Raw genomic sequence first — 129615 nt, forward strand, 5'->3', positions numbered from 1 at the left:
GGGCCTGGGCTCCCTGCCAGGCCTGTCTCCCAGAGAGGAGAGGCCCAGAGTCTTCCCTCTTCCTTGTCACTGACCTCTCTTTCTCTCTGTTTCTTTTCTGGCATGAGAGGGGCGCGTGAGCACCCCTATGACCCCTACCGATGAGCCAGCCCTTTCTCCTCTCGCCCTCCTCTTTCGGACCGTACGAACGGGCGTTTTCCTTTTCTCTGGGCTCGGGGGACGCAAATCGGAACTGCGTCCCTATTGGGTGGTGAGACTTTTCCGTGGAAATCTTTTCTGCTCCCTTGAGGCACTGCGGTCAAGTGGGCTTACAGGTCCAGGTGTTCCACGGACCAGGGACATTCTCAGCAGCCAAGGTGACCGTCCGAAGCGGACGTATGGCTTGTTTGGGCACTGACTGGAGTCGTAACCATCACTTTTTAAAAATAAAGACATAAATGAACGAACGAATGAATGAATGAATAAATAAATAAATAAATGAATAAATAAATAAGAACCCGTCATCTTCAGCACATTTCGCTCGGCCGGAGCACGCCACGCAACCAGGTGATTTTCCTCTTGATTGTCCTTCCTAGCTCCCATAGCAGGCAGTTCCGCAGGTATCCTGTCAAGATTTCCACCCTAAAGCAGATAGCCCTTCTGGCCGAGGCGCAGCTGCCTTGTCGATAAAGCCCCGGGCACTGGTGCCCCTGAGGGCTGCGGGGACACCCGGGTCTCCGCGGATGGCAGGTGGCTCTGGGCCCCAGTGCCCTGCCAGTGGGCCCTACTTGGGAATCCGTGCTCTTGCCTGGGGGGGAGTCGGTTGCAGAGGGGCCTCCCGCCGCATGCCTCTTCAGTCACTTTGGCTGCAGCTGAGCCTGGCACTGGGTTGGTGCATGCTCAGGAGACAGATTCCTGCATGTCTCTGGACAGGCCCCGTGCCAGCCGGGACCTGAGCCTCAGCCCAGGTGCACCACCTGCGCTCAGGTTCTTGGACTTGCCCAGGGCAGCTGAGAGGGAGAAGATGGTCCTGGCCACGGAGGGAAGCAATTAGTGCCGACACCTGCCAGCGGGAGAAGCGCATCCAACAGCCCTGTGGGATCCAAGCACCCTCTCGCTCCATCCGCTGCCTCCCCCCACCCCCTCTTCCCCGGGCGCCAGGCGGCGCCGGGGGGCGGGCGCCGGGCCTCTCGCGCCGCCGTGTACCGCTCTCCGACGCCCGTCGAGCCGGGGCCAGGGCGCAGGCGCCCCAGCGCTGGGCCGGCCACGCCCACCGCCGCCCTGGCGCGCAGGCGCCCCTCACCCCGGCCCCCGCACACTCGCCCCGACCCCGCCCCGCCTGGTTGCTCTGGAGACGGTGGCCGCTGGCAGGAGGTGCCCAAGGCCGGGAGTGGCAAGACAGTTGTGATGGACGAGGGGGCCTTGGCTCCACTCGGGACTTGTCCCCAGTGGCAGTGCCGGGGCAGGTGCGGCCGATAGGCCTCCTGCCGAGACCCACCGCATGCAGCCCGGGGAGCGTGTCCACTGCCAAGGAAACCTCAAGCGCTGGGGGAAACGGGGTTCCGAAACCTAGACACCGAATGCCACCAGGAGGCCACGGGGATGGAAGGGGTGGCGGACCCCTGACGTGGGAGGAGCCTGCTGGCTGGGGACTGGGCTAGAAGAGAAGCTCTGCTATTGTGTCCCGGACAGGTATGCTCTCCTATCTGTCTGGGGAAAAGCAAAGAGACAGAAGAAGCTCCAGGAACAAGAAAGCGGCTCCCTTGCCCAAAGGCAGAGCCACAACTTCCACCGCTAGGGGCCACTGTTGGGTAGGAATAGTTCCTTCCTCACACTGGCTGCAGGGCAGAGGGCTGAATTCCAAGGCAGGGGGAGGGGCAGGGCCCCTTGCCCAAGGGGCTGTGGGGGAAGGGACCCCTGGGCCAGATCGGGGACTGCTGGGAGACCCCCTCTCCATCCGAGAGCTCACCTGGTCCAGGCCAAGGGTCTGGGTTGGGCCAGGCTGCCGGCTCCCTCTGAAGACAGACAGGGGTTCCTCGCCAACCAAAGTCCCTGAGGCCTCGTCAAGCGGGGGGCCAACCTAGGGCCGGCAGGCGTTGCCCTGCAGGTCTCTCCCATGGCAATGGTCACGGACATGCTGTCTCCCATCGCCGTCACCTCCACCTTCGGTCAAGGGAATCCTGGTATTTCCCACAGGCGGCCTGCGGGCTTGGGCCTGGGCTCCCTGCCAGGCCTGTCTCCCAGAGAGGAGAGGCCCAGAGTCTTCCCTCTTCCTTGTCACTGACCTCTCTTTCTCTCTGTTTCTTTTCTGGCATGAGAGGGGCGCGTGAGCACCCCTATGACCCCTACCGATGAGCCAGCCCTTTCTCCTCTCGCCCTCCTCTTTCGGACCGTACGAACGGGCGTTTTCCTTTTCTCTGGGCTCGGGGGACGCAAATCGGAACTGCGTCCCTATTGGGTGGTGAGACTTTTCCGTGGAAATCTTTTCTGCTCCCTTGAGGCACTGCGGTCAAGTGGGCTTACAGGTCCAGGTGTTCCACGGACCAGGGACATTCTCAGCAGCCAAGGTGACCGTCCGAAGCGGACGTATGGCTTGTTTGGGCACTGACTGGAGTCGTAACCATCACTTTTTAAAAATAAAGACATAAATGAACGAACGAATGAATGAATGAATAAATAAATAAATAAATGAATAAATAAATAAGAACCCGTCATCTTCAGCACATTTCGCTCGGCCGGAGCACGCCACGCAACCAGGTGATTTTCCTCTTGATTGTCCTTCCTAGCTCCCATAGCAGGCAGTTCCGCAGGTATCCTGTCAAGATTTCCACCCTAAAGCAGATAGCCCTTCTGGTCGTGGCACAGCTTCCTAGTCGATAAAGCCCCGGGCACTGGTGCCCCTGAGGGCTGCGGGGACACCCGGGTCTCCGCGGATGGCAGGTGGCTCTGGGCCCCAGTGCCCTGCCAGTGGGCCCTACTTGGGAATCCGTGCTCTTGCCTGGGGGGCAGTCGGTTGCAGAGGGGCCTCCCGCCGCATGCCTCTTCAGTCACTTTGGCTGCAGCTGAGCCTGGCACTGGGTTGGTGCATGCTCAGGAGACAGATTCCTGCATGTCTCTGGACAGGCCCCGTGCCAGCCGGGACCTGAGCCTCAGCCCAGGTGCACCACCTGCGCTCAGGTTCTTGGACTTGCCCTGGGCAGCTGAGAGGGAGAAGATGGTCCTGGCCACGGAGGGAAGCAATTAGTGCCGACACCTGCCAGCGGGAGAAGCGCATCCAACAGCCCTGTGGGATCCAAGCACCCTCTCGCTCCATCCGCTGCCTCCCCCCACCCCCTCTTCCCCGGGCGCCAGGCGGCGCCGGGGGGCGGGCGCCGGGCCTCTCGCGCCGCCGTGGACCGCTCTCCCACGCCCGCCGAGCCGGGGCCAGGGCGCAGGCGCCCCAGCGCTGGGCCGGCCACGCCCACCGCCGCCCTGGCGCGCAGGCGCCCCTCACCCCGGCCCCCGCACACTCGCCCCGACCCCGCCCCGCCTGGTTGCTCTGGAGACGGTGGCCGCTGGCAGGAGGTGCCCAAGGCCGGGAGTGGCAAGACAGTTGTGATGGACGAGGGGGCCTTGGCTCCACTCGGGACTTGTCCCCAGTGGCAGAGCCGGGGCAGGTGCGGCCGATAGGCCTCCTGCCGAGACCCACCGCATGCAGCCCGGGGAGCGTGTCCACTGCCAAGGAAACCTCAAGCGCTGGGGGAAACGGGGTTCCGAAACCTAGACACCGAATGCCACCAGGAGGCCACGGGGATGGAAGGGGTGGCGGACCCCTGACGTGGGAGGAGCCTGCTGGCTGGGGACTGGGCTAGAAGAGAAGCTCTGCTATTGTGTCCCGGACAGGTATGCTCTCCTATCTGTCTGGGGAAAAGCAAAGAGACAGAAGAAGCTCCAGGAACAAGAAAGCGGCTCCCTTGCCCAAAGGCAGAGCCACAACTTCCACCGCTAGGGGCCACTGTTGGGTAGGAATAGTTCCTTCCTCACACTGGCTGCAGGGCAGAGGGCTGAATTCCAAGGCAGGGGGAGGGGCAGGGCCCCTTGCCCAAGGGGCTGTGGGGGAAGGGACCCCTGGGCCAGATCGGGGACTGCTGGGAGACCCCCTCTCCATCCGAGAGCTCACCTGGTCCAGGCCAAGGGTCTGGGTTGGGCCAGGCTGCCGGCTCCCTCTGAAGACAGACAGGGGTTCCTCGCCAACCAAAGTCCCTGAGGCCTCGTCAAGCGGGGGGCCAACCTAGGGCCGGCAGGCGTTGCCCTGCAGGTCTCTCCCATGGCAATGGTCACGGACATGCTGTCTCCCATCGCCGTCACCTCCACCTTCGGTCAAGGGAATCCTGGTATTTCCCACAGGCGGCCTGCGGGCTTGGGCCTGGGCTCCCTGCCAGGCCTGTCTCCCAGAGAGGAGAGGCCCAGAGTCTTCCCTCTTCCTTGTCACTGACCTCTCTTTCTCTCTGTTTCTTTTCTGGCATGAGAGGGGCGCGTGAGCACCCCTATGACCCCTACCGATGAGCCAGCCCTTTCTCCTCTCGCCCTCCTCTTTCGGACCGTACGAACGGGCGTTTTCCTTTTCTCTGGGCTCGGGGGACGCAAATCGGAACTGCGTCCCTATTGGGTGGTGAGACTTTTCCGTGGAAATCTTTTCTGCTCCCTTGAGGCACTGCGGTCAAGTGGGCTTACAGGTCCAGGTGTTCCACGGACCAGGGACATTCTCAGCAGCCAAGGTGACCGTCCGAAGCGGACGTATGGCTTGTTTGGGCACTGACTGGAGTCGTAACCATCACTTTTTAAAATAAAGACATAAATGAACGAACGAATGAATGAATGAATAAATAAATAAATAAATGAATAAATAAATAAGAACCCGTCATCTTCAGCACATTTCGCTCGGCCGGAGCACGCCACGCAACCAGGTGATTTTCCTCTTGATTGTCCTTCCTAGCTCCCATAGCAGGCAGTTCCGCAGGTATCCTGTCAAGATTTCCACCCTAAAGCAGATAGCCCTTCTGGTCGTGGCACAGCTTCCTAGTCGATAAAGCCCCGGGCACTGGTGCCCCTGAGGGCTGCGGGGACACCCGGGTCTCCGCGGATGGCAGGTGGCTCTGGCCCCAGTGCCCTGCCAGTGGGCCCTACTTGGGAATCCGTGCTCTTGCCTGGGGGGCAGTCGGTTGCAGAGGGGCCTCCCGCCGCATGCCTCTTCAGTCACTTTGGCTGCAGCTGAGCCTGGCACTGGGTTGGTGCATGCTCAGGAGACAGATTCCTGCATGTCTCTGGACAGGCCCCGTGCCAGCCGGGACCTGAGCCTCAGCCCAGGTGCACCACCTGCGCTCAGGTTCTTGGACTTGCCCAGGGCAGCTGAGAGGGAGAAGATGGTCCTGGCCACGGAGGGAAGCAATTAGTGCCGACACCTGCCAGCGGGAGAAGCGCATCCAACAGCCCTGTGGGATCCAAGCACCCTCTCGCTCCATCCGCTGCCTCCCCCCACCCCCTCTTCCCCGGGCGCCAGGCGGCGCCGGGGGGCGGGCGCCGGGCCTCTCGCGCCGCCGTGGACCGCTCTCCCACGCCCGCCGAGCCGGGGCCAGGGCGCAGGCGCCCCAGCGCTGGGCCGGCCACGCCCACCGCCGCCCTGGCGCGCAGGCGCCCCTCACCCCGGCCCCCGCACACTCGCCCCGACCCCGCCCCGCCTGGTTGCTCTGGAGACGGTGGCCGCTGGCAGGAGGTGCCCAAGGCCGGGAGTGGCAAGACAGTTGTGATGGACGAGGGGGCCTTGGCTCCACTCGGGACTTGTCCCCAGTGGCAGTGCCGGGGCAGGTGCGGCCGATAGGCCTCCTGCCGAGACCCACCGCATGCAGCCCGGGGAGCGTGTCCACTGCCAAGGAAACCTCAAGCGCTGGGGGAAACGGGGTTCCGAAACCTAGACACCGAATGCCACCAGGAGGCCACGGGGATGGAAGGGGTGGCGGACCCCTGACGTGGGAGGAGCCTGCTGGCTGGGGACTGGGCTAGAAGAGAAGCTCTGCTATTGTGTCCCGGACAGGTATGCTCTCCTATCTGTCTGGGGAAAAGCAAAGAGACAGAAGAAGCTCCAGGAACAAGAAAGCGGCTCCCTTGCCCAAAGGCAGAGCCACAACTTCCACCGCTAGGGGCCACTGTTGGGTAGGAATAGTTCCTTCCTCACACTGGCTGCAGGGCAGAGGGCTGAATTCCAAGGCAGGGGGAGGGGCAGGGCCCCTTGCCCAAGGGGCTGTGGGGGAAGGGACCCCTGGGCCAGATCGGGGACTGCTGGGAGACCCCCTCTCCATCCGAGAGCTCACCTGGTCCAGGCCAAGGGTCTGGGTTGGGCCAGGCTGCCGGCTCCCTCTGAAGACAGACAGGGGTTCCTCGCCAACCAAAGTCCCTGAGGCCTCGTCAAGCGGGGGGCCAACCTAGGGCCGGCAGGCGTTGCCCTGCAGGTCTCTCCCATGGCAATGGTCACGGACATGCTGTCTCCCATCGCCGTCACCTCCACCTTCGGTCAAGGGAATCCTGGTATTTCCCACAGGCGGCCTGCGGGCTTGGGCCTGGGCTCCCTGCCAGGCCTGTCTCCCAGAGAGGAGAGGCCCAGAGTCTTCCCTCTTCCTTGTCACTGACCTCTCTTTCTCTCTGTTTCTTTTCTGGCATGAGAGGGGCGCGTGAGCACCCCTATGACCCCTACCGATGAGCCAGCCCTTTCTCCTCTCGCCCTCCTCTTTCGGACCGTACGAACGGGCGTTTTCCTTTTCTCTGGGCTCGGGGGACGCAAATCGGAACTGCGTCCCTATTGGGTGGTGAGACTTTTCCGTGGAAATCTTTTCTGCTCCCTTGAGGCACTGCGGTCAAGTGGGCTTACAGGTCCAGGTGTTCCACGGACCAGGGACATTCTCAGCAGCCAAGGTGACCGTCCGAAGCGGACGTATGGCTTGTTTGGGCACTGACTGGAGTCGTAACCATCACTTTTTAAAAATAAAGACATAAATGAACGAACGAATGAATGAATGAATAAATAAATAAATAAATGAATAAATAAATAAGAACCCGTCATCTTCAGCACATTTCGCTCGGCCGGAGCACGCCACGCAACCAGGTGATTTTCCTCTTGATTGTCCTTCCTAGCTCCCATAGCAGGCAGTTCCGCAGGTATCCTGTCAAGATTTCCACCCTAAAGCAGATAGCCCTTCTGGCCGAGGCGCAGCTGCCTAGTCGATAAAGCCGCGGGCACTGGTGCCCCTGAGGGCTGCGGGGACACCCGGGTCTCCGCGGATGGCAGGTGGCTCTGGGCCCCAGTGCCCTGCCAGTGGGCCCTACTTGGGAATCCGTGCTCTTGCCTGGGGGGGAGTCGGTTGCAGAGGGGCCTCCTGCCGCATGCCTCTTCAGTCACTTTGGCTGCAGCTGAGCCTGGCACTGGGTTGGTGCATGCTCAGGAGACAGATTCCTGCATGTCTCTGGACAGGCCCCGTGCCAGCCGGGACCTGAGCCTCAGCCCAGGTGCACCACCTGCGCTCAGGTTCTTGGACTTGCCCAGGGCAGCTGAGAGGGAGAAGATGGTCCTGGCCACGGAGGGAAGCAATTAGTGCCGACACCTGCCAGCGGGAGAAGCGCATCCAACAGCCCTGTGGGATCCAAGCACCCTCTCGCTCCATCCGCTGCCTCCCCCCACCCCTCTTCCCCGGGCGCCAGGCGGCGCCGGGTGGCGGGCGCCGGGCCTCTCGCGCCGCCGTGGAGCGCTCTCCGACGCCCGCCGAGCCGGGGCCAGGGCGCAGGTCTCCGGCCCCCCCCACGCGCCGGCGACGCCCACCGCCGCCCTGGCGCGGAGGCGCCCCTCACCCAGGCCCCGGCCCCTCGCCCTGACCCCGCCCCGCCTGGTTGCTCTGGAGATGGTGGCCGCTGGCGGTTGCTGCCCTAGGCCCGGTGTGGGAAGACAGTTGTGATGGATGGGGGTCGGGGCGTTTTCTGCACTTGGGAGTTGTCCCCATTGGCAGTGCCGGGATAGATGCGGCCAATAGGCATCCTGCTGAAACCCGACAAATGCCCTTCGCGGAGTGCGTCCACTGCCAGGAAAACCTGCAGCGCTGGGGGAAGCGGGGTTCCAAAATGTTTACACCGAATGCCACCAGGAGGCCACGGGGACCTGACGGATAGGGTCGCCGACGTGGGTGTTGCCTGCTGGCTCTGGACTGGGCTAGGAGAGAAGCTCTGCTCTGGTGTCCTGGACAGTTGTTCCCTCCTGTCTGTCTGGTGAAAAGCCAATAGACTAAAGAAGCTCCAGGAACAAGAGAGCGGCTCCGTTGCCCAAAGCCTGAGCCAAAACTTCCACTGCTTGGGGCCACTGTTGGATAGGAATAGTTCCTTCCTCACGCTTGCTGGAGGCCACAGGGCTGAGTTCTCTGGCAGGGGGAGGGGCAGGGCCCCTTGCAGAAGGGGCTGTGTGGGAAGGGACCCCTGGCCCAGATCTGGGGCTGCTGGGAGTGCCTCCTCTCCATGCCATAGCCCACCCGGCCCAGGCCGAGGGTCTGGGCCGGGCCAGCCCGCCAGGCCCCTCCAAAGAGGGGTTTCCTCGCCACCCAAAGTCCCCGAGGCCTCCTCCATCGGGGGCTTACCTAGGGCCGGCCGGCCTGGCCCTGCAGGTCTCTCCCACGGCAATGGTCACAGACATGCTGTCTCCCATCGCCGTCACCTCCACCTTTCGTCAGGGGAACCCCGGCCTTTCCCACCGGTGGCCTGCGGGCTTCGGCCTGTGCTCCCGGCCAGGCCTCCAGACACCTGTCTCCCGGAGAGGGCAGACCCAGAGTCTTCCCTCTCCCTTGTCAATGACCTCTCTTTCTCTGCGTCTCTTTTTTGGGACGAGAGGGGCCCCAGAGCACCCCGACGACTCTGAGCAATGAGCCTGGGCTTTCTCCTCTCGCCGTCTTTTTTGGGACCCTAGGAACGAAGGAGCATTTCTCTTGGCTCTGGGGCCGAGGGACGCAAAACGAAATTGCTTACATATTGGGTGGTGAGACACTTGCGTGGAAATCATTTCTGCTCACTTGAGGCAGGCACTGCGGTCAAGTGGGCTTACTGGTCCAGGTGTTCCATGGATTGGGTACATTCTAAGCGGCCTTCGTGACCGTCCAAAGCGGACGTATGGGTTGTTTGGGCATTGCCTCGAGTCGTAACCGTCCGTTTTTGGGGAAAAAAAAGTGAGAACCCATCATCTTAAGTACATTTCGCTCTGCCAGAGCACGCCACACCACCAGGTGATTTTCCTATTGATTGCTGTACCAAGCTACCATAGCGGGCAATGCCGCAGGGATTCTGTCAAGATTTCCAAACCAAAGCTGATAGCCCTTCTCGCTGAGGCGCAGCTGCCTAGTCGATCAAGCCCCAGGCCCCGGTGCTCCTGAGGGCTGCGCGTACACCCTGGACTACGCTGCTGATGGCAGGTGGCTCCGGGCCTCAGTGCCCTGCCAGTGGGCCCTACTTGGGAATCCGTGCTCTTGCACGGGGGGGCTGGGTGTTGGTTGCAGGGGGGCCTCCCTACACATGCCTCTTCTTCTGTCACTTTGGCTGCGGCTGAGCCTGGCACTGGGTGCGTGCATGCTCAGGAGACAGGCTTCTGCATTTCTCTGGACAGGTCCCGTGCCAGCTGGGACCTGAGCCTCAGCCCAGGTGCAACACCTGCGCTCAGGTTCGTTGGACTGGCCCAGGTCAGCTGAGAGGCAGGAGAAGGTCTTCCTCACCGCGGAGGGAAGCAAAAGTGCCGACACCTGCCGGCGGGAGAGCCGCATCCTGACAACCCTGTGGGATCTAAGCCCCCTCTCGCTCCATCCGCTGCCTCCGCCGCTCCCCCTCCTGTCGGGGCGCCCGGCCGGCGCCCGGGGTGGGGGTGGGGGTGGGCAAGCGCTAGGCGTCCCGCGCCGCCGTAGACCGCTGTTCAACGACCGCCGTGCGGGGACCAAAGCGCAGGCGCCGCAGCCCGCTGGGCCGGCCACGCCCACCGCCGCCCTGGCGCGCAGGCGCCCCTCTCCCTGGCCCCGGCACACTCGCCCTGACCCCGCCCCGCCAGGTTGCTCTGGAGACGGTGGCCCCTGGCGGGACCTGCCGAAGGCCGGGAGTGGGAAGACAGTTGTGATGGATGGGGGGCGGGGCGTTTTCTGCACTCGGGAGTTGTCCCCAGTGGCAGTGCCGGGATAGATGCGGCCAATAGGCATCCTGCCGAAACCCGCCAAATGCCCTTCGGGGAGCGTGTCCACTGCCAGGAAAACAGCGCTGGGGGAAGCTGGGTTCCAAAATGTTTACACCGAATGCCACCAGGAGGCCACGGGGATGCGACGGAAGGGGTCGCCGACATGGGTGGAGCCTGCTGCGTGGGGACTGGGCTCGGAGAGAAGCTCTGCTCTGGTGTCCTGGACAGTTGTTCCCTCCTGTCTGTCTGGTGAAAAGCCAATAGACTAAAGAAGCTCCAGGAACAAGAGAGCGGCTCCGTTGCCCAAAGCCTGAGCCAAAACTTCCACCGCTAGGGGCCACTGTTGGATAGGAATAGTTCCTTCCTCACGCTTGCTGGAGGCCAGAGGGCTGAGTTCTCAGGCAGGGGGAGGGGCAGGGCCCCTTGCAGAAGGGGCTGTGGGGGGAAGGGACCCCTGGGCCAGATTTGGGGCTGCTGGGAGAGGCCCCTCTCCATGCCATAGCTCACCTGGCCCAGTCGAGGGTCTGGGCCAGGCCAGCCTGACAGGCCCCTCCGAAGAGGGGGTTTCCTTGCCAACCAAAGTCCCTGAGGCCTCCTCCAGCGGGGGCCTACTTAGGGCTGGCCGGCCTTGCCCTGCAGGTCTCTCCCACGGCAATGGTCACAGACATGCTGTCTCCCATCGCCGTCACCTCCACCTTTTGTCAGGGGAACCCCGGCCTTTCCCACCGGTGGCCTGCGGGCTTCCGCCTGTGCTCCCGGCCAGGCCTGCAGACGCCTGTCTCCCAAAGAGCGCAGACCCAGAGTCTTCCCCCTCCCTTGTCAATGACCTCTCTTTCTCTGCATTTCTTTTCTGGGATGGGAGGGGCCCCAGAGCACCCCGACGACTCTGAGCATTGAGCCTGGGCTTTCTCCTCTCGCCCTCCTTTTTGGGACCCTACGATCGAAGGAGCATTTCTCTTGGCTCTGGGGCCGGGGGATGCAAAACGAAACTGCTTACCTATTGGGTGGTAGGACACTTGCGTGGAAATCATTTCTGCTCACTTGAGGCAGGCACTGCGGTCAAGTGGGCTTACAGGTCCAGGTGTTCCATGGACCGGGTACATTCTAAGCGGCCATCGTGACCATCCAAAGCGGACGTATGGGTTTTTTGGGCATTGCCTCGAGTCGTAACCGTCCGTTTTTGGGGGAAAATTGTGAGAACCCATCCTCTTAAGCACATTTCGCTCTGCCAGAGCACGCCACGCCACCAGGTGATTTTCCTATTGATTGCCATTCCAAGCTACCATAGCGGGCAATGCCGCAGGGATTCTGTCAAGATTTCCAAACTAAAGCAGATAGCTCTTCTCACCGAGGCGCAGCTGCCTAGTCGATCAAGCCCCAGGCCCCGGTGCTCCTGAGGGCTGCAGGGACTCCCAGGACTACGCTGCTGATGGCAGGTGCCTCCGGGCCTCAGTGCCCTGCCAGTGGGCCCTACTTGGGAATCCGTGCTCTTGCACGGGGGTGCGGGGAGTCGGTTGCAGGAGGGCCTCCCTACACATGCCTCTTCTTCTGTCACTTTGGCTGCGGCTGAGCCTGGCACTGGGTGCGTGCATTTTCAGGAGATAGGCTTCTGCATGTCTCTGGACATGCCCCGTGCCAGCTGGGACCTGAGCCTCAGCCCAGGTACAACACCTGTGCTCAGGTTCATTGGAACAGCCCAGGTCAGCTCTGAGGGATGTGGGAAACAAAGGCATGTTGTTTCCATCGAAGCAAGTTACTTCTTTGACCACTGAGTCAAGCTGTCCCTTATGATTATTGGTGCGGAGCACAATCTTGGCTGGGTCAGCACACCTGCAGGCAGAACAATACCTATAGAACAGAACCACCTGGGCAACAGGATTTATGAGCATAGTTACTTATTTTTATAATTATAGTTCCAGTAAAGTTTGTTGGGTTTCATCAATCACTAGTTAATATAGAACGAGGTAAGGGTAACAGGTAACTTGATTTTGTGTTGAATGTCACGTAGGTTAGGGGTATATATACTAGCCCCTCTCCTCAATAAAGTTGTCTGATGAGCTTGAGAAATCAATGCTCTCAGTTCCCCCGAACCGAATCTTTCTTTGTCTTTCATTCCCGATACCTCGGGTCACCGAACAAGACTCCGACAGGTGGTGCCCAGACATGGGGCTCGAGGCAGAGGATTCATCAAGGCACGGCAGCGTAGGACCTTCCACCTCTGTATCGGGAACGCGGAAACCTGAAAATCCTTTTTTAAGGTAAGGAGCGTCGAAATTAATTAACCCGGGTAAATTACTGCTTCACATTATTAAGTTTTGCTTTCCGTTAGCATCAGGGTATGGGTAATCAACTAGGACGCTTGGAAGAATATTCACAGGTTTTGAAAACACTGTTGCACAGTGTAGGCATCACAGTTAAGACTGCAGATTTGTTAGAATTGTTTGCTTTGTTTCAAAAGCATTGTTATTGGTTTCAACATCAAGGAAAGAATTTAATGAATGTTAAGCAGCAGAGGCAAGTAATGAAAGAATTGAGGAGAGCATATCAGAAAGGAGAGAATATACCTGTATCAGTTTGGGCCTTAGGACAGCATATTGCTGCTGCATTAGATGCTTCGCAGTCTGACGAAGAGGAAGAGATTGTTCTTTTCTCAAGGGAGGAAACTGCTATGAATGATACAGGTAAAGATAGGAATTCGGAGGAGAAACAGGAAGAAGAGGAGTTATTTGAAGTTAGAGACACAAATCCATTCTTAACTAAATCTATGTCGGAGCTAAATATTTCTAAAGTAAACATATATCCTAATTTGACTCATGAGGTTCCTTCTGCACCTCTGGAACAGGGAAAATTACCTAGTGGACTTTTCTCTACGGACATGCCTTATGTTCGTAGCAGCTTTAAGCCAAATCCTGTGCCTGTTACTCCATTAATGAGATGTCTTTTATCGGGATCTAGTCAAGGTGAGCCTCTGGCTATGCAAGCTGTAGCAGCTTTTCCTGTAACTATTCAACAAATTCCTCCTGATGCTCAAAACCCACAAGGGGGAATTTATGCTCATCATGAGCCTCTTTCTTTTAAAGTATTGAAGGACATCAAACAGGCATGTACTCAATATGGCACTCAGAGTCATTATACTATTGGATTGGTGGAAGGACTTGCAAATACCTACAGGTTCATACCTTGGGATTGGGACATGCTGACTAAAACAGTATTGAGTGCTGCTGAGTTCTTACAATTTAAGACTTGGTGGACAGATGAAGCTGCTATGAGAGAACGACGAAATAGGGCTCAAGATCCACCTGTTAATATTACTGCTGAACAATTGCTAGGCTCTGGAGCTTGGACAGGTATTGAGAGGCAGCTTCGTTATGATGATCAAGCTGTTAATCAAGTGAGGCAGTCATGCTTGGCTGCATGGAGAAGGATTACAGCTCCAGGAAAGCCTACACAGTCTTTTGTTAAAGTGGTTCAAGGTGTTAATGAAACTTATGTGGAAATTATTGCCAGATTGACTGATATGCTTACTAAGACTATTGAAATTCCTGAAGCTAGAGAGTTAATCCTGCTAACGCTCGCTTTTGATCAAGCTAACAATGAGTGTAAGAAAGCTATCCGGCCTATTAAGGCCGCAGGTGGGTCTGTCCTTGATTATATAAAAGCTTGTCAGGACATTGGTTCAACAACCCACCAGATGGCAGTGTTAGCTTCAGCTATGAGAGGAGGAAATAACCTGAAAAAGAAAGGGAATTGTTTTAAGTGTGGAAAAATTGGACATTTTCAAAAGAATTGTCGGTCCTATGTCAATCAAGCAGGTAGAAGACCTCGTACTCCATCAAAAATTTGTCCAGTGTGCCATAAAGGATATCATTGGGCTAATGAATGTAGATCAAAAATAGACTGGAAAGGCACACCTATAAAATCGGGAAACCACTTTGCGGGCCTAGCTCAGGGCCCTCAGACAAAAACTATGAGCCTGGCCGACCAATTTCCTGTCAGCAACGGTCAGTATCATTCATTCCAGTCTCAGAATTAAGAGCGGCTACTCAAGGTAGTGCTGCTGTTGATCTTCCATCTACTGAGACTAAATTGATAACTTCTGAGGGAGGCATTCAAACAATTTCTACAGGAGTAAAAGGGCCTTTACCTTATAATACAGTAGGCATTGAAGTTGGAAGAAGTAGTTTAACTATGCAGGGATTGTTGGTGCAAGTAGGAATTATAGATAATGATTTTACAGAGGAAATAAAAATAATGGTTCAAGCTGTTAATTCTATTCAAATACAAAAAGGACAATGCATTGCTCAATTATTACTGCTTCCCTATAACAAACCAGCTACTCTTCCTTTTAAAAGGAAGGGGGGATTTGGATCAACTGGAAAAAATATGTATTGGCAAACTTTTGTAAATGATGATAGACCTGAAACTACAATTACAATTAATGGAAAAGTGTTTTTTGGCTTAATAGATACAGGAGCAGACGCATCTATTATAGCTAAACGTTATTGGCCTCAATCCTGGACTTTGCAGAAAGTACCGACAGTTTTTACTGGAGTTGGTACAATGACTGATGTTTATCAAAGCACTAATATTTTTGATGTTTTAGGCCCTGATGGACAAAAATCTACTTTACAACCTTATGTGGCTGATGTGGGAATTAATCTGTGGGGCTGTGATTTGTTAAGCCAATGGGGTGCTTTCATTCATATTCCTACCTTATCGGAGCAGGCTAAAACATTATATATGGATATGCAATATAATACTAGAAGGAAAGGAGATAGGAGGGGAATTGGATTTTCTTCCAGTTCATTGGGTCCTGAACAAGAAAATTTATCTTAGGAGCCATTGAAAGAAAGGGCAGTCCCATACCAACTACTTGGCTTACTGAAGCACCGGTATGGATAGATCAATGGCCCCTAACAGTAGAAAAATTAAATGCCCTACATAGTTTAGTTAAAGAACAGTTGGAGCAAAAGCATATAGAACCTTCTAATAGTCCTTGGAACTCTCCAGTATTTGTTATTAAAAAGAAATCTGGAAAATGGAGACTCCTGATGGATTTAAGAGCCATAAATAAAGTTATGAGTCCTATGGGAGCACTACAACCGGGAGTTCCACAACCATCTATGATTCCAAAAGATTGGTCTCTTATTATAATTGATTTAAAAGATTGTTTTTTCACTATTCCTTTACATCCTGCTGATAAAGCAAAGTTTGCTTTCTCTGTGCCTTCATTTAATAATCAGGCACCTATGCAAAGATATCAATGGTGTGTTTTACCTCAGGGTATGATGAATAGTCCAACCATGTGTCAATTATTTGTGCACCAACCTCTTCAAAAGTTATGTGATCAATTTCCTGAAGCAATGATTATTCATTATATGGATGATATATTATTCGCTCATGCTTCTGATGAAAAATTACAACAATTATTTGTTATGGCAGAAAAATTTTTACCAGAATATGGGTTACAAATAGCCCCTGAAAAATTTCAGAAAGAAGCTCCATTCTCTTACTTAGGCATGAAATTGTCTAAAGGGTGTATTACATCTCAAAAGGTGCAAATTCGTAGAGATAAATTAAACACTCTTAATGATTTTCAAAAACTTTTAGGAGACATTAATTGGATTAGACCTATGTTAGGAATTCCTAATTATATGTTAACTCATTTATTCCAAACTCTGCAGGGGGATTCAGACCTTACTAGTGCACGTTCTTTATCTGTAGAAGCAGAATGAGAATTAAATTTAATAGAGGAAAGAATTTCACAAGGACAGTTAACACAAATTGACCCTGGAAAAATTGTAGATTTAATTATATTTTCCACTGTGCAATCTCCCACAGCTTTACTGTGGCAGGAGGGAGTTTTGGAGTGGATTTTCCTACCTAATAATAAACAAAAGAGATTACAAACTTATTTACAAAAAATCATCAATATATTAGCAAAAGGACATGTGCGCTTAATGCAACTTAAAGGGTCTGACCCTGATCGCATTATTTGTGAATTATCATGGGAAGAAATTCATCATCTATATGTAACCAACCCTCAATGGCAGGTAGCTATCAGTGACTTTCAAGGTGTTATTGATAATCATTTTCCTACTTCAAAATTACTTACTTTCTTACGAAAAACTACTTGGATATTACCTAAGATTATAAAATCTCTACCTTTGGAAAATGCATGAACAGTGTTTACTGATGGCAGTAGTAACGGGAAAGCAGCATTTGTTAGCAAAGGAAAAGAACAGGTTTGGCAGACTCCATTCACGTCTGCTCAGCGTACTGAACTTGCTGCTATCATTAAGGTGTTAACAATATTTAAGGAAACTTTGAATATTGTCTCTGATTCTGAATATGTATGCCTTACTGTTAAGCATATTGAAATGGCTCATATCTTTATTACTGATGAATTATCTCAACTTTTTGCTGATTTACAACATCTCATTAGATTGAGACAGCATCCTATTTATATTACACACATACGTTCTCATACATCTTTGCCTGGACCTATAACAGCAAGTAATGCTCGAGCTGATTTATTAGTGGGGTGTTTACATAGTGCTCATGATTACCATGCTTTAACTCACATTAATGCTAAAGGCCTGCAAAATAAATATCAAAAGCTTACTAGACTACAAGCGCAGGAAATTATTCGTACTTGTCCGACCTGTGGACCACTGACAGCAGTGCCTTTTCAGGCTGGAACTAATCCCAGAGGCCTGACTCCCAATCAATTATGGCAGATGGATGTTACTCACATTCCATCCTTTGGTAAATTACAATATGTTCATGTTTGTATTGACACTTATTCTCATTTCATTTGGGCTACTGCTCAAAGTGGGGAACGGTTTCATCATGTTCGCTCACATCTATGGTCTGCTTTTGCTGTGATGGGATGCCCTCTAAAGATTAAAACTGATAATGGACCCTCTTACATTAGTAAATCTTTTGCTTCTTTTTGTAAAAAATATGCTATTGAACATGTTACCAGCATTCCCCATAATCCTACAGGTCAAGCTATTGTTGAACGATGCCATCATACTCTCAAGACTATGCTTTTAAAACAAAAAGGGGGAGATGATGGTATGAAATCACCTAAAGATCAATTGGCTAAAGCTTTATTTACCTTAAATTTTCTTAACGTTTATGATTCTATGACACCAGCTGAATGTCATTTTGGACATTCTCAAAAATCCACAGAAATTGCAGAATCTGAGAATCAACCAGTATTTTGGAAAGATGTTTTAAGTAATGAATGGAAAAAAGGCAGGGTTAAAGTATAGGGGCGAGGCTATGCTCTTATCATTTCAGAAAATGGAGAAGAAATCTGGCTTCCGGCAAAAAGGATTAAACCTAGGACTGAAGAAGTGGTGTCTTCTACACATATGGATCCTACTGATAGTGAGTGAAACCGGCAATGGTAATGGTAATTACACATATTGGGCTTATATCCCTAATCCCCCAATACTTTGAGTGTTAACCTGGAAAGACCCTTCTTTTCCTGTCTATTTGAATAAAACTATTATATTTCCTGGACCCGTGGATGATAGGTTACCACTTAAGCCACGAGAAGAAGGACAAAAGATTTATAATCTCCTTCTTCCATTTGATTTCCGACCTCTTTGCATTGGCAATCGCCCACCATGTATGGCTGTGAAAAATAGAACTATGATCAATTTTAGCCATAATAATACTAAATCTTTGGTAACTTTATTCCCATCCTATCAATACCAAGAATATAAGTATCCAAGTTATAGTTGTCCTAAGAGGAATGCTGGTGATATGCAAAGATGGTATGAATGCCATATGGGAAGAGGATCTGTTGTTTTTAATGATTTCTATGGAATAGTTTGGGAAAGTGCCCCTATGGGGAATCCCAACAAATATAAGGGCAGATTTATTTGGTATGGTATAAATAGCTTGGGACAACAAATTAGTAATATGCAGTATCCTTTTCATGATTCTCTTGATATGGATGAGAAAGTAATCTTTACCAAAAATAATAGTGATTGGAAAAATATAGGGAAATGGGTTCCTTTTCCATGGTGCAATAGCACTGGAGTCCATGATCAAAAACAAATATGGAAAGTCTTCTTAGGAGTGGCGTCTACTTCTGAATGGAAAGGTAATAAAAGTATGGATGGACGATATTTACAATTAGATCAAATTCATCATTTTCAATCATGTGTCAGAGATCCACATGTGTTTGTGGTAGGGAAGGCTACCATTACTGAAAATGCTTTATTTTATAAGGATGGCGCTTTGTATACTTGCTTGTCTGAGAATATTTCACAGAATGGAGATATTATCACCATGGCTCACCGAAGACGAGGAGTGTGGATCCCGGTGAAAATGAATTGGATGTGGCAGTCATCACCTGAAAGTCATCTTCTTTTCCACCTGGCTCAAGGACTGTTGAAATGATCTAAGAGATTTTTGGGACTTCTCACAGCTGGCATTCTTGGCCTCATTGGTGTCATCACTGCTGCTGCCACTGCTGCTGTTGCATTGCATGAGATGGTGCAGACACAGCAATACGTGCATGATTGGCACAAGAATGCAAGTGACTTATGGCATAGTCAGGAGCACATTGATGAAAGACTTAATAACAGAGTTAGTGATTTGGAATCTGCTGTTTTACACTTAGGAGACCAAGTTTATAATTTGAATTTGTTAAGAGGATTGAAATGTGATTGGAATGAAAGTAACTTTTGTATTACTCCTTTGGATTATAACATTTCTATGTTTCAATGGAATAAGATCAGAAATCATTTGTTAGGACACAAAGGAAATATGTCATTAGAAATTGAGGAATTGCAGAAAAAGATTTTAGAAATGTCTCATAATCAGATATACATAGATAGTGATAAGGACATCTTTAATGATTTGATTTCACATTTAAATAAGTTTAATCCTGTTGATTGGTGGAAATCTCAACATTTCTTATCTGCCTTAGGAATAGGGATATGTGTATTAATCCTGTTGCTCATGGTTGTCGCTTGCCTGGGTAAAGGTGTTTGCCAGAGATTGCACCGTGTGGACACAATGGGACAAGCAAACAACATAGTACTTGCTAAAACTCTACAATAGTACCCCGAAGTCAGTGCGCTTGGCTGGTAGTCAATGACGGGTAAGACCCCCTGGGGGGCAACCTAAGACAGGCACAGTCACCCTGACTAAAACAAAAAGGGGGAAATGTGGGAAACAAAGGCATGTTGTTTCCATGGAAGCAAGTTACTTCTTTGACCACTGAGTCAAGCTGTCCCTTATGATTATTGGTGCGGAGCACAATCTTGGCTGGGTCAGCACACCTGCAGGCAGAAAAATACCTATAGAACAGAACCACCTGGGTAACAAGATTTATGAGCATAGTTACTGATTTTTATAATAATAGTTCCAGTAAAGTTTGTTGGGTTTCATCAATCACTAGTTAATATAGAACGAGGTAAGGGTAATAGGTAACTTGATTTTGTGTTGAATGTCACGTAGGTTAGGAGTATATATACTAGCCCCTCGACTCAATAAAGTTGTCTGATGAGCTTGAGAAATCAATGCTCTCAGATCCCCTGAACCCAATCTTTCTTTGTCTTTCATTCCCAATACCTCGGGTCACCGAATAAGACTCCGACAAGGGAGGAGAACATGGTCCTCACCGCGGAGGGAAGCAAAAGTGCCAACACCTGCCAGCAGGAGAGCCGCATCCAACAGCCCTGTGGGATCTAAGCACCCTCTCGCTCCATCCGCTGCCTCCCTCCTCACCCACTCCTTTCGGGGCGCCCAGACGGCACCCGCGGTAGTGGTGGGGGAGGGGGAGGGGCAAGCGCTAGGCATCCCGGGCCGCCAGAGACCGCTCTCTGATGCCCTCAACAACGGGACCAAAGCGCAGGCGCCCTGGAACGCTGGGCCAGCCACGCCCACCGCTGCCCTGGCGCGCAAGCGCCACTCATCCCGCCCCAGCAGACTCGCCCCGACCCCACCCCTCCTGGTTGCTCTGGAGACGGTGGCCACTGGCGGGAGGTGCCCAAGGCCGGGAGTGGGAAGACAGTTGTGATGGATTGGGGGGGGGGGGAGGCGTTTTCTGCACTCGGGAGTGGTCCCCAGTGGCAGTGCCGGGACAGATGCGGCCAATAGGCATCCTGCCGAAACCCACCCGATTCACTTCGGGGAGCGCGTCCACTGCCAGGAAAACCTCCAGCGCTGGGGGAAGCGGGGTTCCAAAATGTTTACACCGAATGCCACCAGGAGGCCACGGGGACGCGACGGAAGGGGTCGCCGACGTGGTTGGAGCCTGCTGGGTGGGGACTGGGCTAGGAGAGAAGCTCTGCTATGCTGTCCTGGACAGTTGTTTCCTCCTGTCTGTCTGGTGAAAAGCCAAGAGACAGAAGAAGCTCCAGGAACAAGAGAGCGGCTCCATTGCCCAAAGTCAGAGCCAAAACTTCCACCGCTAGGGGCCACTGTTGGATAGGAATAGTTCCTTCCTCACACTTGCTGGGGGGCAGAGGGCTGAGTTCTAAGGCAGGGGGAGGCGCAGGGCCCCTTGCAGAAGGGGCTGTGGGGGAAGGGACCCCTGGGCCAGATCTGGGGCTGCTGGGATAGCCCCCTCTCCATGCCATAGCTCACCTGGCCCAGGCCAAGGGTCTGGGTTGGGCCAGGCTGCCAGACCCGTCTGAAGAGGGGGTTTCCACACCAACCAAAGTCCCCGAGGCCTCCTCCAGCGGGGGCCTACCTAGGGCCAGCCGGCATTGCCCTGCAGGTCTCTCCCACGGCCATGGTCACAGACATGCTGTCTCCCATCGCCGTCACCTCCACCTTATGTCAGGGGAACCCCGGCCTTTCCCACCGGTGGCCTGCGGGCTTCGGCCTGGGCTCCTGGCCAGGCCTGCAGATGCCTGTCTCCCGGAGAGGACAGGCCCAGAGTCTTCCCTCTCCCTTGTCAATGACCTGTCTTTCTCTGCATTTCTTTTCTGGGATGAGAGGGGCTCCAGAGCACCCCGACGACTCTGAGCAATGAGCCTGCCCTTTCTCCTCTTGCCCCCCTTTTTGGGACCATATGAAATGAATGAGCATTTCTCTTGGCTCTGGGGCCGGGGGACGCAAAACGAAACTGCTTACCTATTGGGTGGTGAGACACTTGCGTGGAAATCGTTTCTGCTCACTTGAGGCAGGCGCTGCGGTCAAGTGGGCTTACAGGTCCAGGTGTTCCATGGACCGGGTATAGTCTAAGCGGCCATCGTGACTGTCCAAAGCGGATGGATGGGTTGTTTGGACATTGACTCGAGTCATAACCATGCGTTTTGGGGGGAAAAATTGAGAACCCATCATCTTAAGCACATTTCCCTCTGCCAGAGCTTGCCACGCCACCAGGTGATTTTCCTACTGATTGCCGTTCCAAGCTACCATAGCGGGCAATGCCGCAGGGATACAAACCAAAGCAGATAGCCCTTCTCGCCGAGGTGCAGCTGCCTGGTCGATCAAGCCCCAGGCCCTGGTGCTCCTAAGGGCTGCGGGGACACCCAGGACTACGCTGCTGATGGCAGGTGGCTCCGGGCCTCAGTGCCCTGCCAGTGGGCTCTACTTGGGATTCCGTGCCCTTGCACGGGGGGGAGGGGGCATTCAGTTGCAGGGGGGCCTCCCTACACATGCCTCTTCTTCTGTCACTTTGGCTGCGGCTGAGCCTGGCACTGGGTGCGTGCATGCTCAGGAGACAGGCTTCTGCATGTCTCTGGACAGGCCCCGTGCCAGCTGGGACCTGAGCCTCGGCGCAGGTGCACCACCTGCGCTCAGGTTCGTTGGACCGGCCCAGGTCAGCTGAGAGGGAGGAAAAGATGGTCCTCACCGCGGAGGGAAGCAAAAGTGCCGACACCTGCCAGCGGGAGAGCCGCATCCAGCAACCCTGTGGGAGCTAAGCCCCCTATCACTCCATCCACTGCCTCCCTCCTCACCCCCTCCTTTCGGGGCACCCAGACAGCACCTGGGGTGGGGGTGGGTGAGGGGGAGGGGCAAGCGCCAGGCCTCCCGCGCCGCCGTAGACCGCTCTCTGACGCCCGCAAAGCCGGGACCAAAGCGCAGGCGCCCCGGCCCGCTGGGCTGGCCATGCCCACCGCCACCCTGGCGCGCAGGCGCCCCTCACCCCGCCCCCGGCAAACTCGCCCCAACCCCGCCCCTCCTGGTTGCTCTGGAGACAGTGGCCACTGGCGGAAGGTGCCCAAGCCCGGGAGTGGGAAGACAGTTGTGATGGATTGGAGGAGGGGAGGCGTTTTCTGCACTCGGGACTTGTCCCCAGTGGCAGTGCCGGGACAGATGCGGCCAATAGGCATCCTGCCGAAACCCACCCGATTCACTTTGGGGAGCGCGTCCACTGCCAGGAAAACCTCCAGCGCTGGGGGAAGCGGGGTTCCAAAATGTATACACCGAATGCCACCAGGAGGCCACGGGGACACGACGGAAGGGGTCGCCGATGTGGGTGGAGCCTCCTGTGTGGGGACTGGGCTAGGAGAGAAGTTCTGCTCTGGTGTCCTGCACAGTTGATCTCTCCTGTCTGTCTAATGAAAAGCCAAGAGACAGAAGAAGCTCCAGGAACAAGAGAGCGGCTCCGTTGCCCAAAGTCTGAGCCAAAACTTCCACCGCTAGGGGCCACTGTTGGATAGGAATAGTTCCTTCCTCACGCTTGCTGGAGGCCAGAGGGCTGAGTTCTAAGGCAGGGGGAGGGGCAGGCCCCATTTGCAGAAGGGTTCTGGCGGATGGCACCCCTGGCCCAGATCTGGGACTGCTTGGAGACCCACCCTCTCCGTGTGCTAGCTCACGTGGCCCAGGCCAAGGGTGTGGGTTGGGCCAGGCTGCCAGGTCCCTCTGAAGAGGGGCGTTCCTCACCAACGAAAGTCCCTGAGCCCTCCTCAAGCAGGGGCCTACCTAGGGCCTCCTGGCATTGCCCTGCAGGTCTTTCCCAGGGCAATGGTCTCAGTCATGCTGTCTCCCATCGCCCTCACCTCCACCTTTTGTCAGGGGAATCCAGGCCTTCCCACCGGTGGTCTGCCGGCTTTGGCCTGGGCTCTGGGCCACGCCTGCAGAGGCCTGTCTCCCTGAGAGGACAGGCCGTGTCTTTTTTTTCCTTCAATCTGTTTATATGGTGTATTACATTGATTGATTTTCTTATGTTGAACCATCCTTGCATACCTTGAATGAATCCCACTTGTTCGTGGTGTATAATTTGTTTAATGTGTTGTTGAATATGATTAGGATGTATTTTGTTAAGTGTTTTGCATCTAGGTTCATCAGAGAAATTGGTCTGTAATTTTCCTTTCTTGAGGTGTGTTTGTTTGGCTTTGGTACTAGGGTAATGTTGGCGTCAAAGAAGGAGTTATGCAATGTTCTTTCTGATTCAATTTTTTGGAAGTGTTTCGGCAGGAATGGTGTTAGTTCTTTCTGGAATGTTTTGTAGAATTCACCTGTAAAGCCGTCTGGGCCTGGGCTCTTCTTAGTTGGGAGATTTTTAATGACTGATTCTATCTCTTTACTTGTGATTGGTTTGTTGAGATCATCGATTTCTTCTTTCATCAATATAGCCTCCTTATGTGTTTCTAGGAATTTGTCCATTTCTTCTGAATTGTCATTTTTTTGGAATGTAGTTTTTCAAAGTATCTTCTTATGATAGTCTTTATTTCTGTGGGGTCAGTGGTGATATCTCCTTTCTCATTTCTTATTTTGTGTATTTGCATCTTCTCTCATTTTTTCTTTGCTAGTCTCACTAAAGGTTTGTCAATTTTATTGATCTTTTCAAAAAACCAGCTCTTGGTCTTGTTTATCTTTTCAAGTGCTTTCTTATTTTCTATTTCATTTAGTTCTACTGTTATCTTTGTTATTTTCTTCCTTCTTCTTCCTGTGGGATTACTTTGCTGTTTTTTTTTTCTAATTCCTCCAAATGTGCAGTTAGTTCGTTAATTTTTGCTCTTTCTTCTTTTTTGATGCATGAATTTATGGCTATAAATTTCCCTCTCAGTACTGCTTTTGCTGCATCCCATAAATTTTGGTATGTTGTGTTATTATCATTTGTTTCAAGGTAGTCATTGATTTCTTTTGAGATTTCCTCTTTGACCCACTGGTTTTCTAAGAGTGTGCTGTTTAATTTCCATATCTTTTTGTGAAATCTGGGCCTCTGGCCCTTGCAGATTTCCAACTTCACTCCACTGTGGTCAGAGATATTATTTTGTATGATTTTGATCTTTCTGAATTCATTAAGCCTTTCTCTGTGGCCTAGCATATGGTCTATGTTGGAGAATGATAAATGTGCACTTGAGAAAAATGTATATCCTGCTGTGTTTGGGTGTAATGATCTGTATATGTCTATTAGATCCAGCTCCTCTAATATACTATTCAAATACTTTGTTTCTTTAGTGATTCTCTTTTGAGATGTTCTGTCCAGAGTTGATAGTGGTGTATTAAAATCCCCCACTATAATTGTAGATGCATCTGTTCTTTCACTTAGTTTTTACAGCATTTGCCTCACATATTTAGAGGCACCCTTGTTAGCAGCAAAAATATTTATGATTGTTCATTCTTCTTTACAGATTGTCCCTTTCACTAATATATAATATCCTTCTTTGTCTCTCATAACTGTTTCACATTTAAAGCCTATTTTGTCTGATATTATATAGCTCCTCCTACCCTTTTTTGGTTATTGTTTGCTTGTAAGATTGTTTTCCAACCATTCACTTTCAGCCTCCACGAGTCTCTGGGTCTAAGATGTGTCTCTTGTAGACTGCATATAAATGGGTCATATTTCCTTATCCAATGTCCCAGTCTGAATCTTTTGATAGGTGAGTTTAATCCATTGACATTCAGTGTTATTACTTTCAAGAAATTATTTATGTTAGCCATATTTTGATTGGACTTGTGTTTGTCATATTTTATTTGTGTTTTTTCTTCTCTTGTTGTCTTTTTTGTTGTTCTTACACTCTCCTCCAACTCTTCCTGTCCTGTTTTTCTTTTCTTCCTGCAGAACTCCCGTTGCAATTTCTTGAAGGGGAGATTTTTTGTTGGCATACTCTTTCACTTTCTGTTTATCTGTGAATATTTTGAACTCTCCCTCATTTTTGAATTCTATTTTAGCTGGATAGAGTATTCTTGTTTGGAAATTTTTTTCTTTTAGTGTCCCAGCCAGCGGGACGATCAACAGGAGCTCCAGATCCTAGGAGGGAAAGAATGGTATGGTACAAGAGAGACACAAGGAACGACAGCAAGACAGTATTCTGATCAAGCTGCAAAACTTTATTGAGGGGACTGAGCATATATACTCTAGGGAGGAGGGGGTTGGGTAAGGATAGGTGGCAGTCTGGGATTGGCTGCTGCTGTTGCTAGGGCAGGAGGCAGATTTGAGGTAAGAACTTTTGGCGGGAACTGGTTCTGTAAAGAAGGGGGGAGGGTGACCTAAGCTATTGTTGTATCAGCTCCGGCGGCCATGTTACCAGCATTGCTGAAAGGTAGATTCTATGCATGCTGCCTTAATCGCCCAGAACATCTCCTCCCTTTGTTTTTCAAAAGGATGGAGGAAGAATGCTCTTCGAGCACTCTTTTGGCATTAACCTGCTGGGGGAAGTAGAGGCCTCATTCCCCATGTTGTTTGTGACTCTGTTTTTCTGGGGAGGGGAATTTGGGGTAGGATTCGCGCAGAGTGAACCCTTATTTGCACAGAGCGAACCCCTATGCTAATGAGGCATGCTTCTCAAGGAGCTCAAAAATGGCCTTTAATTGTTTTGACCCTCCTTTGCAGTGCTTTGCCTCGCACCCAGCAGTACCAATCAAAGCATAGTTTCGAGTTATATGCTGTTCCTGTAGGAGGGGGCTCTTCACCCATGAGGGTGGGCAGCAGTTAGTTAGTTTAGAGATATACTTTGATCAGCGAGGTGAAGCCAATGATAGTGCACTTGAATAGGCCTGCTAAGAGCGGAATCAATTTCGTCTTTTACTAGTTGTATAATTCTTTTTATGGCCCAAGGTGCAAAGGATATTACAAGGAGTATGGTTATTAAGGGACCTAATATGGGGAGAATGTAAGGAAGGATTCCGTTGAATCCCCAGGAGGCACCTCCTTGGGCTTCTCGTTCACATTTGCGGTTTGCAATTCCTTCCCTAAGTTTGGACATGGAATCTTTGACTAAGCCAGAATGGTCAGTAAAAGCAACATTCCTCACCTAGTGTGGCACAAAGTCCTCCTTGCTTAAGGAAAAGTAGATCTAGGCCTCTCCTGTTTTGGAGAACAACTTCTGATAAGGATGTAAGGGATTTTTCGAGATGGGTGATGGAGTTTTCAATGCGTGCTAAATCTTCATCTATAGCAGCTCTCAGGTGGGACAAACCTTGCTTTTGGAGAACGACAGTGGTGGTTCCAGTACCTAGGCAAGCAATACCTAAAAGAGAGGCAATAGTGACAGCCATAACAAGTTCTCTTTTGTTCCTTGATATGGCTGGAGGTTGTGCATCCCAGTATTGATAAAGTTCTTCTCCTCTATGGAAGATGACGCGGGGCAGCACAGCTACTAAGAGGCACACTTCTTTAGTCTTGTTGAGGGCTTTTGCTGATACACAAGGAGTAAGCCCTGTGGAAGAGCATAGCCATTTTACCCCTGTTGGGGGAATGTAGAATTTACCTGTTGGTGGAGAGGATGACTGTGCACAGACCTTATTAAAGGAGGAGGGGATAGTACCAATGCAATGTCTGGAGTAAATAACAGATTGCATGGTGAGGCCTATTTTTCTTGTATTCCATGAGCATTGGGGAGGATTATCATCGTTTGAAGTATTAAATGAGGTATTAAGGGCAACAGCGTCATAAAAAGGGGGGTTGGCAGAAAAACATAACCAACAACTATGGGTAAAGTTAGGCTGGGCGGAGTTTAGGGAGAGAAAGGCAGCTTGGAGCACTGAACAGAATGGGTTATAAGTTGGTTTAGGGGGAAATGGACTTGGCCCAGTGGTTAGGGCGTCCGTCTACCACATTGGAGGTCCGCAGTTCAAACCCCGGGCCTCCTTGACCCGTGTGGAGCTGGCCCATGCGCAGTCCTGATGCACGCAAGGAGTGCCCTGCCACGCAGTGGTGTTCCCCGCGTAGGGGAGCCCCACGCGCAAGGAGTGCGCCCCATAAGGAGAGCCACCCAGTGCGAAAGAAAGTGCAGCCTGCCCAGGAATGGTGCCACACACACTTCCCATGCCTCTGATGACAACAGAAGTGGACAAAAGAAACAAGACACAGCAAATAGACAAAGAGAACAAACAACCGGGGGAAGGGGGGAATTAAATAAATAAATAAATCTTTTAAAAAAAAATTGGTTTAGGTTCCATGAAAGTTTTTGAGGGCAACAGTGTTAGGCTGGTAGCAAAGGAAGAATGGGTTGAAATGATTTGATTGCTGGGTTTGTGAGGAGGGGTAGTTGCGATTTGAGGGGATGGGGGTGAAGCTTGGCGAGGAGGGGAGCGAGCACTATATTTGACCCAATGGCGATTGATGGTTGCCGTACTGCTTCCTTTTTTATCATGATAAGACTCCCTGGGTTAGTCCCTGATACATAGAGCCTGATACCCCAGGTTTGACCGATTGTCCAAGCGAGGTTATTGGGGAGCTGTACAGTCATATTTAATCCTATGCAGGTCCCTGGGGTAGAGCGGCCGAGCCCATCAGTGGAAGTTTTGCAGCAAGGGGGAGTTCGTGTTAGGGTAAGATATTGATCGGTGGTACTAGGTTTCCAATCAGTGGCTAATGTTTCACACCCCCAGTATGCACAATAGTATTGATTGGGGGCGTTGCAATAGGTTTTTCCAGGATTTGAGGCTGGGTACATGTAGACCTGGCTGAGGTTAAGATTTTGGCATACACCAGCACGGCCTCCTCTACGGGAACTACTGGAGCCGCTATTGGCATTGGGGAAAGTGCCAGGGAGAAACAGGGTAGTGACATTAAAGATAAAGGAAGGTGTCCCCATGGTAATGGTGGAATTTACAGTTTTTGAATCTTCCCATCATATTAGGGACCAATTCCAAGGCTGGTGGGGGTTAGTTTCAAGGGAAGTGGTGCTTAGGTTATTGACCACACTTTGCAGGAAAAAATGTAGGGCGACAGCCTTAAATGGCAGTGGGCTTAATAAGGCCATGGTACCGAGGGCTGTAGGTGTTTAAGGAAGGCAAGCTAGCAGGGTGAAGCACCCTACAATGCACTAATACGTTACGGCAAGAAGGGTTTTTTCTAGCAGGTTCCAATCTTTTGGGGCAACGGTTGCTAATCCGACTGTGAACAGCAATGCCAAAAAGCCAATTGGCAGGAGCCAATAGTTATTGTGGCAATAATTCATGTGGCTTTAGTGATGGAGCAAACCTGTACGCTGAGCTTCTTTAAGTTGCAGGCTGTATGTGGATTCTCTGCGTGGAACTTGAAATCCAATGAGGTTTCTCCACGCAGGTTACAGCAAGGTTGGAGGTTTTTTGTTGGCGACGTGCTGGAAGAGAAAAAAAAATTTCTTTTCTCAGGGAGGGATTTGTTCCCTGGAAAGGTTGTTGTTAAAGGGGAGAGGGTTTTTTCCGATAGTGGAGGATTAACATGTCTTATTAATCTTTCTGGAAGCCAGAGAGGGCCTTCTTTTTCTTGGTCGTATATGCAAGCAGAGCCTCGCCCCCAGATGATAACGGGGTTGGGCCCATTCCATTTTGATGTTGAGGGGTTGCGCCACATAACGGTGGCTTTTCGCGTTTGTGTTTTGGGATACCAGTGCCTATCGGCTGCAGAGTGCCCTTCTTGATCCAGAGTTAGGAAGTTGAGGACAAAGAGAGCATGATGTAAAAGATCTCGGGGGCATTGTTTTGTGAGATCGAGAGTGCTATCAGCTAGACGGCACAAGGCATTTTTTAGGGTGCGATGTGTTCGTTCTACTATTCCTTGGCCCTGGGGGTTGTATGGTATTCCTGTATTATGTACGATTTGTAATTTTTGACAGAAGGTTTGAAAATTTTTTCCAGTGTATCCAGGTCCATTGTCTGTTTTAATGAGCTGAGGCTGGCCGAGAATAGTGAAACAATGTAGTAAATGAGAGATAACGTGTTTTGAAGCTTCTCCTGATTGTAGGCTAGCTAAAATAAATCCGCTGTATGTGTCAACACAAACATGAATATATTTGAGTTGCCCAAAACTGGCAAAATGGGTGATATCCATTTGCCAGATTTCGTTTGGGATAAGTCCTCTTGGGTTGACTCCTAGGTGAGGGACTGGCAATTGGGTTACACAATTTTTGCAGGTTTTAACAATTTCCCTTGCTTGTTCTCTAGTAATATTGAATGTTAGTTGGAGAGTGTTTGCATTTAGGTGATGTTGTGCATGGGCTTGGGAAGCTAAGGTAAAAGAGTTGCAAAGATTGGGACATATTAGCTGAGTGGCAGTGTCTGCTAATGCATTGCCTTCTGCAAGAGGGCCTGGTAGACTTTGGTGGGCATGGAGATGCCCTACGAAGAAGGGGTGCTGTCGTTTGAGAATTAGTTTTTGCAGCTGTGAGAATAAGGGGACTGCAGTGGAGGAGGGCTTGATAAATGGACTGGTTTCTAATAGCGGTATAGACTGGGCTATATATGCACTATCAGTGTACAAATTAAAAGGTTGGTTTTGAAGGTGGGAAAAAACTTGCAGGACTGTGTAGAGATTGACAAGTTGGGCTGAAGTATAGGGAGAACTATGGAAAAGGCTTGACCCTGAATGACGTAAGCTGCAGTCACATTAGCTGATCCATCAGTAAAGACTAAGGTGGCCGAGTCTATGGGTTTTGTTTTAGTGACTTTAGGGAAGGTGAATTGATGGATTTTGGCGAACTGAATTAATGGATCACCAGGGTAGTGGTTATCAATATTGCCTGGAAATGAAAAGCATGCAATGCCCATTCATTGTTGGTTTGGGAGAGCCAATGGATTTGATCCTGAGTGTATGGAATGATAAGGGAATCGGAGTCTTTTCCAAACAATTGGCTTGATCGGGTGATAGATTAGCTTGACTGGTTGGGGTATTTGGCCTACTTTCATTGGGGTTTTTGTTAAGGGGGCTTTCAGGCATATTAATTATTACTGAGCTGCATGCTGAAGTGGGATGAGAGTGCTCCTTCAAAACTTCCTCTCCCTTTTTGCAAAGTTCTTGAATGTCTGGAGCGGAAAAATGGACTTTTAGGGTTTCAGAAATAAGACTCCAGGAAGAAAAGGCAGTAACTGGGACTTTTTCTGGCCCAAAAGTTTTGTAATAGTCTTGTAGGCAGTCTCCAACCCTTTTCCAAAACTTATGATCTATGGTACCTTCTAGAGGGAACCAAGGGCAGGTTTTTAACAAAAATTCAAAAAAGCAAGTGAGATCCTTTTTCTTAACTCTAGTTCCTCATGCCTTGAGTGCCTCTTTCAATTGTTTCATATATAAACTATGTTGGGAAGTTCCTTGTCCCATGGTGGGGGAGGGGGAGCCTACCTTTTTGCTTTTTTCTTTTTTTTCTTTCTTTCTTCTTTTCGCTGACACTGGGTGATTTCTCAACGGATCTGTCTCACGAGCGAGTCCCTCGTGGCGATCTCGGGTGATGGATCTGTCTCACGAGCGAGTTCCCTCATGGCGATCCCGGGTGCGGTGAGTGAGAGCGCTCTCTTCTTTAGTGCAGTGTTCTATCCCTCAGAGGTCTTGGGCCACACGTTGGGTGCCAGTTTGTCCCGGCCAGTAGGACGATCAATGGGAGCTTCAGATCCTAGGAGGGAAAGAATGGTATGGGACAAGAGAGACACAAGGAATGACAGCAAGACAGTATTGTGATCAAGCTGCAAAACTTTATTGAGGGGACTGAGCATATATACTCTAGGGAGAAGGGGGGTGGGTAAGGATAGGTGGTGGTCTGGGATTGGCTGCTGCTGTTGCTAGGGTGGGAGGCAGATTTGAGGTAAGAACTTTTGGTGGGAACTGGTTCTGTAAAGAAGGGGGGAGGGTGACCTAAGCTATTGTTGTATCAGCTCGGGCGGCCATGTTACCAGCATTGCTGAAAGGTAGAGTCTATGCATGCTGCCTTAATCGCCCACAACATTTTAGTACCTTGACTATATCATACCACTGCCTTCTTGCCTCCATGGTTTCAGGTGAGAAATCAGCACTTAATCTTATGGAGCTTCCCTTGTATGTGATGGTTTTCTTTTCTCTTGCTGCTTTTAGAATTTTCTCTTTGTTTTGGGCATTGGATAATTTGACAAGTATATGTCTTGGGGTGGGCCTGTTGGGGTTTATGATGTTTGGGGTGCGCTGTGCTTCTTGGATATGTACATCCATCTCTTTCAGTAGATTTGGGAAGTTTTCAGCCATTATTTCCTGCAACACTCCTTCTGACCCCTTTCCAGTCTCTTCTTCTTCTGGGATGCCTATAATACGTATGTTTGAGCGTTTTGCATTGTCATTCAGGTCCCTAAATCCTAGCTGGATTTTTTCTATCTTTTTATTGATCAATTCTACTATCTGTTTGATTTCTGATGTACTGTCTTCCACATCAATAATTCTCTGCTCTGCCTCTTCTAATATGCTGTTATTTGCTGCAAGTGTATTTTTGATTTCTTGAACTGTGGTGTTCATTCACATCATATCTGTTATCTTTTTGCATATGTCTGCAATTTCCCCTCCAAGTGTTGTCTTCATATTGTTAACCTCTTCATTAAATTTGTCTGTGATATGTGTTCTGAGATCTTTAATTACTTGTGTGAAGTTCTGCTCCCCTTCCTGGTTTTTAGTTTGTTCATTGGATTCAGCCATGTTTTCCTGATTACTGGTTTGGTTTGTAGATTTTTGTTGCTGTCTGGTCATCATTTTATCTTCACAGGTTTAATCACTTCCTTAACTTCTTTGTCTAGTCTTGGGGATTAATTAGCTCTTGTTTTTGCATAAGTGTATATCTTCTCTTTGTCACTTTGTTCTTCTTATTCTAATTTCTTATTGCTGGCTGAGTTCACTTTGAAGGAAACTATTAGGGCCAGGGAAAGGCAATTGTGTAAGCAAGGAAAATGTGTAAAGTAGTATTGGTAATAAATGTTAACAGAGCAACAATATGATATCTGGGAGGATGGATATTAGATTCATGTAAGTTGTGTAGAGTTATAGCAGTAGGTAGAGTACCTATAATGAGGTAGTCAACTGAACATGGGAGGAATATGGTATGAATTAAAAACCTAGTGTTTTCATGAGAGAGGGAAAGAGAAAAGAAAGGCAGTAGTTTCAAGAGTGGATAAAAGACAGAAAACAAAACAAAGGTACTAGAAATTAAGAGTTAGACAATTTGGGGGTCAAAGAAAGTGAGGTGGAATATAGGAGAGAGAGTAGATGATGGATAATATCAAGATGTGGGGGAAAGGGGATAGTGTAGTTAACCAAAATCAATTCACACAGAAATGAGGCAACAGAGGATGAGGAAACCCAGCAAATGTGAGGTGTTTCCTGCAGCACCTATTTTACACTTAAGATAAAATAAAATAAGAAGAAAATGAGGGACAAGAGAGAAAAAAAAAGAGAAGAAAGAAAGAAAGAAAAAGGGGGTGGGTAAAGGAGGGGAACAAGTAAGGAAAAGAAAAAAAGATATAGAACAACCACAACAGCAACAACAAAAACTCCCCTAAATAACTAAAAAAAAAAAAAAAGACTTTGGGGGATACGATGGGAGAAAATACTAGGAGATAATGCAATGTTAGCAATCAGGACAATAAAAAATAAAAAATAAAATAAAAATAAACAAAACAAAACAAAACAAAAAAAACAAAAAAGAAAAAACACAAACGTTGAGGGCTAGGACATTCAAGGACCTCTGATGGACCTCAGGGCGTGATGGATTCAGGGATGGAAAGTCTGTGATATTGCAGACTCAAGAGGTGTGAGTCTCTGGGTTCTGGGCCACCAGGGTTTAGGGGACTCGGACCTGGCAACCTCAAATCTGGTTAACAGGGAGCTGGGAGCATCGCAGTACAAAACAGCCTTCAGGGATCCCTGCAGCTGGGATAGGACCAGCCAGCCCTATGGGGGAGGTCACATCCACAAACTCTGACCTATGTGTCAGAACCCTACAATTCACCCTCTCACTCGGGTCTCTTCTGTGGCTGTATCACCAATTCAACTTCAGGACACCTCCCACCCTGTAAGCCCTCGAAACGGTCACCTGGGGGCGCCTCTACACTACAGCCAATTTAATGATGCTGCAGATCAGTAGCCAGGCCCAGGGGGCGGGGCTCCAGCCAGAAACACTGATATCAGAGTCCAAAACTGAAATTCCCACACTTTGCAAAATATTCCCCTAATCGGCTTCCAGACATCTCCCACCCTGCCAGTCCCTGAAACAGCCTCCTGGTGATGTCTCTTTATTGTGAGCAATTTAAGCCACTTCAGACCGGCCTTGGGGAAGGGCTCTAGCCAGAAGTGCTATTATTTGTGTCCGCAATCAAAAATCCCTGCCTCGCAATAAAACTCCTGTCTGTCTCCCCAAATCGGTATTCGAAGGCCTCCTGCCCTGTTAGCTCCCAATAGCCCGCTCAGGACTTATGAATTCCCCAGTACCACAGAGCCTCCAGGAATCACCACTGCAGCACCAATGCCACAGCTCCGCCCACCCCAGGAGGGAGTGTCCTGCATGCAGCCCCCACCTCCATGTAATAGAGCCTCAATTTTATCTTATATATGAATTTTCTCTGTTACCTTCCCACCAAATCAATGTCCAGACATCTCCTGCCCTGCAAAATCCTGAAACAGCCTGGTCCCAAAGAATTTCCAATGCTGCCCAGCTGCTTCTTTGCAGGAGAGATTGTCAGGTGCACTCACTCAGCCACCATCTTGCCCCACTCCCCATTTACATATTGATGCTCCACAAGGTTCAATCTTCTCACTTTCCTTCTCATTCACCATAGTCTATTTCAATGACCACATCCAAACCTATTGTTTCAAGGAGGAGGCCAAGGACTCTTAAATTTTCATATCTAGCTCAGTTCTCTCTCCTGAGTCCCACATGTGAATTTCTCACTTGTCTTTCATAAATCTCTCAAACTAATGCTGTTACTCTACAGGTCTAAACCATTTTCTTTTTCAGTATGAATGTCACCACCTCCTGCCCAATTCTCTAAGCCAGAAACCAGATGATTTCCTTTATATTTCCCACTCTATCATTCTGAAATAATATTAGTCTGAAGATGTGTCAATACTATTTCCTAAATATATCTTCTCAATTCCACACCACCTCCCCATTTCTCACTGTAGACTTAGTCCATTATTTCATCACTGATAGCCTGGATTATTGTCACAAGCCTCCAAATATTTTCTCTGCTTCTGGTCCAGCCTCCTTCAAATTTATCTTCTACACTGGAGCTAGGACAGGTATAAAATTAAAAATATTTCTTATCTAAAACTATTCAATTATTCATATAGTTTGCATAATAAAATTCAAATCCAGCATTTTAGAACAGAAATCTCCAAACTAGACATTATCCACCTCTACAACTCATCTGTGAATCCCCCAACAGAATTATCTTACACTAAAGGTCAGCATATTCTAAACAGTGTTCCAAGGAACACTTCTTTCAGATATTAATAAAATTCTGGTCTAATAAGTTTGTGAACATGGGGAAATGAACTTAAACACAGTGATGGGCAGAGAGTGTAAACTATAATGTAAACTGTAATATACTTAAGCGGCAGTGTTCCAAAATGTGCTCATCAATTGTAATAAATATACCACACTAATGGAGGATGTTGTTAATGTGGGAAAATGTGGAAAGGGTTCGGAGTGGGACATATCAGAATTCCCTCTATATTTTTTGTAACATTGATGTAGTCTTTTTTTAAAATTTAAAAGTATATTTAAAAAAATAAACACAGTAATGGGCATTGAGGATATCCAAATAGAGAACAGAGAAGATAAAGTTTGATTACTGAACTCCTGTTTTTCACTGAATAGCTACTAACATCTGAAGGTATTCAGTTTGGGAAATGTTACCGGAAGCATTTGGGAAAACCTAAAGTTCTGACAATATGCTCTACTCTCCTACTTCTTCACCTCTGCCTGGTGAGCCATCCATTCATTCAGTCATTCATTTGTTCATACACTCCAAAACAATCATTGGATATCAACTAGTATATGCTTTACATTCAGGGGGAGAACATGCTCTTGGTGACCCAAACTTTGTAAACATATGATTAAAACAGTCAGGATAAGTGCTCTGAATTTTGGAGCATAGTGTAAGGATCTGAGTTTGGCAGATCAATCGACAACAAGCTTCCCCCTCCCCCCTTGACAGGGATATCCCTCAGATAGGAGTCAAATTTTTTTTTACTTTAGGTATTAAATGGAATCTTAGGTGGTAAATGAGCATATATTTACAGATGTCATATCTTTCCTTTAGGTTGATCCTTTTATTGTTATGAAATCTCCCTCTCTGTTTGTAGTAGTATAGGTAAAGTATATGTACATGTCATGAAAGTTAAGTTGGTACCAAATGAAACATGATTTTATATATTAAGGATGTTGCATTTTAACCCCATGGAAAACACAGGAAAAGGAAATGACAATATATCCATATAGGAAAAGGAATGCAATCAATGTGGTACAATTCAAAACATCCAATACATATAATAGTAGGAAAAAAGGGTTGTGTTTAAAATGAATTCTTACCTTAGGACAAACTTTCTGGATAGAGTTAAGAAATTCATAATAATAATAATTTGAAAGAGTGGCAGAGTAAACTAGGCTGATGGGACATTAGTGATCATGAGATTATTCTAGATAGATATTTTTCATTATGTTCATGTATCTAATCAAGAAAACTAATACATTTTAAATAAAATGCAGATTTCTGGTTCTCCACACCAAATCACAGATAAAAATATCTGAGTATAAGGTATAGAAAATAGTATTTTAAATATGTTTCCTACAAGATTTTCATGTACAATAAAGATCGAACCTTTCTGTTGGGAGACTGTAATGAATTCAATAATTGAAAGGTTCAGAATCCTTGATGTAAGTCATATATATTGGCTTCTTCATTCTCCACTGACCACTAAAATATTATATACCTGGACCACAGTTTAACCTCCTACCACAATGTCTTTAAATTATAGTTTTGTTTTTTATTTACCAAGAAAGGGTTCTTATTTGCTTTAAAAAATGATCTTTTTTATTATTGTTCTTTTTTATTAATTGTCTCTAATAACAGTTATATGTTATTTAATTATCCCTGTAAAAGCTATCACTTTCAGCATTCTTGCATCAGGAAAACTTTTTCTTAAGAATGGTATGTTTCCTTCTCTGTGAAAAACAAATATGTAATTGCTTTTTAGCCTGAGAAATATTTAACAAAAATGATAAAAGCATGGCTGCCCTGATGGAAGGGGCTGAGGGTCAGAACTGTGTACTCTCAGTTTCCTCCATGACTCCTGCATTAATTTCCTCACTGCTGTAATGGATTCCATATAATGGGTTGGCTTACCAACAGGGATTTACAGACTCAAGGTTTCAGAGGCCAGAAGGCTTGCTTCCTCCCAGAGTCAGTACTTAGAACTCACCAGCCATGTTGGTGCTCCTTGGTTTTTCTGTCATGTGCTGATGCATATGGCTGCATCTTCTCCTTTCTCTTCTGGGTTCTGTTGACTTCCAGCTTCAGGCTGCTTCCAGAGTTTCCTTTCCACATCCATTCGCTTTGCTTATAAGGACTTCAGCGACACTGGATTTAAGGCCCATATATTCAAAGGTCCTATTTACAAAAGTGTTCCCACCCACAGACCAGGGGTTCGAACCTGAACATACCTTTTGTGGGGGACATTATGCAATCCCCAACACCAAAGATACCCTCTGACAACTCACTTTTCCAATGGGACCCAGAAAGCAATAAAAAAAATCATTAAGTGAAAAATCACTTTGGAAATCAGTATTTCAAATGTCCACAATTCTCACTTTGCCCTGAACACTAATTCAGTCAAATTTGATGCAATTTGTATTAACTCCCTTTGTGAGAATGTTTACTTTTGCCTTCTTTATGGCTTTAACTTCTTTAGTGCTTTAGTTTCAAGAGAATTTTATAATTATTTCTATAAATATGTGTTTGTGCATATACTAAAAAACCATTATGGAAAGATGGGGTACAAATAGTCTGAATGCATATTCATTATTATTATCTTTATTGAAATCTTGTGAACTCAAATGGCTTCTATTACTTTACAATGATTCTTCTGGGAAGATGGCAGATTAGCAAGACAGAGGACTCTCTTCTCTTCCAGAAAAATAGCTAGAGGACAGGCAGAAATGGCCTGGAAAGAAACTTCTAGGGGTCAGGACCCCAGGGGAAGCCTGGACACCACCCAGGAGATAGAGGGGCAATGGAAAAGAACCATGGTGGCAAAACTATGAGTACATGCTGCAGTTTCCAGTATCCACCCCCACCATACAGACATTTTGAATTCTCAGGCCTCAGGGCCACTGGCTACAAAGGGGGACCCACCTCCCAGAAGTGAGGAGAGAGCAACAAAGCCTAAGGCTGGCTGCTTTTGACCCACAACTTTGGTCTGCTGTGCTCTTGAGCTCCTGCAGCCTGGGTGGGGCCCTGCTATTGTTTGCCTGGGAGCCAGCAGGGGACTAATTGCCCTCTCTATAGACCAGGACTGACTGTTTGAATTAGGGGGCTCTTAGCCTCCAGGCAGGATCCTCTATCACTGTGATCTGGTCTGGTGGGTGTAAACACACTCTGACCTGGCTTTGAATTGAGAAGGCTGACAAAGAGTGCCTTGGCTGGACCAAGGAAAAGCATATAAGGAGCACAAATAAGCAAGAGAGGCATTTTCTGGTCTTTACAGTCTCCCTCCCCAAGGGCCTAGGAAGCAGGTCTGCAACACATTACTCTACTCAGGGCCCAGATCTGAGCAACTAACAGGGACTATCCTAAGACCCAGAACAAGTTGAACCAAGAATCAAGGACACCAGTAACACACAGCCTCCTGCCGCTAAATCCCTATGAAAGGAAAGTGAGCGTCTGAGTAAACTCACCATTCAAATCAGATGCCTAGACATCAGGAAAAAGTTACAAGTCATTCTGAGAAAAGAGAAGAAATGACCCAAGAAAAGGAATCTATCAAAGTCCCCAGAAGAGACACAGGAATTCAGACAACTAACCAAGGAGATGCACACAAACTTCCAAAATCAAATTAATGAATTGAAAGATGATATGGATAAAAAGATAAAAGATATCAAGAAGACAAGTGAGCACAAAGAAGAATTTGGAAGCCTGAACAGAAAAGTAACAGAACTCAGGGTAAAGAAAGACACAATAGTGGGATAAAAAACAAATTAGAGGGCAGCAGTTGTAGCTCACGTGGTTGAGGATCTACTTTTCATGTACAAGGTCCCAGGTTTGATCCCTGGCACCTTCTAAAAACAACAAATGAAAAAATGAACTCTCACTGCAGAGCAGATGTAGCTCAGTGGTTGGGCATCTGCTTACAATGCACAAGGTCCTGGGTTCAATTGTCAGTACCTCTTTAAGAGGAAACAAACAAAACAACAACAAAACATCTAGAGGCATACAACAGCAAGTTTGAAATGACAGAAGAAACAATAAGTGATGCAGAAGACAGAACAGCAGAAATGGAAGAAAGAAAAGAACAGAAAGAGAAAAGAATGTGAAAAATTGAGCAAGGGCTCAGGGAGTTGAGTGATAACAGAAAACACAACCACATGCATGTCATGTCAGTTCCAGAAGGGGAAGAGAAGGGAAAGGAGTAGAAAGAGTATCTGAGGTAATAAGAGCTGGAAATTTCCCAACCCTTATGAAAGTAATGACCTTGCATGTCCAGGAAGCACAGTGTACCCCAATCAGAATAAATGTGAATAGACCTACTTCAATAGGTCTATTCAGATTCATAGTAGGTCTAACAGGACTACTCCAATTGTCAAATGTCAAAGATAAAGAGAAAATTCTGACAACAGCAATGGAGAAGCAAACTATCACATACAATGGATGCCCAGAAAGATATTTTGTGGATTTCTCATCAGTACTCAAAGAAGAGAAGACAATGGCATGATGTAATTAGGATACTAAAAGAGAAAAACTGCCAGCTGAAAAATCTTTATCCACCAAAATTGGCCTTCAAATATGAAAGGTGCATTTAAAATACAAAGAAAACAGAAATTAAGAGAATTCATAAAAATGATTCCATTTTGTAGGAAATATTAAAGGAGACCTTACCACCTGACAGAAAAAGACAGGAGACAGAGGTTTGGAAGAGATTATAAAAGAAAGAATAGCAGAAAGGATAATCAAGAGAGTGAAAATACAGGCAGAAATAAGACATAACATATGAAAACCAAAGAATAAAATGATAGAAGTAAATAATGCATTTACAGTAATAACATTGAATGTGAATAGATTAAACTCTCCAATCAAAAGATATAGGCTGGGAAGCAGACATGGCTCACCTGCTAGAGAATCCATCTACCACATGGAGGGCCCAGGGTTCAATCCCCAGGGCCTCCTGACCTGTGTGGTAAGCTGGCCCACGTGCAGTGATGCTGCACTCAAGGAGTGCTCTGCCATGCAGGGGTGCCCCTGCATAGTGGTGCCTTATGTGTAAGGAGTGCGCCCCACAAGGAGAGCTGCCCCATGTGAAAAAAAGGTGCAGCTCACCCAGGAGTGGCACTGCACATGGAGAGCTGACACAGCAAGATGATGGAACAACAAAAAAAGACAGTTTCCCAGTGCTGCCAGATAATGCAAGCAGACACAGAAGAACACACAGCATATGGACACAGAGAGCAGACAATGGAGGGGTAAGAGGATAGGAATAAATAAAATAAATCTTAAAAAAAAAGATACAGGCTCACAGAATGGATGGAAAAACATGAGCCATCCATGTGTTGCCTACAAGAGACTCACCTTAGATCCAGGGATAAAAACTGCCTGAAAGTGAAATCTTTGAAAAAGATACTCCATGCTAACAATAACCAAAAAAGATCATGTCTTCTACACAAGTAAAAGAAAAAACTTGCCAACTTTGATGAGTGATTCTGCAGTTCTTTGGGATTTGAGGGTTCTATGACAATGGAAATGAGGCCATGGCCTCTTGTGGTTTAGAAAAGCCTCAGAGAAGAGAGAGAAGAGGCAAGAGAAGGAGGGGGAGGAGGGGGAGGAGGAACTGGAGGGAGGAGGGGAGAAATGGGACATAAAGAATGGCAGGGAAGGTTCATGTGGTCAGAGAGAACCCTGCAAAGCCACTAATAGAAGAGGGGAAGCTTAAGTGAGCTAGGAGAAAAACCCTCTGACCAGGTTCTGTACTAGAGCAGAAAAGAAAAAATGCTTTAATTGATACTAGTAATGAAGTCTAGCAAGAGACTTGCTCAATTGCAAAATTCCTTTTTCCTCCTAATTCATCTTGAGTATGTCTGTGTTGGTAATACTTGTTTAACTTAATACCCTAGCTTTTAGTCATTTTTAGAACTAGAGAAACCTATTCCTTGAACAGGAACCAGTCAGGATTTTTGTGGTTCCTTTGCAATGTAGGCACACCTTGTCCTTTTGGATGGCATGGAACTCTACCATCAGCAGGTGACAACTCAGAACTGTGCAGGTGAGAGATATAGTAGAAAGAAAGTGTTCCTTTCAAGCACTATAAGAGCATTATAATTATGAGAGTTTCTTTTTCCTCCACTTCACATTATCTGTATATTTTTTGTTAGGTGAAAGTGACATAACATAAAATTAACGATTTTGACAGTACATTCTGTGTCATTTAGTACATTCACTATGTTGTGCATAAAATTTATCTAATTTCAGAACATTTTTATCCATTCTGAAGGAAAACTCATAGACCCAAAAGGAGTTACTCCACCTTCCCCACTCCCCTCAACCCCTGCCAGCCATTAATCCTCATTCTGTCTCTCTTTATTTGCATAGTATAGTGGGGGGTAGGGGGATGGGAACCTCATATTTTAAATGTAACATTTGTGCTCAAGGTAGCGTAAAAAAAGACAATTAAATAAATTTTTTTTAAAAGTTTCCATTTATATGATAGTTTTTTGACATTACAGGAATAATCTGTTTGGAGTGATTACACAAGTCCTAAAAGATGAATTACTGATAGTTTGTCCCAAGTATTGCTCTAAAATATTCCAAGTGTTGATTCACTTATTTTTTTTTTTAAGATTTATTTTTATTTATTTAATTCCCCTCCCCTCCCCTGGTTGTCTGTTTTCTGTGTCTTTTTGCTGCGTCTTGTTTCTTTGTCTGCTTCTGTTGTCGTCAGCTGCGGGAAGTGGGGGCGGCGCCATTCCTGGGCAGGCTGCACTTTCTTTCACGCTGGGCGGCTCTTCTTGTGGGGTGCACTCCTTGCACATGGGGCTCCCCTACGCGGGGGACACCCCTGCGTGGCAGGGCACTCCTTGCGCGCATCAGCACTGCGCATGGGCCAGCTCCACACGGGTCAAGGAGGCCCGGGGTTTGAACCGCGGACCTCCCATGTGGTAGATGGATGCCCTAACCACTGGGCCAAAGTCCGTTTCCCTGATTCACTTATAACCATAGCATTTCATAGGTCTTAATTTCCCTTGAAGATTTTCCACTTTAAAATCCTGCGTATCTTGGGAAACTACAATAATTCTGTTCATTTTAACTGTTTTTATAATCTTGGGTCCTAGAATCATGACCTGTTAGTTGAAAAGGGGCCAGTAACCATCTGTTTACAAAGAGATTCCCCGCTCCCCCCCACCCAGCGCACCTCCTGCTGCCCTTTATTGGGCTGCACCCTGAGCTTCAGTCTTCTGTGATGTAGAAGAATATTTATCTCACAACAGGGGGTGGGGGGTGGGGGGGTGGCTGGCAGCTCCTCCCAGGAGGCGTCCCCATTCCTGGCCAGGGGGATCCATGTGGCTGCCAGGCGCGGGCCGGATCTCGGGGGTGGGGAGACCCTCCTCCCGGAGGACGCAAGTAGGGGCCCCGAAGTCTAGTGGGATGGGAGCGCGCAGGAGCCCTACGTGCGCGGGCCCGCCTTGGGCCGCGGCGGGCGTGGGGCTCCTGGCAAGGGCGTGGCGGGCGCTCAGCCCCGCTGCTGGCCGCGCAGCCGCTTTCCCCACCGCTCAGCCCCGCCCCCTGAGGCCCCGCCCAGCACGCGGCGCGCCGGCTGCACCTTTCGGACCCTCAGGGGTTCCAGTCCCGGCGGTGTCCTGGTGCTTGGGCCGGGCGGAGACTCCGTGCAGGGCAGCTAGCGCCGGCCCGGAACCCTCAGGCGGAGCGCATGGTGCCTTCTCAGACGCCGGCCTGCTCCTGGCTCGGAGCTCGGTACGTGTGCGGACCCCACCCGGGGGCGGCGGGGCAGGCCAGGGCGGGGCGCGGGGTTGCGGGGGTGGCTGGCAGCGCGGAAAAGCGGGCGAGCGGCGGTCCCCGTGCTGCGCTGAGGATGAGCCTGGCCCGCGCGGCCGCCAAAGCTCCCGCTGTGCGGAGCGGTTGGGGCTGCCTTCACGGGGCCTGTGGGTGGTGGGGGGCCCGGGGCCTGCTTCAGTCTTTGGCATTTTTCCAGACATGGATAACTTGTTTATTCTGTGGAAGTTAGTTGAATGAAATTACCTAGTTAGAGCTGCAGAGCTATTTACGATGTACCACCTTCTCTTATCCAAGCCCCAGTTGATAGGCATTTGTATTTTTTTCCCAGTTTTGATGGCCAGAACTTGCTGTGGGAATCATGGTACAGCAATTTGTCTTGGATAGATATCTCGGAGTGGAACTAGCAACAATGATGTAAGTTTATATATATATATATATTTTTAAAGATGTATTTATTTAATCCCCCCCTCCCCCGGTTGTCTGTTCTCTGTGTCTATTTGCTGCGTCTTGTTTCTTTGTCCGCTTCTGTTGTCGTCAGCGGGAGGGGAAGTGTGGGCGGCGCCATTCCTGGGCAGGCTGCACTTTCTTTCACCCTGGGCAGCTCTCCTTGTGGGGCGCACTCCTTGCGTGTGGGGCTCCCCTATGCGGGAGACACCCCTGCATGGCAGGGCACTCCTTGCGCGCATCAGCACTGCGCATGGGCCAGCTCCACATGGGTCAAGGAGGCCCGGGGTTTGAACCGCGGACCTCCCATGTGGTAGACGGACACCCTAACCACTGGGCCAAGTCTGTTTCCCAGTTTATATTTTTAAGAAACTGACAAAATGTTCCCCAAAGTGGTAGCACCTTTTGGCATTCTACCTAGAAATGTATGAGGGCTCCAGGTTTTCCACATCTTCTTTAACAGTTGGTATTATCTTTCTTGATATTAGCCATTTTACTATGTCTATATGATGTCATAGCAGATTTTAATTTGTATTTCCCTAGTGATGAAAAGAATTGAATGTTTCTTCTCTGGTGAAAGTGTTATTTACATAGCTTCCCATTTTTAAGTGCTGTTTGTCATTTTTTTTAACAAATCATTCTTATCTATATGTATCAACAAAGCATACAGTTCACCGCACAATCAGTGGTGTTTGGCAGCATCACATAGTTGTGCATCCATCACCTCCATCATTACTAGAGCATTTTCTTAATTTGAATAATAATTTAAAAAGTAAATCCATCACTTCTCCATCTGTGCTTCCTAGTGTTCACAGCTCCCCTTTTTGGCTATTCTTGCACAGATACTTTTATTTTCCCTCTGTAAATTGATTTACATTTACATTTTATGTAAATGGAATCATACAATATGTTATATAATATATTTAGTTCATAGCGATCCTCTATTTATTGTATTTATCCTTTTGTGTCTGGTTTGCTTCACTCAACATAATGTCCTCCAGGTTCATTGATGTTGTCAAATGTTTTAGGACTTCTTTTCTTTTTTTTTTTTAAGATTTATTTTTTATTTATTATTCTTCCCTTCCACACCCCACCCCCAGTTGTCTGCTCTCTGTGTCCATTTGCTGTGTGTTCTTCTTGTTTCCACTGGTACTCTTGTCAGCGACACCTAGAATCTGTGCCTCATTTTGCTGCATCATCTTGTTCTGTCAGTTCTCCATGTGTGTGGCACCACTCCTGGGCAGGTTGCACTTTCTTTTGTGCTGGGTGGCTCTCCTCATGGGGTGCACTCCTTGCACGTGGGGCTCCCTTATGCGGGGTACACCCCTGCGTGCCACAGCACTCCTTGGGAAAATCAGCACTGTGTATGGGTCAGTTCATCACATGGATCAGGAGGCCCTGGGTTTGAACCTTGGACCTCCTATGTAGTAGGCAGATGCCCTATCTGTCTGGCCAAATCCGCTTGCCCATTTCTTCTTAAGTACTGCATAATATTCCATTGTGGGAATATACCACTGTTTGTTTATCCATTTGTCAGTTGATGGACACCTGGGTTCTTTCCAGCTTTTGACATTGTGACTAGCACTGCTATGAACATGAGTGTGCAGATGTGTATTTGTATCACTGCTTTCAATTCTGGGTGTAGACCCATAGTGATAGTGCTGGGTCACTGGCATTTTTATTTATTCATTTCTCTCCCCTCATCCCTGCGCTGCGCCAGTTGTCTGCTCTCTGTGTCTATTTGCTGCATATTCTTCTTTGTCCACGTCTGTGGGAATCTGTGTTTCTTTTTGTTGCATCATCTTGTTGTGTCAGATCTCCATGTGTGCAGCACCATTCTTAGGCAGGCTACACTTTCTTTTGCACTGGGCAGCTCTTCTTCCGGGGCATACTCCTTGCACATGGGGCTCCCCTATGTGGGGGACACCCCTGCATGGCAGGGCACTCCTTGTGTGCATCAGCACTGCACATGGGCCAGCTCCACATGGGTCGAGGAGGCCCGGGGTTTGAACCACAGAACTCCTATGTGGTAGATGGATGCCCTAACCACTGGGCCAAGTCCGCTGCTCTATATTCAACTTCTTTAGGAACTGCCCAACAGTTCTCCACAGGGGCTGTACCATTCTGCATTCCCACCAATTGTGAGTAAGAGTTCCTATCTCTCCACATCCTCTCCAACATTTGTAGTTCTCTGACTTTTTAATTGTGGCTATTCTGATAGGTGTGAAAAGATATCTCTTAGGTATGATTTGCATTTCCCTAATCATTACTCATATTGAACATTTTTTCACATGTTTTCTTGCCATTTGTATTTCTTCTTTGGACAAATATCTATTCTTGTCTTTTGCATTTAATTGAGTCTTTTTTTTTTTTTTAAGATTTATTTTTATTTATTTAATTCCCCTCCCCTCCCCTAAATTGAGTCTTTTTTAATTTTTGAGTTGTAACATCTCTTTACATATCATGGATCTTAATCCCTTATTGGACATGTGATTTCCAAGTATTTCCTTCTGCTGAGGCAGCTGCCTTTTCACCCTTTTGACAAAGTCCTGTGAGGTGTACATGTGTTTAATTTTGAGGAGGTTCCATTTATCCATTTTTTTCTTTTGTTTTGTGTGCTTTGGATGTAAGGTCCAAGAAACCACCATGGTCTTTAAGATGTTTACCTACATTTTCTTCAAGCAGTTTTATGGTGCTTTCATATCTAGGTCTCTGATCCATTTTCAGTTGATTCTTGTATGGGATGTAAGATAGGGGTTCCATTCAATTCTTTTGGTTATAGATATCCAGGTCTCCCAGCACCATTTATTGAAGGGACTTTTTCCCCATTAACATGGACTTGGTGGGTATCTGAAAAACTAGTTGACCATGGAGGTGGGGGTTTATTTCTGGACTCTAAATTCTATTATACTGATCAATGAGTCTCTCTTTATGCCAGTGCCATGCTGTTTTGGCCACTGTAGCTTTGTAATATGTTTCAAGGTCTGGCATTGAAATTCCTCCCATGTTGCTCTTCTTTTTTAGAATGCTTTTGGTTACTTGAGTGCACTTTCCCTTCCAAATGAATTTGGTAATTGCCTTTTCTATTTCTGTCAAGTAGACTGTTGGAATTTTTATTGGTATTACATTGAGTCTATAAATCAGTTTAGGTTGGATTGACATCTTCATGATATTTAGTCTTAGAGTACATGAACACAGAGTGTCATTCCATTTGTTTAGGTCACTTTAAATTTCTTTTACCACTGTTTTGTAGTTTTCTGCATCTAGGTCCTGTACTTCTTTGACTAAGTCGATGCCTACATCTTTTTGTTGCTATTGTAAATGGAATTTCCCCCTGATTTCTCCTCTGCTTATGCAGTACTACTGTACAAGAACAGTGATTTCTGCATGTGGATCTTGTATTCTGCCACTTTGCTGAACTCATTTCTTATGTCAAGTAGCTTTGTTGTAGATATTTCAGAATTTCCTAAACATAGGATCATGTCATCTGCTGATAGTGCAAGTTTTATGTCCCCTTTTCCTATTTGGATGCCTTTAATTTTTTTTCTTCTCTAATTACTCTAGCTAGAACTTGTAGTACAATGTTGAATAGCAATGATGATAGTAGGCATCCTTGTCTTGTTCCTGATCTTAGATGGAAAGCTTTCAACCTTTCCCCACTGAGTACAATGTTGGCTGTGGGTTTTTCATATATGCCTTTTATCATATTGTGGCATTTTCCTTCTATTCATACCTTTTGAAGTGTTTTTTTTTTACCAAGAAAGAATGCTGGATTCTCTCAAATGCCTTTTCTGTGTCTATTGTGATCACCATGTGTTTTTTCCCTTCAATTTATTTTATTTTATTTAATTCCCCTCCCCTCTCCCGGTTGTCTGTTTTCTGTGTCTTTTTGCTGCGTCTTGTTTCTTTGTCCGCTTCTGTTGTCAGTGGCACGGGAAGTGTGGGCGGCGCCATTCCTGGGTAGGCTGCACCCTCCTCCACGCTGGGCAGCTCTCCTTATGGGGCGCATTCCTTGCGCGGGGGACACCCCCATGTAGGGGACACCCCTGCGTGGCACGGCACTCCCCCTGCACATCAGCACCGCGCATGGGCCAGCCCCACACGGGTCAAGGAGGCCTGGGGTTTGAACCGCGGACCTCCCATGTGGTAGATGGACGCCCTAACCACTGGGCCAAAGTCCGTTTCCCCCTTCAATTTTTTTTAATGTGGTGTATTATGTTGATGGTTTTTTTAATGTTGAGCTAACCTTGTAACCAGGAACAAATCCCCCTTGGTCGTGATGTGTAAGTCTTCAATAATGCTGCTGGATTCAATTTGTCAATATTTTGTTGAGAATTTTTGCATCTCTGTGTTCATTGAAGAGATTGGTCTGTACTTTTCTTTCCGTGTAGTGTCTTTATCTGGCTTTGGTGTTAGGGAGATGTTGGATTCATAAAAAGAGTGGGGTAATTTTCCCTCCTCTTCATCATGTTGGAAGAGTTTAAACAGGATTGTTGTTAATTCTTTTTGAAATGTTTGGTTGAATTTATCTCTGAAGTCATCTGGCCCTGAGCTTTTCCTTGTTGGGAGGTGTTTGATGATGGATTCAGTCTCTTTAAATATGGTTGGTTTGTTAATTCTTGTATTTCTTGTAGTGTCAGTGTAGGTTGGTTTTGCCTTTCTAGGAATTTGCCCATTTCTAGGTTGTCATGGTTGGCATACAGTTTCTCATAATATCGTCTTTTGATTCTTTTTATTTCTGTGTGGTCAGTCATTACTTCCCTCCTTTCATTTCTGATTGTATTTATTTGCCTATTTTTCTTCTTTGTTAATCTTGCTAGCAATTTGTCAATTTTACTGATCTTCTCAAAGGACTAACTTGGTTTTGATTTTATCTATTTTTTTTTGTTGTTGTTGTTCTCAATTTCATTTATTTCTGCTCTAATCTTTATTATTTCTTTCCTTTTGTTTGCTTTGAGGATTGGTTTGCTGTTCTTTTTCCAATTTCTCTAGGTGTTCAGTTAAGTCTTTGAGTTTAGTGCTTTCTTCTTTTTTAATATAGGTGTTTAGGGCTATAAATTTCCCTCTCCAGACTGGCTTTGCTGTATCCCTTAAGTTTTCATAATTTGTGTTCTCATTTTCATTTATCTATACATTTACTGATTTCACTTGCAATTTCTTCTTTGATCTACTGATCATTTAAGAGTGTGTTGTTTAGACTCCACACAGTTGCAAAGTTTCCTTTTTCCTGTCTATTCTTGATTTCCAATTTCATTCCATTATGATCTAAGAAGGTGCTTTGTATAATTTCAGTCTTTTCATATGTATTGAGACCTACAGTGTGCCCTACAGTGTATCCTGGTGAAGGGTCCATGGGCACGTGAGAAGAATGTATAACCTGCTGCATTTGGATGCAGCATTCTGTGTGTCATTACGTCTAACTCATTTATTGTTCTTTAAGTTTTCTGTTTCCTTGTTGATCTTCTGTCCAGTTGTTCTGTCTCATAATGTGAGTGGTCTATTAGAGTCTCCAGTGATTATTGTACAGATGCTTGTTTCTCCCTTCAGTTTTGACAGAGTTTGTATTATGTATTTTGGGGCACCGTGGTTAGGTGCATAAATATATCTTCCTGGTGGGTTGTCCTTTTAATTAATATATAATGGCTTTCTCTGACTCATAACTTTTTTTCACTTCAAGTCTGCTTTGTCCAATAATAGTATAGCTGTCCCTGCTCTTTTTTGGTTACTATTTGCATGGAGTATCTTTTTCCAACTTTTTACTTATAGCTGGTTTGTATCTGTGAGTCAAAGGTGGGTCTCTTGTAAGCAGCATATGGATGGCTTATGTGTTTATTATCCATCCTGTCAATCTATATCTTTTGTTTGGTGCATTTAATCCATTAACAATCAATGATAGGACTGTAAATGCATTGTTTACTTCCTACATTTTATTCTCTGGTTTTCATGTGTCATGTCATATTTTGGTGTCTTTTTTCTCTTGGTTATCCTTTCTGCTCTTCTTTTTTCTCTATTATCCTCCAGGCCTTTCTCTTCTTTTTCTTTCAGGCTCTATGGCTTCCTTATTATTTCCTGCAATTTGGATTCTCTTTTACAAACTCTCTTAGTTTCTGTTTGTGGATATTTTATACTCACCTTCATATTTGGAGGACAGTTTTGCTGGGTGCAGAATTCTTGGCTGGTAGTTTTTCTCTTTCAGTCTCCTTATTGCATCATACCACTGTCTTCTTACCTCCATGGTTTCTGATGAGAAATCCATACTATTACTGGGCATCCCTTGTATGTGATGATTTGCTTGCCTTACTGCTCTCAGAATTTTCTCTTTATCTTTGACTTTTGACATTCTGAATAATATATCTTTTGGAGTATGTCTATTTGGATTTATTCCGATTAGGATAAGGTGGGCTTCTTAGACATGCAGGGTCATTCCTTTTGTGAGCATTGGGAAATTTTTACTATTCCCTTAAATACTATTTCTAATCCTTTTCCCTTCTCTTCTCTTTCTGGAACTCCCATAACATGTATGTTGTTGTCCGTTTTCTGTTGTCATTCATCTCCCTGAGCCTCTGCTCAATTTTTTTTCCCATTTTTTTCCTCCCTCTGTTCTTTTCTCTCTTCAGTTTCAGCTGTTCTGTCTTTGGTATCACTTATACTTTCTTCTGTCCTTTCAAGTCTGCCTGAAATTGTTGTAGACCTTTAATGTGTTTTTGATGTCACCTATTGTGTCTTTCATTCCCATGAGCTCTGTTGCTTTTCTGTTCCACATTTCAAATTCTGTTTTTTGCTTGCTCAACGTCTTCTTGATGTCATTCATCCCTTTAGCCATATTGTCCTTCAACTCATGAATTTAATTTTGGAAATTGGTACACATCTTGTTAATTAGTTCTCTCAAATCCTGCATCTTTTCTGGGACTTTGATATATTCCTTTTCCTGGGCTATGTCTTCCATTTTCTTCTTCTGGCTCATAAATTTTTGCTGATTCTAGGCACCTGATTAGTATGTAGTTTACTCAGATGCTCAATTTCTTTGTCTTTTGTTGGGATTTAGTGGCAGGAGGCTGTGTGTTACTGTTGCTCTTTGATTCTTGATTCAACCTGAATCATTAGGGTTGTCCCTGTTAGTTGCTCAAAGGTGTGCTCTGCACCCAGTAATGGGTTGCAGACCTACTTCCTACGGCCTTGGGAGGAAAGCTATAAAGGTCAGAAAATGCCTCATTTATTTTTTATTTTCTCATATGTACTACCTAGTTCTGCCAACAGATGGCACTCTTTGACAGTCCTCTCAGTTCAATGCATGTTTAGAGTGTTTTTGCTGTAACACAGCCTGGATCAATCTGAAAGGATCTTACCTGGAGCCTAAGAGCCTTGTAATTTGAACTTTCTTATAAAAAAAGTCTCTAGCCTTCTCTGGCAGCCCCCTCCCATTTTCTGGGTAAGAAATAATTCCACTCCCTTCTCCATCTTCAACAATCAGTCCCCGTTCATAGAGGAGATTGAGAGGGTCAGATTTCTTTACTCTCTTGCAGCCTCCTAAGGCAAACAATGGCAGGCCTCCCTGGCCTGGAAGGGCCTGTGGGACACAACAGACCAAATTTGTGGGTCAAAACCTGAGTCAGCCTTAGATCTTGTCCCTCTCTTCCCTGTTTTCTGGGAAGGTACATCCTCAACAATCAGTGCCAGCTATAAGAGAGGGAGATTGAGAATGTTGGATTTCTCCAGTCCTGTTTAGTGTCCCAAGGTAGCCTGGAAGGGCTGGTGGGACACAGCAGACCAGAACTGTGGGTCAGAAGCTATCAGCCTTAGGCAGTGCCCCTCTCTCTCCCCTTTCTGGGGATTGTAGATCCCTGGATACCCCTTTGTAGTCAGCTCAGAGGCCTTTGTGTCCTTTTTAAATTTATTTTTAAAAGATCCTTAGATTACATAAAATGTTACATTAAAAAATATGAGAGATTCCCATATGCCCTACTCCCTACACCTCCCACTGTTCCCAACATTATCAACTTCTTGCACTAGTGTGCCATAATTCATTACAATTGATGAACAGATTTTGATGCATTGCAACTAAGCATGGGTTATAGTTTACATTGTAGTTTATACTCTCTCACACTCAATTCTGTAGGCTATGGCAGAATATATAATGGTCTGTGTATTAATCAGGGAAAGGGGTACTGATGTAAAATACCAGAAATTGTTTTTTTTAACAAAGGGTATTTATTTGGGGTAGGAGCTTATAGATAGCAGACCATAAAGCATAAATTACTTCCCTCACCAAAATCTATTTTCACGTGTTGGAGCAAGATGGCTGCTGACATCTGCAAGGGTTCAGGCTTCCTGTGTTTCTTCCCTTCCAGGGTATAGCTTCTCTCTGGGTTCAGGGTTCCTTGCTTCCCAGGGCTCCAGCTTCAGCATCAAACTGCAACATCGAAACTACAACATTAAGAACCCTTAACTCTGTCCTTTGCCTTGCCTTTTATCTGTGTGTCCCTGCTGATCAAAGGGTGGGGACTCAATGCCCTTCTGGCACAAGTGACTAACATAATTACCTAATCAAGTAAACCTATGAATCCAACATAATTTAATATGCTTCCCCAAAAAAGATCATTTTACATACATAATCTGATATTTCTTTTTGGAATTCATCCATAATATCAAAATGCTACAGCCTGTATCTGTCATTGCAATGTCATTCAGGTCTATTCCAAGACCTGAAAATGCCCCCATATTATACCTCTTTTTCCCTCTCCCTGACTTCAGCACCACCAGTGGCCATTGTCTCCACATCAATGAATAGTTTTTCCATTGATAGAACCACAGTACATCTATAGTAGAACACCAGTAAGTACACACTAATCTATATTTTATTCCCCAATCCTGAGGATTCTGGAATGGTGATGCCTGCTCTACCTGAGAGGTGACTTTGAACTCATTTGGCTAATAGATGAGACTTTCTTGCTTGCAGTTGTTGACTTTCTCACTTCCTTGGTATGGTGGTTGTCCATCCTCACCTCCTTGTTAGTTGTCCTGGGTGAGGCCAATGAACTGGAGAGTAGGTGGTACACCTCCACTGAGTCTCAGGGCCCAGCTGACACATGAACCATCCAGAAATTCAAGTCTTTTGGATGTACACCTACCAATTCCAGCATCAACTATAGGTTCAAATAAAAGAGATAGAAGAGGCATGTGTAGAGAAGCACATTTGAGTCCAACTCTGTCACACTTGGGAGCACAAACTCCAAAGGAGAACCCAGTGGCCAGGCATCAATCTCTGGAGCTATCTGCCCTGAACATATGAGCTGGGTATCTCTGGATCCCTCAAGTGTCCCACTATTTGTGGTAGCATCTGCTTCGGCAGTCTATGACATCCTGCAGAGACATTTTAAGTGTAAATCTCTGATGGCCTCCTGGCTTACTTTGAAGTCTCTTAGCCATATAAACTCATGTATCTTTACCTTTCCCTCCCTTTAGTTCAGTGTCCAGTCTCATTCCTGGGAGTCATGTCCCACATTGGGGGAGAAAGTAATGCATTTATATGCTGAGTTTGGCTTAGAGAGAGGGCACATTTGAGTAACATGGGGGCTCTCAGGAAATAACTCTTAGGTATCCTACATCACTAGGCTAAGTTACAAATTTAAGAGCAAAAAGTACATAAGCATAGTCATCAATCTCAAGGGTAGATCAATGGGCCATCCTTTTTCACTAGTCCTTGCTCCTTGGGGGATTGTTGCTGTAGCATTAGAGAATGTGGCAGAGCTCCCAAGGATAGGACTTCAATATTCTTTCAGTTATTGTGTGAATCTCTACCCACGGTGGCAATGCCCCATGAACATTTGAACATATTTATATACCTTGTATATATCCCCACATGAACTTCCTTCCATATATCCCCCATCACAGACACCCCACACCAGTGGTCCTCCCCTACCATAGGTGTAACCCTTTTGTTATCTAAAACTTCTTCAAAAATGAAGCCAAGAATATTTTCAAATTCACTTAATAGGAAAATGAAATAATAACGAAAGGTTTAAACATCATAAATAAAATACATAACAATTTAAGAAAACAAAAACTAAAATAGGGTTAAAAAAGGGGTATTTAAAAAATGAAAAATAGTTAAAAAATTAAGTTTTGCCTTTCATCACTGTAATATATGTTATCCTATATGTATTGTTACATTTTTTTCCATTACTTCCCCAGTATTTTACCTTTTTCATTTTGTCTTCAAAGCAGTTTTAGGTCAACATCCCCCCCCCCCTTTTTCACCTTTCCTTTTTAAGAAACTTTTTTACATACGGATGGTACATTTGTTGCAACTGATGTACAAATATTAAAACATAGCTGCAAACTATGGTCAGTGGTTTCTATTATGGTTTACATTTTAGACCATATACCTTTATGCATTTTTGATGAAACTTAACATGGCCTATATCCATCATTGCAAGATCATACAGAACACTTCCTTTGACCCTAAATGCCTACTCTTCCATTGATCCCTTTCCTCCCTCTCCCTCCCCTCAGGACCCACTGTGCCCACAAGGCTTCACTCCTTGAAGGACAAGATTTGTAATTCTTGCAACAATGCTGATGGCTTGACACAGTAGTCTGTCCTCCCCTATTAGGAACCACCCATACTCTCCAGAGACACCCTCCCCTGTGTTTGAGAACATATCAAGACTCCCCTGTATGGGAGTTTAACTCCTTTCCACTCATTATGTGGGTCTCCCCCACTGATCCAACACACTATAACAAAAGCATCACTTGCACCTTCTCTAGAAGACTACTCAGGTATGCCCTGTCCTAAATGTACCTCTATCCAGCACCCTAAACCAGTAGCCCTTCCTTGTCATATTGCCAAAACAATTTTCTCAGCATTGTAGTCTCAACCACATACCTGCCAATCCCCAGTGTTCACCTGCTACCTTCCCCAACCCTTCCCCCATTTCCATGGACCATCCAACCCATCCTCCTTACCCTAGCTCCCTGTCAAGCTTGTACCACCCAACCCAATAGTATCCCTACACCCCTGTCATATCCCTTTACTGCACAACTACTCACACCTTATCATAGATTTCACCCCTATGGGCATTGGGTCACAATCTTCTCCCTTTCTATTTCCTGTAAACCTATCTTCCAGACTCTAGCTCCCCAAGTTGGCTCACTTAACTTAATTCTTATCAAAGAGGTGATGTAATATTTGTCCTTCAATCCCTGGCTTGCTTCATTCAACATAAGGCCCTTCAGATTCATTCATGTTATCCCATGTGTTGTACTGTATTCCTTCTTACAGTTGAATAATATTCCATTGTATGTATAGACTACATTTTGATTATCCATTCATCTCTTAGTGGGCATTTGGGTTGATTCCAGTTTTGGCAATAGTGAATAATGCTGCTACGAACATTGTTGTGCATAATCAGTTCTTGTCTTTTGTTTTCAGTTCTTCTGGATATATACCCAGCAGTGGAATTGACGGGTCTTATGACAGAACTACAGTTAGTTTTTTGGGGAAATCCCAAACTGTCATCCATAATGGCTGGGCCATTCTACATTCCCACCAGCAGTAGATGAGGGCATCCATTACTCTGCATCCTCTCCAACACCTTAGTCCTCTGATTTCTTTAATGTCCACCAGTCTGATAGAAGTAAGATGGTATCTCGTTGTAGTTTTGATTTGCATTTCCCTAATAGCTAGTGATGTTGAGCCTCTTTTCATATGCTTTTTAGCCTTTTTTTATTGCTTCTTTGAAGTGTCTGTTCAAATCGCTTGTCCATTTTTAAAATGGGTTGTCTGTCTTTTCATTTATTTATTTATTTTTTAAAGATTTATTTAATTCCCCCCTCCCCTGATTATCTGTTCTCTGTGTCTATTTGCTGCATCTTGTTTCTTTGTCCACTTCTGTTGTCGTCAGTGGCACGGAAAGTGTGGATGGCGCCATTCCTGGGCAGGCTGCACTTTCTTTCACGCTGGTTGGCTCTCCTTATGGGGCACACTCCTTGCACATGGGGCTCCACTACCCGGGGGACACCCCTGTGTGTGTGGGGGCACTCCTTGCGCACATCAGCACTGCACATGGGCCGGCTCCACACAGGTCAGGGAGGCCAGGGGTTTGAACTGCGGACCTCCCATATGGTAGACGGACACTCTAACCACTGGGCCAAGTCCCTTTCCCATGTCTTTTTATTTTTGAGATATGGGATTTCTTTACATATGCTGGATATTAGGCTCCTATCAGATATTTGGTTACCAAATACTTTCTACCATTGTCTTTTCACTTTCATCGCAAACTTCTTTCTGGTGCAAATGGTTTTAATTTTGAGGTGGTCCCATTTATCTATTTTTTTCTTTTGCTTCTCATGCTTTGGGTTTGAAGTTCATGAAGACATTTCCTATTACAAGGTCTTATAGAAGCTTCCCTACTTATCTTCCAAGGTCTTTATGGTCTTAGCTCTTATAATTAGATCTTTGATCCATCTTTAGTTAGTTTTTGTATAAGGTGTGAGATGGCTATTCTTTTGGATATTCATATCCAGTGTCCAAGCACCATTTCTTGAAGAGGCCATTCTCTTCCAGTTGAGTGGGCTTGGTGGCTTTGCTGAGGATCAAATGACTGTACATGCCATGATCTATATCAGAACTCTCAGTTCAGTTCCATTAGTTATTGTCTGTTCTTGTGCCAGTACCATGCAATTTTGACCACTGTAGCTTTGTAGTATGCCTTAAAGTCAGGTAGTGTGATTCCTCCAATTTCATTTTACTTTGTCAGTATGTCTTTGAATATTCAGGGACTCTTGCCCTTCCAAATAAATTTCATAGTAAGTCTTTCCAATTCATTAAAAAACGCTGTGTTGATTTTTATTGGGATTGCATTAAATCTGTAGATTAGTTTGGGTAGGACAGACATCTCAATGATATTTAGTCTTCTTATCCATGAGCAGGGAATATTCTTCCATTTATTTAAGTCTTCTTTGATTTTCTTTAACAGTTCTTTGTAGTTGTCTATGTATAAGTCATTTACTTCTTTAGTTAAATTATTTCTAGATATTTGATTTTTTAAGTTTCTATTGTAAATGGTATTTTTTTCTTGATTTCCTCATCAGATTGCTCATTATTGGTGTAGAGGAATGCTACTTATTTTTTTGCATTATTCTTATAACTTTTGACTTTACTGAACTCATTTGTAAGTTCTAGAAGCTTTGTTCCTGAGGGCTTTCTCTGTATAGGATCATGTCGTCTGTACATAGTGAAACTTTTTTTTCATAGTGTAACTTTTACTTTAAAAAAAATATATATATATATATTTATTTATTTCTCTCCTCTTCACCCCCCCAACCCCAGTTGTCTGTTCTCTGTGTCTATTTGCTGCATCGTCTTCTTTGTCCGCTTCTGTTGTTGTCAACGGCATGGGAATCTGTGTTTCTTTTTGTTGTGTCGTCTTGTTGTGTCAGCTCTCCGTGTGTGTGGCACCATTCCTGGGCAGGCTGCACTTTCTTTCACGCTGGGTGGCTCTCCATATGGGGCGTACTCCTTGCACGAGGGGCTTCCCTACACCAGGACACCCCTGCGTGGCACGGCACTCCTTGCGCGCATCAGCACTGTGCATGGGCCAGCTCCACATGGGTCAAGAAAGCCTGGGGTTTGAACCTCGGATCTCCTATGTGGTAGACAGACGCCCTAACCACTGGACCAAGTCCACCACCCCTTTTTACTTCTTTCTTTCCAATTTTGATGCCTTTTAAATCTTTTTTTGGCCTCAGTGCTCATGCAAGTACTTGTTGCTGCGGCTTGCTCGGTCAGTAGAGGTGGGGTCTGGCTGCGGACGAGGGGTCGGTCCCACTTGGGATGAGGGGTCGGTCCCACTTGGGACGAGGGGTCGGTCCAGCAGCAGACGAGGGATCGGTCTCACAAGGGGTTGCGCGGTTTGGCTGACGGGGTCGCCTGGCAAAGCCGGCGACGAAGGGGTCGCCCGGAGAAGCAGGTGACGAACTGGGGACAAGGGAGGCCAGGCCCTTGTCGGGGGCTCTCAGGACTGGAGGGCGCACGGCAGAAAAACTACCCCAGAGACAAGGTAAACACACAAGTCCACTTTACTGAGGGAGAGGCAACAGTTTTATAGGGGCTGGGGAAGGCTGATTGGTCGAAGCCATGCCCTGTTCTGATTGGTTGCCAGCGAAAGGTCAGTGGGCGGTACTGGATGGGGGAGGGGTGGTGGTTAGGGATTGGCTGTTGCTGTTGCTGGGGGAAGGGGCAGGGTTTAGGGATTGGTGGCTGCTGTTGCTGGGGTGGAGGGCAGACTGGATTTTTCCACCCACGCCTGGCTGTTGCTGCTGTCGGGGGAGGGGAAAAGGGCAGACTGGATTTTTCCGCCCACGCCTGGCTGTTGCTGCTGTCGGGGGAGGGGAAAAGGGCAGACTGGAATTTTCTGCCCTGCGCCTGCGCAGGGAGAAAGAAGAAGGGTGCCGCCCCACAGGCATCGTGTGGCGCCACCCGGGAGGAGGGGTGGCCGTGGAAGCATGGCTGCCGAGAAGGGGAGACCCGAGGGCACTCTGCGCCCATGCCGAGCTTCCTTCAGGGGTGGCGGTGAGTCCGACCAACCACCCTATTATGGGGGCAGCGGCTTGGCCTGCCGCGGCCGCTCCCCCGCCGGGCCACACTTCAGCCCAAGGGGTGACCGCACTTGTAACACAATGTTAAATAAGAGCAGTGACAGTGGACATCCTTCTCTTGTATCCAATCTTAGATGGAAACCTTTTAGGAGTTCATGATTGTCTATGATTTAGCTGTGGGTTTTTCATGAATACCTTATATTATGTTGAAGAAGTTTCCTTCTATTCCTATCTTTTGGAGTGTTTTAATCAGGAAAGGGTGTGTTTTGTCAACTGCTTTTCCTGCATCTGTAGAGATGATCATGTGTTTCTTTTCCTTGATCTCTTTAGGTGGTATATTTTATTGATTGATTTTCTTATGTTTAATGCTCATTGCATACCCAGGATGAAACCCATTTAGTCATGGTGTGTAATTTGCTTGATGTGTTGTTCAATATGATTGGCAAGTATTTTGTTAAGGATTTTAGCATCTGATTCATTAGAAATTGGTCTGTAATTGTCCTTTCTTGTACCATCTTTGGGTTTAGTATTAGGGTAATGTTGACATCCTAGACTGAGGTAGGTTATGTTCCTTCTACTTCTATTTTTTGGAAGAGTTTAAGCAGGATTGGTGTTAGTTCTTTCTGGAATGTTTGGTAGAATTCACATGTGAAACTGTCTGCTCCTGGGCTCTTCTTAGTTGGGAGGTTTTTGATGACTGATTCTATTTCCTTACCTGTGATTGGTCTATTGAGTTCATTTTTCTTCTTTCACCAGTGTAGGCTACTTACGTGTTTCTAGGAATTTGCTCATTTCCTCTAAATTATTCTTTTTGGTGTATAATTTTTCAAAGTATTCTCTTATGATACACTTTATTTCTGTGGGGTCAGTGGTGATTTCCCTTTCCTCATTTCTTATTTTATGTATTTGCATCTTCCTTTTTTTTTTCTTTGTTAGTGTATCTAAGGGTTTGTCAATTTTATTGATCTCTAAGAACCAGCTTTTGGCTTTATTTTTTCTAGTCTTTTCTAATTTTCTATTTCATTTAGTTCTTCACTAATCTTTCTTATTTCCTCCATTGGACTTCCTTTGGGGTTAGCTTGTTGTTCTTTTTCTAGTTCCTCCAGGTGTGCAGTTAGGTCTTTGATTTTAGCACTTTCTTCTTTTTCAGATCAGCATTTATGGCTGTGAATTTTCCTCTCAGTACAGCTTTGCTGCATCCCATAGGTTATGCTATGTTGTGTTATTTTTCATTCATTTCAAGATAATTACTGATTTCTTTGCAAATTTCTCTTTGACCCACTGATTGTCTAAGAGTATATTGTTTAACTTCTATGTCTTTGTGCCTAATCTGCTTCTCTGCCCCTTGCTGATTTCCAGTTTCAGTCCTTTGTGATCAGATAAGCTACTTTGTGTAATTTTAGTCTTTCCAAATTCATTGAGAGCTGTTCTGTGGCCTAGCATATGGTTTATCCTGGAGAATGATCCATGTGCTCTCAGAAAGATTGTATATTGCACAGTATTTGAGTGTATTATGTGTATGCCAATTAGGTCCAGGTCCTCTAATGTATTATTTAGGGTCTTTGCTTCTTTATTGATTCTCATTGAGATATTCTGCCTAATGGTGATAATGGTGTATTAAAATTCCCCAGAGTAATTATAGAAGCATGTATATCCCCACTTAGTTATTTCCCTTGTTTGTCTCATGTATTTTGAGATTCCCTGGTTTGGTGCATAAATATTTATGATTGTTCTTTCTTCTCAATAGATTTCTCCTTTTTTAAATATATAGTGTCTTTTTTTGTCTCTTATAATAGTTTTGCATTTAAAGTGTATTTTGTGTGTTTTTAGTATAGCTACTCTAACCCTCTTCTGATTATTGTTTGCATGTAAAATTGCTTTCCATCCTTTCACTTTGTCTCCTTGCATCCCTGGGTCCTTGATGAGTTTATTGTAGACAGCATATGGATGGTTCATATTTCCTTATCTGTTCTGCCAATCTGTGTGTCTTGACTGAAGAGTTTAAGCCTGTAACATTCAATGTTATTACTGTCAGGGAATTACTTATATTAGCCATATTTTTTTAGACTTATATATGCCATATGTTGTTTTTATTTCACTTCTTATCTTTTTATTCTTACAGTCTCCTCCACCTCTCTTCTTTTTTTCCCTTTCGTCCTAAAGAACTCCCTTTAGTATTTCTTTTTTTTTAAGATTTATTTTTTATTTTCTTTCTCTCCCCTTTCCCCCCAATCCCCCCATTGTCTGCTCTCTGTGTCCATTTGCTGTGTGTTCTTCTTTGTCTGCTTCTGTTGTTGTCAGTGGCATGGGAATCTGTGTTTCTTTTCATTGCATCATCTTGTGTCAGTTCTCTGTGTGTGCAGCACCATTCTTGGGGAGGCTTCACTTTCTTTTGCACTGGGTGGCTCTCCTTATGGGTGCACTCCTTGTGCCTGGGGCTCCCCTATGTGGGGGACACCCCTGTGTGGCACAGCACTCCTTGTGTGCATCAGCACTGCATGTGGGTCAGCTCCACACAGGTCAAGGAGACCCGGGGTTTGAACCATGGACCTCCCATATAGTAGATGGACACCTTATCCCCTAGGCCAAGTCCACTTCCCTCCATTTAGTATTTCTTGAATGGCAGGTTTCTTATTGACAAATGCTGTTAATTTCTCATTATCTGTTAATATATTGAAGTCTTCATTTTTTGAATGCCAGATATTCTGGATAGAGACTTTTTGGCAGGAAGTTTTTTTTTTTTAGCACCTTAACTCTGTCATACCACTGCTTTCTTGCCTGTATGGTTTCAGATGGGAAATCTGCACTTAATCTTTTTGAGCTTCCCTTGTATGTGATGGATCTCTTTTCCCTTGCTACTTTCAGTATTCTCTTTGTCATGAGCTTTGGACAATTTGACAAGTATATGTCTTGGGCAGAGGTGTTGGGATTTATACTTTTTGGGTTGTGCTGTACTTCCTGGACATGTACATCTCTTTCCCTCAGTAGGGTTGGGAATTTTTCAGCCATCATTTCCTCCAGCACTCCTTCTGTCCCCTTTTCCTTCTCTTTTCCCTATGGGATGCCTACAGTGCATATGTTTCTGCAATTCAAATCCTTAAGTCCCTGCTGGATTTTTTGTCTTCTCATCCTTCTGTTTTGCTATCTGATTTCAGATGTACTGCCTTCCTCATTATTGAGTATTTCCTCTGTCTGTTCACATCTGCTGTTTTGTGCTTTCAGTGTATTTTTGATTTCCTGCATTGTGCCATTAATCACCATCATATCCATTATCTTTTTATGTATGTATGTTTTCAATTTCTTCAGTATATTCTCCCAGTGTCTTTTTTTAAGATTTATTTTTTATTTATTTTTCTCCCCTTCCTCCCCTCCCCCAGTTGTCTCCTCTCTGTGTCTATTTGCTGTGTGTTCTTCTGTGTCCACTTGTATTCTTGTCAGTGGCACTGGCAATCTGTGTCTTTTTGTTGCATCATCTTGCTGCATCACCTCTCTGTGTGTGTGGCGCCATCCTGGGCATGCTGCACTTTTTTACACTGGGCAACTCTCCTTATGGGGTGCAGTCCTTGGGCATGGGGCTCCCCTATGCAGGGGGACACCCCTGTGTGGCATGACACTCATTGCACACATCAGCACTGCCCATGGGCCAGCTCATCCCATGGGTCAGGAGGCCCTGGGTTTGAAATTTGGACCTCCCATGTAGTAGGCAGATGCTGTATCTGTTGAGCCAAATCCACTTTCTCCTGTTTCTTTTTAATATCCTCAATCTCTTCCTTCACTTCATTAAGTTGACTCATGATATTTGGACATCTTTGATCAGTTCCATGTTCTATATTTCCTCCTTTTTTTCAATTTGTTCATTAGCCTGGGCCATGTCTTCCTGTTTCTTAGTATGGGCCATACTTTTTTGTTGGTGTCTAGGCATGTGTTTATCTTGATGGGTTTATTCAGTTGGTTAGCTTCTCTTTCTGCTCTAGTGTTTTATTTTGTTATTGCTTTTGCATGTTGTAAGTTTTCACTTTGACACTTCATTCCTCTTATTGTATTTCCTCGTCTGTGTTGTCTTGAAAAAAAATATGACCAGAGGAAAGGAAAGAGATAAGAAGAGGAAAAGAATAATAATAGCAGTAATAATAATAAAAGGTAGAATAGGGGTCATACAAGACCTAGGAAAATAAATACTCCACATGAGTGAAAAATCTTAAGGACAGTGGAATAAGTTTTAAAAAGTGGAATAAAAAAATGAAATGAGAAAAAATAGAGAAAAATAATGAATTAAAAGCCTGGAATGATGAGTAGAGAGGTGAAAAAGAAATTAAAAAATTTTTAAAATTGAAGACCAAGCAAAATAGGCAAGGTGCATGAAAAAGAACAGAAAACAGAAGATAGATAAATGAAGGAAAGAAAAGAAATTATGTAGGTAGAAAAAAATCAGTAAAAGTAAAATTGGGGGGACAAAGAGAGGGGAACACCACAAAAAAAAACAAAGCAGCAGCAACAACAACAACAAAACAACTGAGGAAAGACAGCCTTCTCTTTAGGCCCCTAAGGAGCTTCTCAGGCTGCTGGTGTTCATCATTCACCCTGCAGCCTACCTTCTGCAGGCAGGTGATGGACCCAGTTTTAGTGATTAAAATTTAAAAAGTTAAAATAAAGAAGGGGGACTTTTTTAAAGCAAAGAAATAACAGGTCCAAGAGCACTTAAATCAGAAAGAGTGCCAGCATATTCCTTGTTATAAACTACTAGCTGATGCCTGATAACCAGTTGGGTCACACCTTAGACCAGGGGTCTCATAAATGCAAGGCAGGACTCCCTCCACTGAGCTAAATTGTCTCCTTAAGTTAATGGGTCTTTAGAGAGCTAGGTGCCACCTTCCCCAGGTGTTTGTAGACTTCTGTACTTGCTAGAGTCCTGCTGATAGGCGGTTGTGGCCAGCCCTTCTCTAGTCTATTGGCTTTCTCTCCTCAGGAGGGCATCTGGGTGTGACAGCCTTCCTGAGGGGATCCTGCCTCCCCTCTTCCAGGCAGATTTGGGTTTCTTCCAAGATTCCAAGGGGCCTGAGCTGGCCAAACTCACCACAAAGAAACCACTGTGCAGCATCTGCCAGACCCCTCTTCCTCCCAGGGAACACCCCTTCCCAGTCCCTTGGCAGCAGCAAGCCAGGGGCCATGTGACTACTTGCCAGGATTGTGGGGTACATGTGCAATTCCCAGCCACAGGGATGAGCAACTCCTGGTTTTCTTCTTTATCTTTCCAGTACCTTCCAGATGACTCAGAGCACCTTCCTGTTCTATAAATATCCAGAGCCCCTCCTTTAGCTAGGTACCTGCCTTCTGGGTGCTTTTTTTTGTAGGCTTGTAAGTCTCTACCTACCTTCTTCATCCCTTTTCCTGGCAGTCCTCAAGGCTGTTTTTTTGGGGGAAGTGGGTTTGGCCCAATGAATATGGCATCCACCTACCACATGGGAGGTCCACTGTTCAAACCCCAGGCCTCCTTGCCCCATGTGGATCTGGTCCATGCACAGTGCTGATGCACATAGGGAGTGCTGTGCAATGCAGGGGTGTTCCCTAAGTAGGGGAGCCCCACGTGGAGGGAGTGTGCCCCATAAGGAGAGCCACCCAGCACAAAAGAAAGTGCAGCCTGCACACACGGAGAGCTGACACAACAAGATGATGCAATAAAAAAGAAACAGATTCCTGGTGCTGCTGCTAAGAATAGAAGAGGTCACAAAAGACACAGCGAATGGACACAGCAGACAAATGGGGGCTGGGGAGGGGAGAGAAAAAAAGAAATCTTTTTTTTTAAGTTGTTTTTTGATGTTTGGTCCTCTAGAATATCCTCCCAGTTGTCTCTATTCCCTTGGCAAAAAAATGCTAGACCCATAGGAAAGGAAAGAGGTAAGAATAATAGTAATAATAATGCAAAAAATTTAAAGAGGAACTGCATAAGAGCTAGGAAACTAAGGAATATAAGTAAAAAACCATAAAAAATACAAAGGAATAAGAATAAAAAGAGTTGGAATAGAAAAAATTAAACAAGAAGGAAAATAGAAAAAAATAGAATGAATTAAAATGCCAAGCACATCAGAAGACTGTAGAAGGAAAGAGAGAAAATGAAAAAATGAAGACCAAAGAAGAACTGGTAGAATGAAAGAAAAGCAACAGAAGTCAGAAGGCAGAAAAACAAAAGGAAGAGAAATAAAATAGGTTGAAAAATAAGTTTAGAAAAAGGAACAAAGAACAAAGAAAACAAAAGAGTAACAAAGAAGCCACCCTGGAAGAGCAGCCTTCCCTTTTAGGCCCCCAGAGACCTCATAGGCTGCTGGTGTTCATCAGTCAGTCACCTACAGGCTACCTTCCACAGGTGATGCATCCAGTTTTACCAAGTGAAATAAAGGAAAAAGAAAAAAATCCAAGAAACCATTAAAAAAACAATAGAATCTCAGCCTTATGTCCCTATCATGAGGTGCTCACTGTGTGCCTACTCTCTCTGGATCCCTTCACTCAGGAGGTACCAGGGCTCCAACCAGGCACCTGCATGCAAGGCAGGGGCTTCCCTCTTGTGCTGCAGCAGCTCTATGAGCTAAACAGGCTTTTGGAAGCTTGTCTGGTTCTTCCTGGCCCTGTTTCCCTTAAGAGTTGGACTTTCTAACAGCTTTCAGGGGCTGGGCTAGTTGGGTGCCCATCCCTGCCCCCCCTTGATCAAGTTCCTTTCTCCCAGGGTGGCTGGGTGTGACAGCCTGCCTGAGCAGATTCCCCCTCTGCTCTCCACAGGACCATCCCGGTGCTGGCTGATGTCCTCCCCGAGATTCAAAGGGGGCTGAGGTTTCCAAACCCACAGAAGGGAAACCACTCCCCACCCTGCACCAGACCCATTTCTTCCCAGGGAATGCTCCCTCCCCCTCAGCTGGCCTTTGAGGGCCAGGGGACCCATGGAGGCTATTTGCCTTGAGGGTGGGGCTTGCCAACCACCTTTTCCAACCACAGGGGTGAGCACCTCACGGTTTTCCTTTGAGCTCTTTATCTCTTTGTCCGCCTCCCTCCTGAGTGATGCCTGCTGCCTCTTGTTCCTTGGATTCCCAAAACAGCTCACTCAAGTTAGGCCCCTGCCCCCTCTCTCCCATTTTTTTTTTCAAAAGAGATGAGCAGTACCCACTTCCATCAACACCATTTTCCAGATTAGTGCATCTACAAATTTTTAATCTGCTCAGTGAGTGAAAGGAAAACATGAGAATTATGTCTCCCCAAGTAGAGAAAATCAATAAAGGGCTAGAAAGTATAAATTTAGTGGAAATAGAAATTCTGGAGTTGAAAAGTAGAATGATGTGAGAACTTCTCTAGAGGTGGTCAACAACAGGTGTTTCTCTGACTAAAGATCTAAACAATTCCCTCAGCAGCCTGTAGTGTGCACCTTCCTATTTCAGTCCTTCCTCTCCCAGATCATGTGCACTTCAGAAGATGTAGCAGTGAGACCTTCTAGTTTTCTTATTAATTTTACCGGTCACTAGTGATGTTGAGTGAATTTTCATACCCTTGCTCATGCTTAACTCACTGCAGATCCTGTGATTTAGCATATAAAGAGGAGGGGACTTGGTCAATTATTGTGTTTTCAGAGACCTCTACTTCCTTCTGAGAACCAAAAACTGCACCCAGCCTGAATGAAAATATGCCAGTGGAGACACAGCTCTGTACTCAGACATATTCCACATCCTGGCCTCTGAGTCCCCATGAAATTTACAGGAAAATTTTGCCCTCCATTAACAGGGAGAATTAGGACTCAAATTTCTGTGAACCCCAATATCCCTCAGAGAATCCCACATATTCCTACCCAAGTCAACCAGATCTCAATGAAAGCCCTCCTCATATTATATAAATTAGTCTATCACAGTCTCACAAGGGAGAAAGGTGATTGTTTTCTCTATTAAAGATACTTATTGAAGCCATTTAAATTGGAGAATTGGTTTTTCCATTTCTGTAAACAAAAATGGCTGCTGGGATTTTTATAACTATTATATTGAATCTGTAGTTCCCTGTGGGTAGTATTGATATTAGAACAATACAGTCTTATCATTGTTGAACAATGGATGTCTTGCCATATGTTTAGGTCTTCTTTAGTTTCATTCAGTTGTTTGCTAGTGTTCATGTGTTTTATCCTTTCATTAAATTCATTTTAGCTATTTTATTTGTTAGCTAATTGAGTGGACTTTTTTTTGCTGTACTGTTTAAATGTAAGTGACTTTTGTGCCTTTATTTCCTACTATGCAAGTTTGCTTAATGCCTTTATTGTTGCATTAGTATTGTTGTGGCTTCTTTGAAATTATGTATTTAAAGGAGTATGTCATCTATAGGGATAGCTTTCCTTCTTCCATTCCAGTATGGATGACTTTATTTCTTTTTCTTACCCAATTGCTCTGGCTAGTACAATGTTGAAAAGCAGCGATGAAAGTGTGTTAACTTATCTTGTTCATGAACTCTTGGGAAAGATCATCAGTATTTCACTATTGAGTGTAATGTTAGCCATGGATTTTTTAAATGCAGCTGTGAACAGAGTAGAATGACTTCCACAAATGACCATACACGTAGTGAGCAGCAGAAAGTCTCCAGATTATAGGCATCCTGTGAGTGCATTTCTGAAATCCTGGAATGTGAGTTAGTTGTAGGATACCTACATTTTTGTGGTTTTGAAGAACTTAATTCTTGCTAATGTCCATATGTTCAAGGTTTAATAATAAGATCATGATAGACTATGCCTGAAATATTTTGATGTGTTCTTAAATTTTAAAAATTCAATAAACCCTATTAAATGAATTTTTCTTTCCTCAGGTTATTTATAAAATAGTATTTTAATTGGAGTAAGAACAAGTATTAGCCAGAATCCTTGAGGACCATGTGTGTGTCTGATGATAGGTATCAAGCCATATGGTGGTAATATTGTAGTCCAGATATAAATGATGCTGAACCTATTTGATTATGTATCTAAAGCAATAAATAATTTTCAGAATTTGCTGAATATGAACCATGATTGCTAACACCAAATGTGTATGAAAATAGATTCATTTAAAACTAAATAGAAAATAACTGTAGTCATAAAGTATAAGAAACTAAAATCTAATGATTGTAGGAATACAATACATTAAATATACAAAAACAAGACTAATTCAGAAATGAAATATAGTATAACTTATTGAAATAACATACATATTGCTTTTGAATATATATAGACTTTTATAGATCATTGATTTTGAAAATCTATAGACGTATAGAGAATGACTAGATTTTGGCAACGTGGTAGTGTTTCTCAAGAGAGGAGTACATGTAAAAGGAACATTCAGTAGTCATGTGGAGAAAGAAAATAGACAAGAAAAGGTGCAGTAGAGGTAATGAACTGAGTGAAGACCCTTCTTGGAAGAGTGGTGGAAGTATAGAATCTGAAAATATCAGGAAGAAAGCTTCCATATTTTAAAATATTTCATAAAACATGTAGAAAGAGAAACAGAGCTGTATTGTTAGAAAGCTATTTTCAGTTTCACTTCTGTCTATAAAATTTTTTTAATCATGAAAACCAAGAGAAAAAAACATTGTTATTTTCAAGTATCAAAGAAATACAGGGAGAAAAGGAGTAGGTGCAGAGTAATCCACAACAAATGAATGAAAGCTCTTTGTCGTGATCTATATTATGTGCTGAAGTATACTTTCTGAAAAGTAGAGAACAGGCATTGAGAAAATGAAATAATACATGATAAGATATCATAAATTTAAAAAAACTCAAAAAGTGAATGAGAAGAAATAAGAGAAATGGAAATACAGCTCAAAATTGAAGTATAATCTCTTAAGAAATAGGGTGACAAGATAATGCTTAAGTAGATAAAGTGAAAAGCTGAAAGGGCTGAAATATTAAATGAAGAATGTTAAAGATTGAAGAAAAACACTCAGAAGTTGAGGAATGGTTCCAATGATCCACTAGGTGAACCCTGGGTGCCTGAAGCAGGAAGTGGGTGGGGCCATCCCCAGTCTGGAGGCCTTTGGTGGGCCCTGAGGTCTGGGTGGGGCCTGTACATGGGCAGTGCTGAAAGCTGCCCCGGCCCTCCCTCCTATGATGCTCAGCTCCAAGCTGCAGGCCTTGGCAGGTGGTGACCAGGCTCCTTCAGCCCGGCCTTTGGTGATGGCTGTGGCTGCTCAGGTGCTAGGCAGCCTTGAACTCTGTACCCTGGGAATGTTTGCAGGAGGTGTTAGTCCTGTGCACTGGGGAGGGTGCAGACCTGTGCTGAGTCTCATCCTTTAATACTGGACCTCCTGCTGCTGGAGCGGGAGGTGGTGCATTCATCTGGGTGGAGCTGGGGACCTCCAGATCACTGATTTGTCAATTAAAGAAAGTCCATGAACTGGGTTTCCACAGAGCCATTTAACAGATGGATGAGCTCCAGGATGACTGTGTGCTCCCCCTTGTTGAGGGCAGTTCTGGTTTATGTCCATTGTCCTTCCTTTTCATGTCACCCCCTCTCACTAAGAGTATCCTGACGTGACTTTATGTTACATGGTCAAGCTATTAGGTCTATTTTGAGCATTTCTTTAAGAAAGGTTGACTTAATGACTGAATGATTTAAGTTAAAAAAACTTGTAAAACATAGGGTGTGCAATGAGACACAGGCATATATACTTGTGTCTGGATGGCTTATCCAGGAAGGAGGTGTGTGAAATTGGTAAGTGGGTGTCTGGGCAGAGGTAGAATGGAGGGAACAGGCTGGATGAGAGGGAGGCTTACCTTTCATTGTGTACCTTTTTCAACATTTGATTTTTATTAAAATGAGTGTTTTTCCTACAAAATACACAATAATAAGATTCTGGGAAGGGATCATTATAGGCATTTGTAATATGTCCTGTTATGTGAATTTTCCTTCTAGGAGACCCCTAGTCAGCTGGACAGTCCCAGGCAATGGGACAAAATTTTGTTTTTATATTCATGAGAAATATTGGTATGTGCTTTTCCATTCTTTTAATATCTTTTTCTGGTTTTGCCATTGGGGTAATGTTGGCCTTATCTCATGAGTTAGGAAATGTTCCCTTTGCATTGTTTCTGAAAGAGATTGTGGGGAATTGGTTTCATTTTTCCTTAAATGTTTGTTAGAATTTGCTTTTGAACTGTCTGAACCAGGTCCTTTGTTTTTTGGAATGTTATTAATTATTGATTCAAAATTTTAATGGCTGTAGGGTTATTCTGATGATCTATTCTTGTGTGAGTTTTGATAATTTGCATCTCTCAAGAACTTTTGAGTCATTATATCTAAGTTATAAAATTATTGGACCTAAGGATGTTCATAGTCTTGTTTGATTATCCTTTTAATGTCTGTGGAAGCAGTAGTGATGACACCTCTTCCATTCCTGGTATTGGTAATTTTTATCTTCTCTATTTTATGTTTGGTTAGCCTAGCTAGAGATTTATCCGTTTGATCAGATCATTTCAAACAACAAACTAAGGCTTTAGTTTGGGCATATGTTTTGATTTCTATGTGATTAACGTGCAGGAGTGCACTCGCTGGGCTGTATGATAAGTTTATGTTTAGTTTTGTAAGAAACTGCTAACTAGTTTTCAGAGTGACTGTACCATTTTATACTCCCTTATGCAATGTATGAGTGATTCAGTTTTTCTGCATTCTCACCAGCATTTGGTATTGTCACCTTATGTTTTAGTTGTTTTTAATAGTGTGTAGTTGCATATCATAATGGTATAGTTTGCATTTCCCTAATGACTAATTATATCCAGCATCTCTTCCTGTACTTATTTCTCATCCATTCATCTACTACGGTGAAATGTTTGCACATATATAGTGCCCATTTTTTAATTGGATTGTTTTTTTTTTATTTTTAAATTTCCCCTCCACCCTCGCAGCTTGCTTGCTGTGTCCATTCTCTGCACACTCGTCTGTGGGTTTTTTTTGCTTGTCTCCCTCCTTTGTTGCATGACCTGGCTGAGTTGGCTCTCCGCAGTACCTATGGGTGAGGCAGCGATCCTCAGCCTGTGGGTGAGCCTGCCTTTACAAGGAGGCCCTGGGATGAGAACCCAGGGCCTCCCGTATGGTAGACAGGAGCCCAAGTGATTGAGCCACAGCCACTTCCCAGGATGGTTTTTTCATGGTTGAGTTTTGAGAATTTTGGAAATTCTTTTGATTTATTCTAGATATCTGTGTTTTTGTGGGTTTTTTTTTTTTTTTTTTGTATTTGGCTCAGTGGTTGAACCCAGGACCTCATTAGTGGGAAGCCAGCCCTCTACCACCAAGCCACATGGGCTCCCCTGAAATTTTTTTGTTTGCTTGTTTTTTGTTTTTGTTTATTTTAGCAAGTACTTGGATCTGAACCCAGAACCTCTTGTGGGAAGCAGGTGCTCAACTGCTTGAGCCACATCCACCCCCAATATTGTAGATAGCTGTTCCAGATATCAGTTTCAGATAGTCTAGGTATGTGTTCTTTCTTTTTTTTTTTTAATTTTTTTATTTTTATTGACTTTGTAATAATATTACATTAAAAATATATATGTGAGGTCCCATTCAACCCCACCCCCCCACCCCCCCTCTCCCCCCCCCCCAACAACCCTCGTTCCCATCATCATGACACATCCATTGGATTTGGTAAGTACATCTTTGGGCACCTCTGCACCTCATATACATTGGTTCACATCATGGCCCATACTCTCCTCTATTCCATCAAGTGGGCCCTGTGAGGATTTACAATGTCCGGTGATTACCTCTGAAGCACCATCCAGGGCAGCTCCATGTCCCGAAGACGCCTCCACCTCTCATCTCATCCTTTCCCCATACCCTTTGTCTTTCCCCATACCCTTTCCCCATACCCTTTGTCCTGCCTTTCCCCATACCCTTTCCCCATACCCTTTGTCCACTATGACCACTTTTCCCAATCCAATGCCACCTCTTCTATGTGGACATTGGATTGGTTGTATCCATTGCACCTCTATGTCAAGAGGAGGCTCAGATTCCACCTGGATGCTGGATGCAATCCTCCCATTTTCAGTTGTAATCACTCTAGGCTCCATGGTGTGGTGGTTGTCCTTCTTCACCTCCATCTTAGCTGAGTGTGGTAAGTCCAATAAATCAGATTGTAGGTGCTGGAGTCTGTTGAGGCTCAGGATCTGGCTATCACATTGTCAGTCCAGAGATTCAAATCCCCTAAATATATCTTAAACCCCAACATTAACTGCACCTCCAGCACATTAGCATGAAAGTCTTATGAAGGGAGATCCCATCTGAGTCCAGATTCATCACACATAAACACCATTTCCAAAGAGGGGCCATCTGCCCTGGTAGTTAACCCCATCGGCCATGACCATAACTCCCATGGGTCTCTTTAGCCCTCAAAGGAACCAATATCTGGGGGTTGTATCTGCTTTATCTGTCTCTCTGACTCTGCTCAGTTGTGCATGAGGGCAAACCTTCTGCCAGCCTCCAGACTCTTTTTTAGAAACTCGTAGCCATATAAACTCATTTCTCCTTTCCATTTCCCCCTTACTTTAGGTCAAACAGCATTTTAAAGTCATGGTATTTTATGTAGACATGGATATTCTGCTGATCCGCATTGAACCTTCCGTATAAGGTCATTTTCCAGTTGCATCATCAGTTGGTAGTTGATAGTGGTCCCTCGTTGCCAGGGAGGCTCATCCCCGGGTGTCATGTCCCACGCTGGGGGGAAGGCATTGCATTTACATGCTGAGTTTGGCTTCGAGACTGGCCACATTTGAGTAACATGAAGGCTGACAGGAGGAAATTCCCAGGCACAAAGTTGCTCTAGGCCTTGTTCTTATTTTGGGTTTATCAGCTCACAAGCATAGTCATTAGCATCAGGGGCTCACTGTTGAACCCTCACTCCCTCCCGGTCCCCGCCACTGTACCTGGGAGACTGTCGCTGCTCCCCTAGGGACCACGACAGAGCACCACTGGCCAGGAACCCAGTACCCCCCCTGCTGTGGTTTTTAATTGTTGCCACTATGAGTATATCCAAACATTACCATGCACCCTGGACATATGTTCTGTACAGCTCCCTGTCAGTCATATATCACCTGTCATTGGTATCCCATACCAGTATCCCTCCATTGCCATTGTTGAAACACTCTGTGATCCAGAACTCCCCAAAATTTGAAGCCCAATATAATGTCATGGTTAAGTTTGCAAATATTATTCTCTGTCTGTAGTTTGCTTTTATAGTTTCTTTTTTTCAGATCTGTAGTTTTAAAATTTGGTGAAGGGAAACAGACTTTGGCCCAGTGGTTAGGGTGTCTGTCTACCATATGGGAGGTCCGTGGTTCAAACCCCGCGCCTCCTTGACCCGTGTGGAGCTGGCCATGTGCAGTGCTGATGCGCGCAAGGAGTGCCGTGCCACGCAAAGGTGTCCCCCGCATGGGGGAGCCCCACGCGCACGGAGTTCGCCCGTGAGGAAAGCCGCCCAGCATGAAAAGAAAGTGCAGCCTGCCCAGGAATGGCGCCGCCCACACTTCCCTCCCGTGCCGCTGATGACAACAGAAGTGGGCAAAGAAACAAGATGCAGCAAATAGACACCAAGAACAGAACAGACAACCAGGGGAGGGGGGGAATTAAATAAATAAATATATCTTTAAAAAAAAAATTTGGTGAAGAGCCGTGTATCATTTTTATTTTTTATGGATCTCATTCAATGCACTCTCTCTTCAGAATCTCTTTCCATGTTTTCAAATATCAACTAGTTTTGATGATACCCCAGTCTTTCTCTTGCCTAACATCACAACCCCATTGATACTTCTGCTTCAGTGTCACAATTTAAAAAAAATTTATTTTCATTATTTTTAAAGGAGCTTTAGTTGCTATAGATGTTCCATCAAAAATATAGGGGGTTCCCATATACCCTACTCCCTCCCCCTAACACACTTTTCCCCATATACATTATCCTTCACTCATTAGTGTGGTCCATTTGTTTCATGGGATGAGCACATATTGAAGCATTGCTGTCAAGCATGGTCTATAGTTTGCATTGTTTCACACTTTGCACAGCACATTTTTATAAGTTTGAGAAAATGTATAATGATGTGTATCTGTTATTGCAGTATCATGCAAAATTATTCCAGTGTTTGAAAAATGCCCCATGTAATGCCTATTCTTCCCTCTCCCTCCCCTCAGAACCTCTTGTGTCCACTGTCTTTATATCAATGTTATGTTCTTCCATTATTAGAATAATAATAGTCTACTTATCCATAGGTGCATTCCTCCTGTTTGTTCATTCCTCTGTCTTTTGGAGTTGGGATTGTATCACTTTCTTACCCCACAGTAATCCAGCAACAGCTACTTCAAATAAGTGTGGAACCCGACCACCTGGTTTCCCTAACTGCTGCTGCTCTGTCTAATCCACCATATCACTTGCCTGGACTGCTGTGATAGCTCCCTAACTAGTCTGCCTTTTGACCTACTTGCCATTGTGGTCCATTCTTACCTAGCAGCCAGAATGATCCTGGCTAAAACCTAAGACAAGTCTTGGCCCTTGTTTTTCTTTACTGAAACCCCCACACTTTCCCAGTTTACAGTAAAATGCAAGGCTATTACACTGGACTACAAGAAACTCCACAATCTGTGCTCCAAGTTTTAAAAGCAGTTTTATTGAGATATAGTTACATACCATATAAGCTATCCTAAGTGTACTTTAGTATAATTACAGATGTGTGCATTCCTCACCACAATCAAGTTCAGGACATTTTCATTACTCCTAGAAGGAAAGCCCTATACTCCTTAGAAGTCACCTCTCAGTCCTTCTGTCATTCCCCAGCCCTCCATAACCACTATAAATTTCATCTCTATAAATTTATCTTTCCATTTTATATTAATGAAATCATAGAATATATGGTACTTTGCATCTAGTTTCTTTCACTTAGCATAATGCTTTCTTAAATTACTACAATTTTTTTAAATGAGGGAAGTTGTATGTTTACAGAAAATTCATGTAAAAAATACAATGTTCCCATGTATCCCTCTATTGTTGATTCTTTGCATTAGTGTGTCAGCTTTGTGAGGATTGATGAAAGAATATAAGCTATTACTGACAACTATAATCCTTAGTTTACATTAGGTGTATTTTTTCCATCTACCTTCCTATTATTAACAATGTGTAATAGTGTCATCCATTTGTTATAATTCATGAAAGAGCAATCTTATATTTGTTAACCTCAGTCCATCATCCATAACACATTCACTTAGTTAAACAATCCCATCTTTAGGCTTTTAGCTTTCCTTCTAGTAATGTACATGACCTTAAACAAATTCTCTCAACCATATTCACAAACATATAATTCACAGTAAGGTCCTACCATCACCACTATCCATTCCCAAACATTTACAATCAACCTAAATAGAGATTCTGCACAATTTAAGTATCAGTTTTCCATTCTCTAACCCATTGTATCCCTTGGTAACTTATATTCTAGATTCTAAATCTGTGAGTTTGCTTCTTATCCTTAGTTCATATCAGTGAGATCATACAATATTTGTCTTTTTGTGTCTGACTTATTTTACCGGATGTAATGTCCTGATGGTTCATCCATGTTGACGAATGCATCAGGACTTCATTCTTTCTTAAAGCTGAATAATATTCCATTGTATGTATTCACCACATTTTGTTTATCCATTCATCTGCTGGTAGTTATTTGGCTTCTACCCTTTCTTTATTGTGCTCTGAACATTGACATACAAATACCTGTCTGAATCCTTGCTTTCAATTCTTTTGGATATATGTGCAGAAGTGGGATTGCCAGGTCATTTGGTAATTTTAGTTTAACTTTTTGAGTTACTACCAAGCTGTTTTCCACAGCCAATACACTATTTTATATTCTTACCAACAGTGTATGAGATTTCCTATTTATATGCATCCTTACCAGCACTTGCCATTTTCCAATTTAAAAAATAATAGCCTTTTGAGTGGGTGTGAAGGATAGCTCATCATGCTTTGATGTACCTTTCCCTAATGGCTAATGGACTTGAGCATCTTTTCTTATGCTTATTTACCATTTGTATATCTTCTTTGTAGAAATGTCTATTTAAATACTTTGCACATTTTTAATGTTTTGTTTTTTTTTGTCATGCCCAACTCCCTTGGAGGTAATTGAGTGATCAAGCTCTTTCTTCCTTCTCCACTTGTCACTGGCTATATCCTTGATGTGGAAATAGCCCCTCACCATTTGCCTGCTTCCTCCTCCTCCTTTGATCCCCAGCTCCAGTCTTGTTTTCTCTGACTTAGGTAACCTTTTTTTTTTTTTGAGGTACCAGGACTGGGCATTGAACCTGAACCTGGGACCTTGTATGTGGGAAGCTGGCACTGAACCACTGAGCCACATAGGCTCCCTTGAGTTGGTTTATTCATTTGTTTGCTTGTTTGTTTCTGGAGGCACCAGGAACCAAACCTGGGACATCCTATGTGGGCAGCAGGTTGAACTTCATCCACTCACAGCATCTTTCTTACCTGCTCTGTTATCCTACCATTGACCCCTCTTCTTCAAGTTGTATTTGCTGATTCTTTTTTTTTTTTTTTTTTAAGTTTTTTTTTTTATTTTTTATTTTTTTTAATTTTTTTATTTTTTATTGACTTTGTAATAATATTACATTAAAAATATATATGTGAGGTCCCATTCAACTCCACCCCCCCACCCCCCCTCTCCCCCCCCCCAACAACACTCGTTCCCATCATCATGACACATCCATTGGATTTGGTAAGTACATCTTTGGGCACCTCTGCACCTCATATACATTGGTTCACATCATGGCCCATACTCTCCTCTATTCCATCATGTAGGCCCTGTGAGGATTTACAATGTCCGGTGATTACCTCTGAAGCACCATCCAGGGCAGCTCCATGTCCCGAAGACGCCTCCTCCTCTCATCTCTTCCTGCCTTTCCCCATACCCTTTGTCCATTATGTCCACTTTTCCCAATCCAATGCCACCTCTTCTATGTGGACACTGGATTGGTTGTGTCCATTGCACCTTTATGTCAAGAGGAGGCTCAGATTCCACCTGGATGCTGGATGCAATCCTCCCATTTTCAGTTGTAATCACTCTAGGCTCCATGGTGTGGTGGTTGTCCTTCTTCACCTCCATCTTAGCTGAGTGTGGTAAGTCCAATAAATCAGATTGTAGGTGCTGGAGTCTGTTGAGGCTCAGGATCTGGCTATCACATTGTCAGTCCAGAGATTCAAATCCCCTAAATATATCTTAAACCCCAACATTAACTGCACCTCCAGCACATTAGCATGAAAGTCTTATTCTTTATCTCTTGCTCACTGGATCACCTAAACAGTCCTAAACAGTCACCATGCACTCACTTTATTTAATAAAGTGTAAAGGGTGGAGACGGTGGCTCTTTCCACCATCTCTATGATGACCCTCCTTGTTGGGTAGTTGGTTTCAGACCATCATATTTGCAGCCCTTGAATGTAGTTGAGGCTCACCATGGACTTTGAGGGAGGCCCAACTTGGATGGAATTGTGACTCTTGTGAAGTCATTTCCACAGTGGTTTACCTTAAGTCAGACTTCCCTGTACTTAGATCCTGACATGTACTTGGTGGGTCACTTCAGGAAAAGTACTTTGAGATCTTTGTACCTATTCCTCATCTGTAAATTGGTGATAAAAAAAAAATACCTAATTTTTCAACTTTGTTTTATAATTGAATCTAATTTTAGCTTGCCTGACTCCCCAGATAGTCTCCTTCCAATCCTGTTCCCCAGAAAGGAGAGTGATGGACTCAGTGGGTCCCATGCTTTTTAAAACATTTTTAAAAAATTTATTAGAATATACCACTCATACATAAGCATACATAAACATTAAGTGTATAATAATAATTGTGAATTTACAAAAAAAATATATATATAACATGATACAGGACTCTCATACCTCACCCTATCACCAATACCTTGAATTGTTAAACATTTTAACCTAATGATTAAAGAGCATTGTCACAATATTACTACTAACCACAGTATTTTCCCCCAACCCACCCTATTATTATCTTTATATCATTTATATATGATCATTCATAAATAATAAGTATGGTAAAAATTGTGAAGTTAGAAAGCAAACATGTGTAACATCATTCAGGGATCCCATACATCAACCCTCCACCACCTTGTATTTTCATGAGATGTTTCTTACAAATTATGAAAGATTTTTGTCAAAATCTTGTTGTTCTTATCTTACATTTGGTGTATTTTCCCCCCAACCTACCCTATTATTATTTTTTAACTATATTTTTATGGCAGAAGTTGTAAACTTATAAAACAATCATGCACATGTACAGAATTCCCAAACAACACCCCTCTATCTGAACATTTGTTACAGATAAGATAATATCATCTGATTGTTACCATGACCATAGTGTACATTTGGCATACATTTTCCATACTGCCCCATTATCAACACAGTACATCTTTGGCATAAATGCAACAATATTATATTATTACTGCTAATCAGAGTCCATAGGTCACTCCAGTTGTATTTTTCCCATACTTCTCCACATTCCCACCATCTTACAGTAGTGATGTACATTTGCTTTAGCTAACAAAGGACACTTTTGCATTTGTACCATCAAACACAATTCTCATCTACTTCTTGGTTTGCTGTGCTATTCAGGGTTCCTAGATTATTCTTTAGCATTCTGTCAATTGGCATTTCATATCTAGATTACCATTTTCAGCCACATCCCCATTTATTAACTAGCTTTTACTCGCTATGTGTTACCATCCGCTCTATACATTTCCATACTTTCACAGCAAAGCTAATTAAAATTTATGTACATTAACCATCAGTAGTCCATCTCAGTCCTCCTCTTATCTCCTTTAAGAATCTACCATGTACCACCACATCTTGAAGATACTTTCTTACCATTTTTTCTAGAAGTTTTATGGTTCTTGCTTTTATTTTTAGGTTTTTGGTCCATTTTGAGTTAATTTTTGGATAAGGTGTGAGATAGGGGTCCTCTTTCCTTCTTTTGGCTATGGATATCAAGTTCTTTCAGCACCATTTGTTGAATGGACTGTTCTGCCTGAGCTGTGTGGGATGGATAGGCTAGTCAAAAATGGCTTGACCATACATGTGAGGGTCTGTTTCTGAACCATCAAATTGATTCCATTGGTCTATGTGTCTGTCTTTATGTCAGAACCATGCTTTTTTTAAACCACTATATCTAGGAAATATGATTTAAAGTCTGGAGGTGAGATTTCGCTTTTCCTTTTTAAGATGTTCCTGGCTATTCAGGATCCTTTACCCTTCCAAATAAGTTTGATAATTGTGTTTTCAATTAAAAAAAATTCTGGTGGAATTTTCATCAGGCTTGCATTGAATCTGTATATCAATTTGAGTAGAATTGACATCTTAATGATATTTAGTCTTCCAATTCATGAGCATGGAATATTCTTCCAGTTATTTAGAACTTTTTTGATTTTTTTTTTAACATTGAGTTGCAGGTTTATGAATACAAGTGCGTTACATCATTGGTTAAGTTTTTTCTTGACTTTTTGAGTTTTATCTGCCATATTTTATTTTCACCCTTCTTTTCCTCTTTTAATTTTATTGATAAAATCTTCATTTCTAGACTTTCTTACAGGCCTCTCTGTCCTGTCTTTTCTTGTCAGGGTCTAGCATAACCTTTAGTATGTCTTGAAAATCTTGCCTCTTGGTTAGAAATTCTCTCAGTTTCTGTTTATCTGTGAATATTCTAATCTCACCCTCAGTTTTGAAAGACAGTCTTGCTGGATATAAGATCCTTGGCTGGAAGTTTTACTTCTATATTTAGTACCTTAAATATATCACGCCACTGTTTTATTGCCTCCCTGGTTTCTGAAGAGAAATCAGCACTTAATCTTATTGGGTATCCCTTATGCCATGCTTTGCTTTTCTCTTGTTGGTCTCAGAATTCTCTTTGTCTTTGGCATCAGATATTCTGGTTAGTATGTGTCTCAGAGTTGGTTGATTTGGATTTTTTTTGGATGGGAGTACATTGTGCTTCTTGGACATGGATATCTATGTCCTTCAGTAGGGTTGGGAAATTTTCTACCATTGTTTCTTCAAATATTCCTTCTGCCCCTTTTCCCTTTTCTTCTTCTCTGGGTCACCCATGACATGTATGTTTGTACATCTTTTGCTGTCATTCATTTCCCTGTTTCCTTGTTCAATTTTTTCCATTCCTCATTTGTTCTTTTGTATGTTCACTTTCAGAGGCCATTTCTTTCAGCTTACCAATCCTTTTTGCTGCCTCCTTAAATCTGCTTTATATGATTTCAATGTTTTTAAATTTCATTTATTGCACCTTTCATTCTGAGATCTGCTAATTTGCTATGTATGCTTTCAAGTTCTTTGTGCTCCTCCAGTGTCTTCTTAATATCCTTAATCTCTTTAGCCATCTCATTGAATTTATTAAGGAGATTTGTTTGAACTTCTATGATTAGTTGTCTCAAGTCCTTTCTGTTACTTGGAACATTATCTTGTTCCTTTAACTGGGCCATATCTTCCTGTTCCTTGGCGTGGATTATAATTTTTTGTTGTATTGGCATCTGGTGTAGTAGAGTATTTATTCTGGGTGTAGATTTTCCTCTTTAGTTTATGGCTTTCTGCCCTTTCTCCTTTGCTGGTTGTGCAGTAGGAGCCAAGGATGTAGTTGGTGCTCTAAGCTGTGGAGGCTTAAGCTGCCCTCATTACCCAGGGACCTATGAATCTTCTCTCAACTTTCTCCTTTGCCAGGGCTAGGGACAGAATCACAGCTGTGTGGAATAATTCAAGTTATGCAGGCTGTGACTGTGGCTGCCCAGTGAAACTGATGAAGCTTCATGCCCCTTTCACCCCTGTGTGGGGCAGGGATGGAGCTGCAGGCATGGGCAGCAATCTATGTATTGCAGGTCCAAGATGACCACAGTTGTCCTGGTAGACATCCAGTTATTCAGTCCATGTCAGCTAAAGGTTCCTGCAGTTACCTGGATAGGCTGGTGCAGGGTCCACTAGATTCCCCCCCTGCCAGAGGTGGGGCTGAAGCCTAGAATAGGACTGCAGGCTGATCGGGGTGAAAGAAACAGGTCCCTATGTTCAACCATGATTTTTGGTCAGCCTGGCTTCCCCTTCTGCTGGGGGTGGAGTTAAAATGGTGGCCACCAGACTCTTTCTGACTTGGACAGGTTCATCCTTTAGCTGTTCTTAGGGTTAGACTCTAGCAAACTGAATTTACTAATCAGTAGCTGAAATCAGTGGCCAACTCTCTTCCTCCCCTGTTTTTGGGAAAAAGGAGCTTCCATTTCTAGCCAGAGGATAGCTCTTGGGGCAGCTTGTGCTGCTATAGTAGGATATTTTCTGACATCTCAACTTGGCTGGTAATTTCCCAAAGAGGCTAATGCAGGTCCCCCAGCTTCCTCCCTGCTGGAGGTGAGGCTGGGTCCTATGCTAGAGCTGCAATCTGATCTGGATGGAAATGTGCTGGTCCCTACCAGCACTGGGATTTTTATTCTGTCCTGCTTCCCCTTGTGCCCAGCATGGAGTTAAGATGGCGACTCCCAGCCTCTTTCTGACTTGTTCAGGTTCAAACTTTAGCTGTTCTTAGGATTATATACTGTAGCCCTCTCAATTTACTCATCAGTAGCTGAAGTTGGTGCCCAACTACGTTTTCCTTCCCCATTTTTGGGAAGTGGAGCTTCCTATTCCAGCTGCAGAATAGCTCCCGAGGTGGCTTGTGCCTCCATTGGATGATGGGCACCAGCTTCCAGGGCATGGGGTGCTCTACTTCTGAATCTTCTCTGCAGATGGGCAGTCTCCTTCCTTCCGTTCTTTCAAGGATGTTGCATGAAGCTCTTCTGGCTTCCTGAACCACCCAAACAGGTGCTTTAGATAGCACCATGTGATTACTAACTGCCCTGTAGCAGGAGCTGACTCTAGGAACTCCTTACTTTGCCACATCTTGTTAGTTTTCCTTGAATTTTGGATATTTTATATATAGGTCTAAAGTTTCCTTTTACATTTTTGTTGTTGTTTATGTTTCTTTGTTGAGAACTATCTTTTCTTTCATTCCAAGAGTATTTACCTTTCTTATTGAGCAGAGACTGCTATAATGCATAATTCCTTCTCTGGTTCATTTGGGACTGTATTGGCTGATTTTTTCCCCTGGATAATAGATGAGATTTTTCCAGTTCTTTTTATGTTATGTTGTATAATTTGGGATGATATCTTGTTGTGTGTGCTTATTATATAGTTAGAGACTTCTGAAAGATTGTTTTGGCTAGTTGGTGCCTTGCTATTCCATATGAATTTGAGGATCACCTTTTTCCATTCCTAAAAAAGGGTTGCAGAGATTTTGGCAGGTATTGCATTTATTATTTTTTTCATTTTTTTGGTCTTTTTAAAATTTTTTAATGTTACCTTAAAAAAATACAAGGTCCCTATAAACCCCCATCTCCCTCACCCCACTTTTCCCCCCATAACAACCTCCTCCATCATCATGAGACAGTCATTGCACTTGGTGAATACATCTCAGAGCACCACTGCACCTCATGTCAATGGCCCACACCATAGCCTACACTCTCCCACAGTCCACCCAGTGGGCCATGAGAGGACATACAATGACTGGTAACTGTCCCTGCAGCACCAGCCAGGACAACTCTAACCCCTGAAAATGCCCCCACATCACATCTCTCCCTCCCACTCTCTGCCCCCAGCAGCCACCATGACCACTTTCTCCACACCAATGCCACATTTTCTTCAGTTACTAATCACAATCGTTCATGAATAGAACATCAGTAAGTCCACTCTAATCCATACTCTATTCCTCCATCCTGTGGACCTTGGAATGGTTGTGTCCACTCCACATCTATATCAAGAAAGGGCTTAGATTCCACATGGATGCTGGATGCAATTCTCCTGCTTTCAGTTGTAGGCACTCTTGGCTCCCTGGTATGGTGGTTCACCTTCTTCATCTCCATGTTAGCAGAGTGGTGTAAGTCCAATAAACCAGAGTGTAGGAGTTGCAAGTCTGTTGAGGCTCAGGGCCTGGCTATCACATGGTCAGTCCAGAGATTCAGGTCCCCTGGCTATACACTAAACCCAAGCACCAACTACAGATCCAGTAAAAGTAACAGGGGAGGCTTGTGGACAAAGGTCAGATCTGAGTCCAGCTCCATCACACAGAAACACAAACTCCAAAGTAGGGCCAACTGACATGGCACTGAACTCCACCTGCCATGACCACAGAAACTGTTGGTCCCTGTAGCCCTCAGAAGAACCAGTACCTGGGGTTGTATCTTCTTTATCTGTCTCTGGGACTCTGCTGAGGTGTGCTTAAGGGCGACCACTCTGATGACCTCCCAGCTCTTTTTGGAGACTCATAGCGACATAAACTCATTTGTCCTTTCCTTTCCTCATTTTATTCAAGGTCAAAAAGCATTTTTAACTCCTGGTATTATATGTAGACAGATATTCTGATGGTCCGAGTTGACCCTTTTATTCAAGGTCATTTTCTAGTTACATCATCAGCTGGTACTTGGTAGTAATCCCTTGGTGGAAGAAGTTGCCTTGCCAGTTTGCATACAAGGCAACACTTATTGCAGTGATGGAAGGCAAAACATCAAAAATAAAGCTTTTGCATTTTTAAATTTTTTGGTACCCCAATTTATTTTTACCTTAATTTTTCTAAATTAATATGTATTCTATATCTAACCTTTAAGCTCATCACTATATTTCATTTTACTACTAATGGAACCTGGCAATATAGGGCTTCATTTTTGAAGAAGTTTTGGATCACAGAGAGGTTCAACAATGTCAGAGGAGGAACGCTGGTGTGGGATGTTATTGACAGGGGACACATGGTTGGCAGGGAGTTCTACAGGGCATATATCCATATATCCAGGGTACATAAAGATGTTTGGATATTTTCATAGTTGTTACAATTAAAAACAACTGAGGGAGTGCTGAGTTCCTAGCCAGGGGAGCTCTATCACAGTCCCTAAAGGAACAGCAACAATCCCCCAAGTGCAATAGCAAAGACCAAAAAAGAAGGAAGATCCAACAATGAGCCCTTGATACTAATGATTATGCTTGTGAGCCTGTGCACCTGAGATAAGAACAAGGCCTAGAGCTGCAGTAAGCCTAAGAATTACCTCCTGAGAGCCTCTGTGTTGCTCAAATGTGGCCAGTCTCAAAGTCAAACTCAGCATGTAAATATATTGCCTTCCCCCCAGTTTGCGTATTGCATTTAATCTGCAGATCACTTCAGATAGTACTGACATTGTAACAATATTAAATCTGAAACAAGGACACAATGTCTCGCCATTTATTTTGATCATCTCTAATTAATTAAAATTAATTAGGTCATAATTTACATCAAATTTAATTAAGGGCTTTGCAGATTTCAGTGTATAGGTCATTCATCTCTTTATTTAAATTCATTATCAGGTATTTTATTCTCTTAGAGGCTATAGTGAATGGAATGTTTTAAAGATTTTTTTATTTTTTTCAAATGTACTTAGGTTACAGAAAATGTTACACAAAAACTATAAGGGATTCCCAAATGCCCCATTCCACACACCTCCTACCCTTCCCCACATTAACAGCTTCTTTCATTAATGTGGTACATTCATTGCAATTGATGAACACATTTGGAGAATTGCCATGAAGCATGGATTATAGTTTACATTCTTCCTACTCACTCTCACTCAATTCTTTAGGATATATAGTGGCCTCTATCTGTTTTTGCAGTGTCAGTAAAGACAATTCCATGTTTCAAAAATGCCCCCATATTACACCTCTTTTCCCCTTTCTGTGCCTTCAGCACCTCCAGCAGTCACTGTTTCCACATCAATGATATACTTTCTTCCATTGCTGGAATACCAGTAAGTTCATAGTAGAATATTAGTAAGTCCACTCTTACCCATATTTTATTCCCCAATCCTGACGATTCTGGAATGGGGATACCTACTCCACTTCTAATTGAGAGGAGGCTTCAATCCCTTATGGCTGATGGATGGGACTCTCTTGCTTGCAGTTGTAGACTCTCGGTTCCTTGGTATGGTGGTTGTCCTTCCCCACCTCCTTCTTAGTTATCCTGGGTGACGTCAATGAACTGCAAAGTAGGTGTTGCAGCTACTGCAATTGATGTTTAATGCCCATATCACAGTGTTTTTTCCTGGTATGGAAAAACAAAACTGATTTTTTTTTAGTGTTTATCTTATACCCTGCAACTTTTCTGAATTTATTTCCTCTAGTAGATTTCTTGAGGATTTTTTGGGATTTTCTATATGAACGATCATACCATCTGTGAATAGTGGTAGTTTTGATTTCTGATTTAAATGCCTTTCTCTTTTTTTGCCTAATAACCCTGGCTAGAACTTCCATTTTAATTTTGAATAGAAGTGGTAACAGTGGGCATCCTTGTCTTGTTCCTGACCTCAGGTTTCATTCTTTCATTGCAGGCTTTCATTGTTTCTCATATTGACTTTGATGTTAGCTGTGAGTTTTTTGTATTTACTTGTTGTGGTTGTTACCTTTCATTCCTATTTTTCTGAGCAATTTTATTATGAAATCATGGTAAATTTCATCAGAAGGCTTCTCAGTGCTATTGAAGTGATCATAGATTTTTCCCTCCATTGTTTTTAATGTGTGTTACTACAGTGAGTGATTTTCTTAGGTTGGCCCACCACTGCATTCTGGGGATAAGTCACCCTTGGTCATGGAGTGTAATCCTTATAATATATGTAGTTTGATTTGATTTGCTAGTGTTTTGTTGGGAGTTTTTGCCTCTGTATTCATATGGAAGTGGTTCTTTGTTTCCTTTTGATGTGTCTATCTGGTTTGGGTATCAGAACAATAGTAGCCTTATGGAATAATGAGTTAGGAAGAATTCCTACCACTTTAGTTTTTTGGTAGAGTTTGGGAAGAATTGGTGTTAATTCTTGTTTGAATGTTTGGTACACTTCTCCCTGAAGCCATCTGGACTTTGACCTTTCCTTGATGGGACATTTTTGATTATTATTCAATCTCTTTGCTTTTATCGGTCTGTTAAGATCTTTTATATCTTCTTGAGTCAGAGCAGGTTGTTTTTATGTTTTAGGAATTTGTTCATGTCTTCTCGATTATCTAGTTTATTGACATATGAATGTTCATAGTATTCTCTTATAACCCTTTTAATTTCTGCCAATTGAGTGTTAATGTTCCCACTTTCATTCCTTAAATAGTTATTTGCATCTTCTCTCATTTCTCTTTGTCTGGATAAAAGTTTGTCAATTTTATTAATCTTTTTAAGGAACCAAATTTTGGTTTCATTGATCCTCTCAATTGTTTTTCTGTGCTTTATCTCCCTTGTCTCCTTTCTAATCTTTATTATTTCCTTCCTCCTACTAATGTTAGGTTTAGTTTTCTCTTTCCTCAAGATATGAAGTTAGGTAATTGATTAAATATCATTCTTTGGTGGGTGGGGACTCAATGCCCTACTGGCAGAAGAGGTTTCTGTAATTCCTTAATTAAGTAAACCTATGAATCCAGTATCATCTGATATGCCTAGAATTGAAATTCATCAATAATATCAAACTGCTACAGCCAATATCTAAAAGGGGAACAAAAAAGTTGGAGCCTTTATTTACCTATCCTATACTTATTTAAATCCAAGGTGGGAGCTAAAATATAAAAACTCAAGGATGTGGGCTGCTTAGAAAAATTCTTGCTCCTACTTGCCTTGTGAATCATGTTACCTTACAAACTGGGTCACCTATCTTATGTCTGCTGTGACCTAATTAAAACAATAGGCAGCTGCAGAGTCTTTAAAAAAAATCCAAATTTTATAAAGAACCAATTAGAAAGCCCTGTGTACACCAAAAAGATACATTTTCAACTGCCTTTTGAAGGCCTAGAAGGAGGACTGCTTGATCCCCAAGTCTGAATGTGTAAACAATGTTTGGATAAGGAGCCAATATACAATAGGATATCTGAATCATGGTATCTCTATTTACCAGCCCACTAGCCATACCAGTAATAAACTTGCCCTAGATATGAAGTCACTGGGCTAGGGTTAACCATAAGACTATCAACTCCCTATGGAAGGTTTGCCCATCATGAGGCAACCTAACAGCCACAGTAGAAGAACGTGTCAATATCACTGATGCAATTCTCAAAATTTGAGTTTCTATAGACACGGCAAATGTCATGGATAATGAGATGGCCCTAGATCATCTTCTGGCAGAACAAGGAGGGGTATGTGCAGTAGCCAATATCTCCTGCTGCACATGGGTAAATACATCAGTCCAGCTAGGGCTAAACACCCCAGCCATTTAGCTTCATAACATTACCAATCCTCCTGCAGAATCGATATGAGAATCCATCAAAAACTCTATGCCTAAATTATCATGGTTCTTACCCATAATAAATCCCCTAATAATTGGTATCATGCTCTTAAAATGTGGTCCCTGCCTTCTTAACTGCTTGGTGTACTTCATGAGTAAAAGCTTAGAAGCTATTAAACTGCAAATGATCATAGCCCAGGGCTATGAATGATTCTGTTGTCAGTATGCTGACATTCAAGTATACCTTAACATAGCTAGGGCAAGATTCTGCTCCTCCACTGGGACCTGTTACAACATCCACACTCAGCAGGAAGCAGCTCCAGAAGCTAAACCTCCTCAAGAGTAAGGAGAGGATATAAACAGAGGGGGAACTGCTACAAGGATGGAGTGCCCCTGGATGATTACACACGGAAAATTTCACCTGTCCTTTTGTTTGAGCTATGCTTACTTTCAGGAACTAAGGGTAGGTTGTCAGTAACCACAAGAGCAGCCCACCTTGGGCTGCCAAAGATGGCAAATGGGCTTCCTGTGCAAAAAGTACTATAAAAAGTGCCATGTGCAAGAAGAGACCATCTGCACGTAACAGAGTAGAGTTAACAATAATATTGTAATATTTGCAGCAATGGCAAAGATATTATATCAATTCTAAGGGACAATAATAGGGGATAAAGTGATATGGGATTTTTCCTTTTTGAGTAATGAAAATGTTCTAAAATTGACTGAGGTGATGATAGCACAACTTTGCAATGGATGTGAGAGCCACTGAGTATACACTTTTAGTGGATTGTACAAAACAGGAGACTGTATAACACAGTGAATCCTGTGGTAGAAGATGGACTGTGGCTAACAGAATATGAAAATGTTCTCTCATGAACTATAATAAGTACAAAATACTAATTCAGGGTGTCATTAACTGGGTGAGTTGGGGGAAAAATACACCAAATGTAAGACGTTGGCTATATTTATTAGTAGTCATATTTTTACAATGCTTTTTCATGGTTTGTAACAATTGTTTCATAACAGTGCAAGGTACTGCTGTTGGGGTAATATATAGGAGCCCTGTATGATGATATTGATGTTTGTTTTGTAAGTTCACAATTTATACTGTACACTTATTATTTATGGATATTCACATATGAATGATAATCTTCAATAAAAACTTAAAAAACAAAATAAAAAATTGTAAAACTAAAGATAGGAGGTAGCATGATTGTAAAATAAACATAATTATTTCAAAAGTGAGGTTTATTCTCTACAACAAGATAGGATGATAAGGTAAATATACAGCAGAGGTGATACAGAAAGTTTGCTTCTAAACCAGACACTCAGTTAAGGAAAACCTTTTATAACTTCTTATTAAGAACAGACAGATAATACAAGAAAACTTTAACTGAACAGAGAGAAAACTATGGTATGAAGTGATTTTGTATGAAGCACTGTATGAAGATATTGTCTGATGGGAAAACTCTTAAAAATCTTATAAACCTATCAAATCTTAGCCACCCTGTGCCATGACAAATAAAATCCATTTTCTGCAAACCTTCAACTTTCTGTATCAACTCATGATTGTCCTCCATATTCCCATTTCTTTCTACAACAACCAGTTTATTTTACTTTAAAATTTAAGACAAAACTTTATTTTCCTTTAACAAAACATATCTTGCAAATGTATTTAAATGATCAAAAAGATCTTGGAAACTCTCTTCAAGGTAACAATCTTGAAAATATAATTTTTCTTTCAATATAATCATGGAGGTAAAGAAGGTCAACCACCACACCAGGGAGCCAAGAGTGCCTACAACTGAAAGCAGGAGAATTGCACCCAGCATCTATGTGGATTCTAAGCCTCCTCTTGATATAGATGTGGAGTGGACGCAACCATTCCAAGGTCCACAGGATGGAGGAATAGAGTATGGATTAGAGTGGATTTACTGATATTCTGTTCATGAACTATTGTGATTAGTAATGGAAGAAAATGTGGCATTGGTGTGGAGAAAGTGGCCATGGTGGCTGCTGGGAGTAGGGAGTGGGAGGAAGAGATGAGATGTGGGGGTATTTTTGGGACTTGGAGTTGTCCTGGGTGGTGCTGCAGGGACAGTTACTGGACATTGTATGTCCTCCCATGGCCCACTGGGTGGACTGTGGGTGAGTGTGGGCTCTAATGTGGACCATTGACCATGAGGTGCAGCAGTGCTCAGAGATGTATTTGCCAAATGCAATGAATGTCTCATGATGATGGAGGAGATTGTTGTTATGGGGGGAGGAGTGGGATGAGGGGGATGGGGGGAATATGGGGACCTCATTTTGTTTAATGTAATATTAAAAAAAAGCAAAAAATAAAAATAATAAAAATAATAAAATCAAAGTAAAACTCTAATAGATATAGTTCTAGTTTATTTGATCAGTAATTACACGGAGTTGGGAAGAACACACCCATGTAGAATGAAATTATATGCTTATATTGTACTTTTTAAAAAAGATTTATTTATTTCTCTCCCCTCCTTCCCCTTTGTCTTCTCTCTGTGTCCATTCGCTGTGTGTTCTTCTGTGACTGCTTCTATCCTTATCAGCAGCACTGGGAATCTGTGTCTCTTTGTTGAGTCATCTTGCTGTGTCAGCTCTCCATGTGTGTGGTGCCATTCCTGGGCAGGCTGCACTTTCTTTTGCACTGGGTGGCTCTCCTTAGGGGGTACACTCTTGTGCATGGGGCTCCCTGTAACATTAGGAGTGTTAATTTATATGTAAATGCTTACTTATCTCTAAGTCAATTTGAATAGAGCTCTTTGCAGGAGTTTCATAAGTTAATTTGGAAATAATATTCAGATGTAGGAAAATATCATGCATCAAACATACAGACACACAGAGTTTATACTTTCAATTTAAACTACTAATCAAACATAAAAAACAAATACAGAAAACATAGACATCTCATGAGCTTTTAATTTCTCACTTGTCTTTTTCAAAGAATCATTTAATGAAACTTGAAAAATATTGCTAACATACTGTGAGCATCAGTTGAAATAGGCATCTCATTTGACTGGCTGGGATATCACATTTGGGAGCACATCTCTGAGATGAGTAATTTTTTTTAAAAAAAGATTTATTTATTTATTTAATTCCCCCCTCTCCCCTGGTTGTCTGTTCTTGGTGTCTATTTGCTGCGTCTTGTTTCTTTGTCCGCTTCTGTTGTTGTCAGCAGCATGGGAAGTGTGGGTGGCACCATTCCTGGGCAGGCTGCACTTCCTTTCATGCTGGGCGGCTTTCCTCATGGGCGCACTCCTTGCGCGTGGGGCTCCCCCATGCGGGGGACACCCCTGCGTGGCAGGGCACTCTCTGTGTGCATCAGCACTGTGCATGGCCAGCTCCACACGGGTCAAGGAGGCCCGGGGTTTGAACCGCGGACCTCCCATATGGTAGACGGACGCCCTAACCACTGGGCCAAAGTCCATTTCCCTGAAATGAGTAATTTTATCTACTTGGAATGTTTCTCATAATTAACATTAAAATTCTAGGTTGTCTTTGTTAGATATTGCCAATTTGTTCGATATGTACAGCTTCCAACTCCATAATATTTGAATATGTATAATATGCCAGTGTGCTATAGGATCGAGAATTAACATTTTAAGAGAATGAGGATCCATCTTTATCATTTTGCTTCTTAACTTGTGCACAGGTGAAAGAAACTAGCCATAGCAAACATGAAACTGTGGACTGAACCATAAGGCTAGAGACTCAGGATCAAAACTTGAATTTTCTCATTAAAAAGATTGACCCACTGACCTTTGGACTGAAAGCTAGTGAGACTGGAGAGCACAGACAGAAATAAGTGGAGCTCAGATCCAAGAGGGACTCACTCATGAACCTTATAGATGGTGGAGAGGAGAGCATGCTGAAAGGTTTCAGCAGGAACCTACTTCTGTCTTCTTATCTCCAGAGCCCTTCATAGTGGCATTCAGATTCTGTTCTCATCACTGAACCTGTGCAAAAAAATACCCAGGTAATTAACATTTTGGATTTCACACCTTTATTAAGTGATTCATGAATTAGGCAGCATTCAGCCCAAGAGCAAGGCTCATATAGGCAGAACAAGGTAGTCTGAAAGAAAATAGAGTCGGGAAGTGGACTTGGCCCAGTGGTTAGGGCATCTGTCTACCACATGGGAGGTCCATGGTTCAAACCCCAGGCCTCCTTGACCCATGTGGAGCTGGCTCACGCACAGTGCTGATCCACGCAAGGAGTACCATGCCACACAGGAGTGTCCCCCGCATAGGGGAGCCCCACGTGCAAGGAGTGCACCCCATGAGGAGATCTGCCCAGCATGAAAGAAAGTGCAGCCTGCTCAGGAATGGTGCCGCACATGGAGAACTGACACAAGATGATGTAACAAAAATAAACACAGATTCCCTTGCCACTGACAATGACAGAAGTGGACAAAGATGCAGCAAATAGACACAGAGAACAGACAACTGGGGTAGGGGGGAAGGGAGAGAAATAAATAAATAAATCTTTTTTTAAAAAAAGAAAATACAGTCTTACAGAGTGCCTTACTTGGCTTAGCCTTGACTTAGAGGAACTAGGCTACAGAACAAAAAAGGGAGCTGGTGAGTTATGATTGGTTGCTCCCCAATTTCAGGTTCAGGGAGAAGGACCCTTTACAAGAGACAGGAACTTAATTAGGCTTTGGTTTCTGATATGGACTTAGCATGAAAGTCTCCGTATCAGGCCTAGTAAACTTACTTATCATCTGTTGTGCTTGTGTCTCCTATTTATTTTGAAAGGGCAGTTCTTATACTTTCTCAAAAAAAGTAGAATGAATTTCACAAATTTTCAACAAATGTATAAATGAAAGCACAACATCCTAAAAAATGAAAATTTATCTATAAGGGGCTCATAGGCCTGCATACAAATGGCTCCTAAAATAAGATGGAGAGAAACTGCAAAAATTTGAAAGATATAACAGCATTCCCTATCATGGAGTCCCCAGGACCTGGGGGCACAGGGACCCCCAGCAGGAGATCATGGCCACTGCACCTAGAGAGCCCCAAACTGGAGAGGGGTGCATGCAGGGCACAAAGAGGAAGTCCTCAGTAACACAAAGCAAGGGAGCTATGCAGCCCAAAAGAACAGGATCTGTGCAAGCTGGCACCCCAGGTTTCCACAGGAAACAGTTGCTGGCAGCTACAAAACATTTACAGCTTCTTCTCTGAAAGAAAAAAACATTTAATTAATTGAAATTTAATAGCCAAATGTGGCTAGTGCTTACACTAGTGAACACCAAAGACCTGGGATCTTGGATGAGGCAATTAAAAGCAATGAAATTTTTCTTTCATGTAAAAGTTGCATGTTTGAAATGTCTGCAGGTGGGTCCCACTATTGGATGGATTAGTTGGTGAATATATATTACAAAATAAGATCAGGGAGGATGTGGGGCTGCTGGAGAGGGAGATGCTTCCCAAAATGGGTTCAGTTCAGACATGGCCCATGCCTGCCCCTTCCCTGGCTTCACCCACACCTGCCAGGTAAGGGCTGACTATGTAAAGGGAACCAAATCATCTTGATAGTGCCTGTCTGTAGAGGGTGATTTTCATAATCTCCCCACCCCAGGCACCAAAGAATCAAACCACAGCCAGGGCTGCAGCACTGAGCCATGGAATGTGGCAACTCCTAGAGCCAAGAGGTGTCTTTTCAAGAGCAACAGGTAGGTAATCTCCTCAGCCATCAGTTAAAGAACACATACTGCTTCTCACTCACCATCCTCCTGCAGTGAGGATGGTCTCCTGCCCCATCTGGGGACTGCTCTGCTAGCAGTGGGCATTTCTGCTCAGACCACCACAAGCTCCTGGGATGGGGGGCCCAGCAGGCCAGGTGCCCTGGTGCTCTATGGGTGGGCACATGGGCTGTCCTGAACTAAGGAAAGGTCTGCAGCCTCCCCCACTGCTCCCTCCAGCTTATGGCTGATGATGACCTGTGGACAGACCTGATGACAGATGTGAACCTGCCTCCTGAACAGGTGCGAGTGGGCTATATTTTGGAAGTTAAAGGTAGCATTAGTATTTGCCTGTGCTACAGAGGAAGACACCTAGGGCTTCTCAGAAACAGAGAGAAACTTAGTTTGCACAAAGCTAGGGCCCTGTGTGCACAGTGGCACTTTGCATACATGCACATGCAGGCAAATGCATGCACAGTGGCATTCAGCAGAGGGGGGCAAAGATGGGAGGCAGGATGGGAAGGAAGAGAAAAAGCCTGAAATGAAGGAAATCACAAAAAAGCAATGAAATAAACTAACACCCCCCAGAGACAACACTGTGAGTAAACCAGCAACTCTGCACACACTCTTTAATAAAGTGACACATTCTGGTCCACAGCTGGCAGGATGTACCAGAGAGGCATTCACCTGACATTTCACAGGTCTCCTCCCCTCCATATACAGTAAAAACAAAAGAGCAGGGAAAAGGGCCCACATTTTCTCCTTGATAAAACCTGGTTGAAAACCCATAATGGACTCAAAGTCACAAGGTTGTCTCTTTTAAAAAAAATCTGCTAGTGAAACATGTCTTGGATTGTCCATCTCAGCAGGGAGTGATTTTTAATAAGGATGGAAAGAGCATCTGCTCTTGAAGATGCTTCCCTAGAGGAGAAAGAAACTCTGTGGAGCAGGAAGAGAGCCACAACCTGTCCTCCAGGAGGTGCCTCTGCCCTCTGCACCCCAAGGGCCTCTGGGGGTCCTCCAGGGATGCTCCTGCCTGAGGGGAGCTGCCAGCACTGGCACGAAGGCCTGATGAGCCAGAGGAGGAGCTGACCTGGTCTCACCAGGTGGGGCAAAGCGGGAGGGAGGCCCCAAGCCTGGAGAGAACAGCAATGGCCTTTCAGGCACCCAGCGAGCAGCAAGAGCAACAGAGGGAGCTGCCAACCCCACCCAGGACAGGAAGCTCCTCCACTCTCCTCTCTCTGAATTAACACACCCAAAAGCTACTGCTGCCAGCTCAGGAAAGTTAAGACTCTCTTCCTCCGTCCTCCTCAGGGCACACAGGCATAAGAAGGGACACAAATGGAGCCCTGTAGGAAGGCCTCCCTGACCAGAGGCAGGTGCTGCCTTTACCCACAGCTGACAGGGGGCTGGGAAGGAGGCGGAGGTGTGTACCAGGTCTGGAGAACTTCAAAGGGAGCCCTAGAAATCAACAGCCCCAGGGAGTGCTTCCTACCATCCGTGAGCCTCAGGATGGCTGGTGTGGGTCAGGAGCAGAGCTCTGCGCCCTGAGAGGTGCTGGAGGGAGGGTGATGATGACAACCAGGATGTCAGACCTGCTGAGTGTCACACTACAGAGTGGGGGGATCTCACACATTGGGGTGCACAGAGCAATTTTAAATAGGATGTCAGAGAGGTCTAATGGGGAAGGGGTCCTGAATACAGAAGTGGGAAGGAGGTGGGGGTTGTGGGTAGCAGCCTGTTTGGGGTGCAAACAGGAGAGAAGAGGCCCTGAGGACCAACTCAGGGGCTTGTTGGGAGGGAAGGGAGGAACCAGGTGCAGCCACGTGTCCAGGCCCAACGACTGCCACATAACCCCTGCATCCCAAGGTTTTTACCTGAGAGAAATGAGATCAAATGTGCTGCCTCCACTAATGTGTCCCTGGGTCATAGCAGCTTTATCTGCAAAGGCCCAAAGTTGGAGCCAACCCAGAGGCCTGACAGGGTATAGCATGAGCCACATGTGGTCTATCCACACTGTGGAATCCTACTTAGCAGTAAGGATACACACCCCATGATGGATCTCCAAATAATTATGCTGGGTTAATGAAGGCAGGCCAAGGGGGCAGGGAGAGAAGAGAGAGAGAGCAGTGCTGTGCAAATCCCTCCCATGCAATTCTAGAAGGTGCAGGGGAATCCATTGTGAAAGGAAGCACAGCAGTGATCCCTGGATAGGGGGCAGGGAATGAGGGTGGAGAACGGGCAAGTGGGGACTCCAGCGGTGGACATGTTCATTATTTTAGTCTTGGCTTCATAGGTGGACACGTGTCAACACAAACCATAACAGCTGTAGCCTCTAGACTTGCAGTTTAAGTAGGTCAGTATGCCCCCTAAGGAGGAGGGTTTTTTTTGTCTTTATTTTTTTAATGTTACATTAAAAAAAATGAGGTCCTATATCCCCCCTCTCCCTTTATCCCACTCCTCCCCCCATAACAACAACCTCCATCATCATGAGACATTCATTGCATTTGGCAAATACATCTCTGAGCACCACTGCACCTCATGGTCAATGTCCATGTCATAGCCCACACTCTCCCACAGTCCACCCAGTGGGCCATGGGAGGACATACAATATCCAGTAACTGTCCCTGCAGCACCACCCAAGACAACTCCAAGTCCCAAAAACACCCCCACCTCACATCTTTTCCTCCCACTCCCTACCCCCAGCAGCCACCATGGCCACTTTCTCCACACCAATGCCACATTTTCTTCTATTACTAATCACAATAGTTCATGAATAGAGTATCAGTAAGTCCACTCTAATCCATACTCTATTCCTCCATCCTGTGGACCTTGGAATGGTTGTGTCCACTCCACATCTATATCAAGAGGGGGCTTAGATTCCACATGGATGCTGGATGCAATTCTCCTGCTTTCAGTTGTAGGCACACTTGGTTCCCTGGTGTGGTGGTTGACCTTCTTCACTTCCATGTTAGCTGAGTGGGGTAAGTCCAATAAACCAGAGTGTAGAAGTTGCAAGTCTGTTGAGGCTCAGGGCCTGGCTATCACATGGTCAATCCAGAGATTCAGGTCCCCTGGGTATACATTAAACCCCAGCACCAACTATAGTTCTGGTAAAAGTAACAGGAGAGGCTTGTGGACAAAGATCAGATCTGAGTCCAGCTCCATCACACAGAAACACAAACTCCAAAGTAGAGCCAACTGACATGGCACTGAGCTCCATCTGCCATGACCATAGAACCTGTGAGTCTCTGTAGCCCTCAGAAGAACCAATACCTGGGGTTTTATCTACTTTATCTGTCTCTGGGACTCTGCTGAGGCGTGTATAAGGGCAACCCCTCTGATAACCTCCTGTCTCTTTTTGGAGACTCATAGCCCATATAAATTCATTTGTCCTTTCCATTTCCCCCTTTTATTCAGGTCAAAAAGCATTTTTAACTCCTGGTATTATATGTAGACTGAGATATTCTGCTGGTCCGAGTTGACCCTTTTATTCAAGGTCATTTTCTAGTTACATCATCAGCTGGTACTTGGTAGTAATCCCTTGGCAACTGGAAGGCTCATCCTCAGGGGTCATGTCCCACGCTGGGGGGAAGGCAACACATCTACACGCTGAGTTTGGCTTTGAGACTGGCCACATTTGTGCAACACAGAGGCTCTTAGGAGGTAACTCTTAGACACCCTGCAGCTCTAGGCCTTGTTCTTATTTCAGGTGCACAGGTTCACAGGCATAGTCATTAGTATCAAGAGCTCATTGTTGGACCTTCCTTCTTTTTTGGTCTTTACTCTTCACTTGGGGGATTGTTGCTGTTCCTTTAGGGACTGTGATAGAGCTCCCCTGGCTAGGAACTCAGCACTCCCTCATTGTTGTTTTTAATTGTAGCCACTATGAAAATATCCAACCATATTTATGTACCCTGGATATATGCCCTGTAGAACGCCCTGCCAACTATGTGTCCCCTGTCAATAACATCCCATACCAGTATTCAAAGAAGGAGTTTTTAACAGAAATAAACAAGGTCATCAAGTAAGAGTGGGGGGAGGAAGCTAGGGGCTCTGAGGAATAAGAGGAGGTAAGGGTGGGTGCAGAGCACATGCAGGAATTGTCCACAGGACATGGGGCCCAGAGAGGCTGATGGGGACAGGTGAGGGGAGTGCAGGCCACAGGGTCCTGCTGGTCCCACAAATGGTTGCTCTTATCAAGAGCTTGTGATTTGGGGCCCACCCTCTCCCTCTCATGTCCCATCATCCTGCCCTCCCAGGGCAGTGCCCAGCAGTGGGGTCTTTGGTTCCACATTAGGGAGACCCTGCTCCTGGGGGACCTGGTCCTGCTGGCACCTGATGTGACCACAGGATGTGGTGTCCACTGTGGTTTGGGAGATGGGGCAAGGTCCCCAGCAGAGCCCCTTGGCACTCTCAGCCCTCGGTGCCCTCTCCTCTGTCTCTCCTGCCTCCTGCCATGACCCCCAGCCCTGGGATCTTTGGTTATCTCCTCTCCATTTCCTACACCATCAACAACAAACTGTCACTTGGAATGTGCAAGACCCTCCAGAGCCTTTCAAACTACAAATGGGAATGTAAAATAAGGAGGTCATGCTGCTTAGGAACCCTGGGAGCAATTTATCTTGTGTAAAGAAAATGCCAGATAGAAGCTTCAGGGATTCAGGGTGATCGCAGGGAAGAGAAAACTCTTGAGCTTAGTTCCCAGTTCTGGTTCAAACATAAGAGAATGTATTGTATCTATTCCTTCCAAGAGAAAGCAAGCACACAGCCATGAACCCACAACTGAGAGGTGAGGTGTGAGATGAGCAGCAGGTGGGAGATGTCCGCAGTTCTGTAGACTCAGGAAGCAAGCGGAAGGGCCATGGCCAATGGGCATCTGAGATAGAGCTTCAGGACAGGGCAGGGGACAGGTTGGGGCAAGAGTGGGGTAACTGGCTTTTGTGGTTTGGAGATACATTCACCAGAAAAGCATGTTCTTAAACCTAATCCATCATGTGGGTCTACTGACGAGATTACACCAGCTGAGGCCTGGTCCAGCTAAAGCAGGATGGGTCTCAATCCTGTTATTGAAGGTCTTATAGGGAAGATCACGTGGAAAGAGAAAGCCAGGAGCAGCCAAAGGTGAAAGTCAACAAAACCTGGAATAACAGAAATAAATCAGCAGAGGCTGCCATGTGCACTGGGATATGACAGAAGAGCTAGGACCAAGGGTCCCTGGCTACCAGCTCCAGGGTGCTTCAGTTTCTGGGAGAAAGCATCACTCTCATGACACTCTTGATTTTGGTATTCTCCTTGAAAAAACTATGAGTAAATAAATTCCCACTGTTCAAGCCAATCCACTGTTCAGCAGCCAGGAAATAGCCATTGTCCAAGGGTCCTTATTTATCGCAGCGCTTGGGCAGTCAGCAGGAACACCTGGGCAGGGAATTCTACAAACCTGGCAAAAACAATATTGGAAGAACAAGAAAGCTACTGGTTTACCAGTGAAATCCCTCCTCACATTTGCTGGTCCCTGGCAGGTGGTAACAGGTGAGGCCAGATGGCCCTGGAGGGGTAAGTAGAGAGGCAGCAGCTCTTTCCTTTCATTTTAGTTCTTTCTACACTGCCTTACTCTTTAGCAATGTGCATATTTTCTGTCCAAAATAAATAAAATCTATTGGTAATAACTGTGGGAAGAGTGTCTGTTTCAGTGGCATAGGTTCTGGGTCTAATCAGATGACAATGGGGGAAGGTAAACATCCTGGTCCTTCCATCCTTCTGCCCCCTCAACAAAGAGGTGAGGAGGCCATGGCATCTGGTACAGAACTAATCATCCTGTTGAGAGGAGACCCACCTGTAGGGCTGGGATTGTCCAAGGCAATGATGGACACAGCTGCTTTGGCATCGAGATGGATCCAGATGGGGCATCATGAATTCCAGCTCCTGAGTGGAGACCAGCTGCCCACTTCCATGGATGACACCAGGACATAAGCCATGATCCTGATGTGGCCAGTGTGGGTCCACCAGGTTGCTGCCAGCTGTCAGTGGGCAGACGCCAGGCCCAGGCCAGATGGGGGTCCAGGAGGCAGCATGGAGGCCAGAACCCTCCACCAACATATTGGTGCCCTGAAGAGACTTGAAGGACAAGCAAACACCACCCCTCAGTGGGCAGAGGCTCCTGCAGGCAGGGGCCTGGGAAGGGACTCCAGTTACTTTGGGAATCTGGGTTCCCATCTGGGCTCAGCCCTGACCACCTGTGGGACCCATGCAGGAGTCACACTCCCCTGTCCTCCTGCACATGTGAGATGAGGGGGCTAGAGGCTGGGCCTGAGGGGCTGGCCCCAGGGATACCTAATTGCAATTCATTAGCAGTTGTGTTTACAGTGGCTGCAATGGAAACCGGGTTCAAGACTGAAAACTGAAAAGGCTGAGCAAGGGCCTCAGAGTGGATCATGGCTTCCCACATCAAATAGTGGTGCACTGAAGGAACACCAGGCAGCAGTAACTAGTAATTTACAAATTAATATTCATCATACTTTCAGTGTCTCTCAGACTGAGCTCTGAGCCTTTGGTTAACCCCAGATAATCTCTGCAGCAACTCAACATGAAAGTCCTATCACTAGCCCCACTTCACAGATGGGAAAACTGAGGCACAGAGAGGTCAGGAGAACCTGCCCAGGGTCACACAGCAATGTGGGGCCAGGCCTGGAAGTGAACCAGCTGGGAGCCATGAGAGATTCGATGTCTGATCATTTAAAGGACAAGGAGGGACAGGTGCACTCAGGGTCAAGGGCAGGCCAGGATGGGCCTTGGCCCTGGCTTGGGCCCCAGCCCTGCCCCAGCCAGCCACATGGGCACCAGCAGCGTCCTTACAGCTCCAGGGGCTGTGAAGTTGAGAGGAGAAGCAGAGTGGCAGGGGCAGTGCTTAGAACAGCACCTGGGGCAGAGGAGGGACTCAGAAGGGGTTGGTTTAAGCAACCCAATGACATTTGAAAACTCAAAGTACTACAAAGAGATGAAGGTGACAGCAGCACATTATATTTCTAAGTCTGCCTCTCCTGCTGCCAGAAGGAAGCTGCCCCCACCTGTGGCCACGGGGGCTCCTTCCATCCCAGGACAGCTGTCTCTGTTCTCAGCCTCCAAGGACCATCCTCTCCAAGCCCCACTCTTTTGCCCTGAGAACAGAGCTGGGGCTAAACTGCTGATTGGTCACATTAGCCATCGAGATGACAGGACCTGGGCTCCAGTGGCTTTGAAAGGTTCTCATCTCCAGGAAATTCCAGGACCAGGGCCAGTGGTTCCCACAGTCCTTGAGTGGCCTCTGGGGACCACAGAGGGTCAGTTCCTTGACTTCCTGCTGAAAGCAGGGCAGAGTCAGAAGGAGAGGAGACTAGAAGCTCCATGGCCCTGCCTCTTTCCCCTGGCAGAGTTAGGTCATCTGAGCAGGGAAGAGCATCCACTGGTTGGAAAAGGGCATTGCCACTGCTTCAATCCACTGTCCTTTACTGCTTGGTCTCTCTTCAGTCTTAACCAACAACCAGAATTATGAATCCTAGACACCCAAAACTAGGACCCATGGTTCACCAGCTCCCTACCTCTGACCACATGATGGCCCTTTTTCCACTTGACTCCCGGCCCTGGCTGCACATTAACCTCTAACCACAGAGTGGTTGCCACAGCCCCACCTGGCCAATACTTGGCCACATAGGAGCCTCAAAGCCCAATATCTTGCCAGCCTCAGCTGCATCATTCTCATTCCCTGATAACAAACTGACCCCACAACACCTGAGGGTGAGCTCTAGCCACCAGGAGAAGCTCTGAACCTGCAAATGGCACACTGCCCCTGCCTAACCAGAAGGGTGCAGGTGAATGTGAAGCTTACTGGAGGCCAGCAGCCACCCCAAGCCATAAGGAGTCTGGGCCCTCACACCACTCACCTGACAGCACAGGCCTGTCCCCAAACTGGGCATGAGCTTGGGTGCTGCCTGATGGCCCTGGCAGGCCTTGCATGGAACTCAGGAGGAGAGACCTTCAGCACCCCTGGAAGCTGGCACAACAGTTGTAGACATTTGACTGCCCAGCTCATCTCCAATGCCACATGCTCCTGCCCAGGAAAACAAGCCCCCCAGTCAGTCCAAGTCCACCCTCATCTCTCCAAGCATAGTCATGGATTATTCTGTGGTTAAGGTTTCAAATTTTGCTCATGACAGAGACAGAGTAGTGCCAAGTTGCTCAAGCAAGTACATCAAACACCCAGTTAAGTACAAAAAATATGCTTCAGAGTTAAGAACTGGATCATACAAAGCTCAGGATGTACTGAAAATTGCCAAAGAAAAGGCACAAAAGAAACAAATTGAGACCTGACTCTTCCAGTGTATCAGTTGTAGCACTGATTTGAAATCAACCCATGCAGACTCTAGTTCTCCTGAAAGCTTTGATTTTCCTCCAGGAAGCATGCATTCATCTGCTGCCTCCACTACTTCCTTCTCTTCAAAGGGAGAGAAAAAGCTCAGGAATTCCTTGATAATGAAAGCCTGTTCCAAAATCATCTCTGAATCTTTCACACCAGATGGCAGGATCATATGTGTAGGGAACATTGTTTGCATCCAGATTTACAGCTTCCATTGGCCATTATTCATATCATAACTGTGGGACAGAAATTTATAATGGCCTTTCAATCCAACGGGAGACCCATATTTCATGGTTTGAGTCTCCAACATCTTTCCTTGCTCTCTTGCAACCCTCCCCCTTTATAGAAAACTTCCAGTAACACTTTAGTAAGAGAAAGGGCCTGTGTCACAAACCTGTCACAAAGGCAGCTAAGACTGCCAAGCAGCCAACCCCTGAAATGTGGGCTATGTTGGTGCAGTTTGAAATATGAACATGGACAGTAAGGTAGGTGAGAAAAATTGGAAAGCACTGCAGATTTTCTAATCTAGTTAGCAATGACTTCCACAAATTGCCTGTTCAAATTGTAGAGAGAAATTGTACTGAATTGGCTGGTTTATTTGTTTGTATGTTTTGGTTGGGCTTGGTTTTTTACTTCCATATAGCCATTTTTTGACTGGGCAACTTATTGAACAAGCAATGAAATTTTGTCTTAAGGAAGTGAAATGTTAGTAGTATTTTTCAGTTGTGAAGTAAAAAAACCCCAAGGCATAGGAACCAAAGCCTCAATTGAAAGTGAATTTTTGCACTTAAAAATTTTCTTCTTTATTTTCTTTTAAATGTTACATTAAAAAAATGAGGTCCCCATATACCCCTCACCCCACCCACCCCACCCCTCCCATATCAACAAACTCATTGTGGCACATCCACTGCACTCGGTGAATACATTCTGGAGAACCACTGCAGCACATGGACAGTGGTCTAGATTGTAGTCCATACTCTTCCCCAGTCCACACAGTGGGCCACGACAGGACACACAATGTCCAGCATCCATCCCTGCAGCACCACCTAGGATAACTCCAAATCCTGAAAATTCCCCCACACCATATCTCTTCTTCCCTCTCCCAACCATCAGCAGCCACTGTGGCCACCCTCTCCACATCACTACTACAGTTTTTTTCCCTTACTTATCACAATAGTTCCCCAGCAGAACACCAGTACATCCACTCTAATCCATACTCTGTTCCTGTGTCTTGTGGACCTGGGATGGCTATGTCCAGTCCCCTCTACCTCAAGAGGAGGTTTAGATTCCACATGGATGATGGATGCAATTCTCCTGCTTGCAGCTGTAGGCACTCTTGGCTCCCTGGTGTGGTGGTTGACCCTCTTTACCTCCCTGTCAGCTAGCTAGGGTAAGTCCAAGAAACCAGAGGGTAGGAGCTGCAAGTCTCCTGAGGCCCAGGGCCTGGCCATCACATGGAAAGTTCAGAGTTTCAGGTCTCCTGAGTATACACCAACCCAAGTGCCAACCACAGGTCCAGTAAAAGTAACAGAAGAGGCATGAGTAGAAAGGTTATATCTGAGTCCAACTCCATCACACTCAGGAACACAAACTCCAAAGTCAGGCCAACTAACATGGTCCTGAACTCCAGAGCCATCTGCCTTGACCATAGAACTGTGAGTTGCTGCAGCTCTCAGGAGAACCAGCACCTGGGTTTCCATCTACCTTGGCTGTCTCTGGTACCCTGCTGAGGCATGCATAAGCATCACCCCCGATGACCTCCTGACTCTTTTTTGGAGACTCTTAGCCATATAAACTCACTTGTCCTTTCCATTCCCCCCTTTTTTATCCAAAGTAAAAAAGCAGTTTTTAACACCTGATATTACATGTAGGCTGAGATATTCTGCCGGTCTGAGTTGACCTCTTTGTTCAAGGTCTTTTGGTAGTTACATCATCAGCTGGTGCTTGGTAGTAACCCCTCAATGCCAGGGAGCCTCATCCCCAGGAGTCATGTCCCATGCTGGGGGGAAGGCAATGCATCTACATGCTGAGTTTGGCTTACAGAGTGGCCACATCTGAGCAACATGGAGGCTCTCAGGAGGTAACTCTTAGGTACCCCACAGCTATAGTTCTAGTTCATATTTCAGGCACATAGGCTCATAGTCAGAGCCATCAGTATCAAGGGCTCATCGTTGGACCTTCCATCTTTATTGGTCTTTGCCATTGCACTTGGGGGATTGTTTTTGTTCCACTGGGGAGTGTGATAGAGCTCCCCTGGTCAGAAAGTCAGCACTCTCTCATCTGTAGTTTCCAACTGAAACCACTATGAAAATATCCAAACCTTTCTATGTACCCTGTAGACATGCCCTGGAGAACTCCCTCCCAACTGTGTGCAGCGCTCCAGTGACACCCCACATGAATGCTCCTCTCCCACCATAGTTGAACCTCTCTGTATTCCAAAACTTATTCAAAAAGGAAGCCCAATATATTGCCAGGCTCCATTAATAAGAAAATGGAATATAGTGATGGGTTTAAAGGTTAGGTATAGAATATATAGAAATTTAGAAAAATTAAATAAAGGAAAAATAAATTGGGGCATCAAAAAAATGAAAAAGCTTTGTTTTTGACATTTTGCCTTTCATCACTGCTATAGCTGTTGCCTTGTATGTACAGTGGCAAGGCAATTTCCTCCATTTCTTCCTCAGTATCTACCTCCTTTTTTTTTTTTTCCTGATTATTAATTTTCTCTTGATGTAAGTTTTAGGTCACAGTAATTCACATATACAATATATGGTAACCCACATATCCAACGTCAAACCCTTTGTCCTTCCTCAACAGTGATCTTTTTACAAGTTCATATTATATTTGCTGCAGCTAATGTACAGATATTGAAATGAGAGCTTTCAAACATGGTTTCATTTGGGTTTACATCATGGTTTATATTTTAGACTATACACTTTCCTAAATTTTTAGTTATCTTATGTTTTACATTATGGTTTACATTTTAGCCTATAGACTTTTATACATTTTTGGTATAATTTAACATGACCTATATCCATCATGGCATGATCTTGTGGAACACTTCCATTGCCCCACAGTTACCCTGATTCCATGTATTCAACACCTCTTTCCCCCTCCCCTTAGGGCCCACCATGACAACCAATCTTCATTACTTGAGGGACCATATTCAGAGATACATGCAAAAATGTTGAGGGCTTGATCTACTTGACTGCCCTAACCTATTGGGAGCCACCGATTCTCTCAAGAGTTACAATTCCCTTTGTTTGAGAACATCAGTCCTCCCCAGGATGTGGGTATACCTTCACTCTCATTGTATGGGTCTCCACCCAATGATATAATCCACTATGACAAAATGTACACTCACACACTCCCCAGAAGCTTGCCCTGTGTCAGATGCCCCCTGCCCTTAAGCATCCAAAACAGGCAACCTTCCATATTACATTCTCTAAAGAGTTTTCTCTGCACCACAATTTCAACTACATACCTGACAATCTCCCATGATCAAATGTTCCCCTCACCCTCTGCCCAATTTCTTGGGCAATCTGACCCATCCTCCCATCCCTAGTGCCTCTAAAGCCCATGCAGCACCACCCTAAGTTACCCCTATGCCCCCATTTTATCCCTTCCCTGTACAAATACTTACCTCCAGCTTATCATAGATTTCACCCAAGTAGCTGTCAGCTCAAAACCTTCCTCTACCCTCCAACTACCTTAAAGTTTATCATCCAGTCTCTAGCTCTCTGAGACAGCTTGGTTTACTTATTTCATATCAGAGAGGTCATGTAGTATTTGTCCTTCAATGCCTGGGTTGCTTCACTCAACATAAGGTTCTCAGGATTCATCCATGTTATCACGTGTTTGTACTCTATTTGTTCTTATAGCTGAGTAGTATTCCATTGTATGTATATACCACATTTTATTTATCCATTCATCTGTTGATGGGCATTTGGGTTGATTCCAACTTTTGGCAGTAGTGAACAATGCTGCTATGAACATTGATGTGCATATATCGGTTTGTGTCCTTGTTTTCATATCTTCTGGGTATATACCCAGCAGTGGAATTTCTGGGTCATATGGCAAATCCATAGCTAGTTTTTAGAGAAACCACCAAACTGTCCTCCAGAATGGCTGGATCCTTCTGCATTCCCACCAGCAGTGGATGAGTGTTCCCATTCCTCCACATCCTCTCCAACAATTGTAGTTTTCTGATTTTTTGATAGCTGCCAGTCTTATGGGGGTAAGATGGTATCTCATTGTTGTTTTGATTTGCATTTCCCTAATAGCTAGGGATTTTGAGCATTTTTTCATGTGTTTTTTAGCCATTTGTATATCATCTTTGGAAAAGTGTCTGTTCAAATCTTTTTCCCATTTTTTAAATGGGCTGTTTGTCTTTTCATTTTCAAGATATAGGAGTTCTTTATATATGCAAGATATAAGTCTCCTATCAGATATATGGTTACCAAATATTTTCTCCCATTGTGTAGGCTCTCTTTTCACTTTCCTGAAAAACTCCTTTGAGATGCAGAGGAAGTCCCATTTATTTATTTGTTCTTTTGCTGCGTGTGCTTTTGGTGTGAAGTTCATAAAGCCCTTTCCTATTACAATATCCTGTAGATGCTTTCCAATTGCAGAGAGTTTTAATAGCCAGTTTGTACATAGTATCTTTGTGTGCGTGTGTACACATACATACTCACAGGTAACATAAATATATGTAATAGAAAATGTAGCTTGTCACTAAGTGACACATGTTGCAGACTTGGAATTGCAGATGAGCTGGAAGAATAGTACAGACATTTAATGAATTTTTGTTTTGCTTTTTAATTAATGATCACTTAACCTTTCTATGCACCCAATAGTGTAAGAGTTTGATACATGGGGTCAGACAAACTGAGATGCTCATTATTCAGTGGCAGACTGGAAATAGCCTAGTATTTGGGATTAGCACTGTTAAGGCTGGATATAGGTTTAAATGATCACTTCCTATCTTCCAATGTGGATTTAACAAAAAGTTTCAAGCTTCTTGTTTGGAAGATTAGTTAGGTTTGTTTTTAAATATATAAATAGCTGATTGCTAAATTTGGTCAGAATTTTCCTGATTGCCAAATTTAGTCAGATTTCTACTGATTGGCTGCTCTAAATTCTTAGTACATGTCCTAGTAAATTCCACTTTGTGAATTGTCTTATATGTAGTTGTTGCATTTTGGAAATACCTAATTTGTAATATTAAAAAAATATATTTCCACATAAGGTATCTGTTTGCAGGTCAGAAAATGAAAAAAAAAGTAATTGTGTGATGCTCTGTAAGGTGTAAGAACAAAAATGGTGAAATAAAATGGACTAAATCTAACCAAAAAACTCTAAATGCTTACATTTAAAATTGGCATGAAGCTGTAAATGCTTATATTAAAAATGAGGAAAGATTTTGTATTAGAGACTTAACCTCAAACCTGGAAGAACCAGAGAAAAAGAAGATCAAGCTAAACCAAAGCAAGTCGAAGGAAGTATATAACAAGGTTTAGAGCAGAGATTAATGAAATAGAATACAATAAAACAATAGAATCAGTGAAACTAAAACTTGGGTCTTTGAAAAGGTTAATAAAACAGGCACACCTTTCTTTCAGCTTCTGACTACTCCATCTTTGGCTGTTCTCTCTGCTGGGCATTGGTTTTAGCTTCTGGAGTCATTTCCCTGTCTCTGCAGTTTTTTCCTCCATCAGTGACCTTTTATTCCTCCATATATAAAGGACTCCAGTAGGAGGATTAAGACACACCCTGGGTCACACAATCTAATCAAAGGCCCTTAATGGAGTAATTTAATCAAAAGATCCCACCAACAATTGGTTTCCACACAGGGAATTAATTAGCTCTAAGGACATGATTTTCTAGGGTTTAAAAATTCTCAAACTACCATGCCCCATAGTCCAACTATTAGATATAAATCCAAATGAATGGAATTGCACAATGATATTCATAGCAGCATTATGCAAAATTGCAAAAAGTTGGAAGTAACCCAAGTGTCCATCAACTGGTGAATGGAAAAAAAATGTGATATATTCATACCATGGAATATTATTCAGTCATAAAAAGAAATGCAGATTTGATACATGCATTGTGAAGATTTGAAGCTGTACATACCTCAGAAAAAGAAGCTCTTAAAAGCAATCTGTTCCTATGGATGCATATCCATAGTAAGTAGGGCCTTTTGATGAGGTTCTTTCAGTTAACGGTGTGATGCATCTCTATCAGGGTGGAACTTACTCCTATTTCTGCAGTCCATTCTAAACAGAACACATTATGGAGAGAAAAAAAGCCATGGTAGGAAGAAGCTGGAGTCATGAAACCTAGAAGAAAAAGAAGAGATTGGGAGAGGCCACCATATGCCTTTCCATGGGCAGAGGAGCCAAGAATCACTGTAGTAGTCTTAATGAAGAAATCATAGCCTTGATGGATTACATGAGTTGAACATATTCCTATAACCATGAACAAATAGATTCCCATTGTTTAAGCCAAACCCACTTCATGATATTTGCACTAAGTAGTCTAGGAAAATAAAACAGATTTTTGTACCAGGATAGTGGAGTGCTGCTATTGGAAGCTCTAAAAATGTGGAAATGGCATTGGAATTGAGTAATGGTTAGAGGCTCATACAACTGTGCAGCACTTGCTAGAAAAAGTTTAAAGATTACTTTCTAGTGTCTGTTCCTAGAAATATGGACACTAAATACACTTCCATTGAGGCCTTAGATGGAAATTTGAAAATGTTATTAGAAACTGGAGTTATAGTGATCCTTGTTCAAAATGGCCAAGAACTTGGCAAAATTAAGTTCTGATGTTGGTGGAAGGCAGAACTTGAAAGTACTGAGCTGGGATATTTAGCTGAAGAGTTTTCCAAGGTAACTATAGAAAGGACAGTTTACCCTTCATTGCAGCTTATAGTAAAATATAAGAGGAAATGGAAAAGCTAATAACCAAATTCTTAAGCATAAAGGAACCAGAAATTGATGGCTTGGAAAAGCCTGGGCTTCCATAAAGCAAGTCCCTAGAGAACAGAGTCCATGTGAGGGTTTAACTGAACATGAATCCAATTAGACAGACATTCCAGGGCAAGTCAGGACTTGCAGTGTAGTTACTCGGGAAAAAACTGTGAAAAGACTTGTTTGATGGATTCAACCCTGTTTACTACATGCAGACCAGCAAGATTTTTTGCAAGATCTGTATAAGTGGAGCCACTGCCAGCCTGGATTAAAAGGGAGACATTGAAGACTAAAATCACTTCAAGGGCAGAACCATGGAAGCTGAGTTCTGGACCAAACACAATTCAGGCCAAGAGTGTGGACACACCATGTGTGCAGAAAATGTGCATCTGCCACAGCATTGGAGAGGGCAGGCCTTCCAGCCCACTGTTCAGGAAAAGTGTTATCACCCCAGTGTTCTAGGAAGTTGGAACCTATGTCCCAAGATTGCTGACAGCCTAGATGCCATCTCAGTGGTGGAGAGGGTGGTGTCTTCACCACTAGTATTTGGGTAGAGCATTTTCACTGTGCACACACTTGGAAGGGTTGTCCTCCACTCCATCAGGCCCATAGAACAAGACATCTTTCCATAGAGGACTCTCAGAGTGTGCCCTTCAGGGTTTCATAATTGCTTGGAAACTCTAATCCCTATTTTCCTTCCAACTTCTCCCTGTGGGAGTGGGAATGTTTATCCTATGCCTGTCTCTCAATTGTATATTGGAAGCAGATAACTTTTTAATTAGGATTCCCAGGTCAACTGAAGGAGGGGAACTGTGCCATAGGACAGACCACACCCAGAACCAATTCTGATGAGACTTTGTAATAAGCATTGTTTCTGAAATGATTTCAAGTCTTTGGGATATTGGGATGGAATAAATGTATTTTGCATATGGGGAGAACATGTCTTTAGCAGATCCAGAGGATGGGCTGTGGTGGTGCAATGCTGTATATGCCCCTGAAAAACACATTCTTAAATCTAATTCACTCCTGTGGGTGTGAGCCCACTGTAATTATGGATTTGTGTTAAGGTTACTTCATTTAGGGTGTCACCAACATCAATCAGGATGGGTATTAATGAACAGAATGAATACAGAGAGAGAGAGAGAAAGCCATGGAAGCAAAAAGCTGAAATCAACAAAAACTGGAAGAAGGGAGAGACCAGCAGATGCCACCATATTCCATGTGGTAGAGGAGTCAATGATTGCCAGAAGCTGCTCTTCAGGAAGAAAGCATCACCTTGATGATGCCTTGATTCAGACATTTTTCTGAACTCTAACCATGAGTGAATAAGTTCCCATTGTTTAAGCAAACTCATTTCATGGTATTTGGTTTGAGCAGTCTAGGGAACTAAAACATGAGACAGTGTGGATGAAGCTTGAAGACATGTTAAATGAAATAAACCAGACAGAAAAGGGCAAATGTTGTATGATTTCATGGATATGAAACTAGAATAAGTAAACTTACAGAGTCAGAATCTAGAATATAGGATACCAGAAGATGAGGTGTGGAGAGGGAATGGGAAATTGTGGGTTAAAATGTACATGGCTCTTATTTGGAAATGATATAACTGTTTTGGTGGTGGATGGTGTTGATGGTGGCACAACATTGTGAAGGTAATTAAGAACCCTGAAATAGCCATCTGAATGTGGCTAGAAGAAGAAATGTAAAGTTTTGTATATGGTAAAAAAATAAAACTTTTACAAAACTCCAGGGAACTGCACTACATAAACAACAAACCCGACCTTAAACCATAGACTATAGTTCATAGTACAATTACAAAAATGTGCTCTTATCAATTGTAATATATTTTCCACACCAATGCTTGGTGTTAATATTTGGATGGTATATGGGAATCTTGTATATCATGTATGATTTCTCTGTAAACCCACAACTTCTCTCAGAAAGAAAAATAAAATGGTATTGACATCTGATAGAAGAAAAATTTGTAATGAAAAAATATTAATTAATTTTAAAAGTAGCCCCAATAGGATGATCATGTCTTTTTTAAATATAATTTTTAGATTAAATTGTCTATTTTTAAAAGACACATAGATCACAGAAAATGTTACATTAAAAAATGTAAGAGCTTCCCATAACCCCCCACATACACGCTCCTCCCACACCAACAACCTCTTCCATCATCGTGGCACATTCATTGAATTTGGTGAATACATTTTGGAGCACTGCTGCACCACATGAATAGTGGTTTACATTGTAGTTCATACTCTCCCCCAGTACCTTCAGTGGGTTATGGCCCATGGTTCCTGGCTTCCTCCTTCAAGATAATCCCTCTCCCACTTCCTGTCTTGGGCCCTGTCTCCAAAAGGTTTGCAGACTCAAGCTGGAATTACCTTGCATGCTCTTCTCTGTCTTCCTCCCTTGATGATGTCATGGGGTCCAGAACAGGTCACTGCACCCACTTGTAAATAAGCCAGCCTAAGGGACAATGGGGCAGGGGAGTGGAGGTAGGGGTGGTAAGGGTGTGGGGGACATATTTTTGCTGCATCCCATGACACGAGCAGCCCCATGAAGCTTTGGTGTAGGACTTTTATGTGGTGCAGTAAACTCACTAGGGCCCAAACAGACTCCCAGGACTGATGGTTTCTGAAGTTCTGCAGATAAAAGGCAAAACACTACAGTGATGCTTTGTAGCATGATTTGCAGGCTTCAGAGACTATCTTTCAGCTTTCCCCAAAGCAAGAGTTCTTTACAGATATATGTGCACTCTTTCTCCTCCTATCAGGGAGAAGTCCAAGGAGTTTTCACCCTTTCTTTGGACCTCAATGTTGAGCTCCACCAACACTGTGCACCACTAGAGCTACTCCTCACTGCAGGTGAGCAGCGGACTGCCACCCCATAAATACAGGCGTGGGCAGATGCAGCCTCATGGCCTCAAGGACAAGCTTCAAGAAATGCTCTGAATTGCTGGACTACTGAGATTAAGCATGTTTAGGGTGCCCAAGGGTATTACTTAATCTCAACCAGGTGTTATGGAGAAGAGAGGAAAAATAAAGTGGGAGGCACATGATTTGTCACTGTGGCCATGTATGTGTGTGAGAGAGAAACAGGGACAGAAGTGGGTGTAATGGAGTCACAGGTCACAGATTCCCTTCAGCACAGTGTGCTGGCCACTGCTCTGGCTTTGGAAGGCACCACACATCAAGGGGTAGATGGGTTACATGACAAGGACACAGGAGTCTAAGAGGTGGATCTAGGACTGTTTTCTCCATGATCTTTTCAATTTTTCTGTTTGAAATTTTCCATAATGAAATGATGGGAGAATTCCTGTGTGTGGAAAACAGATGGGTAGTAAAGACAGTGTATGTGAATGTGAGCAGCTGAATTTTAAGTCATGGGGTGTGACCAGTTGCCCCACAGAGGGACAAATGAGAAGGGTCCCAGGTGGAACCCCAGGCAGGATGATGGTTAGGGTAGGAGAAGCAGATGACAGTAGAGACCTGGGGAGCAGACAGCAGACCTCATGGCCTCAAGGACAAGCAGGACCTCAGGCCTAAGGTCCCATGGGAGACCCAGGTCTAGGTGCTCCCTCTGAAGTGATCTCTTGGCCAGGCTGAAGCTGCAGATCTTGAGCAAGATTCCCTTCAGGCACTGGGGCCTGGGTGTAGCTTCTCCAGCAACAGATCTGAATTCTTCTGAATCATGAAATCATGTATCTCTTTATTGTGGACCTCTTTTAATTTCCCTTATTAAAGTATTACATTTTTTTACCTTCGATCTTGCACACCTGCGGTTAGATTGATCTGTTTGTGTCATTAGGATATAGAAAAACATAATTTTCTATATTATTCTTTCATTCAACTACCTTGTATCTCATACTTTTCCTGTAGATTTTTTTCATGGTTCTATGTAAATCAACAAATAATATACAAGCAATTTTATTTTTTCCTTTCTAAATCTTATGCCCTTAAATTCTTTTTCTCATATTTTTTGCAAATATAATGTTGACTAGAAGCGTTAGTGAGTATTCTATTCTCATCCTTGTCCCCCATTTTAAGGAGAATATGTTCAATGTTTTAGGAAGATGTTTCCATAGGTATGGCTTTTGGGGAGAGCGTGACCATCAGCCAGTGTTCTGACAGCACTGATCCTGTGCTCTGGGATTGCAGTGTCTGGCCACAACCATGATGCTTCAAGTGTGTAGCCTCCTCCCCAGTGTTTGGGGAGAGCATGGGAAAGGGTGGGACTGCTGCTCCATTAGGCCCAGAGGCCAAACATCATTCCATAGAAAACCCTCAGACCACAAAATCTGATGAAGGAGTCCCTGCTGTGTCTCAGAATTGTTTGGGACCCATGAACCCTGTGTTTTCCTTCCAGTTTCTCCCTGTGGGAATAGGAATGCATATCCTATGCCTGTCCTTCCATTGTGTACTGGAAGCAGATACCTTGTTCTCAGATTCACAGGTCCACAGACAGAGAATTATGCCCCAGGACAGAACACACCTATAACTGATTTTTTTTAAACAAGGCAATTTTATGGATAAAGCAACAATTCATCCAGTGTACAAGCAATGGTATTTGATATAATAACAGGTGTGCATTCATCACCTCAATCATCACTAGAGCATTTTCATTCTTTCGATAATGATAATAAACAAAAGACAAACTAACAAATTCTTCACCCCTTTATCTCTCTATGCTTCCCCTGTTGTGTACATAGCTGCTATTTCTGGTTATTCTTGCACAATTAATTATTTATTAAGCAGCTATAACCAGTTTTGATGAGACTTTGTACTTAATGCTGACACTGAAATGACTAAAGGCCTTGGGGATATTTTGATGAAATGGATGTATTTTGCATATGGAAAATAACATCTTTGGGGGCCCTAAGGGTGGGGTGTGGTGTTTTGAAGCTGTATGTACCCCAGAAAAACATGTTCTTTAATCTGCATCATTGATACGGAGGTAAACCCATTGTAAGTAGGATCTTTTGAGGAGACTGCTTTAATTAAGACATTCATTCAGGATCAGGCTTAATCCTATTATTGGAGTCCTTTATAAGAGAATGAAATTCAGACAAAGAGAGAAAGCCATGGAAACAAGAAGCTGAAATCAATGAAACCTAGCAAAGAAGGGAGAGACTGGCAGATGCACCGTGGGCCTTGCCAAGTGGCAGAGGAGCCAAAGATTGCTGGCAGCAGGTCTTCAGAGGAAAGCATCACTTTGAGATACTTGGATTTGGATATTGTCTCAGGCTCAAAACTGTAATCTAATTCCCACTGATGAAGTCTAAACCATTTCATGGTATAAGCTTTAAGTAGCTTAGGAACCTAAAGCAATGTTCTTTTCTACTACAATCATATTGTTATGTTTAGGTTGCAAAGTATATTATGCTTGAAGGTTCATTTGTAAATGTTTTGGGGAAAGGAACTCCTTTTCATGGCAGATCATTTGCTTTTGGCAGTTTTTAATTCCAAAGATGGATTGCTTTTCTGGCAGGTCACTGTCCCTTTGTCTTTTTTACAAACATATTCCAAATCAATTATTTTTCACTGTTGACTATGAATTTAGAATTGCTTTGCTTTGATTCTATAGGATGTTGTATCTTGGAAATAATTCAATTCTGTAGGCTGAAGGGAATTCTTTCATGAGAAAGTCTCAAAGAGAACAATCTATAATGTCTTAAGACCAGTGGAAATGAATGGTTTAAAAAGCAGTAGCTTCCTCTTAAATTTGCATTTATTCCTTGAATCCAATTCTGTTAAGGTACAAATGTCTATTTATCCCTTCAAATCTGTCAGTATTTGCTTTATATATTATGGGGCTCTGCCATTAGATGCATATATATATGATTATGTCTCTTTGTTGATTATGCCTCCTTGTTAATTGCCCCCTTTATCAGTATATAATGGCTGTCTTTGTCCCTCTTAACAGTTGTTCACTTTAAGTCTATTTTACAGGCAATTAGTTTGACAACTCCCAGCTGTCTTTTGGTTACTATGCAGATGTAGGAGAACTTCTAGGAAAGTAAATGTCCATGAAGCCATTTTAAGTTCATGTTCCAAACTCTAAGGTGATAATGTGATGTGAGGTGGTGATCTGTAGTAGGATGCATGAAATCGGTATTGGGGAGAGACTGCAGCTACCAATGAGAGGATTTGAGAGAGGATCATGCAATGCCTGGCTGCAGAGTGTGGAGACAAGATCACAGGAGGAGAAGAGTAAAGAATTGAGAGGACAGTGTATTGGCCAGTTGAGATGTGAGGGGTATTGGAGAGAGTAACAGAGTGTCAGTACTGGAAACTCAGAAATGAGGGGGAAGCAGATTTAGCTCAACTGATAGAGCATCTGCCTACCACTTGGGAGGTCCAGCGTTCAAACCAGGGCCTCCTGGCCTGTGTGATGAGCTGGCCCATGTGCAGTGCTGATGCATGCAAAGAGTGCTGTACCAAGCACATAGGGGAGCTCCATGCACAAAGAGTGTACCCCTCAAGGAGAGCTGCCCCATGCAAAAAAGGCACAGCCTGCCCAGGAGTGGTGCCACACACACCAAGGGCTGATGTAGCAAGATGTTGCAATAAAAAATGACATAGATTCCCAGTGCCACTGACAAGAATGTAAGCAGACAAAGAAGAACACACAGCGAATGGACACAGAGCGCAGACAATGGGGGGGGCAGGTGGAAAGGGGGAAAGAAATAAAAAATGAGGGGCCTACAGTCAACAGCAAGTGAGGGCAGTGTATGATATCATCTGGTGACATGAGATTCAAACATTGGTCTGTGCCTCTGTTTAGGAAATAGGAAAGAATAATTATCTGAAAAGAACAAGGTGGATAACCCCCCACTCTAGGCCAGAGGTAAGGGGTGTATGCAGAAACAGCAGCCATCCTTGTGGTGGATGCTTGGACCAGAGGGAGAGTTGGGTTTCCCATACAGCAGGCTTTTTCACTCTCAGCACTGTTGGCACCCTGAACCAGAAAATTCCTGGTTGTGGGGCATGTGCAGAGTGCTTTAGGGTGTTTCCTGGCATCCCTGACCTCTGACCACCCACTAGATGCCAGTAGTAGCTCCTCCCACCAGCCCAGCATTATGTCAACTAAAAGTGCCTCCACAAATGGCTAAATGGCCCCTGGGGGGGACAAAAATTGTTGAGAACCACTACATTAGAACACTATGGTGATGGAACTTTCAAAGGAGCAGTTGAAGATACAGCATATTTTGCTGTTGATGCACCACAAATCCAGGGGACTCCAATCTGTGCCATGATATGAACAGTGTTGGGAAACACTATATTAAGACTGCAGTCATTGGGAGAATGAGAAAGACAGAGCAAAACCCAGGAAGTGAGGAACAAAGGAATTGAGAATAAAGGAATATCAGGATCCTAAGCTCATGTGGTTCTGACCTGCAGATTGCTGCCACTCCTTCATTATCAAAAAGTCTGGGCCAAGAGCCTGGCAGAGATCAGACTACAGTTACAGGCCAAGTACAGCAGGTTTCCAAATAAAGAAAAGAACTGGTCAGAACATTACATCAAGAGAAATATATGTCATTGCAAGCAGAATGAGTTAACTCTGACCTGAAAATGTCTGTTTTTATTTACAGCATTTGAAAGCAGACAATTCAGTCAATATTCTCTGATTTCAGAGAACTGCCTATACAATTCCTGTTAATGAGATATTGACTAAGGGAGACAAATTTAATGTAATCAGGGCAAGTACACTGAAAGGTCATTTGCACCAAACAGAGAAGTGAGAAAGAGCACAATGTGAAATAGAGGTAGATGAAAAATATAGCAGTTTTAGAGTGAAACTGATAGTAATAATAAAATGTGTATGTGTTATGAACTCTTGAGTGACCAAAATAATGGGGAAAGAACCACAGATTACCCAATTTAATCATAACAGATTAATGCAATATATACTTAAATTCTGCACAAAATTTAACTCAAAGGATCATTGAGCTAAACATGAAACAAAAACATAAAATGCAAAAAAATATATGAAATAACTAGGTGAAACATGATTGGAAATATGTGTTTTTTGGCTTTTTGTTCATTTAAATTTTTATTTAGATAAGTAGGTTGTCAGAAAAATCATGTAACAAATACAGTCTTCCCTTATACCCCCTCTATTATTAGCACATTGCATTAGTGTGGTACTTTGTTACAATTGATAGAAGAGTATTATAACTGTAGTATTAACAATAGTCCATATTTTATATTAGAGTTTTTTTTTTCCAGTATATCACCCTCTTTTTAACACCTTGCATTTGGGTGTATATGTACATGCCACATTTTGTTTATCCATACATTGGTTGATGGACAGTTGGTTGATAGCATCATCTGGCAATTGTGAACACACTAGTGTGAAGATATCAGTTTGAGTCCCTGCTTTCAATACTGTTGCATATATGCCTATTGGAGGGATTGCTGGGTCATACTGTAATTCTATACTTAAAAACTGATAAGGACCAGACACTAAGAGATTCATTTGTTCCACCTCCCCTCCCGACACCCTCCACTGGACTCAGTGAAAGTAGTTGCTTTTTGTGAGCAATCTCAGTAAGTATTCTATTGATTGGTGAACTCTGTTTTAAAGGATATAAATTGTAGGTCATTTGTAAATGGCATGTCTAGGTAACAATTACAGTGTCCATTTATCCACTATAATCTTAGGTAGTATAGCAGTTTGATATTGTTTATGAATTTAAAAAATAGATATTGGATTATGTTTGTGAACTGGTCTGTTTCTCTAGGCATATTAGATTGGATTGGATTCAGAGGTTTTGCTGTTACTTGATTAAGTAATAATTAAGGCTTTGATTGTCAGTACGACATTGAGTCCCACCCTCTTGGTGGGTAGGGACTCACAGAGAAAATGACATGGCAGAAGAGAAAGTTGGAGTTTTGAGCTGGAGCCTGGGAAGTAAGCACACAGAAGAGTAGAGCAGCTGAGCCCAGAGAGAAATGAGCCCAGGAAGAGAGGAACCCAGGAAGCCTGAACCCTGGCAGATGTCAGCAGCCTTCTTGCTCCAACATGTGGGAATAGACTTTGGTGAGGGAAGTAACTTATGCTGACAATTCCTAAAATGCTCAGTCAGTACCACCTATATTCTCCCATTGAGGAAGCTGACACAACAGGATGAAGAGGTTTCAAAATCAGTGGAACTAACATCTGAATCCTAAAATTATCTCCTATTACTTGGTTTAATGTTGTAGAAATTCCTGAACAAAGGCAATGTCAGAAGGTCCAGGAAAGCATGCAAGGACGGGATCTTAAGCACCAGGGCTCCCTGAAGGGCCCTTTCCAATCTGAAATGCTGATTCTTCTCCCAGCATTTATTTTTAGGCCAGTAAAAAGAATTTATTGGGAGATTGGGGGAAAAAAGAGAACTTGCTGAGAAATGGGAGAGAAGGATGGAAATACATCAAGCTTTGGTGTGGGCTCCTCTTAGGAAGAGAGCCTCCTGGACTTTTGAGGAAGCCTGCCCTCTCCTTCTCCATGGGGCTGAGTAGCTGCACACTGAGGAGCACCACACACCCATGAAGAATTGGAAGCCCTTGTAATCCTGTCACTTCAGCATGTGAAAACTCACCCATATGTGCACCTGGCTGCCTGCCCAGAGAGCACAGAAACATCCTTGGGCTCAGGGTCTCCTGTACCACTATCAGGAGCAACTCAGAGTGATGCATTCAGGAGGCACTGAGGAGCAAGCTGAAACCTGACTGCCTGGATTCAAGTCCCAGCTCCTACACCCACTAGCCATGTGACCTTGAATGACTTACAACTCCTGTGCCTCAATTTCCTCAACCACAAAGTGACAGGAGTAGAGTAAGCACACACTAAATGATGGATAGCTACTATTGTTGTTGCTATTGTTCAGAAAGCTTTGTCCAATCCAGGGCACTTCTCCTTCTCACAATGTCCTTACATCACAGTGTATATGAAAGTATTCTCCTTCTTCACTCCAATTATAAAACTATGCTTTCCACCAAGCTCATAAAAATAAAAATAAGAAACTAGACTTCTCAAACCAAAGTACTTACATTAACTATTTCCTACCATGATGATGGGAGCAAAAAATCAATAAGCTCTCACAGAATTCATACTCATGAATAGGAGGAAGCTAATTTAAATAAGAAGTTTAAATGAACTCATTTCCACACACAAAATATGTATTCTTATTGTTTGACATAAGCATGGTAAACATTCTCCCAAATATGAGATAGGCATGGGTTTCACTTTTTAAAGATATAATTTATGCAATTCCACTGATTAGTTTCATAATATTTCAGATTAGTTTTACTGTCAAAAAACATCCCATTTAAAATATTTCAACTTTTAAATCATTAGGGAGCAAATTATCATTGATTTAAATATACATTCATGATTGGGGATTTTCACCAAATTTCTTTAGAGACAGAGAATATTAATTAGCAATAGGGATAGCTAATATTTATTACACACCAATTAAGTATTTAAGAAGCTAGATGCTATTTTTATATGCTAGCTCATCCTTTTCATCCTTTGATGGAGGTTGTTAGAGAAAAAATGGTGCTCAGTGAGACATGAAGACTGAAAGGATTGCAGGCTGGAAGTTGATTGGGAAGCTCTCCCAATGGAGGGGACTGGAGAGAGACTTCAGCCTGCATTTGGCAGAGGGTGTCATGAATCTCTGCAGTACATCTATAGGCAGGAACATGCTTAGCCAAGGGGAGGGTTGGGGCTTGGGTAAGACCGAGGGCCAATAGGGATGGCCAGGGGTGTGGTGTGCTAGTGGTAGTGAATTCTAGGAGTGTGGGAGGGGGTTGGTGGTGTTACGTGGCTCCTTTGTCTATTCTGGTGGGTAATTGAACTGTATCTGAACACGTAGGCTCTGGATGGGGGCTGTTCTAGGTCACAGGAATTCAAGTCACTGTTAGCCCTTGTAAACAGTGTGATCAGTTCATTATTAAACACCTTGTAAGGGAGAAATCTCTAACAGAGGTTCAGGCCCCTTTTATACAAAAATCTCAGCCTTGAGGTGGATTGTTAAATGCTTCTGGGGGCTGATGGATAGCACCCATGTGAGATTTTTAGCACAAAAACATAGAGGACTGTACTTCTCAAATTTTAATGTGCACGTGAATCATGTAGGGGTCCCTGAAGTAATGTGCGGGGCTCAAGCCACGTTGTGAGGGAGGATCAATGTGTGCAGAGAGGTGGGGGTGTGGTCAAACATGTCTGTACCTGCAAGGAAGCAGAAAGGAACTGATGTTCTGATAAGAAGGAACTCTAAGAATAATACCCTCCTCAAAGAACTTCGTGCCTGATAGCCCCTCCTCTGAGAACAATGGCCTAGTTAACTGCTTTATTATTTTTTAAAAGATTTATTTATTTTATTTTATTTCTCTCCCCTTCGTCCCCCACCCCAGTTGTCTGTTCTCTATGTCTATTTGCTGCCTGTTCTCCTTTGTCCGCTTCTGTTGTTGTCAGCAGCACAGGAATCTGTGTTTCTTTTTGTTGTGTCATCTTGTGTCAGCTCTCTGTGTGTGCAGTGCAGTTCCTGGGCAGGCTGAACTTTCTTTTGCACTGGGCAGCTCTCCTTACAGGGTGCACTCCTTGCATGTGGGGCTCCCCTATGCAGGGACATCCCTGCATGCCACGGCACTCCTTGCACGCATCACCACTACACATGGGCCAGCTCCATATGGGTCAAGGAGGGCCAGGGTTTGAACCGTGGACCTCCCATGTGGTAGATGCATTCCCTAACCACTGGGCCAAGTTTGCTTCCCTTAACTGCTTTAAATAAAGCTTGTGGTGCCAGCTCAGGTCCTTGACTTTGCCATCAGCTAGCCCCGGCCCACCTGATCTCCTCTAATCTTGTCTTTGTCTCTATGTCTCTTTCTTCAGCTCCTGTCGCCTCCCCTCAGATTCTCAGTTCACCCACACAGGTTGCAGCAAATCACCTGGGGAAACTTCCTATTATGATTCAAAAGTCTTGGGTGAGGTGTTTCTACAATCTCTCAGAACTTGGTGAGGCTTCTGGTCTATGGAACACATTGTGAACAAGGATCAACTGGTTGTAATAGGCCACAAGTCATATGTGCAAAAAATCTTTTTAAAAATTCAAATTTTAAATATTAAGAGTTTTCAAAAAATCACAGGATTAGAATTAGAAATATTCATATTTCTTGTTGGGATTCTGAAATATATAACACCATAGAACAATTTTATAGCAACTTTTTGTTTTCTTTTCCAGTTTAAATTTAGAATCCAATTTCTTGCTGTTTTCCTGGGGGTGGGGGTGGGGGTGGGGTGTCCCCTAAAGCCCTGATTTTTATCAAGGCTGAAAGGCCAAGTACATGCTGCCATACCCTGATACAGGGTCCCTTCTCTTCTCTCACCCATGCATAACAGCTCACTTTTAAAGTTCTAGAGATTAGACAACTGGCAGAGTCAGGCTGTATCTAAGGAGCTGGGCCTAGAAGTTCTCCCAGATGAAAGGGAAGCTCTACAACAAAACAATACCTTACCAAAAGGCAAGAATAAAACCACTGGCTTCCATCCCTGACCTTAGGTGACACACTCCCAGCAATAAGATGATAACATTTGGTTGTACAATATTTTGCATGATAGTTTGGTTCAACTTTGCCAGTGCCAGGTTCAATTTACTTTTAAAAGGCCACTGGCTAAACAAAGCAAGTTTACTGAAGGACCTGTGGTCCACCTGGGCCCCTCATCCACATTCTTTTTGCTAACAGCAACACCTAACTACCAAAGCAATACACAGTTAAGAGCATTCCAACTTATTGTAAAGGGTCAGTTAAAAATTTACACCTGCCCTTTTGTCTTTCCTCAGAGTCCTTCAAAACTACTCTCCAGTCACTGGCAGAACAAGACTTTCACCCAGGAAAGAGATAAAACGTCTATGATTCTGCAAGCTACAAATCCTGAGATCTTTATTTAAAAGGTGTTGGTGCATCACATTATTCCCAAGGATTGTTCATTTGTGCACTCACATCAGCTGTTGATGGCCTACCTGTGAGTTGGAACATAGGGGCACTTTTTTTTTTTTTAAGTTTAAGGTAGGTATTCATCACAATTCATTTGAAGATTCCTCTTTAGATGTGGCAAAATGGAGTCAGGCTGGCCCTTAAGCCACAAGACTGGAGTCCTTACAAGCAAAGGAAACTCAGACACAGAAGATCAGTAGAAGCCCCAAATCAGGGAAGCCAGAAGTCACAAAGAGAAAAGGTGGAACCATGTGATAGAGGCAGAGATTCCAGATAAGGAACCCCACGTACTGCAGCAAGCAGCAGCAGAATATTGCAATGTCAGGGAGAAGGTGTGTTCTGTTGAGATCTTTATTTTGGAAATCTAGCTTCCAAACCTGAGGCAGTAAGTTTACAATCCTTAAAACAATCAGTTTTGAAGTATTTATAGTATCAGCCTTGGCATATTTGATACCAGAAAGTGCTGTGCCTTTGTTACAGATACCTAAAACTGTGGAAGTTATTTAGGAATTCAGTAACTGATAGATCCTGAATTTTTCACAAGTTGTGGGTTTATAGAACCATCATGAATAAAATAAAGGATTCCCCATTCTGTGTTCCCTTATTCTAATTATTTCATATTAGTAAGATCATATAAGATTTGTCCACCTGTTTCTGGCTTAATTCTCTCAACATGCTGTCTTCAAGGTCCTCTCTGCTGTCACATGCATCAGGACTTTTTTTTTTTTTATGACGGAATAATAGTCCATTTGATGTTTTCTTTTTTTTTTTAATTTGTTTCTCTCTCCTTCCCCCCCCAGTTGTCTGTTCTCTGTGTCTGTTTGCTGCATATTCTTCATCTGCTTCTGTTGTCAGTGGCACAGGAATCTGTGTCTCTTTTTGTTGTGTCATCTTGCTGCATCAGTTCTCCATGTGTGTGGTGCCATTTCTGAGCAGGCTGCACTTTTCTTTCACACTGGGTGACTCTCCTTACAGGGCACACTCCTTGCACATGGGGTGCTCTCCTTGTGCATGGGGCTCCCCTACATGGGGCGGCACCCCTGCATGGCAGGGCACTCCTTGCACACATCAGCACTGCATGTGGGCCAGCTCCACATGGGTCAAGGAGGCCCAGGGTTTGAACTGCCGACCTCCCATGTGGTAGATGGATGCCCTATCCATTGGGCCAAGTCTGCTTCCCTATATTCAACTTCTTTAGGAACTGCCAAGCAGTCCTCCACAGTGACTGTACCACTCTGTATTCCCACTGATGAATAAGTGTTCCTATCTTCACATCCTCTCCATGACTTTAGTTCTCTGTCTTTTTAATACTGGCCATTCTGATAGGTGTGAAATGATACCTTATTGTAGTTTTTAGTTGCATTTTCCTAATTATTAGTGACGTTGAGCATTTTTTCATGTGTGTGTGGTTTTTTTTTTTGCCATTTGTATTTCTTTTTTGGACACATGTCAATTCAAATCTTTTGCCCATTTTTTAATTGGGTCATTTGTCTTTTAATTGTTGAGTTGTAACACCTCTTTATATATCCTGGAGACTAAATGCTTATCAGACATATGATTTCCAAATATTTTCTCCCATTAAGTCAGCTGCCTTTTCACCCTTTTGGCAAAGTGCTTTGAGGTGCAAAAGTGTTTAATGTTGAGGAGGTCCTATTTATCTATGATTTCTTTTGTTTGTGTGCTTTGGATGTGAGGTCCAAGAAACTACCACTGATCACTAGGTCTTGAAGATGTTTCCTTACATTTTCTTCTAGTAGTTTTATGGTCCTATCTTTTATATTTAGGTCTTTAATCCATTTTGAGTTGATTCTTGTATAGGGAGTGAGATAGGTGTCCTCTTTCATTCTTTTCATTATAGATTTCCAGTTCTCCCAGCATCATTTGTTGCTGAGACTGTTTTGTTTCATTAACATGGATTTGGTAGGTTTGTCAAAAACCATTTGGCCATAGAGATGATGGTTTATTTCTGAACTTTCAATTCTATTCCACTGATTGATGTGTCTACCTTTAAGCCAGTATCATGCTGTTTGACAACTGTAGCTCTGTAATGTTTCAAGGTCAAGCAGAGTAATTCCTCCCTGTCTCTCTTCTTTTTAGAATGCTTTTGGTTTCTCACATATACTTTCCCTTCAAATTGACTTAGGTAATTGCCTTTTCTAGTTCTGTAAAGTAGGCTGTTGGAATTTTGATTGGTATTGAATGAACAATGGACTAAAATAGACTCATTATTATTCTAAGACTTATTATTCTAGCAATTGAAGAACTGTTTTCATTGATGTAAAGGCAATGGCCACCAAAGGTTCTGAAGAGGGGAGAGGGAAGAATAGGTGGAATTTGGGGGCATTTTTGGGACATTGGTATTATCCTACATGGCATTGCAGTGATGAATACAGGCCATTGTATATTTTGTCATAACCTACAAAATTATGCAGGACAAAGTGTAAACTATATTGTAAACTTCAGCGCATGGTTAGCAGCAATTCTTCAGTATGGGTTCATCAATTTTAACAAATGTACCACACTAGTGAAGGATGCTGTTAATGTGGGAAAATATGGGAGGTGAACAGAGTGGGGCATATTGGAATTCCTTACATTTTTATGTAACATTTATGTAATCTAAAGCTTCTTTAAAAACTAAAAAAAAATTATAAAGAAATAGTCCCTGTGCATAAAAAATGTTTCAGATTTCTGTGGAATTAGGGACATCTCACTAACATAGAATAATTGAATAATGTTGACGATGACCCAAACTGAATCTGAAAACACTGCTACGATATACTGAACACGGCTGTGTTTTGTCATGTGACAATGAATATGGGGAAGTAAGTCAAAACTTTTTCTCCTTTCTTCTCTGTTCACATAGTCATTTTACCATGTAACACTCTTTATCCAAAATCTATGCTAACCAGCACTGCTTCTGAAACACAGTTGGTTCCCTCTGAGTTAGGGCTTCAGTATGGCTTATGGCTCCTTGGCTTTAAGGCTGCACATGTGGCAATCTGAGGCAGTCTAGTGAAACAGGGAATTAATAGTGGATCTGGAACCTGGAAGAAAGCTGCCACCATTAAACACGTGTCCTTCGGTGCCCCCAAAATGGCTGCTGGAAGACCCTGGCTAGAAACTCCCATTCAGAACGAGATTTCCTCTGGAAGCCAGGAGAAGCCCCAGTAATTCACCTCTTTGGCTGACTAATACTGTGGGTATGTGCATACTTAAAGAAAGTACCAAGAAGGACTGCGGGCAGTGGTGTGAACCACATCTGCACACCTATATTCATAGAGGCATTATCCAAACTTGCCAGAAGTTGGAAACAAACCCAATATCTATCTACCTATGAATGGCTAAAGAAACTGTGGTATATACACACGATGGAATATTATGCAGCTGCAAGGAGAAATGAAGTTATAAAATATTTGACAACATGGAGGAACCTGGAGGACATGTTGAGTGTAGCATGCCAGACACAAAAGGACAAATACTGTATGATTGCATTATTAAGAACTAAATACATCGTGTAACATATTATATGATTCAAAAAAAATTTATATGTATTCAGGACACTTGAGAAAATTATGCTTTTATTCAAATGTACTTTCTTTTAATTATTTATTGTTTATATTTTCAATTATTAAATGTACAAAATAAAGGTAAAAGATATTTCATGATTCCATTGATATAAAATGTAAATATAAATCAATTTATAAAGGTGACCTTTGATTAGTGGTTATGGATGGCTAGGGAAGGTATGCTAAGGGTGTGGAGTAATGAAATAATTCTAAAAGTTTTTGTGATGATGAATGCACAACATTGGGATTATACTAAAAGCCACTTACTCTACACTTAAGATAGATGTTATGGTATGTGAGTATGTCTGAATAAAACGACTAAATAAATAAATAATTGTGCTAGAATGGCCAGAAATAGCAGCTCTGTAAGGCAGGGGAACAGAGAGAGTGAGGGGTGAAGAAGTTTGTTTCTTTTTAGCTTATTCTTATTATTGATATAATGATAATGCACTCCCAATGATGAAATGATGCCCGCACAACTCTGATATACCAAATACCGTTGCTTGTATTCTTTGGATGTATTGTATGATTTATTAACATGTACGAATAAAATAAATTTGGGAAATAAATTCTCCCCAGAACGCAGGCCAGGGGCCAGCACTCCTCAAGCTCCTCGGAGGAGCCAGCCCCCAGCTCCGAGAGAAAGGAGCAGGGACGACAGCCTCGCTCGGGGCCGGGCTCGGCTGCACCGGGCCAGAGGCCCCTCACACCGCGCTTCCAGCAGCTCCAAGCAGCCGGCCTCGGTGACCTACGCCCGGGCCCAGGCCGCCTCTGGTGCACTGTGGGTGGGGACACCCCCACTTCCGGGGATCCCCTGCCCACCAGTCAGGAGCCGCCCTCACGGCCGTAGGGGGAGATCGCCCTCCTTAGCGCCAGTCGGACCGCGCGTCGATAGGCTGCTGGGCGCTGTCCGTCAGGGAGACGGCCACGCCCCCTCGGGGGCGGAGTCGGGGAACCGGTCCAGACCTGATTGGCCCTCGGGCTCTCAGGCCCTCTAGTCCCGCCCGCCCCCGCGCGGCGGCCCCTTTAACAGCTGGCGGCGGTTGGGCGCGCGCCCCGCGGACCTGCTGCGCGCTCCCGCGGCACCCCTGCGAGCCCGAGGGCAGGAGGGACGCGGTGTCGGGGCGCACGGGGCGCTGCGGGGAGCGCTCGCCCGCCCTCGGGACCCCCGTGTCCCGCCCGCCCAGCGGTAAGTCTGGGCCCCACGTGGCGTCGGGCGGGCGCAGGCGGGGACCGTAGGCGCAGATGAGGGTGAGCGAGCCCCCTTGCCGCGTGAGGGGCGCCCGTCCCGCGCCCACGGAGGTCCTGCTGCCTCGCCTGCGGGGGGCGGGGTCCTTCGGGGCCGGTGGGGACCAGACGGGCGGGCCGTGTGGGGGCTGCTTCTGCGGGGGGGCGCGGGGCGGGCGGGGGCCTTTCGGGGGTCCACCGCGGCGGGACTGGGGGGGGGCGCCGCCCCGAGTCAGAATAAGAGTCCCGCGGCCCAGGGGGTAGGCGGCCCATACTTCCCCCACGGGCCCTCCTCCCCCTCTTTCCCTACCCCCATGGTCCCTCCCCCCCCACTATTCCTTCCCCCAGGGGCCCTCTGTCCCCATGGCCCCTCCCCCTCACTATTCCTCCCCCCAGGGGCCCTCTGCCCACGGTCCCTCCTCCCCCCAAACGGACCTGTCCCCAGTCTTGGTCCCTTCGCACCCCCCACTATCCCCCCAACACGTTTCCTCATCCCCTTCAAAATTTACCCCCCCACTGTCCCTCCTCCCCCATCCTTTGCCCCAGGGTCCCTCCCCCCGCAGTCCCTCCTTCCCACCATGGTCCCTCCCCCATGGCCCCTCCCCCTCAGTCCCTCCTCCTCCTGGTCCCTCCTTCCACACTATCCCTTTCCTCCCCATCCCTCTTCCCCCCATGGCCCCTCCTCTGCCCACAGCCCCCCTCCCTCCCCACAACCCCCCTCCCTCCCCACATTCCCCTTGTTTCCCCGTTGTCCAACCTGCAGCCCTGCCCCCTGCCCTCCCTGCCTACCCTCCCAGGTTCCTGGGGGCCTCCCCTTTCAGCTCTCCCTTCCCAGGCCCTCCACTTCACATTTGCCTCCAGGCCCAGGCTGCTTCTCTTTCTTCTCCGCCCCGCCCCCCTTCCGGAATAGGGCCAGCTGGTGCCTGCCCACAGCGTGATATTTACAGGGGAACTGATCTGCCTCCCTGGGGAGGGGCCCTGGGAAGGCCCAGGGGGCGGGGAGCAGGGCTGACACCCAGTGTGTGCCCTCAGGGAGCACAAGGAATGGGGCCCTCTCCTGGGAGGGGCTTGGGGGCAGGTTTCTGCCCAGCCCGGGAGTTTTGCAGGGACCTCAACAGTTTACTACTAAAAGTGTGAATCCAACCCAGAGGTCTGCGGGTGGCGCCCTTCCTCATCATAGGCTTTTGCATTCTTTGGATCCAAGCCCTGGTGAGCCACTTGAGACTTTCATTTTCTCTCTTCCTCCCGTTTTACTCCTTTCTGCTTTCCGGGAGTACACGCGGCAGGCGAGGTCTGTGGTCTAGGAGCCCACTTCCACCACACCCCTCCTGGCTGTGCTGCCCTGGACGCCCTGGGACAGCCTGAGCCAGGGCCTTCCTCAGAGCTCCATATGGCCCCAGGGAGGCTTTTCCTTTTGGTAGTGGTTAAAGCTTTTCTTAAAACTTTCATTTGTTGGAGTGATGCTGGGTGGAAATGGTTTGTGTGTCTTGCTAAGATGCTAGCTTGCGAGGGCCGGAGGAGGTTGGCTGGCCAACAGGGGCCACCGGATTTGGGTGCCTGCTAGGGTGCACTGCACAGAGTGGGAAAGGGCACCTACTAGGGGCTGCTGAGGGAGCCCAGGGCTGTGCTGAGCATTTCAGGAGCTCCAGGGCACCTCTGCTTGGCAGAGGGGGTGACCCAGGTGCCTTGGGGACACCATTCTAGCCCTGCTGTGTCTGCCAAGAGCCGTCACCCAGCTGACCTTAAAGGAGCCGGCTGCAGAGGAAGCCTCTGCGCTTACTGTTCTCAGCCTCTTAGAAGAGTTGGTTCCATTCCAGGGAAGCAGTTCAGAGCTGGGGAGCAGCTGCTCTAGTTAAGACAGATGTGCTGGACCTCCTCACCCCCACCCCCTTCTTTTGACCCCTGCACTTCCCCCTGAGCTTCTGAAGGTGGTTTTCACAGGATTGCCACCCTGGAATGGGGAAAGCCAGACAGAGCTGCTGGGCACAGATGACTGTGCCATTCTCCTAACGCACTGTCACTCAGCCGATCCTAAGTGTGACGAGGAGGAATACAATGTTGCTCGGTGGAAAAATCTGGGGAGGTTTTATATCAAAACCTTAACAATGAAATCTTTGGATGAGGATTAGAAGTGTTTTTCTTTTTTAAAAAAAAACAAATTAATTTTATTGATACATGCTTATATGTTTTTAACAAATCAACTTTATTGGTATACATTAATAAAACAACAATTCGTTTTAAAATGTACAACCAAAAAAAGTGCACAACCAGTGGTATTTGGTATAATCACATAGTTGTGTATTCATTACCTCAACCATCATTAGAATATTTTCATTATTTGAATAATAATAAATAAAAATTAATTAATAAGGAAATTCCTCACCCCTTGATCTTTGTTTCCCCTGCTGAACCGCTGCTATTTTTTTTTTGCTGTTCTTTCACAATTATCTACTTAAGTTTTACTGAGATATATTCATATACCATACTATCTATCTGAAGTGTATAATCAGTGACTTTTAGTATTATCACAATATTATGCATTCCTCACCATCAAAAATTTTAGAACATTTCCAGTACTCTAGAAAAAATGCACACCCCTTAGCAGTCCTCCCCAGCCCTATATAACTACTAACTGAACTTCAACTTTATAAATTAATTTATATTCACCTTTTATATAAATGGGATCACAATATGTAGTACTTTGTGTCAGGCTTCTTCACTTAGCATAAGTGATATTATATTACCATCTTTTGTTAACATACATTTGTTCAATTTCAAAGAAAATAGGCATATATGCAACTTTATCCATATTCATATATTTCACGCACGGTTTTATTATGCTAAAAAAAGCTTGGTTTCTATGTCTCTTTTTTTTGGTATTTATTTTTCTTGAGTAAAGGATCACATTTTAAAGTCTCTGATTTTCAACTCTTAGTGTAACCTCACTTTTTTAAAAACTTTATTTTGTACATTTAATAATTGAATATGTAAACAATAATTTAAAAAGAAAAAGAAAACACTGTTGGATAAAGATACCATTTCTCAAATAAATGTACTGGATACATATAAATTTTTTTGAATCAAACAATATGTTACACAATATAGTTGGTTCATAGTCACACAATCATACAGTATTTGTCCTTTTGTGTCTGGCTTGCTTCACTCAACATAATGTCCTCTAGATTCATGCTTGTCATATGCTTTACAACTTCACTTTTTACAGCTATGTAATATTCCATTATGTGAATACACCACAATTTATTTACCCATTCATCAGTTGATGGACGCTTGGGTTTTTCCCAACTTTTGGAATCGTGAATACTGCTGTAGTGAACTTTGGTGTACAGAAGTCTGTTGGTGTTAGTGCTCTTAGTTTTTCTGGATATATACCTAGTAGTGATATTGCAGGGTCATGTAGCAAGTTTATATTCAACTTCTTTAGGAACTGCCAAGTGGTCCTCCACAGGGGCTGTACCATTCTGCATTCCCACCAACAGTGAATAACTAACTGTTCATTTCTCTTTACATCCTGTCCAGCAGTTGTGGTTTTCTATCTGTGGCAGGGGGTGATCATTTGTATGGGGTGTCAGCGATGGGGAATAAATAGGAGGAAGCTCACCTGGGCATACATAAAAGGCATATAAATGTGTTCAGATGTTCATGGGGCATTGCCATGGTGGGTGGAGACTCATATAATTGAAGGAATATCCAATTCCCATCCTGGGGAGCTCTGCCACATTCTCTAATAGGAAAGCAAGAATCCCCCAAATACAGGGGCAATGACTAGTGAAGGAAGATGGTCTACTTATGGGTCTTTGATATTGATGACTGTAAGAACCTTTACTCTTTTTCTTTTTTTTTTAAAGATTTATTTATTTATTTATTTCTCTCCCCTCCCCCCCACCCCAATTGTCTCTTTTCTGTGTCTGTTTACTGCGTCTTGTTTCTTTGTCCACTTCTGTTGAGAGCGGCACTGGAATCTGTGTCTCTTTTTTGTTGTGTCATCTTGTTGTGTCAGCTCTCTGTGTAGGTGGTGCCATTCTTAGACAGACTGCACTTTCTTTCATGCTGGGTGGCTCTCCTTACTACGCGGGGGGACACCCTTGCGTGGCACAGCACTCCTTGCTCGCATCAGCACTGCTCATGGGCCAGCTCCACATGGGTTAAGGAGGCCCAGGGTTTGAACCATGGACCTCCCATGTGGTAGATGGATGCCCTAACCACTGGGCCAAGTCCAGAACCTTTACTCTTAAAATTGAAACCTAGCCTAGTATTATAGGGTACTAAGAGTTGCCTTCTGGGAGCTTCCTTTTTGCTCAAATGTGGCCTCTCTCTAAGCCAAATTCAGTGTATAAATACATTATTTTCCCCCAGTGTAGGACATGAATCCTGGGGATGAGCCTGTCTGGCACCAAGGGATTATTACCAAGCACCAACTAGCAATGCAACTGGAAAAAGCCCTTGACCAAAAGGGGGTAAAGGTCAAGACAAATGAGTTTATAAAGCTAAGAAACTTCAAAGTGAGTTTCTGCACATCTCAGCAGGATCTTACTGCCTGCCAAAGTAGGTACTATCCCAAATTTCAGGGCTCCTGAGGATTCTGGAGATATCCAGACACTATAGTCATCATTAGAGCATTTTCATTATCTCAGTGATAATAATAAAAAACAAACAAAAAAAATCCACCACCCCTCAATCTTTCTGTGCTTTCTTTGTTGTCCGCAGCTCCCCTTTCTGGCTTATTTTGCACAAATACTTTTTTTTTTCATCTATAAATTGATTTCTATTTACATTTTATATAAATGGAATCATACACTATATTACACAATACTTTAGTTCATTG

The 129615-nt window shown here is 44.4% G+C and overlaps 3 long non-coding RNA genes across 4 annotated transcripts; 2 read left to right on the plus strand and 1 right to left on the minus strand.

Moving 5' to 3' along the window:
- The first annotated feature begins 16762 nt into the window (after positions 1–16762).
- LOC131277346 (uncharacterized) lies at positions 16763–18195 on the plus strand. The gene is made up of 2 exons (XR_009184534.1): positions 16763–16963; positions 17504–18195. It is a non-coding gene; the product is annotated as an uncharacterized lncRNA (long non-coding RNA).
- A 7240-nt stretch (positions 18196–25435) lies between these two features.
- LOC131277366 (uncharacterized) lies at positions 25436–26927 on the minus strand. Its single transcript, XR_009184550.1, has 2 exons — positions 26380–26927; positions 25436–25591 (listed from the first exon to the last, which is right to left on the minus strand). It is a non-coding gene; the product is annotated as an uncharacterized lncRNA (long non-coding RNA).
- A 4306-nt stretch (positions 26928–31233) lies between these two features.
- On the plus strand, positions 31234–120190 carry LOC131277353 (uncharacterized). 2 transcript variants are annotated; one of them, XR_009184537.2, is made up of 3 exons: positions 31234–31318; positions 42885–42970; positions 119826–120190. It is a non-coding gene; the product is annotated as an uncharacterized lncRNA (long non-coding RNA). The 2 variants fall into 2 exon arrangements; XR_009184538.2 differs by lacking the exon at positions 31234–31318 and adding an exon at positions 42435–42514.
- Positions 120191–129615: the final 9425 nt, after the last annotated feature.

The sequence above is a fragment of the Dasypus novemcinctus genome (assembly GCF_030445035.2).
Source record: "Dasypus novemcinctus isolate mDasNov1 chromosome 11 unlocalized genomic scaffold, mDasNov1.1.hap2 SUPER_11_unloc_1, whole genome shotgun sequence".
Classification (NCBI taxonomy): Eukaryota; Metazoa; Chordata; class Mammalia; order Cingulata; family Dasypodidae; genus Dasypus; species Dasypus novemcinctus.